Source organism: Chlorocebus sabaeus, chromosome 3 (genome assembly GCF_047675955.1).
Source record: "Chlorocebus sabaeus isolate Y175 chromosome 3, mChlSab1.0.hap1, whole genome shotgun sequence".
NCBI classification, from domain to species: domain Eukaryota; kingdom Metazoa; phylum Chordata; class Mammalia; order Primates; family Cercopithecidae; genus Chlorocebus; species Chlorocebus sabaeus.
Window position 1 is genome coordinate 28,142,816 of NC_132906.1, and position 144,179 is coordinate 28,286,994.

A 144,179-nucleotide genomic window follows, 5' to 3' on the forward strand; every position below is an offset into this window, starting at 1 on the left:
GGCAGTTTCCCTGACTTTCCATGTTTTGATGACCCTGAAAGTTTTGAGGAGCACCATCAAGTGTTTCATAGGATGCCCCTCTGAATTTGTCTCATTTCTCATGATTAGACTAAGGTTATGGGTTGTGGAAGGACAGCCAGCTCAATGTAATTTTCTTAAGACAAATTTGATACGTATGGAGATGAAAACATACCTAGATTTCACCAAACTGTTGTCATGGACATAAACTTAAGTATCATTTTTAGTACTATGTCTCTGCTGTATAATTAGAGGCAGAAAAGAATATGATTTTCAAAAGATTGGCTTTAAAAAAACTGAGAGGTAGAGACCGGGCGCAGTGGCTCATGCTTGTAATCCCAGCACTTTGGGAGGCTGAGGCGGGCGGATCACGAGGTCAAGAGATCAAGACCGTTCTGGCCAGCATGGTGAAACCCTGTCTCTACTAAAAGTATGAAAATTAGCTGGGTGTGGTGGCGGGAGCCTGTAGTCCCAGCTACTCAGGAGGCTGAGGCAGGAGAATTGCTTGAACCCGGGAGGCAGAGGTTGCAGTGAGCTGAGATCGCGCCACTACACTCCAGCCTGGTGACAGAGCGAGACTCTGTCTCAAAATAAAATAAAATTTAAAAAAAATAAAAAAAGAGGTAGATAACATCATAACAATAGCAAACAGTAGTCACTTTAATTTGCTTTCCCAAATAAGCACATTCTTTACAAATTAAAATTATGATAGAAAGCCAGACAAAATGCATAAGTAATACATACATAGCTAAATTTCATATACCTTCAGAGGAAAAATTTGGGGTTTATGTAAATAAATATCACTCCAGTATATCTATCTTTTCAAAGCATATTTTCACATTTTTGTCTGCCAAATAAACAATAAAAAAGGATTTTGCAGGATTCTTTGAGCCTATGGGTCAAAAATAGCCCATCATAAGTCCTTAGAAAATTTACAGTAGGCAAATAATTCTCCACTGAACAGCAGTTCTCAACTTTAGTGTGTATCAGATTCACCTGAAGGGACTGTTCAAACACAGATTCCTGGGTGCTATCCCCCAGTTTCTGATTTGGTGGGTCTGGGGTGGAGTCTGAGAGTGTCCATTTTTAACAAGCTCCAGTGATGCTGATGTTATCGGTCTGAGTCACATCATGAAAACCACTTTCTGGCCAGGCGCGGTGGCTCATGCCTATAATCCCAGCACTTCGGGAGGCCGAGGCAGGTGGATCATGAGGTCAGGAGTTCGAGACCAGCCTGGCCAACATGGTGAAACCCCAACTCTACTAAAAATACAAAAATCACACGGGTGTGGTGGCGGGCACCTGTAGTCCCAGCTACTCGGGAGGCTGAGGCAAGAGAATCACTTGAACCTGGGAGGCGAAGGTTGCAGTGAGCTGAGATCTCGCCACTGCACTCTAGCCTGGGTGACAAGGCAAGACTCCGTCTCAAAAAAAAAAAAAAGAAAAAAAAAAAAAAGAAAACCACTTTCCCTGATGCTTTACCATCCAGGAAACTACACTTATTAAGTGCCTATGATTTTTATTTTTTTATTTTTTTGAGACACAGTCTCGCTCTGTCACCCAGGCTGGAATGCAGTGGGGCAATCTTGGCTCACTGCAAACTCTACCTCCCGGGTTCATGCCATTCTCCTGCCTCAGTCTCCTGAGTAGCTAGGACTACAGGCGCCTGCCACACCTGACTAATTTTTAAAAATATTTTTAGTAGAGACAAGCCAGGATGGTCTCGATTTCCTGAACTTGTGATCCGCCCACTTTGGCCTCCCAAAGTGCTGGGATTACAGGCGTGAGCCACCGCACTTGGTGCAAGTGCCTATGATTATTAAGGTGTTATACATGTATTACCTTATTTAATCATAGAATCTTATGTCAGTATGATTGCTCCTTTTATAAATGGGAATCTGAGACTTGGGAGAGGAGAAAATGGGATGAGCAGCAAAACTACAATTTGGATCTCTTTCTAACACCCATGTTTTCCTGAACAATGTACTGTTTCTAGTTGATAAAGGAGGGAAATGTATGCATCCTTGCCATGCTCATTTGAAAACAGACAACATATCTAAAGATGTATAGAGTAATTGGTTCAGGTCCCAGGGCGTTAACAGTTAAAGGACAGTGATTCTAGGAACCCGGCAAAGACTCAGGGTCGTGAAGAGGAGTCACTTATCTCGGAAATGAAATAATCACAGGTGATGTGAATTTAGTGTATAACTAACAAAATAGGAAGAATATGTTTAATATAGTATGGCATATTCCTTAATTACAATTATTTTATTATTTCTTACAGAAAACATACAAATAAAAGTCCTTAAAAGAATAATCTCATTTAAATATAAAGCATCATACTATTCTAGATGTCTGCCAGTGTATACTACATTACTAATCAACCACTACTTACTCTGAAATTGAGGTAACAGAGCCTGAGGCAACAAAATGCTCTGACAATTACTGAAACGTTTATCTCCTTTCACAAAGCAAATCAAAAGCAATGACATTACACAACAAAATAAGCAATTTAAGTTTTAAGAAAAGTGGTACATGATACAGTAAATAGATGAAATTGCCAGTAACATAAATTTCTCTCACTTTGTTATATTGTATATAAAAAAGGACACTAAGCGGCAAAATTATCCAACTGCAGACCTAAAATACTTAACGAGGTCTAAACTTCCGAGTGACAAAAACACCCGCCCAACTCTGTATCTCTATCAAAACAAATATATTATGTAAGAAAGAGTCCCCTTTAAATATATATATATGTATATATAGCCATGTTATACTGTTAAACCCACAGTTCTATTTATTTAAATAAGAATTAAATAAACTGCCCAAATGCTTATTTTCATTTCACAAAACATAAAGTATTTCAAATCACAACTTCAGGGTGGTATACTGAATACACTGGTTCCTTAGACAGCATCAATAAGCATATTTTTAAGAATATATTTTCATCTATAGGCCAGGTAAAGTTTTATTAAATGATAAACATTTTTTAACAGTGCAGAAATACAAGTTTCAAAAACAAATACATTCAGAAGATCTGCTGTTCAAATAATATTTTTTCAAAACCAGGTGGAGGCGTATGATAAAATTCACTGAACTGGCAATCCAAAATTGCACTGTCATCAACTAAAGGATACAAAAAGAAAGAAAATAAATTAGAAACAGACACTTTAATTTGAATTAATACATAATTATAAAATAAAATAAACTGTCTCCATAATACTACAATATTAATAGGTAAGAAGAATAAATATATCTGCTGTCCCTGATACAAAACATAAGCCTATGGGTAAAAACAGCCACAAAAAAAATCAAAATCTGTCAAAAACATTGGAAGGATATATATAAAAATATTCTCTCAAGAGGATGTGAATATGAGTAATTTTTTTCTTATTTGCTTATCTGTATTTTCTCAATTGTATACAATTAAGATACATATTTTTTTTAAATGTTTAACTTTGGAAAAGTATAGATTCACAGGAAGTTGCAAAAATGTTAAGAGTCCAGTGCACCCTTTGTCCAGTTTGCCCCAGTGGTAACATCTTAGACATAACTACAGCTCAACATCCAAACCAGGAAACTGACACTGGCGCACTACTGTGAACTAGACTGCAGGCCTTACTCAGCTTCGAAATGTTTTTACCAGCATTTACTCAAGAGAAATGAATGTGTATATCCAAAGACATATTTTCAAATGTTCACGATAGCTTTATTTGTAATAGCCCCACACTGGAAACAAGCCTAATGTCCATCAACTGGTGAAGGATAAAGAAATTGTGATATATCCACACAGTGCTACACTTCTCAGCAATAAAAACTGATGAATTATTGATATATGCTACAGCATAAATGAATCTTCAAATAATTGTGCTGAGTGAAAGAAGCCAGACCAAAAGAAAAGACCATATGATTTTGTTAATATAATACTCCAGAAAATGCAGGCTAATCTGTAGTGACAGAAAGCAGATCAGTGGTTGTTGGGTTGGGGCTGGGGTAGGGAGAGGTGAGTAGGATATAAAAGGCAGAAGGAAACCTTTGGGGTGGTGAGTATGTTCATTAACTTGAACCTGGTGATGATAAAACAAAACATGACCGTCAAGCAAAGCAAGTAAATAATTAGCACTGCCATCCAACAGTGATTACTCCCCGGGGAGACGAATGTAGCTGTGGTGCGGGCTGCATCTGGGCCAAGAAAATGTTCTATTTCTTGATCTAAGTCGTAATAATGTGGGTGTTCACTTGATAGCTATTTGTTTTTTTTTTTTTTTGAGACGAAGTCTCGCTCTGTTGCCCAGGCTGGAGTGCAGTGGCCGGATCTCAGCTCACTGCAAGCTCCGCCTCCCGGGTTTACGCCATTCTCCTGCCTCAGCCTCCCGAGTAGCTGGGACTACAGGCACCCGCCACCTTGCCCAGCTAGTTTTTTGTATTTTTTTAGTAGAGACGGGGTTTCTTCGTGTTAGCCAGGATGGTCTCCATCTCCTGACCTCGTGATCCGCCCGTCTCGGCCTCCCAAAGTGCTGGGATTACAGGCTTGAGCCACCGCGCCTGGCCGATAGCTATTTGTTAAATTGCACATATAAGTTTAATGCACATTACTACATACTTTATATTTCAGCATAAATGCAGAAAAAAATGTAAATACTGGATTTGACATTCATGAAGTCACTAGTGATTTTAACAAGGGTGGTTTCAATGAGTGGTGTAATGGCAGCCGGATGGGGTTGTAGAACAAACGAACAATAACAATAAAGGTGTCAAATGTTCTACCCCCTGAGCTAGTCAAGTAATCTATACAAGAAACCCCCTGTGACACCAGTTTACCTGTGTAACAAACCCTCACAGGTACCCCCTAACCTAAATGTTAAAAAAAAAAAAAAAGAAACAAAAACAATAAAGATGGCGGATGTAGGTTATTCCAGAAGAAATGTGGCCATCCGGGGAAGGGGAAACACAGGACTAGTGAGGGATGCATGCCCAAAGAAGGGCGTTTGGGATGGCACTCAATGTTTATAAGCAGTGAAAAGGGAGGCCCATGACATGAGGTATCAATGAAATAACTGTCAAAGTGACATTCCAGAGTTGGGGAGTTTGGAACCCAGACTACAGATAAGAGTGTCTGCAACATGCAGAGCACCACTTCTGAGATGAGATGGAAAGAAGGCAGGACTGGACTTGAAGAGAGAGGGAAGCTGGAGTTCACTTGTGATCGTCTGTTTTTTGTAAAGTAGAAGGCAAGGCATTTTCAAAGGATGAATAGAGAATGCAAGAAGCACAGAATGCACAGACATGCACAAAGAATTGCTTTTCCCTCAGAAAAGTGTTAACGTTTAGGGAATTTTGTAAAGGTTATTAATGCGCAGTCTACATAAAATTCCCATCTCTAATTCCAAAATATTATTTATAATTATGTTTCCTGGTCATGCAATCATTCCCAATAACTTGCAGAAAAAATTTTCTAAATTCAGTAAAGCTTTTTGAAACTTTCTAAAACATAAAACTACATGTTGAAAAAGGTAGTATGGTTACTGCATATTTAAGTATAATCATTGTAGTTTAGCAAGTTTTTTTTTAATACATAGGGAACAGAAACTATCCTTAATCTTGCAAAGTGGGATTGTAATATCCTACTGACTACATTCCATATAAAAAGGTCCTTATGGCCGGGCGTGGTGACTCACGCACGCCTGTAATCCCAGCACTTTGGGAGGCCAAGGCGCAGATCATCTGAGGTCAGGAGTTCAAGACCAGCCTGGTTAACATGGTGAAACCCCATTTCTACTAAAAATACAAAAAGTAGCCAGGCGTCGTGGCAGGCACCTGTAATCCCAGCTACTCGGGAGGCTGAGGCAGGAGAATCTCTTGAACCCAGGAAGTGGAGGTTGCAGTGAGCCGAGATCGTGCCACTGTACTCTGGGCTGGGTGAAGAGCAAGACTCCATCTCAAACAATAAATAAATACATAAAATAAAAAGGTCCTTATTAACAGTGTGTCCAGATTTCTAGATGATAGCTATAAAAGTAACATACATGCTGATATGGTTTGGCTGTGTCCCCAATCTCATCTTGAATTATAGTTCCCATATTCCCCACGTGTTGTGGAGGGACCCAGTGGGAGGTAATTGAATCATGGGGGTGGTTACACTCATGCTGTTCTTGTAATAGTGAGTGAGTTCTCTCAAGATCTGATGGTTTTATAAGGGGCTTTCCCCCACTTCGCTCAATCTTCTTCCCACTGCTATGTGAAGAAGGATGTGTTTGCTTCCCCTTCTGCCATGATTGTAAGTTTCCTGAGGCCTCCCCAGCTCTGCGGAACTGTGAGTCAATTAAACCTCTTTCCTTTATAAATTACCCAGTCTTGGGTATGTGTTTATAGCAGTATGAAAATGGACTGATACACATGCCAAACAAAAGTTTATATCTAATAATACACTAGAAATATTTTAGCTTACCATAAACAACTGGATACACTGTCCCTCGTATACCTGATGCTGGACAATGCATGTTTTTTCCATTCAAGTATACATTTAACTCGACATGGTCATATGTAATACCCTAGGAAGGAAAAAACAGAAATGTTCCATAAAAGCTGAGCTGTCAGAAAGCATTGACTGGGAAGTATGGAAACACAAAAAGCTAAGCATAGATTGAAAACGATTTTCATTAAGGGTTGACAATTTGGTAGAATTCTACTTGAACAGAGCTAAAAAAATTAGTAGTGATTATGAGGGGGGATAAAGTCAGGTAACATCCCAAGAGTCCACATTCGAGGTAAAACATTAAGGTAAAACTGAACTAGGATTCAGTTTAAATCCTAGAATTTTATTTGTATAATCTGGATTTTATATTTTGAATGCTAAGATAATATAAGTACTACATACCATGAATGGATAAAACTTTCACACACATACAGAAAACACTGCTCTCTCTCTACAGAATTTGATCTTAAGAAGGAAAAACAAAGGTTTTTTTCACTGTCAGGACTTACTACCTGTCACAGTTTTCAAATTGTGAAGAAACGTCTCTATACAACTTATTTCCAGAAAGAAATAACACATTTCTACATCTCCTTACCCTGGTTTCAAATTTGTCAAGTGTATTATCAAGGAAAAGCTGGTGTTTACAACTGAATAAAATTGGTAATAGTTTCAAGTTAAAAAATAGAAAAATAACAGCTCAAATGATTTAAAAAACAATGTAATAAAAATTAATCAGTACACTATTGATGGAAAAAAATCACAGTTAGTGATATTAATAATTATTGTTAAAATGCTAGAAAAGATTTAGCCCATATTATATACCAATAGTGCTACTATTCTAGGCAGTTCATATTTACTCATTTAATCCCCACAACAAGACAGTATTATTATCCCCATTTTACAGATGAGGTAGCTAAAGCACAGAATAAGTAATTTACTTAAGGTTGCACAGCTAGGAAGTGGAAAAGCTGTGATTTAAATCCATGCAGTATGATTTCAGAATACTTGCTCTTAATCACAATACCTCTCTCTAAATCACCATGCCTCTCTTTAAACACTTGTTCTTAATCACCATATCTCTCTTTAAAACTTTATATAATAGCTACTGATAACAAAAAGAGATCTTTCCCTTGAAAGACAGCAGAGATCTTTCAATAGAGAAGTCATCATAGACCAACAAGCAAACCACTTCAAGGATTTCAGGATTTCTGACTGTAGAAAAATTCTACCAAGTTAAAAGCTTTTTAGAGGTAAAAAAGATTTTATAGATCATCTTAGTCTTAATTGTCTCTCTTTAAAAGCAAGACAGCAAAAGCCCAGAGAAGCAAATGTGGTAAGTGCTATGTAAGATTCTCAATTCTTAGCAAAGCCAGGGTTAACTTAAACAATTATTAATAATTAAGGAATATTGAGAAAGATAAATAGTACACAGATTGCCTTTGTTTCACTTTAGTTTGTGTCTTTAGATATAGTAATAAAGCTAACTGATGGCTGGGATTCACTTTTCTAATGAAAAAGTCTGTTTTCATTTTAAAAAACAAAAAATTACATAAAAAAAGGAAGTATGTTACTCTCATTATGGGACTACCAGAAATCTAGCAGTTCACATCAGTGAGGCTGTAATCCAGGCACCTTCATCCCCCAGTGGCCGATTGCAAACAAACAAGTTTTGTTTTTGTTTTTGAGAGAGTCTCATTCTGTCACTGGGCTGGAGTGCAATGGCATGATGTCGGCTCACCGCAACCTCCGCTTCCCAGGTTCAGGAGATTTTCCTGCCTCAGCCTCCTGAGTAGCTGGGATTACCGGCGCCCGCCACCATGCCTGGCTAATTTTTGTATTTTTAGTAGAGATGGCGTTTCACCATGTTGGCCAGGCTGGTCTTGAACTCCTGACCTCAAATGATCTGCCCGCCTTGGCCTCCCAAAGTGTGGAGATTACAGGTGTGAGCCACCGCACCCAGCCTCAAATAAGCAAGTATTAAACCCAAGCCTGCAGCAGCAAGATCCCAGTACCAAAGAAGAGAGGAAGGATGTGAGAAGTCCCATCCCCAGTATAGTTTAGTTCAAGTATTTTCTTTCCTTTTTTTTTTTTTTTTTTTTTTTTTTTTTTGAGACTAGGTCTCACTCTGTCGCCCAGGCTGGAATGCAGTGGCGTGATCTTGGCTCAGTGTGATACGCCCGCCTCAGCCTCCCAAAGTGCTGGGATTACAGGCATGTGCCACTGTGATGGGCCAGTTCAAGTATTTTCTAACCTAATCTATTCTATGATGAAGAAACTGGGTTTGACTCTGCCAAAATAATAGCAAAATATACTGTATGTTCTATGTCTTCATTAATAATTATGTGCAGGTTACTGAACAGATTCTGAAATTAGACTGCTTCAGGTACGATCTTGGTTTTTGTTTTTGTTTTTGAGACAAGGTCTTGCTCTGTGGCCCACGCTAGGTGGAGTGCAGCGGCAGGATCATGGCTCACTGCCGCCTTTATCTCCTGGGCTGAAGCGTTTCTCTCAGCTCAGCCTTCCAAGTAGTTGGAACTACAGCGGCACGCCACTATGCCCAGCTAATTTTCTTTTTAAATTTTATTTATTTATTTATTTATTTATTTATTTATTTATTTATTTATAGAGATGGGGTCTCACTATGTTTCCCAGGCTGGTCTCAAATTCCTGAGCTCAAGGGATCCTTCTGCCTTGGCCTCTCAAAGTGCTAGGATTACAGGCATAAGCCATAGTACCTCGCCGAGCTATATAGTCTCATAATTAACTCACATAAGAAGTTACTTAACTTCTCTTAATCTGTAAAATGGGGATAATACTACCACTACTGTATGGGCACGGTGGCTCACGCCTGTAATCTCAGCACTCTGGGAGGCCGAGGTGGGTAGATCACCTGAGGTCAGGAGTTCCAGACCAGCCTGACCAACATGGCAAAACCCTGTCTCTACTAAAAACACAAAAAAATTAGCCAGGAGTGGTGGCAGGCACCTGTAATCACAGCTACTTGAGACTGAGGCAGGAGAATCGCTTGAACCCGGGAGCGGAAGCTTGCAGTGAGCTGAGATTGCACCATTGCACGTCAGCCTGGGCAACAAGAGCAAAACTCCATCTCAAAAAAAAAAAAAATAAATAATAATAATAATACCTATTTCAAAAGGCCATTATGAGCATTAAACAATTTAATCCTTGCCAGGCACTTAGAACAGTGCCCATAATAAATACTTAGGTCTGGGCATGGTGGCTCATGCCTGTAATCCCAGCACTTCGGGAGGCCAAGGTGGGCGGATCACGAGGTCAGGAGTTCAAGACCAGCCTGTCCAATATGGTGAAACCCCATCTCTACTAAAAAATACAAAAATTAGCCAGGCGTGGTGGCACGCACCTGTAGTCCCAGCTACTCGAGAGGCTGAGACAGGAGCATTGCTTGAATCCAGGAGGCAGAGGCTGCAGTGAGCCGAGATGGCGCCACTGCAATCCAGCCTGGGCAACAGAGTGAGACTCCATCTCAATAAATAAATAAATAAATAAATAAATAAATAAATAAAAGCTTAGAAGTGTTCGTTATTGTTATTATTAGAGTGTTTATAAGACTTCTCTAAAATTAAACTGATAAGTGCATGTTAAAATGAAATTTGAACTTTTCAGAATTATATGTATAAGGAGAAAGTAGGCCGGGCACGGTGGCTCACACTTGTAATCCCAGCACTTTGGGGGGCCAAGGCACGCAGATCATGAGGTCAGGAGTTGGAGACCATCCTGGCAAACATGGTGAAACCCCGTCTCTAGTAAAAAATACAAAAAATTAGCCAGGTGTGGTGGTGGGTGGCTGTAGTCCCAGCTACTCAGGAGGCTGAGGCAGGAGAATGGTATGAACCTGGGAGGTGGAGCTTGCAGTGAGCTGAGATCATGCGACTGCACTCCAGCCTGGGCGACAGAGCAAGACTCCGTCTCAAAAAAAAAAAAAAAAGAAAAAGGAGAAAGTAAGCATAAACTGTGTCATGTGTCTCTTTCTAGTTCTGTAGCAGGCTATGCTGTACTGGGTGATAATCATATGAATATAATCATATAATCATTTGGTTAGATGTTCAGAGCTTATTTTTCTTGATTTCTCCTCAGAGAATGGTACATGACTTTAATTCTAAACACATGAGAATGCTTTTCCTCTGTTATAATCCATTCTACTTATTCCATGCCACCGTTAACAATTTGGTAAAATTTGTTCTCCAGTGTTTGAACTAGGAAGATAAAGTTAAAATGGCAGGGTGATGTTTTTCTTTTCTTGGCTCTGCACGTATTTCATAGTTTTAGTTCTCCTTTTATGAGAACAAGCATGAAAACTTGAAGTCTAATTTAACGACACTGACAGACTAAAAGTGGCATTCTTCAGTCTAACACATTATGCTATCAGACATTACAATGAATGAAATGAGATAGGAAGGCAGGTAGAAGTTTCAGTTCATCAACAAAGAAAAACATTTGTTACTGATTATCCTTTCTTATGTTTGAATTTCATCTTTTAGGGTAAACAGGTTGACAGCATCAACTTGACTTCAAGATTCTCTTTCAAGAAATCACCATTTGAATAAGGATGTTCCATATTATGGGCATCTGGCAATGATCTACAAATACAGAACCAGCTATTCAAAAAGAATGGGGAAAAGCAGATTTTTTGAATGGCTTATGCCTTTCATCTCCTTTTTTCTTTAGTAAATTCCGGAAAAAAACTTCCAACAATTAAAAACTTACTGTTGTTCATATTTTTTAAATTGCAAAAAAGAGAAGAAAGATCAGGCCATAATTAAAAATCTTAATTTCCACACCTTTCTTCATTCCTTCTAAAATACTGTACTTTTTAATAATTAATTAACCTGGATTTCTCTTATCTGTATCATCTTATTAGAAACTTTCTCTCATGATTCACGGATTCCTCTCAACTTGATATCAGAATTGAGAACCCAAGGTTCGGTGTACAATGGCACATCGGCTCAAGGAGACTCTAGGACTCTGTTCTCAATCAGTAGCCTGATCTCAGTGGATAGGGAGGGGTTTTGGATATGCAGTGTGGGAGGAAGTATCTGGAAAAGACAGAAAGAAATCTTTGGATTACATTTTCAATGTGCTAGCTTTGTAAAGAGTTAAATATAGCCAGTTAGGAGTAAAAACAGAAAAGTCTTAATAACATGTAACTTTTACTATCCTCTGCTTTCTAAAAAAGAAAAACTTTTCTACAATCAAGCTTTAGGATTTTGAGTTCTGTTCTCTGAAGAGTTTAATTAGGTTAAGTTTAATGAAGATGAACATTTCTGATAAAATGCTGTAATTCTCTAACAGAATTTCATAACAAATTAAGAAATAAATGTGTGGCTAGGTGCAGTGGCTCTGGCCTGTAATCCTAGCACTTTGGGAGGCGGAGGCCGGTGGATCACTTGAGGTCAGGAGTTCGAGACCAGCCTGGCCAACATGGCGAAACCCCATCTCTACTAAAAATACAGAAAAATCAGCCGGGCATGGTGGTGTGTGCCTGTAATCCCAGCTACTCAGAAGGCTGAGGCAGGAGAATAGCTTGAATTTGGGAGGTGGAGGTTGCAGTGAGCCAAAATCATAACACTGCGCTACAGCCTAGGTGACAGAGCCAGACTCTAAGAAAAACAAAACAAAACAAAACAAAACACAAAATCCAAGAAATAAATGTGAACATTTTCCCTAAGAGATATCCAGCCTCAAAAATATCTAGCATTTTCTAATATAAGCTTCAGCAAACCAAACTTAGAATTGTGGGCCAAGGTTTCTCTAATGTGAGAGAAACAGGAATGTGTGTGGTCAGCAGCCAGCCTGTCATTAATTCTCCAGAGTAGAAATAAGGGTTCACACTGATTTTCCTGGCCAGTGGCAGCTCTAAAAAGGAGCGGGCACTTGAGTAGGGCACAACATCTATACCAAGTGCTCTCCTGGAAAATGCACCATCTCATTAGATCCAATTCCATTGCTTTGGAATTCAAACCACAAACTCCCAGGCAAAGCTGTAGATACTAAAAGCAGTTCAAGTTTTGTCATTTACAGTGGAAAGCAACTCCACGAAGGAACTCACCACCACATCTCCTTCCTGTGGAAGACTGTTTGCTGGCAGCCTATTTTTCTCTTCATTGTTGTGGTAAAGGGCTCCATCATTTCTCATCACCAGACTGTGCACATCTCGGCCAAGAGGAATCTGATTCAAGTTAACCTTCTGAGTTGCAACACCAATACCCCAGATTCCTAAAAATATAATAGTTTAAATGCCCTCAAAATCTGAAGACTACAACCATAAACAGAGTTATTTTAAAAGGGAGTATAAACTTTTTAAAGGAAGTACTGTATTATCACTAAATTGTTTTCTATTACTCTTTAAAAAAAATCTTCTTTTAAAAGTAGTTTGCACCAGCCTGGGCAACATGCCCAAACCCTGTCTCTATAAAAAATACAAAAATTAGCTGGACATGTGAGCATGTGCCTGTAACCCCAGCTACTTAGGAGGCTGAGTTGGGAGGATTGTTTGAGCCAGGGAAGTTGAGGTTGCAGTGATCCATGACCATTCCACTGCACTCCAGCCTGAGCAACAGAGCCAGACCCTGTCTCAATAAATAAAATAAATAAAATAAAATAAAATAAAATAAAATAAAAGTAGTTTGCAAACCATACTATGTTCTCCACAGATGTAATGCAGCCTAGGAGATTCAAAGAGAGTGGGCCCTGGAATTGTGCAAATGAAGATTAAATCTTGACTCTGCTACGTTATCTTGTGCAAATTACCTAACCTCTCTTTGTTCCCTTATCTGTGAACTGAGGATTCTAACAGTACTCACCTCACAAGGTTATGAAAACATACAACAAGATCATTCAAGTAAAGCACTTGGAACAGTGTAAGTACTCCAAAACATGAGTAAGTAAAGCACACAATAAGTATTCAGAAAATGCTAGCTGTCATCATCATCATTATTATTCTCTCACAAAGATATTTTAAAAGCTACACATTGAATTTAAATGGCCTGGAATTCAATTTCAAGCTCTCCCTCTGAAAAGTGGGAATATACTGTCTTCAGTTTTTACATCTATAATGAGTGACAAACAATATATGCCATAAACAATATCATGGAGAGGAGAAATTAACAATAAGGTGTAAAATCATTTTCTTACCCCGTATTTGAAGCCATCACACCCAGCTAATTTTTCTTTTCTTTGTAGAGATGGGGTTGTGCTATGTTGCCCAGGCTGGTCTCAAACTCCTGGCCTTGAGCAATCCTCCTGCCTTAGCCTCTCAAAGCGCTGGAATTACAGGTGTAAGCCACCATGCCCCACTGAAAATCATTATTTAAAACTAATTTAGAGCTAGGCACGGTGGCTTGAGCCTGTAGTCTCAGCTACTGGGGAGGCTGAGGCAGGAGTACTGCTTGAGCCTAGAAGCTCAAGGCTGCACTGAGCTATAATCATGCCACTGCACTCCAGCGTGGGTGACAGAGCAAGACTCCATCTATAAATAAATAAATAAGTAAAACTAATTTAGAAAATAAGCCCTAGGGGGAAATTTCATATCATTCAAGGCTAGTCAAGTAATAGTAAGATTCATTTACTCCACTCTCATTTTCCTATTATCTACCCATATTACTGATGCAGTATTTCACTAGAAGTTTATTTACAATAAAGTTTTTTTTTTTTTTTTTTTTTTTGAGACAGTCTTGTACTGTCACCCAGGCTGGAGTGCAGTGGCATGATCTTGGCTCACTGTAACCTCCGCCTCCTGGGTTCAAGCGATTCTCCTGCCTCAGCCTCCCAAGTAGCTGGGATTACAGGCGTCCACCACCACGCCCGGCTAATTTTTTGTACTTTTAGTAGAAACGGGGTTTCACTATGTTGGCCAGACTGGTCTCAAATGCCTGACTTTGCAATCCATCCCCTCAGCCTCCCAAAGTGCTGGATTACAGGTGTGAGCCACCATGCCCAGCCACTTTTTTTTTTTTTTTTAAGATGGAGTCTCACTCTGTTGCCCAGGCTGCAGTACAGTGGCGCAGTCTCAGCTCACTGCAGCCTCCACCTTCCGGGTTCAGGTAATTCTCCTGCCTCAGCCTCCCGAGTAACTGGGACTACGGGTGCCTACCACCATGCCTGGATGATTTTTGTATCTTTAGTAGAGATGGGGTTTCACCATGTTGGCCAGGCTGGTCTTGAACTCCTGGCCTCAGGTGATTCGCCCACCTTGGCATCCCAAAGTTGTTGGGATTACAGGCATGAGCCACCATGCCCGACCACTTTACAATAAAGCTTTTATTTAAAAAGTTTTCCCATATACAATACAGACACAGTTAACTAACCTATTACAATCACATAGAATTGCTTTACAGTTCAAGAAACTCCATAAATTTTAAAAAGAGAAATATAGACTGTAGACTTCTATCTGAATTCTGAATTTGATGACTGCTTCAAAACACTGAATCAGGGTATCTTAATAACTGAGTTAAGAGAAAAACTCTGGCTCACGCCTGTAATCCCAACACTTTGGGAGGCCGAGGAGGGCAGATCATGAGATCGGGAGTTTGAGATCAGCCTGACCAACATGGTGAAACCCCCGTCTCTACTAAGAATATAAAAATTAGCCGGGCGTGGTGGCGCATCCCTGTAATCCCAGCTACTCAAGAGGCTGAGGCAGGAGAATCGCCTGAACCCGGGAGATGGAGGTTGCAGTGAGCCGAGATTGCGCTACTGCACTCCAGCCTGGGCGACAGAGCAAGACTCTGTCTCAAAAAAGAAAAAGAAAAAAAAAAGAAAAACTCAGAATCAACAGATTGACTTTAATCCTAAGATAAATAGCAACAGTATATGCTGCTTATATGTTTGACCTTATATGCTTGACCAAACAAGAGGGTTCATCTGGATCCCATTGAAAATACTAGTGCCTTATATTTATACAGCATGTCTTGTCTTAAAACACTTTCATACAAAGAGTTCCCGTGAGGCAGAAAGGGCAGCATCTGTAATACCCATTTTATAGATAAGAAAACTGAACCTGGCCGGGCACAGTGGCTCAAGCCTGTAATCCCAGCACTTTGGGAGGCCAAGACGGGCGGATCACGAGGTCAGGAGATCGAGACCATCCTGGCTAACACGGTGAAATCCCGCCTCTACTAAAAATACAAAAAAAAAAAAAAAAAACTAGCCAGGTGAGGTGGCGGGCGCCTGTAGTCCCAGCTACTCCGGAGGCTAAGGCAGGACAATGGTGTAAACCCGGGAGGCGGAGCTTGCAGTGAGCTGAGATCCGGCCACTGTACTCCAGCCTGGGCGGCAGAGCGAGACTCCGTCTCAAAAAAAAAAAAAAAAAGAAAACTGTACCTAATTTAACTAAATTAACTAATTTACCCAGGATCACACAATAAGAAGTGGAAGACCCAGATCTTCTAAGAGTTTGGTGCTTTTATATTACCTTCTGAATCTTTTCTATATGTTACAATTTACTCTTAATATTTAGAACAATTAGGACTTTTAATAGTAAAGTACCATTATACCAACCTGTGGACTGGACTTTGAATTCAAAATAGCTTTTGTTTTGATGTAAAGGTGCGCTGGCTAAACAACCTCCTGTTCCACATATTCGTCTTCCATTCTTTACAATAACAACATCTGTTCCTAAATAAAAAATGCAGACACTATGTAAAGTTTTGTATTTTCCTTTTTTTTTTTTTTTTGAGACGGAGTCTTGCTCTTTCGCCCAGGCTGGAGTACAGTGGCATGATCTTGGCTCACTACAACCTCCTCCTCCTCCTGGGTTCAAGTGATTCTCCTGCCTCAGCCTCCCGAGTAGCTGGGACTACAGGCATGCGCCACTATGCCCCACTAAATTTTTATATTTTTAGTAGAGATGGGGGTTTCAACATATTGGTCAGGCTGGTCTTGAATTCCTGACCTCGTGATCCGCCCACCTCGGCCTCCCAAGGTTCTGGGATTACAGGCGTGAACCACCGCGCCCGGCCAAGTTTTGTATTTTCAATCCAACAATCAGGATTAATTTGTTCAGTTCTAACTCAGTCCACAAAAAATAGGGACACTGTAAGTACTTTGAAATATAGCTGAATTATTTAAAATATTTAATTCACTATTTTTTCCTAACAGAACATTTATAAGTAATATTCATTTGTATGTATAAATTTTAATCAAGCATGCTGGGTACAGTGGTTCACACCTGTAATCCCAGCACTTTGGGAGGCCGAGGTGGGCAGACTGCTTGAGTGCAGGAAGTCGAGACCAGCCTGGGCAACCTTGCAAAACCCCATAACTACAAAAAATACAAAAATTAGCTGGTGTGGTGGCATGAGCCTGTAGTCCCAGCTACTTGGGAGGCTGAGGTGGAAGGATCACTTGAGCCTGGGAGGGAGAGGTTGCAGTGACCTGAGATTGTACCACTGCACTCTAGCCTGGGCGAGAGAAGTAAGTTTTAATTAAGCAGTTTCAAGTAAACTGTAATAACTCTGAATTATATTGAACGTTTAAAACACTTTTAAGGTAGAAAGAGACTAACTCCTTTAATATTTAGCCAGGATAGCAATTGATGATTTCATAATTTCTTAATTTAAACCAAAACATAAACACAAGAGACTTTAGTAAATTGGTAGTTTTCAATTCTATTCAAATGAATTAAAACAATTTACTAAAAGCCACCTGAATGCCTACTAAATACAAGCTACTATACTTGTGCATTAGTCATGTAAGAACTGAAGAGTACAGGGAATATGCAAAAGAACCCACATCTATGTTGAAGTACCTGACAGTGAAAAACTGCTAACTTTAAGATCTTAAAATGTTTATTAAGATAGCTACTTCAATCACATTGCAAATATGTAAACAAGGTTTTAACATTCTTACACGCAGTTTATTCTCGTGGAAAATTTTTATTTTAGATGAAACAACATCTATAGATGAGAGTAAGAAAGAGAGACACTGTCTCCTGATGTGTTCCTAGTACCAATTTGATTTAGGAAAACATGTATATCAGAGAATACACATAATTCTAACATGTAAGAAATAGCCCATACACCAATGCATATAACTCCCAATACTTGTGGCCACTACTACCACTTTGCTGGCAATAACTGTACCAGCCAAGCAGATCTGAATATTAGAACTGTATGGGACTCTTCCAGAAGGGGTTAAAAAAATTAGGTCATAGTAACAAAAGGCTGAATTCACAGGTAAACAAAATTATTTGGGACAAATACATAAGAGAAATGCAAAATTTTCAGATTCTAACACAATTCTAAACTGGTTAAGACATGCTCTCCCTTAAGGTAAAACTGAGATCCTATTGTATGATTACTAAAAATTCATTAGCATCCTTTTTTTTTTCTAATTTAAAAAGTTAACTCCCAAATTCTGGGAAAGCACCTTTGTAAATAATTTGCATCTTTCTACTCCATATACCTGCAGTAGTTTCAACTGGAGAGCATCTTCCTTGATGGCAAAGACCATGCAGTGTTTGGCATTGAGCAGCTGCTCATCAAATAAATGATAAAGGATGAATGAATATGCTGTGCTAAGCACTTTGTAGTGGACATGCAGCATCTGTTCTCCTTTTCCTGACAGACTTCCCTCTGGAGATCAAAACAGTTCCAAGAAAGCTGACTATCTCTGCTTCAGGTGTACAACATTTGACCTAGGTTAAGGCAATCAGTGCCCTGCACATTTCTTGGCCACAGTAACTAAGAACTGCTACATGACCTAATCAACTACAATTAGAATCTCAGGACTTTTGCCAGCACAATGGGATAAAACACTCTTGGCCAGGCACGGTGGCTAACAATCCCAGCTGTTTGGGAGGCTGACGCAGGCAGATTACTTGAGGTCAGGAGTTCAAGACCAGCCTGGCCAACATGGTGAAACCCCCATCTCTACTAAATATACAAAAATTACCAAGGCGTGGTGGTGGGCGCCTGTAGTCCCAGTTACTCAGGAGGCTGAGACAGGAGAATTACTTGAACCCAGGAGGCGGAGGTTACAGTGAGCTGAGATCAGGCCCCTGCACTCCAGCCTGGGTGACAGAGTGAGATTCCCTCTCAAAAAAATAAAAAAGAATATTTAGGGTGTTTGTGAATCATTAGGGAATCATTTTAAGCTTATCCCATTTCTCTTAAGTACACAAATGTCCTGTATTTGAATCTGTAGTTTTAATGATTGGTACTGCTTAGACAGTCAAGGCAAATTTGAGTACAGCCAGAATGCCGCATAAACATTCCACATAGGATGTTTTAAGCCACAGAGGATGTTTTAAGAAACATAAATTTCCAAATGACTGGTATCCCTTTCAAAGTAGCTCCCTTGGAAGTCATTTGTTTCTAAAATGTCAACTCACAATTAAAAGCCAAAGATATGGCATCAATGATAATACTCACAAAAACTATGCCATAGAAAATTCCAAAAGAGGAATTCCAAAGTGGTTTTAAGTAATACAACATCACCAAAATGACAACCCTGAGAGATAATCACTTGAAGTATACAATTTTATTTTAAAAAATCATATTTCTTAGGTTATTTAATATAATAATGTTTCACACAACCAAATCCATGTGTTTCTAGTTTCAAGTCAAGATCAATCCATGCTCTTCTAACTCAACAACCCTTTTATTTCATTTTATTCAGGTTCTCAAATCAGGCTCCTCTGTGATTGAATAATTTAAGTTTACAGAAAGGCTAAGAAAAAGCTTCCTGGCCAGGTGCGGTGGCTCATGCCTGTAATCCCATCACTTTGGGAGGCTGAGGCAGGCAAATCACGAGGTCAGGAGTTCGAGACCAGCCTGACCAACATGGTGAAACCCCGCCTCTAGTAAAAATACAAAAATTAGCGGGGCGTGGTGGTGGGCATCTGTAATCCCAGTTACTCAAGAGGCTGAGGCAGGAGAATCGCTTGAACCCGGGAGGCGGAGGTTGCAGTGAGCCGAGATTGTGCCACTGTACTCCAGCCTGGGCAACAACAGTGAAACTCCGTCTCAAAAAAAAAAAAAAAAAAAAGAAAAGAAAAAAAGAAAAAACTTCCATGCAGTTAGAAAATTTGGAGATGACATTACTCTATTTCATCCAATTAGTAGCTGACAGTTGCTGGACAGCTTTGGAGAAATAAAACATAGTGGAATGAGTATATCTGACCAGCTCTTCCTAGAGGAAACAGACGCCAGAGAAAAGGAATGCTTCAAAGAGCAGACTGCAGTAATTCAAGAGTCTAACAGTAAAGATAAGAAGTGCTGCAGCTGATCATGAGTTCCAGGAACTATGTACGGTTGTCCTTCACTATATTCTAAGCACTTATAACAATGCCTGCCACCTGATAGTTGCTTAATAAATATTACTTCAGTAAATGAGTAACTGAAATGGAAATATTTTCTGGGGAAAACTATAGGATTTGAACTCCATCGACTATAAATGATGATGGATAAAAAATAATTTAAAGATTACTTATGTATTAAGGATATGTGCTACATTTGGGAGATCTAAGAATTAAAAGTAAATACACACGTACAAGGTGATTACATAATTATCACATTTAGTATGTGTTATACAAAAATGTAGTGGGCAGAGTGTTTCCAGAATTATTAGGAATCTGGGCCAGAGAGAGTTTTATCATAAATATTAAGAAGTGCCTTTTTATTTCAAGGCACTGTCCTTTAAACAATCAGAAATGTGTGAAAAATCAGAAGTGCAGAAGTATAGTTAGAATAAAATAATCCACAAAACACATTACTCTAACTGAAATAATTATATTGGGAAATCTCTCCTTCTAGAACCACATTCCAGAAGCATGAAACTACCTGGGAAAAGTCTAAGAACAGAAATAAGGTAGTGAAAGAGGCTATGACAGGAGAGGAAGAATGTTAGATAAATTATATGGATTGGAATTAAAAGGATAAAGCAGATGCAAAGGAGCAAAGTGCTATTTTATTTTGCAACAGCTTGACCTGTAGGGAAGAGACCCATCAGATGAAATTACAGTACCTCTAACAATGACTAAGGAGTCGGGCAATGGGAGGTTTTAGTTGAAATGGCAAGTTCTGACCTGAGGTGTGACTTCAGACTTCTGCAGTCTGCCTTGTTTTGACTTTAAGTGATAGGAAAATTACTTCCAATAATACAGGCTTCAACCAACCTATAAATGATGGGGCTCAAGAGACTCGACCGACAGTCAGGGCAGGAGGAGGAGCAAAACCGGACCTAGAAGCATTCTGAAAATGTGTAGGTTTTGACTGGGGCGCGCCAGGAGGGCACTCTCCGCCCCTTCGCCTGGGGACGTGTAACATCTCCGGAGGAAGCCCTCGGAGTTCCTGTGAAAATGGGAGGTCCACACGCCCACTCGCGATGACAGACACAGAGAGGGCTGCGCAGCCTTGAACACAGAACCGGGCCCAGTTGGAGTCCGCCGGCGTCTGGAAAGATCTGGGAGACGAAATGGTGTCGGGGCAGCGTTGCCTGCGCGGCGGGGCAGCGTGGGGACCCTCTGACCCTGCAGGTCCCCCTGCCCGCCGCGCCCGGCCCCCGTGAGCCGTTGGGTCTGGGGAAGGGAGGGCCCTTACCCATGTGCTGCGTATCCAGCTGCACGGCCGGCATCTCCTTCAGAGGGATGTGGCCAGTCCCGCCGTCTCTGCAGCACCGCAGGCAGCACAACACCGAGGTGGCCATCGCGCAGGGACCACCGACTCCGTCGCTGTCCCTAGACAGAGGCCACACCGCCCCCCGCCGCTCCGCTCTGTCTCCTGCCCCCGCCCAAGCGCTGGACTTGTCTGTGTGGAGCTCGGAGGCCGGTACAGCGACACCCTAGGCCGGGAGGGCGCAATGCAGGCTGAGGTTAGGCCGGCCTGCGAGTAAGACGCGGAGAATCAAAGGGGCCGGGGAGGGACCCGACAGAGCGAGCGGCGGGGCGGGGCCGGGGAGACGGGTGGGGCTAGTGGCGCGCGGAGGCGAGGCAGGGGGCGTGGCGTGGCCGGCCTGAGGCTGTGGGACGCCGTGCGCCTGCGCACCAGCTGGTTTTTCCCCTTGGGCTGTTTCGCGCACGCCCTCAGCGTTGACAGGTGAGTGGGGCTGTCTGTCCCTCAGTACTCTCAGGGGTTTTCCAGTGCAGAATTTTTAAAACGCAGCACCCCTTGGTCCCGGTCTCGACATTATTTCTATGGACAGATTGACAGAAGCGAATCAGTCTGGGGGAAGGGGAGCTAATGGAAATGACTTCCGAGGTTTCCCTCCGCGGCGGGCCCAGGTTGAGCAGGCTTTGCCACCACGGAGAGCCCCCGTCTCCCTGCCGTGGCTGGTTTCCCTCACATCCTAAATAGACTCACGAGGGCCCCAGGAGTAATGCGTGTTAGTGACTGCACTGTGGATGTGCACCGGGGCTCACGCGGGCCCTAATGCATTTTCGGTGCGGAGACGCGCTCTACCTGGCCCATCGGGCTGGGCCGTCCGGGGCGCGCGGGAGGCCCCTGGGAGCACACCACTAGGGCGGGGTCGGAGGCGATTCGTGACCTGCCTCTTCCAAGCTCCCCCTGTCTGGTGCACTGAGGGTTCCGAGGAATGTGACGGGAAGCCTGCTGGGTCCCGAGGGAAGCCTTCGGCTCCTACCGTCCGCTCCTTCCTGCTTCCACACAGGAGGCCGTCACCTGTCATCTCCTTCCCCACTTAGATCATTCTTCTGTGGTAGATTTTACATCTTCAGGCCGGGTGCGGTGGCTCACACCTGTAATCCCAACACTTGGGAGGCCGAGGTGGGCGGATCACCTGAGGTCAGGAGTTCGAGACCAGGATGGCAAACAGGGTGAAACCCCGTCTCTACTAAAAATACAAAAATTAGCCGGGTGCGGTGGTGCACACCTGTAATCCCAGCCACTCAGGAGGTTGTGGCACGAGAATCACTTAAACCTGGGAGGCGGAGGTTACAGTGAGCCTAGATCGCGCCACTGCGCTCCAGCCTGGGCAACAGAGACTCTGTCTCCAAAAAAAAAAAAAAAAAGTAAGATACCACTTGGCGTCCGGAAATGTCTGGGACGACCTCTAGAATCCACCTAGCTCAAACCTCTGTTCCCAGATCAGTTTCATCCTGAAGGCTTCCCTAGAGATGGATCATCAAGTCCTGGGAAACTGGACATAAAATGCCCACTACTTAAATAATGAGTTCCCATACATAACTTTCAGTGACCCGAGTTACAAATGTTTTTTAAGGAGGATTTCTATCTATGCAATGAAGGGAATTTTTCAGGTTCCTGGTTCTGTTTACTGTCTGTACAAATGGTGCTTTCATTACAATACTAAGGGAAAGTTTTGTACGTTGAAATTGTTACCGTAGAATTAATAACCAAGGTGATTATTAAACTGATTGAGGGTTGGTCCTTTCCCCCATTGCGTATACAGTACGTTCTTGGTAATCATTTCACATGAGAAATTCTCTTTTACGGAAACCTTTATCCTTATGCTGGGAATTAAGTGCTTTGATTTTCCCGCCCCCCGCTCCCCAGCAACGGGAAGTGCTGGGGGCGGGGCGGGGGGTGAGAATTTGAACAGAATGTTGGAGAGACAAAATTTTTCTATCATTCATATATATACATATATATTGTTGAATTATTTCAAGATTTCAAGGTCAGTATTGTCCCCATTTTATAGGTGAAGAAATAGGCCTAGATGTACTAAACTTTACAACTTCAGATGAGCAGGAGATAAACAGGATTCAAGGCTTACCAGTCTGATTCCTGTTAAAAGAAAAACTTCAGCTGAACTAAATTTAAAGGAGTTAAACTGAGCAATGAACGACTGGGCAGCCCCCAGAATCACAGCAGATTCAGGGAGACTCCAGGAATGCCTCGTGGTCAGAACAAATTTTTAGACAAAAAGAGGGAAGTGACGTACAGAAATTGGCAGTGGGGTACAGAAACAGCTGCATTGGTTACAGGTGGGTGTTTGCCTTATTTGAACACAGTTTGAACAATCAGCAGCGTATGACTGGTTGAAGTATGGCCGCTGGGATTGGCCAAGACTCAGCTATTGTTACAGGTGCATACCCCTAAATTAGGTTTTCAAGCTTGTCTGCCTATTAACCTAGGTTACAGTTCATACACAAGGACTCAAATACAGAAGTACAGAATCCTTCTCAGGCCATATTTATTTTGCTTTAACACTGCTTCTCAAATTCTTTCTCTTATAATTAATGCTATAATCCTCTTAAACAAACTCTCAATTCAAAATGCAGATTTGCCCTTTTTTGTGTGTTTCATTTATCTTCACATTGGATATAAGCTGCCATAACGCATGTATAGACAATAAAATATAATAAAAATTAGTTGTTATAAAATAAAAGTTTTGTTCAGAAATATTATTAAAAGAAGTACATGTATTATATATGTAATAAACATTTAGGCCATTCAGGTCAGTCACATCTTCAGTAAAAAGCCAGACGCTAAATGGCTGTGAATTGGACATTACTGTAGAGAGGCAGAAGGGCCATAGTCTTTCCTGGCTGGAAAAGTAATTTGCTGGGGCGCTGCCCGGTGCACTTTGTGCCCATCCTAGCAACTCGAGTGTGCTCAGCAGAATGAAGTTAGCAAAACTGGTTAGCTCCCAAAACAGACTTCCCTGTCTTGGCAAATTAACGCCATCCATGAGCTCACTTTTCCTTCTGATATCTGGGATTCTAATACCCATTCATTATTACTTTCAAAGGAATTATCCTCTTTTTGAAAAGCACAACGTTAAAGATGTTTTGACACTCTTTCACAGCTATCGCTTTAAATAACAATCACAAATAAAGCCAAAAATAGTTTCTGAAGGTCATTTATCTAAGTCAAAAGCAGTAAGAATGACTACTTCAAAAAAAGAGTCTGTCTGCTTCCAAGATATGCCAGGAACTCGAGAACTGAGAACAATAATGTAAAGCTTGTGTTTCAGAGTTGAGATTAACGTTATGCTTAAGATTTTCTTTAATGTTTTTTATGCCAGCTGGACGTCTTCTGTTAGTGAATTTCCCATTCTGTACTGGGTCATATGAAATGAGTTCTTAAAAACTCATTAGTCAGTTATTAAACAAAATATTTTTCCTTAGACTAATCCAAACCACATTTGTGATCTTTTAAAAATCAGAAACATTAACAAAAACTCATTTTTCTAAAAACTGACATATTTCTGGAGCCTTAACCAATTAATTACTATAATTTTGAGTAATAGTAATTGACATTTATGTAGTGCTTATTATTGCCAGGCACTGTTCTAAGTGTTTTTTAAAATAAACTAATTTAGTCTTTGTAACAGCCATGTGAGGGAAAAACTGTCCTCCACTTTATAGATGAGGAAGCTGAAGAAAAAATAAGAAATACACTCAAAAGTTGCACAGTCAATGAAAGATGAAGCTAAATTCAAACAGACATTCTGGCTCTAGGGTCTGTGTTCTTAACCACTCTGCAAACTGCCTCCTAGGGTGTTACATTTAAAAATACATTCCTAGGTTTGGGGTGGTGCCTCATGCCTGTAATCCCAGCACTTTGGGAGGCCGAGGCAGGTGGATTGCCTGAGCTCAGGAGTTTGAAACCAGCCTGGGCAACATGGTGAAACCCTGTCTCTACTAAAAACACAAAAAAATTAGCCGGGTGTGGTGGTGTGCGCCTGTAATCCCAGCTACTTGGGAGACTGAGGCAGGAGAATCACTTGCACCCAGAGGCGGAGGTTGCAGTGAACGGAGATTGTGCCATTGCACTCCAGCCTGGGCAACTGAGGGAGACTCCATCTCAAAAAAATAATAATAATAAATAAATAAATATACATTCCTAATTTGTATTCGTCTCCTTCTATCCCCTTACCTCAGAGATTGACATTTAAATTTACTTGGCATGAATTGTGCTCATTTAATCTGGATTTCTGAATTATAAGTTACATTACCTAGATTGAACAATCAAAAATAAATAAGAAAAATAATGTGAACCTTGTAACTGCAACAGACTGCCATTAGTTGGTTCTGTTAGCGGTGCCTTTGAATATTAATATTTTTCAGGTTTGTCCTTAACAGGCTATCTGTACCAGAAAAAAAGGATATTTAGTACTTTTTTTTTTCTTTTTCTGTTTTTGAGACAGGGTCTCACTCTGTTGCCCAGGCTGGAGTGCAATGGCACCACCACACCTGGCTAATTTTTTGTGTTTTTTTTTATAGAGATGGGGTTTCACCATGTTGCCCAGGCTGGTCTTGAACTCCTAGGCTCAAGGGATCCACCCATCTTGGCCTCCTGAAGTGCTGTTTTTAAAGTCCAGTAGGGGCCAAAGAACAAGAAGTCACCATCTCCAGATTATAAAGTAAAAAAGCACTCGACATTTGCAGAAAGGACGAGACAGAAGAAAAAAACACTTCTGGGTATATATAATATCTGCAAAAAAACAAAATTATAAATATTTTGTTGAAATTGTGACTAAAATATTTAAACAATTGTGAATTGTTACTAAAATATTTCTAGTAACAAGGAAGGTCACATGGATTATTAAAATGTACCCAACATTACTAGTTTAGGATAGATACAGTATCATTTAGTCTCTATAATTTTATTTTTGTGAATGTAAAAATATTTGTAAAGTTTTTCAAGAGGCTCCACCTATAGTGACAATCCCTTCAAACCTATTTTCTCAATAATGGCCCTGCAGATGAATATCCCAGACCCAGGGACTGTCAGAAACCTGGCTTTTGTGTTGAGAAGGAACTGCTATACTTCTGTTAAAGCAAGCGTGTCTATGGTTGTAGATATGGTGCCGGATAGAATTAGTGTAGTTCTGGGGACAACTGCTAGGCCACTATGCTTTATAGATTCTGTAACCTGAGTCGTAGGGAAGGTGGGACTACTTAAAATTGTTGGTGAAAGTTTATGAAATTCTGGATTGTTTGAAAAATGCTCAAAACAAAAAACAAAAAACAAAAACCAACCCTGTGAGAGTTGGGTACAATAGTACATGTGTGTAGTCCCAGGTACTTGTGAGGTGGGAGAATCACTTGAGCCCAAGGGTTCAAAGCTATAGTGTGCTGTAATGGCACCTGTGAATAGCCACTGCACTCCAGCCTAGGCAGCGCAGCAAGATCCCATTTGTAAAACAAGAACAAAAACGTGAAATAACTTTGAAATACCAAGAGTTAGTGAGAAGAAGCTCCAGGGATACGTTTATGGCCAAGAGAACTTTAGTGTAGCAGAATAGATTTGCAAAGAATTGAGTATAATTAAAATATTTGTTTTCTTATTTTTAGCTATTCCAAACTTTTAACCAAATCCTTTTCTTTTTTTCTTTTTTTTTGAGACGGAGTCTCGCTGTGGCTCAGGCTGTTGTGCAGTGGCGCAATCTCCACTCACTGCAAGCTCTGCCTCCTGGGTTCACGCCATTCTCCTTCCTCCTCCGGAGTAGCTGGGACTACAGGCGCCCACCACCATGCCTGGCTAATTTTTTTCTATTTTTAGTAGAGACCGCGTTTCACCGTGTTAGCCAGGATGATCTCCATCTCCTGACCTCGTGATCCACCCTCTTCAGCCTCCCAAAGTGCCGGGATTATAGGCATGAGCCACCGCGCTCGGCCCAAATGCCTTAAGAATTATTTTACATCCCTTCTTAAGAAGGTAAACTTCCTGTTTGTAGATATCACGTCTTACATCTAATGCAGATATCAGTCCACATAAAACATTTAATACATTCTTAAAAAAAAAAATACGTGAAGCCTTGGAAAGGAAGGGAGAAGTTAGGAAGATACTTTAATTTTTCCAGTTTCTTAGGAAAAAAAGGAAAATTCCATTTTATATGTTCTTAATTCACTGATGTCTGCTATATAGTGAGCACTCGGTAGATATTTATAAAAACGACAAATTAATGAAGCCCCCCAAATAAGTACATATATTTTTTTTTTTTTTGAGATGGAGTCTTGCTCTGTCACCAGGCTAGAGTGCAGAGGCACAATCTCGGCTGTCTGCAACCTCCACCTCCCAGGTTCAAGTGATTCGCCTGCCTCAGACTCCTGAGTAGTGGGACTACAGGTGCATGCTGCCACGCCCAGCTAATTTTTGTATTTTTAGTAGACACGGGGTTTCACCATATTGGCCAGGATGGTCTCGATCTCTTGACCTCGTGATCCACGCGCCTCGGCCTCCCAAAATCCTGGGATTACAGGCATGAACCAACACACGCAGCCAAGTAAATACATTCTAATTACACCTCATTTAATCTACAACCAGAAAGTAGTATGTAAACTGAATTCTTAGAAAAACACTTCCACATTAAATGCACTAGGGCAGGTTGCTATATAAAGGATTTCTATAAACAATTTTTTTTTTAAGAGATGGGGTCTCACTCTTGTCACCCAGGCTGGAGTGCAGTGGTACAGTCATAGCTCACTGCAATTTTGAACTCCCGGACTCAAGCTGTCCTCCTGCCTCAGCCTCCCAAGTAGCTGGGACCAAGGTGCCTGCCACCACACCTGGCTAATTTTTTAAATTTTTTTGTAGAGATGGGGGGATCTCATTTTGTTGCCTAGGCTGGTCTTTAACTCCTGGCCTCAAGTGATCCTCCCACCTCAGCCTCCCAAAATGCTGGGATTACAGGCATGAGCCACCGTGCCCAGCCACAGATTTAAAAAAAATAACAGTTTTATTGAGATATAATTCACATATCATAGAATTCAACATTTTAAAGTATATGTTTAATGATTATAGAATGAACCATTGGTTTATAGAATATCACTGAGTTGTACAATTGTCATTATCCCCAAAAATAAACTTCATATTATTAGCAGCTACTTTCCATTCCTCCCTACTCCAGCCCCTGAAAACCACTAAATTACTTTCTGACTCTATGGGTTTACCTAGTCTGAACATTTCATATAAATGGAATCATACAGTATATAGTCTTTTTCATTATCTAGCTTCTTGCACTTAATATGATGTTTTCAGGGTTCATCCATGTTATAGTATCTATTCCTTCCTAATACTTGATTCCTTTTTATGGTTAAATAATATTCCACCATATGGATATACCATATTTTGTTCATCCATATATTTGTTGATGGACACTTGGGTTGTTGCTGCTATTTGGCAATTATGAGTAATGCTGCAAGGTTTTTGAGTGAACATATGTTTTAAATTCTCTTCATTGTATATCTAGAAGCAAAATTGCTGGATCAAATAATGACTCTATTGTTTGAAGAACTGACAAACTGCTTTCCAAAGTGGCTGTGCCATTTTACAGTCCCACTAGCAATGTACAAGAGTCCTAATTTCTCTACATTCTTGCCAGTACTTGTTATCATCTGTCTTTTTTATTTTAGCCATCCTGGTAGGTATGAAGTATTATCTCATTGTCGTTTTGATTTGCATTTCCCTGTTGACACATAATGCTGAGCATGTTTTCCTGTGCTTAGTGGTGATTTGTGTATCTTTTTTGGAGCAATACCTATTCAGATCCTTTGTCCATTTTTAAATTGGGATATTGTTATTGTTGTTGTTCTTGAGTTGTAACAGTCTTGATATATTCTAGATATAAGCCACTTATCAGATAAATAATTTACAAATATTTTCTCCCATTCCATGAGGTGTCTTTTTACTTTCTTACCTTTGAAGCACAAAAATTAATTTTGACAGAGATTTATTTATCTATTTTTTTTGTCACCTGTGCTTTGGTACTTGTGATGGTTAGTTTTATGTGCCAACTTAACTGGGTTAAGGGATGCCCCAATAGCTGGTAAACATTATTTCTGGGTATTTCTGTGAGGGTGTTTAAATGAAAGATCAGCATTTAAATCAGTCGACTGGGCCAGGCATGGTGGCTCACATCTGTAATCCCACACTTTGGGAGGCTTAGGCAGGTGGATCACTTGAGGCCAGGAGTTCAAGACCATCCTGGCCAACATGGCGAGACCCTGTCTCTATTAAAAATACAAAAAAATTAGCTGGATGTGGTGGTGGATGCCTGTAATCCCAGCACTTTGGGAGGCTGAGGCAGATGGATCACTTGAAGCCAGGAGTTCAAGACCAGCCTGGCCAACATGGCGAGACCCTGTATCTACTAAAAATACAAAAAAATTAGCTGGACGTAGTGGTGCATGCCTGTAATCCCAGCTACTCAGGAGGCTGAGGCAGGAGAATCACTTGAACCTGGGAGGCGGAGTTTGCAGTGAGGTGAGATCATGCCACTGCCCTCCAGCCTGGATGACATAGTGAGACTCTGTCTCCAAAAAAAAAAAAAAAAAAAAAAATCAGTAAACTGAGAAAGTTGATGTGCCCTCACCCATGTTAGCAGGCATTATTCAATGCATTGAGGGCTCAAATAGAACAAAAAGGTGAAGGAAGAGCAAATTCCCTTTCCCCCTTCTGGTATACCATCATCTTCCCTCAGACATCAGTGCTCCTGGCTTGGGCCTTTGACCTTGGAGACTTACACTAGCACGCACCCCCTCCTCAGGGCTCAGGCCTTGGGCCTTGGATTGGAAGCCACACCAGTGACTTCCCTGGTACTCAGGTTTTCAGACTAGAACTGAATTACACAACCAGCTTTCCTAGGTCTCTAGATTGCGCACCGCATATTGTGGGACTTCTCAGTCTTCATAATTGAGTGAGCCAATTCCCATAATAAATCCCCTCTTATATGTCTGTATGTATATTTTACTGGTTTTTTTCTTTGGAGAACCTCAACTAATCAGTGTTATATCTAAGAAACCATTGTTTAATCCAAGATCAGAAAGATTTACTCCTCTGTTTTCTTCTAAGAGTTACATGCTTTTAGTTCTTACAGTTAAGTCTTTGGTACATTTTGAGTTAATTTTTGTATGTGGTGTGAAGAAGGAGTTCAACTTCATTCTTTTGCACATAGATGTCCAATCGTCTCTGCACCAGTTGTTGAAAGGACTATTCTTTTCTCTGTTCAATTGTTTTGTCACCCTTGTTGAAAATTATACAAGACTTTTTATAACTTGAATTAACTAAGATTTTGACTATAAAGAATAATCATGCTTAGTTTAATATTTGTAAATAGGGATAGTCAGAAATCATACCAAGATTTTGAATATACCTGTATGGAATATTTATGATTGAAAATACTGCTGGGAGTTTTTCTATTGGCTATTCATTTTACAGTTACTTTTGTAAAAGTCAGTAGTAAAGCTGGCCAGGCACAGTGGCTCATGCCTATAATCCCAGCACTTTGGGAGGCTAAGGTGGGTAGATCACGAGGTCAGGAGATTGAGACCATCCTGGCCAACATAGTCAAACCCCATCTCTATGAAATACACAAAAAATTAGCCGGGCGTGGTGGCACACCCTTGTAGTCCCAGCTACTTGGGAGGCTGAGGCAGGAGAATGGTGTGAACCCAGGAGGCGGAGGTTGCAGTGAGCCGAGATGGTGCCACTGCACTCCAGCCTGGGTGACAGAGCGAGACTCCTTCTCAAAGAAAAAAAAATTGTTCTTTGACCTCAAAATCTTTGTTTTTTTTTTTTTGTTTTTGTTTTTTAGTATGTTATTTGTTTTAAGGATTCCTACAGAGTTAGCTAACATGGACCATGTTCATTTCAAATGTATAAATCACCCACTTCAGTATTTTAAGTTTATAAAAATCTTTAAATGTGTAAATCAAAAATAAAATTCTAAGGCCCCTTCTTCCCCCCGCTGTCTCAATGGACTCCCTCTTCTCAGCCAGAACACTCCAAAGTGAGCCTGAAAAACTGGTTCAGGCCATGATGGGAAGAGGGGAATCAGACATACCTCATTATGCCCTTCTCCCTTTTGGAATTCAGGAAAAGCTGACCAGCATTAACATTAACACAGACCTTAAGTCTGATAAGAAACATTTACAATCTATTCTGAAATCTGTAACCTGGAGGCTTCATCTGCATGATAAAACTTTGGTCTCCACAACCTCTTATGTAACCCAGAGTGTCCTTTCTATTCATAGTAACTCTTGCAACCAATTGCCAATCAGAAAATTTTTAAATCTACATGTAACTGGACCCCCCACCCTTCAAGATGCCCTGCCTTTCTGGACTGAACCAATGTATATCTTAAATGTATTTGATTGATGTCTCATGTCTCCCCAAAATGTATAAAACCAAACTGTGCACATATCTTGGGCACATATCAGGACCTCCTGAGGCTGTGTGATGGGTGCGTCCTTAACTCTGGCAATTTTGAGATGGAGTCTCACTCTGTTGCCCAGACTGGAGTGCAGTGGCATGACCTCGGCTCACTGCAACCTCCGCCTCCTGGGTTCAAGCGATTCTCCTGCCTCAGCCTCCTGAGTGGCTGGGACTACAGGCATGCACCACCACACCTGACCAATTTTTGTATTTTTAGTAGAGACAGGGTTTTGCCATGTTGGCCACGTTGGTTGCGAACTCCTGATCTCAAGTGATCCGCCCACCTTGGCCTCCCAAAGTGTGGGATTACAGGTGTAAGTTGCCATGCCTGGCCTGCAAAATAAATTTTCTAAAATGATAGAGTCCTAGCCAGAGCAATCAGACAAGAGAAAGAAATAAAGGGCATCCAAATTAGTAAAGAGGAAGTCAAACTATCACTGTTTGCTGATGACCGTATACCTAGAAAACCCTAAAGACTTATCCAAAAGGCTCCTTCAGCAAAGTTTCAGGATACAAAATTAATGTACACAAATCAGTAGTTGTACACCAATAGCGACCAAGCTGAGAATCAAATCAAGAACTCAACCCCTTTTATAATAGCTGCAAAAAAATCACATACTTAGGAATATACTTAACCAAAGAGGTGAAAGACCTCTACAAGGAAAACTACAAAACACTGCTGATAGAAATCATCGATGACACAGACAAATGGAAACACATCCCATGCTCATGGATGGGTGGAATATTGTGAAAATGACCATACTAACAAAAGCAATCTACAAATTCAATGCAATTCTCATCAATACCATCATCCTTCTTCACAGAACTAGAAAAAGCCATCTTAAAATTAGTATGGAACCAAAAAAGAGCCTGCATAGGCAAAGCAAGACTAAGCAAAAAGAACAAACTGGAGGTATCACATTACCTGACTTCAAACTATACTATAAGGCCATAGTCACCAAAAACAAGATGGTACTGGTATAAAAACAGGCACATAGGCTGGGTGTGGTGGCTCACACCTGTAATCCCAGCACTTTGGGAGGCCGAGGTGAGCAGATCACCTAGGTCAGGAGTTCGAGACCAGTCTGGCCAACATGGCGAAACCCCATCTCTACTAAAAATATAAAAAATTAGCTAGGCGTGGTGGCACATGCCTATAATCCCAGCTACTCAGGAGGCTGAGACAGGAGAATTGCTTGAACCCAGGAGGCAGTGATTGCAGTGAGCCAAGATCACACCACTGCACTCCAGCCTGGGCAACAGAGCAAGACTCTGTCTAAAAAAAAAAAAAAAAACAGGCACAAGACCAATGGAACAGAATAGAGAACCTAGAAACAAAGCCAAATATTTACAGCCAACTGACCTTTGGCAAAGCAAACAAAAACATAAAGTGGGGAAAGGACACCCTATTGAACAAATGGTGCTGGGATAATTGGCAAGTCACATGTAGAAGAATGAAACTAGATCCTCATCTCTCGCCTTATAAAAAAGTAAACTCAAGATGGATGAAAGACATAAATCTAAGACCTGAAACCATAAAAATTCTAGAAGAGAATATCAGAAAAACCCTTGTAGACATTGACTTAGGCAAAGACTTCATGACCAAGAAACCAAAAGCAAATGCAACAAAAACAAAGATAAATAGATGGAACTTAAACTAAAAAGCTTCTGTACAACAAAAATAATTAGAAGAATAAATGGACAACCCACAGAATGGGAGATAATTTTCACAATCTATACATCCAACAAAGGACTAATATCCAGAATCTACAAGGAACTCAAATCAGCAAGAAAATAAACAAACAGTCCCATCAAAAAGATGGATGTGGTAAAAAGGGAACACTTTTACACTGTTGGTGGGAATGTAAACTAGTACAGCCACTGTGGAAAACAGTGTGGCGATTCCTTACAGAACTAAAAGTAGATCTACCATTTGATCCAGCAGCCGCACTCCTGGGTATCTACCTAGAGGAAATTAAGTCATTACAAGAAAAAGACACTTGCACATGCCTGTTTATAGCAACACAATTCACAATTGCAAAAATATGGAACCAGCCCAAATGCCCATCAATCAACAATTGGATAAAGAAAATGTATATATATGCACCATAGAATAGTACTCGGCCATAAAAGGGAATGAAATAATGGCATTTATAGCAACCTGGATGGAATTGGAGACCATTATTCTAAGTGAAATAACTAAAAACTGGAAAACCAAACATTGTATGTTTTCACTCGTAGGTGGGAGCTAAGCTATGAGGACACAAAGACATAAAAAATGATAGAATGAACTTCGGGAACTCCGGGGAAAGGGTGGGAGAGGGGTGAGAGATAAAAGGCTACACACATTGAGTACAGTGTACAATGCTCAGGTGATGGGTGAAATTTAAAAATCTTGAAGAAAAAGGTTATTTTAAAATAATGTAAATTTGCTAATTAATTCCATGATAATATCCTTCACTTTAATGAGATCATTCTCATTTTCTGGTACTTAAAAAAGAGCTCATTTAACTTTTCAATATATTGAAAAGATATGTCATATAATTTTACAATATTTTAACTTCAAGTGTTTAATTTTTCATTGAACCAAAAAATTCTACAATACTGTCAAATAGTGAACAAAGCTTTTAAAATAACTTCCTTTGACAAGCTTAGAGAAGGCATTCAAATTTCAAATTGTTTTTCGTTATCATTGCACAGTTTTTAAATCTATTATTCATAGATTTATTTTTTTTCTTATTTAAAAATTGGGATAAGGCCGGGTGCAGTGGCTCACGCCTGTAATCCCAGCACTTTGGGAGGCCGGGGAGGGTAGATCACGACGTCAGGAGATTGAGACTATCCTGGCCAACATGGTGAAACCTTGTCTCTACTAAAATATAAAAAATTAGCTGGGTGTGGTGGCAGGCATCTGTAATCCCAGCTACTCAGAAGGCTAAGGCAGGGGAATTGCTTGAACCAGAGAGGTGGAGATTGCAGTGAGCCAAGATCATGCCACTGCACTCCAGCCTGGCAACAGAATGAGACTCTGTCTTAAAAAAAAAAAAAAAAATCAGGGTAAAAAATATAATTATTCATAACTGTTAGGCAGAATAATGGCCCCCAAAGATCTCCACATCTTAAACCTCAGAACCTGTGAATATTTGGCAAAAGGGACTTTGCAGATATGATTAAGTCAAGGATCTTGAGATGGGGAGATTATCTCAGATTATTCCTGGTGAGCCCAATATAATCAATCACAAGGGTCCTTATAAGAGGGAGGCAGGATGATCAGATATATAATGATGGAAGCAGAGGTTGGAGTGTGGTGGAACAAGGAATGTGGACAGCCTCTAGAACAAATTGTCTAACCTGTGGCCCGCAGACTGCATGTGGGCCCAGGATGGCTTTGAATGTGGCCCAACACAAATTTGTAAACTTTCTTAAAACATTATTATTATTTTTTTTTTTTTGAGACAGAGTTTCACTCTTATTGCCCAGGCTGGAGTGCAATGGTGTGATCTTGGCTCACTGCAGCCTCTGCCTCCCAGGTTCAAGCGATTCTCCTTCCTCAGCCTCCCAAGTAGCTGGTAGTACAGGCATGAGCCATCACACCTGGCTAATTTTGTATTTTTAGTAGAGATGGTGTTTCACCATTTTGAACAGGCTGGTCTCAAACTCCTGACCTCAGGTGATCCACCTCAGGTGGGCATGATAACTCATTCCTGTAATCCCAACACTTTGGGTGGGAGGCCAAGGTGGGTGGATCACTTGGGGTTAGGAGTTCCCGACCAGACTGGGCAACATTGTGAAACCCTGTCTCTACTAAAAATACAAAAATTAGCTGGGCATGGTGGTGCATGCCTGTAGTCCCAGCTACCTGGGAGGCTGAGGCAGGAGAATTGCTTGAACCTGGGAGGTGGAGGCTGCAGTGAGCTGAGATTGTGCCACTGCACTCCACCCTGGTCAACAGAGCGAGACTCCATCTCAAAAAGAAAGTAAAGAGATGGCTACCCCATAGCCCTCAGCTAACCCCTGAGGGCTGCTGGTTGCCCATTTTTATGGTTATACCTTGATTATATGTTAAACAAGGGATGGATTATTCATGCCTACCCTTTTTAGACCATATAGGGTAACTTCTTGACATTGCCATGGCATTTGTAAACTGTCATGGTGCTGGTGGGAGTGCAGCAGTGAGGACAACCAAAGGTCACTCTTGTTGCCATCTTGGTCTTGGTGGGTTTTAGCTGGCTTCTTTACTGCAACCTGTTTTATCAGCAAGGCCTTTATGACCTGTATCTTGTGCCGACTCCTATCTCATCCTGTGACTTAGAATGCCTGTCTGGGAATGTAGTCCAGTAGGTTTCAGCCTCATTTTACCCAGCCCCTATTCAAGATGGAGTTGCTCTGGTTCAAATGCCTTTGACACAGCCTCTCAGACCCACTTTAGACTTCTAAACTCTAGAACTATAATAGGAGAAAACTCTTGTTTTTTTGTTTTGTTTTTACATTTACTGGTTTATTATAAAGGATATTACAAAAAAAATACATATGAAGAGACAGGTAGGGCAAGGTATGCGGGAAGGGGTGCGGAGCTTCTGTGGATGCACCTCCCTCGATGTGCCACCCTCCAGAAACCTGCAGCTATCCAGAAACTCACTGAACCTTGTCCTCTTGGGTTGTTATGGAAGCTTCATGATGTCAGCATTCCTTCCCCCAGGGTTTAGGGTGGTACCTTCTCATGAGAAGGTCTTAAGATCTATAATCAGACAGGCTGGGGAACATTAGATCTATAATCAGATAGGCTGGGGAACATTAGAAGGAGGGTGGGAGGTCAGAGGCCTGGCCCTGAGTCTTAACCCACCATATATATATATATATATTTTTTTTTTTTTTTGAGACAGAGTCCTACTCTGTTGCCCAAACTGGAGTGTAGTGGCACAGTCTTGACTCACTGCAACCTCCATCTCCAGGGTTCAAGCAATTCTCCTGCCTCAGCCTCCCAAGCAACTGGGATTACAGGAGTGTGCCACCACGCCCAGCTAATTTTGTATTTTTAGTAGAGATGGGGTTTATCCATGTTGGCCAGGCTGGTCTCGAACTCCTGACCTCAAGTGATCCACCCACCTTGGCCTCCCAAAGTGCTGGGATTACAGGTGTGATCCACCGTGCCCAGCCCTAACCCACCCAATATTCTAACAAAAAACTGTAACAAGCGCTATGGCAGTTGGAGCCAGGAACTGTGGACAAAAACCAATATATAGCGTAACACCACATGCCATCCTCTGGTTTTCAACCATGCATCCTTTACATAAAATATATATGTTTTGGCCGGGCGCGGTGGCTCACGCCTGTAATCCCAGCACTTTGGGAGGCCGAGGCGGGTGGATCACAAGGTCAGGAGATCAAGACCACGGTGAAACCCCGTCTCTACTAAAAATACAAAAAATGAGCCGGGCGCGGTGGCGGGCGCCTGTAGTCCCAGCTACTCAGGAGGCTGAGGCAGGAGAATGGCATGAACCCAGGAGGCGGAGCTTTCAGTGAACCAGGATCGCGCCACTGCACTCCAGCTTGGGCGACAGAGTGAGACTCCGTCTCAAAAAAAGTATATATATATATACACATATATATATGTTTTATTAATGATTATGTATATATACATACACAGTCATTAGTAATTAATCCAGTCCATTATGCTGTTTGAATGACTCCCATGATGAGGCCACTCGGATTTACAGGTTTCCTCTCAATCTTGTCAGGTTCCAAAAGCAGAAGTGGCCTTGGTAAAAACAGTTGCACCTTTTCAGTCATCTGGAATAACTGAGCTAAGAGACAATGTCATCTCTTGCTCTGAGACTCTTTTGACTTGTTAATGTGATATTGAATTTTCCTCAGTTAATAACTCATTTATTTATTTGAGAGAGGGTCTGGCTCTGTCACACAGGCTGAAGTGCAGTGGCATGATCTCTGCTTACTATAGCTTCAACCTCCTAGGCTCAAGTTATCTTCCCACCTCAGCCTCCTGAATAGCTGGGACCACAGGTATGCACCACCATGCCTGGCTACTTTTTGTTTTTTTCTGCAGAGATAAGGTCTTCGTATGTTGCCCAGGCTGGTCTTAAACTCCTAGGCTCAAGCAGTCCTCCTGCCTTAATCTCCCAAGGTTTCAGGATTAGAGGCATGAGCCAATGTGCCAGCTTAATTTATTTATTTACTCTCAGCTATTATTTTTCCTTCTCTCCACTAATACCCAAACCTTTTCACCTTTGGAAGGGACATTAGAATCACCACTATGCTGGTCTAGATTGCAGGTAGCAATACAAGTCCAGCAAGTATCTCCTCCTCAATTCAAGTCTAGCGGGTATCTCACTCCCATTCAGATAGGGTAAGGTTACATAGGTACAGAACTAGTGAGCTCTTTTCACCACCAGGCAATATAGCTGCATTCACTGTTAGCCCCAATTTTGCTAGATGGGGTGAAGGCATAATCCACCCCCATCATGCCCTTAGAAATTTTGACATAGGTTTAAAAACATAGTTTTTTTTGCCTACAACTCTTTCTTGCTGTTCTAGCACTTGTAGTTGCAGCTGTGGCCCTGGGACCACTGCATCAGGTAGGGGAGAGGAAAAAAAATTTTTTTTTTTTGAGACAGAGTCTTGCTCTGTCGCCCAGGCTGGAGTGCAGTGGCACCATCTCGGCTCACTGCAAGCTCCGTCTCCTGGGTTCACGCCATTCTCCTGCCTCACCCTCCCAAGTAGCTGGGACTACAGGTGCCCGCCACTATACCCGGCTAATTTTTTGTATTTTTAGTAGAGACGGGGTTTCACCAGGTTAGCCAGGATGGTCTTGATCTCCTGACCTCATGATCTGCCTGCCTTGGCCTCCCAAAGTGCTGGGATTACAGGCGTGAGCCACCACGTCCAGCCGAGAAAAATTATTTTTGAGGTGATTTTGGGAAGAAAGAAAAATATATCGTCATTTTACCAGTCTACTCCTTTCTTGATGAGAACTGCATAGTCATCTCAGTATTCTCCCCACTCCCTTTTCCCAGATCAACCAGAAAAACAGAGAAAAAACCTACCAGGAGCACTCTAGTTTCACTCATGTTGAGTATAAGCCAGGTTTTCATGCTTTTATCTTCCCCGGTTTTAGACAACCAATATTTTAATTGCCCATTCTACTTATCTATCAAACTATTACTCTAAGGAGGATATCTCTCTGCCCATTGTTGGACATTATGGCCTGTACAGTGTGTTCCTTTGTCTGAAGAAGAAATGGTCAGCCATCCAAATCCTTGAAATATCTTTTTTTTTTTTTTTTTATGGCACTCTGAACACTTTCATCTTCCATTGGATAAGCAAAGCCTTCGCTAGAGTCAGTGTCTATTCCTTTCAAGAATTCCTATTCCATTTGTAGTCCCCCAAGGCTGCCAGCATCAGTCTCACTTGCCAGCTATGTTCAAGGCCTTCCCACCAGGAAATCTTTCCCATAGCCAATTTCTCTCTGTCTTACTGAGAAACAGAACAGTTCTTCCTAGCATTTTGTGCCTTGGAATTGCCATCCATATACCAAGCAGCTCTTGTTTGGTCAGTTGAGAGCTGTTTATCTGGCACTGTAGAATCCAGCAGTTTCTCACACAGTCCCAGAGTCAGTCCTAGGAGAAAAGAAATTCCCTGCATTCCTTGAGTAGCATGATCCTCTATAGACCATTTCCATTGTGTCATGGAACTCTTCTGGGCACTGCCATCCCCATTAGAATGTTTCTCTGACATTATCTGAGTCAGCATGCCTATCTCAGGTACAGAGGGGTGGCTTTAGTAAACGTTTCATTGCAAGTCAGTAAATGCCCTTCAAGTGGAAATTCTCTAGTCCAAAGTCCCAGTAGTTGTTGCTGGGAGGTGCCCACAGGCTTTTGCCATAAGCTCCAGGAAATGCTCCATAGAGGGTTATCAAGTGGAGAATTTGTCCCTACCAGCACTGTAGCTTCTACTCTGCATTGTGTGGGCCTGGGCAGTCTCCCTGGTTCCAACTTAGCATGTCCAATTAATATTGCTTGAAGGGCAGATTTACATGCCTTCTCTTTTACAGTACCAGGTAGGGAAAACAGTCCCCCACACAGATACAATGTTCATTCCCATGACACAATCAGATAAAAAATGCAACTACTTCACATGAAGTGTGTTCAAATATAGCGACTTTTATGGTCCTATCAACCCGTACATTTTTCTGTTTTAGTTTCAGGAACTTTTCTTCTCCACCCCCAGACCATTTACCCTCTCTTGTGTAAAAGTCTTTGGGTACCCAGCCAAGGGTTGACCCAAAGAACCCTGGTCCTCTTGTTAATCTTTAAAATCTTGGTTAGTCTGCTCGACTATTGCCCCAGGCAAATTCAGATCAGATTTTTCATTGTAACCTCTGCCTGTTAGCTTTTTAAATTTCTCCAAACTGGGAGAAATACAGCAAATTGGTTTGGGGCCCTTTAATGTTGGAGGACCAAAAGGGGCTGGCTCCCTTTGGTTCACCCAACCTTCAGGGTAGTGTTATGTTAAGACCTTTGTTTTAACTCTATCAATTTCCTTTTTGTTGTTATTGTTATCTTCTGCAGATGGGGGTCTCACTATGTTGCCCAGGCTAGTCTTGAACTCCTAGGCTCAAACAATCCTCCTACCTCAGCCTCCCAAAGTGCTGGGATTACAGGTGTGAGCTACCATGTGCAGCCAACTCCATCAATTTCCATTTTATTCATTCCATTTCTTAATAACCATCTAAAGATTCCTACCCTGCTGGGACCAGTCCCCTCTTGCCGCCACCTCCTCCTCCTCCTCCCCATTCCCCTCCCCCTCCTTCTCCTTCCCCCTTCCTCCTCCTCCTCCTCTTTTCTTGCTGCTGCTTCTGCTGCTTCTTCAGCTGCTTCAGCTGCTTCTGCATCTGCTTCTGCTGCTGCTGCTTCTGCTTCTTGCTGCTGCTGCTGCTGCTTCTGCTTCTACTTCTTCTTCTTCCTCCTCTTTCTTCTTCTTTCTTCTCCTTCTTCTCATTTCTTCTTCCTTCTCCTTTTCCCTCCTCCTCCTTCCTTCTTCTTTCTTTCCTCTCCTCCCTCTCCTTCTCCTCTTCCCCTCCCTCCCTCCTTCCCTCTCTGCTTCCCTCCTTCCCTCCTTCCCTTCCTTCCCTTCCTTCCTTCCCTTCCCGTCCTTCCTTCTTTCTTTTTTTTTTTTTTTTTCTGAGATGGAGTCTCGCTGTGTCACCTAGGCTGGAGTAGAGTGGCATGATCATGGCTCACTGTAGCATCGACCTTCTGGGTTCAAGTGATCCTCTCACTTCAGTCTCCTGAGTAGCTGGGACCACAGGTTTCTTGTATTGTCCAGGAACCATCTCTTCATGTTCTTTATTGTCAGTGTGTCATTGACAGTATCAGTGTATCATTCCTGTTTAGTTTCATGTTTCATGTGAGAAACAAGTAGCATTCTGTTATTACTCACATGCCACCATGGTTCTTCATAATCTTAATGTATTGAAGCAACATAGATCTTCTTGCCCTGCATTTATTTAATGCCGATTGCATCAAAACTCATTAGGCTACATCCTTCATCATGCTGCCCAAGAATACTAGCTTCTAATGACTCTCTCACAGGTTATGGTACTGCAATCATGACCACAAACACAGGGTTCACCCAGATTATGCAGAAAAAAATGAAAAATATTTTGTTTTCTTGTCATGCTAAATTTATTGTTTGGGAATTTTTTCAAGAGAAGACCAGGTCTTCTCTTGAACTCTTTAGACTGTAACCTTTATATTCCTAGAACGTTCCTATTTGACCACATCCCTACCTTTCACACACCACCACTGGTAGGGAGGATTGGTGAGAGACTCTCCTCTTTACACAAGGAATGTCCATTATTTGGCTAGCAAAGCTTAAGATCAACCAGGGAGATCATGATGTCACCAAGTTAATAGGAAGCAGGAAAGGATACTGATTAAAAGGCCTGACTGACATTGCAGAGGTATGGTCTCAAAAGCCTTTAAGGGAGATAGGTACTGCCACTCCAGAAGGATTGCCTGGCATGAGGTACAGAGCCTATGTATTGTGGGGTGACTGCCCTGAGTGCCAGTGACATGAGGTACCTGGGGTGCTGTAGGATACACAGATCCACACACGTGGCTCAAGCTCAAGGGTTGATAGTGAACCACAGGTAGCCCAGAGCCAAGAGCTATTAAAAATCAGCATGTCATCACCATTTGACAACCCAATCTTGCACAATCTCTGGAAAGAAATACTATGCCAACAGGAGCAATTCACTTTCCAGGTCTTTTTGGATTCCAGCTCTGATTTTTGTGTCTTCTCAGGGCATCTGGTCCATCCCAAGTATGGGAGAGAGAGTTGTAGAATACCCCAAAAGGAAAAAGCAGAAACTAGGACACACACAGGTCCCAGTGTGAGATGGGGGCATCTCACCTGGATGGCTCTGATAGCCCTTGTCAGTCCCAGGGATCAGAGGGAGACTCAGAAAATTGTGAGGAAGATACCCCAAAATGCAGGGCCCCCTGGAAAAAGGAACCCAGGGAAGAGTGCCCTGCTGCCTAGATTGAAGGGCTGAAGTAATTTTAGGGCAACAAAGTTGATGATAGAAAGTTCTCTATTACTGAAGAATTCTAGTGGTTAAAGGAACTAATGAAATAATAGATCATTAATAAATGTTAAAACTTTAACCTGAATAAGCCTAGTATCACTAAAAGTGGAAAACCTGACATTATGTCTCCTAATGTGATGCAATAAGAAAACAGCACCACTTGCAAAGTATTCCTGCCTTAAAAGCTGAACCTGAATCTGATGAAATTTCTCAATTTATTTTTTAGTCTATAAAAAATATGGGGTAAAGAACATTAAATAACTCTGTTAGAGTGCAATCAGCTAAATACAGAATGTGGGACTGTCAAGAGCTGTGCAAGGCCTGGGATTTTGCCTCACTTATAAGCTAACAAGTTAGCTTGTTTTGGTTTCATGGACACTGGCAGGAGACAGAAGATTCCTGAGTCAGAGACAAAGGATTTTACTGCCCACAGCAAAAGTAGTATTCAGAACTTCATATTTGTTTGTGTCAGTCTCCATGCCCCACAAGTCTTATTGGAAGTGATACAAAGGGCTCATGATGGATGCCTTAGAATGTAGTTGGTCGCATTACAGTAAAGAAACACTGAGTTTGGGGTATTCATTGTTTTTAAGGCAAGTGGAAGCCAGCCCGCTCTTTTGGGGAGATATTACCCCATCCTTCAGGTTTGCTTGTGCAAACACTCTCCTGAGAAATAGCCCTGGTAAAGAAGGATCAGGGCTTTGCATTCCTGGTATGCCCAGCAAGAACATACAGGGATACTCAAGGCCAATGACAGACTGCCTGTTGGAAAAATACACCGCTTAGCCCAATATGTTCTTGGCCAAACTTGAGTTTTTACATGAGCATGCCACTCCATCAGCCACTCTGATTAATATGACCAGAGAGGTTGGGAGCAAAATAATTTCATTTGTCTCTCCTAGCAGATTTATAGTTTCAGGTCTTATGTTCGGGTCTTTAACACATTTTGAGTTAATTTTTGTACATGGTGTAAAGTCATTTTTTAAATTTGCACGTGGAAAATCAGCTTTCCCAACATCATTTGTTGAAGAGACTAGTCTTTCCCCCATTTTGTGGCCTTGGCACCCTTGTCAAATATCATTTGACAGTATATGTGAGGGCTTATTTCTGGGCTCGCTCTTCTGTTCCATTGGTCTGTGTGTCTGTCTTTATGTCAATGTAATACTATTTTGATTACTGTAGCTTTGTGATATGTTTCAAAATAGGAAGTATGAGACCTCCAGCTTTGTTTCTCTTCCTAAATTTTTTTTGGCTATATGGGGTTCTTTGAGATTTTATATGCATTTTAGGGTTTTTAAATTTTTTCTGCAAAAAAAAAAAAAAAAAAAAAAGCCATTGGAATTTTGATAGGAATTGCATTTCATTTATAGATCATTTTGGGTAGTATTGTTATTTTAACAATATTAAGTCTTCCAATCCGTGAACATGGGATATCTTTCCATTTATTTGTATCTTCTTTAATTTTTTAAAGTGATGTTTTGTAGCAGTGATACAAGAAACAGGAGGGATGAATTAATGATATTTTACTATTACAAGATACACTACCCATGATGTAGTACAGTGTTATTTGAAAGTATACTTGCATTAATTATAAATGTATACTGCAAACTCTAGGGCAACCACTAAAGAAAGTAAAAAAAGAAAGTGACATGCCAGGAAGGAAGAGAACATGGAATTGTATAAAGTGCTCAATTAAAACCATAAAAGGCAGAAAAACAGTGGAAAACAGAAACAGGAATAAAAAACAGGGGCAACAAATAGAAAGCAGTAACAAACATGATATATTAATCCAATTATATCTATAATGACTGTAAATGTTAATGATCTAAATTTCACTAAGACAAAGATTGAGTAGATCTAAAAACAAGACCTAACTATATGTTGTCTACAAGAAACACATTTTATCCCAGGCACAGTGACTCATGCCTATAATCTCAACACTTTGGGAGGCCAAGTGGGTGGATTATGAGGTCAGGAGTTTGAGACCAGCCTGACCAACGTGGTGAAATCCCATCTCTACTAAAAATACAAAAATTATCCAGGCATGGTGGTGTGTACCTGTAATCCCAGCCTTTCAGAAGGCTGAGGCAGGAGAATTGCATGAACCTGGGAGGCGGAGGCTGCAGTGAGCCAAGATCATGCCATTGCACTCCAGCCTGGGGAAAAGAGCGAGACTCCTTCTCAAAAAAAAAAGTGGGGGGAAAGAAAGAAACACATTTGAAATATAGGGACATATATAGATTAAAAGTAAATGGATGAAGAAAGATATATCATGCCAATACTAATTAAGAGAAAGTGGAAGTAGCTATATTAATTTCAGGCAGAGCAAACTTCACAGCAAGGACAGTTATCAGGGATAAGGAAGGAAATTACATAATGAAACAGCATTCAATACCCCAAGAAGACATAATAATTTTTTTTTTTTGAGATGGAGTTTGTCTCTGTCACCTAGGCTGGAGTACAATGGTACAATGGCACAATCTTGGCTCACTGCAACCTCTGCTTTCCGGTTCAAGCAATTCTCCTGTATCAGCCTCCTGAGTAGCTGGGATTACAGGCACCCACCACCACACCCGGCTAATTTTTTGTAGTTTTTAGTAGAGATTGGGTTTCACCATGTTGGCCAGGCTGGTCTTGAACTCCTGACGTTGGGTGATCTCCCTGCCTCAGCCTCCCAAAGTGCTGGGATTACAGGCATGAGCCACTCCACCCTACTGACATAATAATTCTTAATGTGTATTCACCTAACAACAGGGCATCCAAATATGTAAGGGAAAAACTGATAGAACTGCAAGAAGAACTGGGTGAATCTACTATTATAGTTGGAGACTTTAACACTCCTGTATCAGAAATGGACACTGTCAGCAGGCAGAAAACCAGTAAGGACACTATCAATCAACTGTATATAATTGACATCTATAGAATATTTCATCCAGCAGCAGGCAGCAGATTACAGTTCTTCTCAGGATCACATGGAGCATTCACCAAGATAGATCACATTCTGGGCCATAAAACACACCTCAACAAATATAAAATAAGTCATATAGTGTCTGCTTTCAGACCTCATGAAATTAAACTAGAAATTGATATCAGAAAGATAGCTGAGAATCACAAATACTTGGAGATTAAACAACATACTTCTTTTTTTCTTTTTTCTTTTCTTTTTTTTGAGATGGAGTCTCGCTTTGTCGCCCAGGCTGGAGTGCAGTGGTGCAATCTCGGCTCACTGCAAGCTCTGCCTCCCAGGTTCACGTCATTCTCCTGCCTCAGCCTCCCAAGTAGCTGGGACTACAGGCACCCACCACCATGCCCAGCTAATTTTTTTGTATTTTTTAGTAGAGACGGAGTTTCACCATGTTAGCCAGGATGGTCTCCATCTCCTGACCTCATGATCCGCCGGTCTTGGCCTCCCAGATTAATCAAATACTTCTAAGTAATATATGAGTCAAAGAAAAAGTCTGATGAAGAGAGTTAAAAATATTTGAAATAAATGAAAATATAACTTATCAAAATGTGTAAGATACAGCAAAAGCAGTGTTTAGAAATTTATAGTATTGAATACATATATTAGAAAAGAAGATTTAAAATCATTAATCCAGCTTTCAGCTTTTAGCTCAGAGAAGGCCAAGGTGCAGCTTTCTTCGGTTGTCCTGAATCTGAGTTCATACAACACCAGCCATCTCCACCATGCCATCGAAGAAAAAAGTAAAATAAAATAATCCAATATTCTGCCTTAGGAAACTAGAAAAAGAAGAGCAAATTAAATCCAAGTAAGCAGAATAAAGTAAGTAAAAATGATAGCAGAAATCGATGAAACTGGAAGCAGGAAACCAATAGAGAAAAATAACAAAACCAAAATCTAGTTTTAAAAAAATCAATAAAGTTGATAAATCTCTAGCCAGGCTTACTAAGAGAGAGAAGACACAATTACTAATATCACAAGTGAAAGAGGGGGCATCACTACAGATTCCATGGACACTAAAAGAATAATAAAGGAATATTATGAATAACTATGCCCACACATTTGATAAGCTAGATGAAATGGACCAATTACTTAAAAGACACAATCTGCCAAAATAACACAAAAAGAAATCAATGCTTTTAGTAAACCTATAGTGATCAAAGAAATTGGATTAATAATTAACCTTCCAAAACAGAAACCACCAGACCCAGACGGATTCATTAGTGAATTCTACCAAACATTTAAGGAAGAAATTATACCAATCCTCTACAATCTGTTCCAGAAGATAGAAGCAGAGGGGATACTTCCTAAATCATTCTTTGAGGCTGGCATTACCCTAATATTCAAATTATACAAAGACATTACAAAAGCCGGGTGCAGTGGCTCACACCTGTAATCTCACACTTTAGGAGGCTGTGGTGGGAGGATCACTTGAGTTCAGGAGTTCAAGAACAGCTTGGGCAACATAGCAAGACCTCATCTCTACTTAAAAAAAAAAAAAAAAAAAAAAGTAGCTGGTATGGTGGGACACACCTGTAGTCCCAGCTACTCAGAAAGCTGAAGTGGGAGGATCACTTGAGCCTAGGAGATCAAGGCTGCAGTGAGCTATGATCATGCCACTGCACTCTAGTTTAGGCAACAGAGTGAGTCCTTGTCTCAGAAAAAAAAATACAAGAAATGAAAACAATAGAGTAGTATCTCTCATGAACATAGATTCAAAAATCCCGAACAAAATACTAGCAAGTTGAATACAACAATGTAAAAAAAGAATTACATACCATGGCCAAGTGGAATTTATCCATGGTAGGTACAACTAGTTCAACATTTGAAAATCAATTAATGTAATCCATCACATCAACAGGTTAAAGAAGAAAAATCACATGGTCATATAAATAGATGCAGAAAAAGCATTTGACAAAATCCAATTCATGATTTTAAAAACTCACAATAAATTGAGAATAGAGATGAACTTCCTCAACTTGATGAAGAACATCTACCAAAAAGCCTACAACTAACATTATACTTCCTGGTGAGAAACTTGAAGATTTTCTCATACTATCAGGGACATAGCAAATATGTCCCTTCTCACCACTGCTTTTCAACATCATACTGAAAGTCGTAGCTAATGCAAGAACACAAGAAAAAGAAAAGGTATACAGATTGGGAAGGAAGAAGTAAAATTATCTTTGTTTGCAGATGACATGATTGTAGAAATCCAAAAGAATCAACAAACAACCCTCCTTGAACTAATAAGCAATTATAGCAGGGTTGTAGGATAAAAAGTTAATGTACAAAAGCCAATTGCCTTCTGATATACTGTAATCAATGAACAAGCAGAATTTTAAATTAAAAACATAATACCATTTATATCCCTCTGAAAAGAAATAGGTATAAATCTAGCAAAATATGTAGAAGATCTATATAAGAAAAACCACGAAACTCTGATGAAAAATATCAAAGAAGACTTAAATAAATGGAGATATAGTCCATTTCATGGATAGGAAGACCCAGTGTTGTTGAGATGTCAGTTCTGAACTGGATCTATAGATTCAGTGCAATTCCAATCAGAATCCAATCAAGTTACTTTGTGGATGTTGATAAACTGATTCTAAAGTTTATGTGAAGAGGCAAAGACACAGAATAGCCAGCTCAACAATAAAGGAGGAGAACAGTTAGAGGACTGATAGTACCCAACTTACTAGACTTACTAGAGGTCAGGCATGGTGGCTCACACCTATAATCCCGACTACTCAAAAGGCTGATGTGGGAGGATCACTTTAGCCCAGGAGTTCCAAGATCAGCCTGAGCAACATAGCAAGACCTGGTTTCTAATAAGTTAAAAAAAAAAAAGAAAAAGATTTATAGAAAGCTGCAGTAATCAAGACTGTGATATTCGTGAAATAGATCAATGAAACAGAACAGAGAGCCTGGAAATAAACCCACATAAACAGAACCAACTAACCTTTGACAAGGAGAAAAGACAATACAATGGAGCAAAGAGAGTCTTTTCAACAAATGATTCTGGAACAACTGGATATCTGTGTGCAAAAAATAAACTTAAACATGGACCTTACACCCTTCCCAAAAATTAACTCAAAATGAATCACAGACCTAAATGTAAAATGCGAACTATAAAACTCCTATAAAATAATAGAGAAAAACTTAGATGACGTTGCTGTGTATCCACTCCAGATTTCATGTTGAAATGTGATCCCCAATGTTGGAGGTGGGACCTGGTGGAAGGTATTTGGGTCATGGGGGTGGATCCCTCATGAATGACTTGGTGCCCTCCTTGAGATAATATGTGAGTTCTCACTCTGTTAGTTCATGCAAAAGCTAGTTTTAAAAGAGCCTGGCACCTCCTCCCCTTTCTCTTGCTCTCTCTCACCATGTGATACACTAGCTCCCCCCTTTGCCTTCTGCCATGATTGTAAGCTTCCTGAGGTTTCACCTGAAGCAGATGCTGGCACTACACTTCTTGTACAGCTTGTGGAACTGTGAGCCAAATAAACCTCTTTTGTTCATAAATTATTCAGCCTTACTTATTCCTTCAGGGCAACACAAAACAGACTAACACATATGGGTATGGTGATAACTTTTTAGATCCAGTACCAAAATCACAGTTCATGAAAGAACCAATTGATAAGCTGAACTTCAACAAAATTAAAACTTCTGCTCTGCAAAAGACAATGTCAAGAGAATGAGAAGAGAAGCCACAGACTGGGAGAAAATATTTGCAAAAGAACCATCTGATAAAGGATTTGTATTCAAAATACACAAAGAAATCTTAAAACTCAACAATAAGAAAATGAGCAGCCAATTAAAAAATGGGCAAAAGACCTGAACAGACACCTAATCAAAGAAGATACACAGATAGCAAGTAAAGCAGCCCGATTAAAAAATGGGCCAAAGACCTGAACAGACACCTAATCAAAGAAGATACACAGATAGCAAGTAAACATATGAAAATATTTAAACATATTACATCATTAGAGAATTGCAAATTAAAACAATGAGCTATCACTGCACATGTATTAGAATAACTAAAATCCAAAGCACTGACAATACCAAATATTGGCAAGGATATGGAGCAACAGGCATATTAATCCTTGCTGATGGGAATACAAAATGGTACAGACACCTCAGAAGACAGCAGCTTCTTATAAAACTAAACATACTTTTACCATACAATCCAGCAATGCATGCCTTATTATTTTCCCAAATAAACTGAAAATTTGTGTCCACACAAAAACCTGCACATGGAGGTGAATAGAAGCTTTATTCATAGTCGCCAAAAGTTGGAAGCAACCGAGATGTCCTTCACTAAGTGAATGATAAATAAACTGAGGTACATCTAGACAATGGAATATTATTCGGCAGTTAAAAGAAATGAGATATCAAGCCATAAAAAGACATGGAAGAAACAAATACTTATCACTGAGTGAAATAAGCTGATCTAAAAGGCTGCATACTGTATGACACCAACTGTATGACATTCTGGAAAAGACACAACTATGGAGACAATAAAAAGATCAGTGGTTGTCAGGGGTTGGGAGAAAGGGAGGTATGAATAGGTGAAACACGGGACTTTCTTAGGGCAGTGAAACTATGCTGTATGATACTGCAATGGTGAATCTGTCATTATACATTTGTCAAAATTTATATAAAGTATAACACCAAGAATGAACTCTAAAGCATGAACTTTGGGTGATAATGATGTGTAATTGTAGGGCCATCAGTTGTAAAAAGTGTACCACTATGGTATGGGATGCTGATGGTTGGGGAGGTTGTGTTGTGGGGGAATAGGGTATATGGGAGCTCTCTGTATTTTCTGCTCAATTTGGATATAAACCTAAAACTGATCTAAAAACTGAAGTTTATCAATTAAGGACCAAATGAGGGTCAAGTGCAGTGACTCATGCCTGTAATCCCAGCACTTTGGGAGGCTGAGGTGAGTGGATCACGAGGTCAGGAGTTTAAGACCAGCCTGGCCAGTATGGTGAAACCCTGTCTCTACTAAAAATACAAAAATTAGCTGGGTGTGGTGGCGTGCACCTGTAGTCCCAGCTACTCAGGAGGCTGATACAGGAGAATTGCTTGAACCTGGGAGGTGGAGGTTGCAGCCAGCTGAGAGCACGCCACTGCACTCCAGCCTGGTGACAGAGTGAGACTCCATCTCAAAAAAAAAAAAAAAAAAAAAGAGGTTTATACTAGGAATTCAAAGATGTTTTCAACATCTGAAAATCAATTGATATAATTCATCAATAGAATAGGTGAAAAGAAGAAAGAATGCTCTTATTAGGTATAGAAAAAGCATTTGACAAAATTCAATTCATGATTAAACCAATCAGACGAGCAACAAACTCCACAAAAAACTTCTTAGAAACTAAGAATATAAGGTCACTTCCTTAATCTAAATGGCATCTACAAAAAAAACTACTGCTAATATCATACTTAATGGCGAAAGGCAAGAAAAAGAAATAAAAGGCATACAGATTGGAAAGGAAGAAACAAAATGGTCTCTATTTATAGACAGCTTGATTATCTATGAAGAAATTCCTAAAGAATCTACAATAAAACTGTTGGATTAATACAACTTTAGCAAGGTCACAGGAAACAACGTTAATTTAAAAGAGTCAATCATATATTCCTGTATAACAGCAATGAAAGATTAGAATTTGAAATTTATAAAAGGCAGCACCATTTAAAATAGCTCAACTAACAATTAAAAGCTTAGGTATAAATTTAAGGCATATGTACAACATCCATATGCTGAAAACTACAAAACATTGATGAAATGAAGATCTAAATAAATGTACAGATAAAGTGTCTACATGGTTTGGAAGGCTCAATATGATTAAGATGTCATTCTCCCACAAACAGCACAATCTCAAGGAAATCTCAGGCACATTTTTAGATACTGACAAATTGATTCAAAATTTATATGGAGGCTGGGCATGGTGGCTTACACCTATAATCCCAGCACTTTGGGAAGCCAAGGTGGGCAGATCACTTGAGCCCAAGAGTTTGAGACCATCCTGGGCAGCAACATAGAGAGATCCTGTCTCTATTTTTAATAAACACATACATACATACATACAATGGAAAAGGTAATTAAAATACAAGAGCCAATTTTTTTCGGGTTTTGGTTTCTTTTTTTTTTTTTTTTTGAAACGGAGTCTCCCTCTGTTGCCCAGACTGGAGTGCAGTGGTGCAATCGCGGCTCACTGCAACCTCTGCCTCCCGGGTTCAAGTGATTCTCCTGCCTCAGCCTCCTGAGTAGCTGGGATTACAGGCACCCACCACCACACTTGGGTAATTTTTGTATTTTTAGTAGAGACAGGGTTTTGCCATGTTGGCGAGGCTGGTCTCAAACTCCTGCCCTCAAGTGACCCGCCCACCTTGGCCTCCCAAACTGCTGGGATTATAGGCATGAGCCAACACACCTGGCCCATTTTTTTTTTTTTTTAAATAAAACAACAAAATAACTAAGTTGGAGGACCCACACTACTTTAAGACTTACTGTAAAGCTATAGTAATCAAGATAGCATGGTATTGTTGAAAGAATAGACACGTATATACATTAAACAGAATAAAAAGCCCAAATTAAACTTACACAAATATAGTCAACAGATTTTTGACAAAGGTTCAAAGGCAATTCAATAGAGAAGGAACAGTTTTTTCAACAAATGGTGCTAGAATGATTCTTCATCCATATGCAAAAAAGGAACCTTAACACATACTTCATACCTTGTATAAAAATTATTTCAAAGTGATTTATAGATCTAAATATAAAATATAAAACAATAAAACGTCTAGGAGAAAGTGTAAGAGACCTTGAGTCTGACTATGAGGTTTGTTTGTTTGTTTGTTTTTTATTGAGATGGAGTTTCGCTCTAGTCACTCAGGCTAGAGTGCAATGGCGTGATCTCGGCTCACTGCAACCTCCGCTTCCTGGGTTCAAGTCATTCTCCTACTGGAGCCTCCCAAGAGGCTGAGATTACAGGCATGTGCCACCACGCCCGGCTAATTTTTGTATTTTTAGTAGAGATGGGGTTTCACCATGTTGCCCAGGCTAGTCTCGATCTCCTGACCTCTGGTGATCCGCCCTCCTTGGCCTCCCGAAATGCTGGGATTACAGGCATGAGCCACCACGCCCAGCCAACTATGAGTATTTAAATACGACACCAAAAGCACAACCCATCAAAGAAAAAAATGAGAAATTGAGTTTTATGAAAATTAAAGACTTTTGCAGGCTGGGCATGGTGGCTCACATCTGTAATCCCAGCACTTTGGGAGGCTGAGGCAGGCAGATCACGAGGTCAGTAGTTCGAGACCAGCCTGGCCAACATGGTGAAACACCATCTCTACTAAAAATGCAAAAATTAGCTGGGCATGGTGGCGGGCGCCTGTAATCCTAGCCACTTGGGAGGCTGAAGCAGGAGAATCACTTGAACCCAGGAGGCGGAGTTTGCAGTGAACCAAGATTGCGCCATTGCACTCCAGCCTGGGAGAAAGTGTGAGACTATGTCTCAAAAAAAGAAAAAAAAAAGACTTTTGCTTTGTAAAAAAATCTGTGAAGAGAATGAAAATACAAGCCACAGACAAGGAGAAAATATTTGCAAATCACATATCCAATAAAGAGTTTGTATCCAGAATATATAAAGAACTCTTAAACCATAACAATAATAAAACAAATAATTAAACTTAAAAATGAGCAAATGTCTGAAAATATTCTTCCCCAAAGAAGATATATGGATGGCAAATAAACAAGGAAAGATATTCAACATCATTAGTCACGAGGAATATGCAAATTAAAACCACAGTGGGCTACCACTATGCACCTATTACAATGGCTAAAATAAAGAACTGAATACAAAATATTGGCCTTGATGTGGAGTAACAGAAAGAGTCATTCATTGCTGGTAGAAATACAAAATGGTACAGCCACTTTGGAAAAACAAATTTGGCAGTTTCTTATAAAGTTAAGCATATACTTATATGACCCAGCAATCTCACTTCTAGGTATTTATGCAAGTGAAATGAAAGCTTACACTCATACAAAACATGTATATGAGTATTTATACATAATTTTCCCAAAATGAGCAATTAAAAATGAGAAATTGTGGTAATCCATATAAGGGAATACTACTCAGCAATAAAAAGGAACAGATTATTGATTCATACAAAAACATGGGTCAATCTTAAAATGCATTTTCCTAAGAGGATCATTGTTGGGACTGGGTGATGGGTACAGGAGGATTGATTATTCTGTTTTTGTGTGTGATTGAAAATTTCCATAATAAAAGTTTTAAAAGTGTATTTTAATATGGTATTTTTAAATGATATCACAATGTCCAGGTACTGCACAGATGAGACTGAAGTTCCATGTTCTAAAACCAGAAGCTCCATCTGAAATGTTGCATAGAAAACTGCTCATTGGCTGGTCGCAGTGGCTCACGCCTGTAATCTCAGCACTTTGGGAGGCCAAGGTGGGTGGATCACCTGAGGTCAGGAGTTTAAGACTAGCCTGGGCAACATCGTGAAACCCCATCTCTACTAAAAAAAATACAAAATTTAGCTGGGCATGGTGGCAGGCACCTGTAATCCAGCTATTTGGGAGGCTGAGGCATGAAAAATCGCTTGAAACCAGGAGGCGGAGGTTGCAGTGAGCTGAAATTGTGCCATTGCACTCCAGCCTGGGCGACAGAGTGAGACTCTGTCTCAATAGAAAAAAAAAACAAAAACCAAACAACAACAACAAAAAAACAAAACAAAAAATTGCTCATTACATAAAGATCCAATCTGGAATGTAAATTTTATTTTATTAAGATATATACTTATAAAGCATTTTGAATTATTGGCTTGTTGGTTTTAAGAACTGAATTTGCCTAGGCATTAGGAAAAGTACAGAAAGCTCCCCAGAGCAGTCTGGAGCCCAGCAGTTCCAGGCCCCTAGGCCATCTGAATTATAGGACAGAAGGTGGGGGTGTCAGTGAGCACTGTTCTTCTGAGTGTCTGTCAATGGAGGGTGCATGTCAAACAGGAAAGAGGTTTGCTAAGGCTCTATGTTTGTTTGCCTTTTCTTCAACTGGAGACTGAAGTTTGAGAATAGTAAGTAAGCAAGTAATCGTTCTCCTAGATCTCATTACTTGAGGTTTTTTTTTTTTTTTTTTTGAGACAGGGTCTGGCTCTGTTGCCCGGGCTAGAGTGCAATGGGACAATCTCAGCTCACTGCAACCTCTGCTTCCCAGGCTCAAACCATCCTCCCACCTAAGCCTCCCAGGTAGCTGGGACCACAGGCATGTGCCACCATGGTGGGGTAATTTTTGTATTTTTGGTAGAGACAGGGTTTCGCCATGTCACCCAGGCTGGTCTCGAATTTCCAGCTTCAAGCAATCCTTCTGCCTCGGCCTCCCAGAGTAAAGGCATGAGCCACTGTGCTTGGCCTGAGATAATTTCTTAAGATGATGTATAACACCTCCTACAATGATAGCTTCCCTAATGTAACGCCTCCTGCAAATTGTCCTGAGCTGTTTGAAGCTGCAATCAGAATATATTGAAGTTTCAACATTTTTATTGTCCTTGTCCTCTACCCCCAGCAATAAAAAAAAAAAAAAGAAAAAAAAATTAAAAATATTATGGGGCCTATCGGCTGGGCGCGGTGGCTCTTGCCTGTAGTCGCAGCATTTTGGGAGGCCAAGGTGGGCAGATCATCTGAGGTCGGGCATTCAAGACTAGCCTGACCAACATGGAGAAACTCCGTCTCTACTAAAAATGCAAAATTAGCCGGGTGTGGTGTGCATGCCTGTAATCCCAGCTACTTGGGAGGCTAAGGCAGGAGAATTGCTTGAACCCGGCAGGCAGAGGTTGCGGTGAGCCAAGATCACGCCATTGTACTCCAGCCTGGGCGACAAAAGCAAAACTCCGTCTCAAAAAAAAAAACTATGAGGCCGGGTGCCGTGGCTCAGTCCTATAATCCCAGCACTTTGGAAGGTAGAGGTGGGCAGATTGCTGGAGCCCAGGAGTTCAAGACCAGCCTGGGTAACATTGTGAAACCCTGTCTCTACAAAAAAGCTACTCTGGAGGCTGAGGCAGGAGAATCGCTTGAACCCAGCAGGCAGAGGTTACGGTGAGCCAAGATCATGCCATTGCACTCCAGCGTGGGCGATGAGCAAAACTCCGTCTCAAAAAAAAAATTATGGGGCTGGGCGCGGTGGCTCAGTCCTATAATCCTAGCACTTTGGGAGGTAGAGGTGGGCAGATTGCTGGAGCCAAGAAGTTCAAGACCAGCCTGGGCAACATTGTGAAACCCTGTCTCTACAAAAAAGCTACTCTGGAGGCCGAGGCAGGAGGATTTCTTGAGCCCGAGGTTGAGGCTGCAGTGAGCCAAGACTGTGCCACTGCACTCCAGCCTGGGTGACAAGACTCCGTCTCAATTAGAAAAAAAAAAAAAAAAAGAAATTTCTGAAGTGATAGTAATGTTCTATGTCTCAATAGCAATTTGGGATACAAAGGTATAGACATTTATTATTATTAAAACTTGGAAATTTAAACACAAGCACATAAGGTTTATACATTTCATTGTATACATATTTTACTCCAAAAGAAAAAAGTCAACAAATATTTAACCTAGTCAATGATATACATGCTGAGTTATTTAGGCAGAAGTCTACTACTGATGTCTACAGTTTACTTTTAAATGCGTCCAAAAAAAAAAAACAAAAACAGGGATTGACGAATACTTAGAGAAAGGTACAGACATGTGATAAGCCAACTATAGTGAAATGTTAGTGGTAGTCTACATGATAGGTATATAGTGTTCACTATAAAGTTTTTCAACTTTGCTATATGTTTGCAAATTTTCACAATAATATATTGGGGAAATGTCTAGAAATGTGATGCTACCCTAGGTCAGCAGGAACTGTGAAAGATTAGACCTGTATTCTGGTTACCAGATGCTTAGAGCCTTTTTTTTTTTTTTTTGCGGGGGGTGGTAGAGTCTCACTCTGTCACCCAGACTGGAGTGCAATGGTGTGATCTCAGCTCACTGCAACCCCCATCTCCCGGGTTTAAGTGATTCCCCTGCCTCAGCTTCCCAAGTAGCTGGATTACAGTCACCTGCCAGCATGCCCAGCTAATTTTTTGTATTTTTTGTAGAAACAGGGTTTCACTAGGTTGGTAGGGCCGGTCTCGAACTTGATCCACCCGCCTCGGCCTCCCAAAGTGCTGGGATTACAGGCATGAGCCACCACATCTGGCCTGCTAGAGCCTTTAAATATACTTGATATAATTTCTTGATTTCTGATCTCTTGAGGTTTGGTTTACTTAAATCTAATGATCTCATCTCCCTTCTACTTTCACTTTCTGGTTTATTTAGTAATTTGTTCATTCATTTTCAAATATTTACCTTTCCCTACTAGGAACCAGGCCCTGTGTAGGTGCTGGGGATACAGTTTTGCTTCTGCTCCCCTGGAGCTTCCATTGTGGCTTATTCCCAGTAACTAGCACTTCCACCTCCCTTAGTTCTATCAGGAATGCTGGTTCCTACATCTTTGAGGCTACGACAGACAGGACCATTTTATCCATTGAATAGTATAGACCCCACACCAAGGGTCTGGGAGCTTTTTAGGGTTCTATGAAAAATGTTTTATGTATGAAAAAGAGAATCTCCAATTTACAAAAGAAAATCGCAAAATCCTATACATTGCCAAGACTGTCAAAATGAACTCCTAGTCTTTTTGATTCCCTCTTTTTTTATGACTCTGAATACCTTAGGACTGCAAGCATTTCTGGCCCCAGTGGCAAATCTAGCCCTAATATAGATGCTGTATGGGAGTAAGATACTCCAATAGTCAGATGGATGCCTAAGCTATCATAGCCTAATGACATTGCAACTTCATTCTTTGAACTTCTTATGCTGATCCGTTGTTCAGCAGTCCACCTTCTGATTCCCATGTAGGTCTGCAGTATTTCTTTGGGTATTTCTAGTCTCTGTAACAGTGCTTTCTCAGGTAAACCCATAAAATAGCTTGTGATTAAGAGCTGTCACACCACATGTCTAGAAATTGAGAAGGAAATAAGCCAATCCAGGTGCGGTGGCTCATGCCTGCAATCCCAGTACTTTCAGAGGCTGAGGTGGATGGATCACCTGAAGTCAGGAGTTCGAGACCAGCCTGACTCACCTGATGAAACCCTGTCTCTACTAAAAAAAAAAAAAAAAAAAAAAAAAATTAGCTGGGCGTGGTGGCAGGCGCCTGTAATCCTAGCTTGGGAGACTGAGGCAGGGGAATTGCTTAAACCCAGGAGGCAGAGGTTACAGTGAGCCGAGATCGCGCCACTGCACACTAGGCTGGGCGACAGTGTGAGGCTCCATCTCAAAAAAAAAGAAAAAAAAAAAGGCCAATCATGTCAACATTTTGGTCCCTTATGGCCATACATTTCTCAGTGTAAATTAAATTGCTAATTTAAGAGGGACAATGAATATTCTTGCATATCTTCTCATCCGTACCTTTAGTTTTAAACTTAGTTCTAGTTGATTCAGGCCTTGTGAAGCCTTGTTTTATCTTATTCTTGGCATCCAGGTTCTAACCCCTACTGTTCTCCCATTACTGACCATCCCTTGCCAGGCCTGTCTTAACAGCTGAACCCTGGGCTTCTTAACAGCTGAACCCTGGGCTTCTGTTTCTCCTTTTTTTTGTTTTTTATTTTTATTTTTATTTTGAGATGGAGCCTGGCTCTTGTTACCCAGGCTGGAGTGCAATGGCGCGATCTTGGCTCACTGCAACCTCTGCCTCCCAGGTTCAAGCGATTCTCCTGCCTCAGCCTCCCGAGTACCTGGGATTACAGGCATGTGCCACCACACCTGGCTAATTTTATACTTTCAGTAGAGACTGGATTTCTCCATGTTGGTCAGGCTGGTCTCGAACTCCTGACCTCAGGTGATCTGTCTGCCTTGGGGAGGCCACTGCACCCGGCCTGCTTCTCCATCTTTAACTGTGTTGTTTAGGCCCTTAGGCCCCATCAACTCAATCCCCAGGTTCTTTGGGCCACAATGATGCCCCTGAGGTTTGTGCTCCCTGAATGCCCCAGAGCTGGAAACGAGGCAGCTTTTGCACATAAAATTCGTTTATTATAAAGGTTTCCTACTAATACATACTAACAGGTATGAGATATTGATTTTAAAAACTTTGTTTTAACCAAAGAAAATAACAGAACAATGTCTTATAAGCCAATATTTAAAGAAAACTGAGAGCATTATGAAATATTTTATTTTTATTGGTTGGTAATTATATCTGGATGGCTCATGAAATTACTGTAACATCCTTGATTTTATTGTTTCCTCAGGAATTTCTTCTCTATTTTAAATAAAACATGTTTTATGCACTGAGTGCATTTAGTATCTCCGCTTTGTTAAACAATTACAACACTGTACATACACAGAGCTATGTAATGTGCCTATTTTAACTATAGATTAGCTTCCTAGGAAGAACAGTGTTGGTATCCTTTTCCATTTAGAGTCAAAAGGAGTCTGATGGCAGTTCTTTACAGTGACTGTTGAGATGACTGAATCTTCCTGAGCCAAGTCTTCACATCTCTATTTTGTTGTTTTAATTTGAATAACTATGAAAAGATTGATTTTTTTTTTTAAGGACAGGGTCTCACTCTGTCACCCAGGCTGGTGTGCAGTGGTGCGATCATGGCCCACTGCAGCCTCTATCTCCCTGGCTCAGGTGATCCTCCTACCTTAGCCTCCCAGGTAGCTGGGACTATAGGCTCCCACCACCACCCCCGGCTAATTTTTGTATTTTTTGTTAATCCTCCCACCTTGGCCTCCCAAAGTGTTAGGATTACAGGCGTGAGCCACTATGCCCAGCCAAAAAAGACTGAAATCTTTTATTTCTGATAGAGACCTCAAAGAGCTCACTGCATAGGACCGACCCCAGGTTGCCTTTATATTTCCTGCATTTTTCTTTTGTTGGTCTTCAGGGAAGCTGTATAATATAAATGAATGAATGAATGTGTTTGTGTGTGTGTGTGTGTATGCACACATATATCTCCATTCAAAAGCTATAGCACATGTATGTTTTTGTGTATGTGTATATATGTGCGTGTATATAAGTATATATGCACACACATATACACACACACAAAGCTATAGAAAACATACATCTTGTGACTAAAATTCCCTGAACTACCAGTAACTCCAGAAATTCTATTCTGGAAAACAATGGGTAACATCTAATTCATTATCTTAGAATTATCACAAAAGGAATATGAAAATGTGGTTTCTAGTGCAGTGCAGTTAAGATAGGTATTCTTGTAGGCCATGGTTCCAAGAAATTTGTTTGACAACTGTATTGAGTAGTATATTTCTCCTCTTCCTTTATTTTTTTCCCTTACCTCTTTTGAAAAAAAAAAAAAGAAAATTGTGTTCCTCTTTCAAGTTCTTTTTCTCTCCTGGCTTATATAGTATGTTACCAGCAGAACTTTCTCTAAAATGAAAGGAAGTCATTGCTAAGAAGAGACAAAAAGTTAACAGGATTAAAGGAATGAAAAGGCACATGGAATTGCTGGGTGTGTCCAGAATCTGAGAAGATTTGAAAAGAGAAGCAGAAAGAATTTTTGTATTTTAGAAGTTGAGGGGCCCTCCTGGCCTAGTTTGAAAAACACAATCAGATACAGTTTGAAAAAAGTCCAACAAGATCTAGTGGGAAGATAAGCTACCATCTTGTTACAAAAAGTGCCACGGGCCTTGGCTGTATATTTTAAATGAACTTCTTAATTTCATATCAAAATGCATAGATACCTCCTGACCCCTGTTCTTGCCCTCCACCATTTCCCTGTTAAATCCTGACCTTTCTCTGTTGCTCTTCCCGTTTCCACCCTGGAGGTCTGGCTGCCAGGACTATTCTCAGGTTGCCTGGGTCTCCACAGTAGCACCCATTAGCCATGCTGCTTCTGGGCAGGCAATCTGTTTCTGTGCAAAGAGAAAATGCTAGGGTGAGTCACCAGTCCTTCTTTCCTAACAAAAGAGCATTGTACTGTGCTGTTTGATTTCGGCTCTTGTGTGCAACTTGTGATTGCAAACTAATGGGGACATGAGGCACAGCTCCAGTGACACACCTCTCAAGTTGCATTATAATGATCTGATTGGGATGTGCCCCATTAGACTGTGAGATCCTTTAAGGCTAGGATGTTTTTATTTTTGTGTTCCCAGCCCTAAGCACACTGTGCCTAGCTCAGGGTAAGCACTAAACAAATGTTTCTTGATGAGAATGCTACAGGAGGAAGGGAAGGGTTGTGCTGTACACCAAGAGTGAAAGAGCTACTCTTTAAGAAACAGACTCACCTTCATGTGGCCTGCAGAGGGCGCTCTTACATCATAGCTATACCGTGCATCCTTTGTCCATCACTGGTTTCCTGGAGCGGTACCTTTTCGGTAAAACCACAGGTGTGAGGCTTTGGAAATTTAGACTTAAACCTGCCCAAACACATTAGAATATCATCAGTTGCACAGAACAAATCCACATTACAGTTATTCCAAAAGGACAAGAACATTCCAGGATTTGCTTAAAGAATACTAAGCCATGACATCTCAGAAAGTCTAACCTAAAGAAGAAAAGTTGCCTGGTTAGTCTTCTGGGAAATATTAGTAATTATTAAATTTGGAAAACTCCTTACACTCACTTGATGAGCCAGTTCATCTAATCCAACTACCTCATTTCTGAGATGAGGAAACTGAAGTTTATAAAATTCCTCAAGGTGATGTATCTACAGAAAAATTATACTCTCAATTCAGGCTTTAGATGTGTTGAAAACATGTGGCAAGGTGTCCATTTGGGAAAAAATGCACCTAGAGCCTTCTCTCTCTCTCTCTCCCTCTCCTTATTTAAATAGATTTAAAAATAAAAATATGACCAGGCATGGCAACTCATGCCTGTAATCCCAGCACTTTGGGAGGCCAAAGTGTGAGGAATGCTTGAACCCAGGAGTTCGAGACCAGCCTGGGCAACATAGCGAGACCCAGTTTCTACAAAAAATTAAAAATTAGCCAGGTATAGTGGCATGTGCCTATAGTCCCAGCTACTCAGAAGCCTGAGGTGGGAAGATAGCTTGAGCCTAGGAGGTCAAGGCTGTAATGAGCTGTGATCACACCACTGGACTCCAGCCTGGGCAACAGAATGAGATCCTGTCAAAAAAAAAAAAAAAAAAAAAAAAAAAGTACTGTAGTAACTGCTGAATAAAATACATAAGACTTTGGAAAGACACTATTTTAATGGTGAATCTGGACAGCACTCCAAAGATATCTTTTAAAAGGTTGGAAGTAGGCTTTTAACATGTTATGGGGGGGATCAACTGTGTAATAAATAATACAGAAGTAAAAAGTATTGGTTAGTCAAACTGACCATCAAATTGAGAGCCAAAAAGCCATTAAGTTAGGATTCTGGACAAGGCTCTGATTGCTACAGTTCAGAAAAGTTATTTGACATCTTTTTCACATAGTTAAGCTTAAAAAACAAACGCAAACTCAAATCCCCAAACCCTCAAAGCATCAAGTGCTTAAAACATTTATAATATACCTTCCGCATCAACCCTCACCTCCTCCTTGTTTCTGAGAAACCATGGCCCTCCTCCAGGCTGGTTCTTGATCAGCACCCCCCTCCCTTCCCTGGGTGCCTCCCATTTGTAGGCAGCCATTACTGGGCTGTATTCTGGTTGTGTTGAGGCTGGCAGGAAAGGGAAACAAGGATAGCATGTTCATGTGGTGTGAGTGGTCTCAGTTTCTAGGCAAGCTGGGGGAAAGGGCAGTCCTGTGGCCCTGTGAGAGGCCCACTCAGACCCTGGCCCAGCTCTAAGGGCTGAAGCAGTTCTGAGGGATAGCACTTCACTTCCATCCGTATTAGAGGCCCTACCTGGGGAGAAGAACAGCAGAAAAGCAGCCCTCAAAGAAATGCTACCATGGGACATGGCCTCAAGAGAGGAGCCTCAGCCCAAGATGAGATGGAGGGTGGCCTTGAAGAAAAGAGGCCCTAGCTTCAGGGGCACGGGGGAAAACAGATGAGGTGTTGGAAGGAAGCCACTCAGGATTCTTTGGAAAGTGAGGACAGTGAAGCTGGGATTAAGGACCCTTAAACAGGGCAAATTACAGGAATTCTCCCCAGCCAATGGGAAGGGAAGGGCCTGAGCATTTTCCTGGCCTCTCAAATTTGAAGATGCCTGGGGATCACTGGGGAATCTTGTTGAAATGCAGAGTCTGATCCAGTAAGTCTAGAATCCTGCCTCAGATTCTGGATTCCTACCAAGTTCCCTGGTGAGGCTGCAGGTTCTTAGGCCCCACTTTCAGAAGCAAGAGTGTCTTCTAGACTTCAGAATAGAGAAAGTAGAACAATAGAGACCATGTATCAGAGAGTCACCCATGGGCAAATTCGTTGGGAGGAAGTCCTAGCTCCAGTTCAAATTCAAGGTTGTCTTTGCAGATTCCCAGGTACTAAAAGGATTTTAGGAGTTCAGTTATTGGGCAAGGAGAGGAAAGGATCCCAGATTTAAGGACCCCCTCATCAATATCTCTTGGGGCTGGGAAGAAGAGTGGCTGGTTTTCTATTAGGTAGGGGGCCCAGATCATCAATAATCAGGGCGATCTGGTGAGGCAGAAGATGATGCCAGCAAGAAAGACCTTGGAGGGCCTGGAGGGCCTGCTGAATTCTCCATAGGCAGCTTTTCACATGCTACCTGAAGGCAGCCACTGGGAGGTTTTGAAAGAAGATACTAGGTTACTCCACACTAGCACTTGCCAAACTAACCTGGTGAGAGAAGCTGCTAATTGTAATAGAGGCAGAATGTTATCTGTACTATTTAAAACAGTTTTCCAGGGGGAAATGAGGACAGGCCAATGCAGCCAGAAAGCACTGGGTGTTGGCTTTGCAGAAAGCTTAGTTATACTTAGGAACAGGGTTGCCAGGTGTCCTGTTTTGAACTGGACAGCATGGTATTTTAGCTTCTAGTGCGTGAAAATGCAGTAAATGCTTGTTTTTTTAAAAAATCATTATTGCGGCCGGGCACGGTGGCTCACGCCTGCAATCCCAGCACTTCAGGAGGCCAAGGTGGGTGGATCACCTGAGGTCAGGAGTTCCAGACCAGCCTGACCAACATGGAGAACCCCATCTCTACTAAAAATACAAAAATAAAAAATAAAAAAATTAGCCAGGAGTGGCGGCGCATGCCTGTAATCCCAGCTACTCAGGAGGCTGAGGCAGGAGAATCGCTTGAACCCAGGACATGGAGGTTGTGGTGAGCTGAGATCCCGCCATTGCACTCCAGCCTGGGCAACAAGTACGAAACTCCATCTCAAAAAAAAAAAAAATCATTATGGCCAGGCGTGGTGGCTCATGCCTGTAATCCTGGCACTTTGGGAGGCCGAGGTGGGTGGATCATGAGGTCAAGAAATCGAGACCATCCTGTCCAACGTGGTGAAACCCTGTCTCTACTAAAAACACAGAAATTAGCTGGGCATGGTGCCGCTGTGCCTGCAGTCCCAGCTACTGGGGAGGCTGAGACAGGAGAATTGCTTGAACCTGGGAGGTGGAGGTTGCAGCGAGCCAAGATCATGCCACTGCACTCCAGCCTGGCAACAAGGGCGAGATTCTGTCTCCAAAAAAAAAAAAAAAACAACCATTATTATTTCACATGTGCTTTATATCTTATGTTTTGATTTATTTTTAATCAGCAGGGGTTTATAATTTCAGCTTTTAGTTACTCCTGCTGTTAAGTATTGAATGGACAAACACTACTTAATACAGCGTTACACTTCTTTTGAAATGTGAGGAACTCTTTTATCTGTGTGCAAATAACATGTTCCAACACTACTGTTAAGTATTCTGTTAAAGTACAAATCTATCCCTTAGGAGGGGAGGGTACACTCTACAAGAAGTTTTCTCCCCCAATCTCTATGGGGTGGTTATTTTTGTAATCCTGTTTATGGATGAAGCAGGGGAAACACAGTCATCTCTAGGGCAATGATAAGAGCTAACGTGTGTTGAGGGTTTACCATGCGCCTGACAGTATGGGCACTCTGTATCCTCTACCTCCATCCTCACAGAGATCCCGTGAGGAGGAGGGTCCAGTTACTGCCATTTTACAGAAGAGTAAACAGGTTCAGGGAGATTCAGTATTGAGGCCCCAAGCCTGGAAGTTATCCTCCATTTCTCTTTTCCTCTTAGGCCCCTCCTCCAATTTATTAACAAGTTCTGTCAGCTATAACTCCAAAATATATTTTTAAAATATGACCTTTTTTCCTACCCTAGCTCAAGACCTCATTATCTTTCTTGCTTGGATGTCGCATCAGCCTCCAAACTGTCCCCTGGGGCCACTCTTACCCTTAGTACCATCTTCCTTCCACACAATGGGCAGGGTGGGGTTTTTTGTTGTTGTTTGTTTGTTTTTTGAGACAGGGTCTAACTCTGTTGCCCAGGCTGGAGTGCAGTGGTGTGGTCATAGGTCACTGCAGCTTCAATCTCCTGGGCTCAAGTGGTCCTCTTACTTTAGCCTTTCAAGCAGCTTAGGCTACAGGTGCACACCACCACACCTAGCTAATTTTAAATTTTTTGTAGAGATGCAGTCCCGCTATGTTTCCTAGACTGGTTTTTTGTTTTGTTTTGTTTTTTTTCTGAGATGGAGTCTTGCTCTTTTGCCTAGGCTGGAGTGCAGTGGCGTGATCTTGGCTCACTGCAACCTCCACCTCCCAGGTTCAAGCGATTCTCCTGCCTCAGCCTCCTGAGTAGCTGGGACTATAGGCGCCCTCCACTATGCCCAGCTAATTTCTGTATTTTTAGTAGAGACGGGGTTTCACCATGTTGCCCAGGCTGGTCTCAAATTTCTGACCTCAGGCGATCTACCCACCTTGGCCTCCCAAAGTGCTGGGATCACAGGTGTGAGTCACCATGCATGGCTGCTAGGCTGGCCTATAGTGGTCCTCCTGCCGCAGTCTCCCATAGTGTTGAGATTATAGGCATGAGCCACCACTCCTAGCCGAGTGATCTTTCTAAACTGTATATCAGATGATGTGCTCTCCAATAGCTTCTCTTCATATTTAAAATAAAACCCAAAGTCTTTTCCAGGACTTACAAGGCCTTACATGATCTGGCTCCCCATTGCTGCATGCAAACTCTTCATTCATTCATTCAACTAATATTTACTGAGGTCCTGCCATGTGCCAGACATTCATAGCTGCTAGCATATTGCTTCTGTACAGAGCTCACATTCTAGTGGGAAGAGACAGTAATCAAAGAAACACAAAGTATGTCAGGTGGCGATAAGTGGCATGGAGAAATATGAAGTAGGAAAGGAGACCAGGGAGTGCTGTGAGGCAGTGAGAGGCCACCATTTGTAATAGGATGGCCAGGAAGACTTTCCTGCGAAGGTGACATCTGAGCAGAACACCTGAAGGAGAGGAAGGAGTGAGCCAAGTAGACTTTGGAGGAAGAACATTCTAGGCAAAGGGAAAAGCAAATGTCAAGGTGCTAAGGAAGAGGCGAGTTTGGCATGTGTGAGGAATAGCAAGGAGGCCGATGTGGCTAGAAGTAGAGAGTGCAGGCAGAAGTCAGAGATGGCTTAGCCATGGGTTGGGGAAAGGGTAGACCTGTAGGAATCTGTTGGCTCCCAACCAAGGGACTTGGACTTGGACTAAGTGGGTGGGAAGCTGGGGAAGGGATGTAAGCAGAGCAGTGATATGATTGTGTAGAAGGATGATGTGGCTGTTGGGAGACAGGCTTGGCATCAAAGACAGAAACAATAAATCATGGTGGAATGGGCTAGAATGGTGGCCATGGAGGAAGAGATAAGTGCTCAAATGTTGTTGAATGAATAGTGAATAAATGAACTCGCTCAATGATGGAGCCAAAATGCACATACAGCAGTCTGACTTGAGTGGCCTTGCTCTTAGTAATGGTGAACAAGAACTAGGAGAGAGGGGCTGCTGCAGCCCCCTTGGAACTTTCCGGTTCTGCGATTTTAGCAGCTTCCCTTCTGTGGGGTATGTAGGGAAGAAGGAAAATACTCCTATAATGGAAACTTTATTGGAAATGGCAGAAGGTAGAAAAACATCCGCATCTGGAAGGACAAAAAGCCCACCAGGCAACCAACCAGTCAATCAGTAACAGTGTACAGGCTTGAGATTGGGGTATTGATCAATGGCCACTTAAGCCACACACAATCACTATGTGTGATTTTTTTTCCCCCCAAGAGAATGCATTAAAAAGAATGCTTTGGAATTAAAAATTAAAATTTTAAAAATTACCCCTTTTAAAAATAAACTGAATAATTTGTAAAACTGTGGAGAGTATGATGATGAACACAAAGGCTATGACTTTAAGTCACCTTTTCTGGGAAAGCAACTAGTTTAGAAGATTAAACTATGCAAACATAAGGCAAAGATTCTGGGCCGGGCGCGGTGGCTCACGCCTGTAATCCCAGTACTTTGGGAGGCCGAGGTAGGCAGATTGAGACCATCCTGGCCAACATGGTGAAACCCCGTCTCTAAAAATACAAAAATTAGCTGGGCATGGTGGCATGTGCCTGTAATCCCAGCTACTCAGGAGGCTGAGGCAGGAGAATCACTTGTACCTGGGAGTCAGAGGTTCCAGTGAGCTGGGATTGCGCCACTGCACTCCAGCCTGGCCACAGAGTGGAACTCCATCTCAGAAAAAATTAAAAAATAAAAAAATTTTTAAAAAGATTCTGAACCATCCATTCTCTGGGTTGCACTTAAATTTTTAGCTTCATTAGGGATGACTTGGAGCTGCTATGCTTGTCATGTAAAATATATTCCTGCATGTTATTTTCCATTTGCTAATCAGTTGGATCCATTTCAGTCAAACTGTGCCTTTGGAGACTTGGTTGCTTCTTTTGGAAGCTTCTTTCAAAGTTTCTTTCTTTAGTTGCTTCTTTCAAACTAGGTTACAGAAACAAGAGCTGAATTAGACACACAGCTGCAGAAAGCAGATTTCTATTTTCAAATTTAAGATGGAAAATATGAATATTGAGAGTATTTCTTTCATGTTGAAATCAAGCAACTTTCTTGGTAAAGTTATATTTCTTAATGCAGTCAGTAATTGGTGAGTGAGGTGACCACATGCCATGAGGAGGCAGGTAGGCCCATCTAGAGCAGAAGCTGAGCTCGTGCAGATGGACCTTTGACCCTAGCTCTGTTCCTCATAGTTGGATGACCCTGGCCAACTCACTTCACCCTGTTAACTTTCCTCATCTGCAAAATTCATGTCTCCAAAATTCCCTTGTGAGGTTGCTGTGAGGATGAGTTGAAATGATGTGTGTGGTGTCACATGATTTGCTTGATCAATGGAAGTTATTAAGTTGTTGGCAGTCTACTTCTTGCTTTTGTGGAGTTGTATTTTTGTTCTAGCTCTGTTGTTCACAGATGGGGTGACTATGTAATTTATCATCCAAACTGGGAATGAATAAATGAAAATGAAAGATTAAGTGGAGGAGAGTCTGGGCTCAAAGGTGTGGTCAGGACTCTTCCCAGGCAAACCTGAACATATATGGTCACCTTCTCTAATACTAATGTGTAGTCAGACTGGGCAGCCTGTGGGAGAAAGCTGGCTGCCATCATTCTGCCACCCACTGCTGGAGGGACAACAAGGCAGAAGCAGTCTGGTGGGCCAAGCTAGACCTTGTCTGTGTTGGGAAGACTTACATGGTGTGCTGTAAAGAACTAACAGCTGCTGGGCATAGTGGCTCATGCCTGTAATCCCAGCACTTTGGGAGGCCAAGGTGGGAGGGTTGCTTGAGGCCAGAAGTTTGAGATGAGCCTGGTCCACCTAGTGAGACCCTGTCTCTACAAAAAAAAAAAAAAAAAGTTAAAAAAAAAATTAGCCAGTCCTGGTGACATGCACCCACATAGTCCCAGCTACTCAGGAGGCTGAGGCAGGTGGATCACTGGAGCCCAGGAGTTAGAGGCTGCAGTGAGCTATGACTGCACCACTGCACTCCAACCTGGGCAACTGAGCAAGACACTGTCTCAAAAAATAAAACAAAAAGACTAACAACCTGGTCTTTGAAAAATATTGAGTGGCCAGGCATGGTGGCCCATGCCTGTAATCCCAGTGCTTTGGGAGGCCAAGGCGGGTGAATCACTTGAGGTCAGGAGTTTGAGACCAGCCTGGCCAACATGGTGAAACCCCATCTCTACTAAAAATACAAAAAATCAGCCGGGTGTGTTGGTGGGCACCTATAATCCTGGCTACTCGGGAGGCTGAGGCGGGAGAATTGCTTGAACCCAGGAGGTGGACGTTGCAGTGAGCTGAGATCAGGCCATTGCACTCCAGCCTGGGTGACAACAGTGAAACTCCATCTCCATCTCAAAAAAAAAAAAAAAAGAAAAGAAAAGAAAAGAAAAGAAAAAAAGAAAAAGAAAAATTATTGGGTGAAGAAGCCTCTTCCCTTCCTCCCCCACCACTTTATAATTTGGCAAAGGACCTCCCTCTGTGGGGCCTAGATTGTTTTCTAGAAGATAAAAACAGCCAGCATGTGCCAAGATAGCATCAAACCTGCAGGGGCAGGTGAGGACTCCAGAATGGGGTTATAAGCAGGTCTTTTTTTTTGTGAGCCAGGCTACATGCCAGGCTTTATGCTACTGTGTTTATTTCTTTTTGTTACTTGCCAGCACAGTGATACTAGAACTTGCAGAAATTTAAGGGTAACTGGTATTACTTTAAAATACCTTTTTCCCAGGCTCCCACTGCAGACCTTCAAAATCCAAGTCCCCCAAGATTCTGTATATTTAAACCGGTGTCCAGAGCAGTTTCTATGACCTCAAAAGGTTGGGAAACATTGCCCTCACGTTTAGAAAAGTCCTTTTAAACTTTTCAGCTTTGACTTAGTTGTGGATGGATGTTGAAAAATGCCTTTTGTCGGTCGGGCGCGGTGGCTCACGCCTGTAATCCCAGCACTTTGGGAGGCCGAGGCGGGCGGATCACAAGGTCAGGAGATCGAGACCATGGTGAAACCCCGTCTCTACTAAAAATAGAAAAAATTAGCCGGGCGCAGTGGCGGGCGCCTGTAGTCCCAGCTACTCGGGAGGCTGAGGCAGGAGAATGGCGTGAACCCGGGAGGCGGAGCTTGCAGTGAGCCGAGATTGCGCCATTGCACTCCAGCCTGGGCGACAGAGCGAGACTCCGTCTCAAAAAAAAAAAAAAAAAAAAAAAAGAAAAGAAAAATGCCTTTTGTCATCCCATTGCCTGTACCTCAGATATGAAAGGAAGAAATGACCCAAAGAGGCTTTGATGAAGCCAAGATCATCAGTAAGAGAGTCTCAGGAGAAAGATGAGTCTCCGGGCCAGGGGCCAGGGTTTGTCTCTGCTTCTGGCCCCTGCAGTTACTTGGGGACTCTTTTTCAGTGTCAACCTCAGAGAAGCTGAGGTTTATTTGTATTATAAAAGCTGTGATTCCCTGTCCCTATACTTTATCAATCCTTTCTCTTCTTTCCCCATCATTCTTCCAGAAAGAATTGTTCATACTCCTTGTCTCCACTTCCTTAATCTTAATTCACTTCTGACTGGAGTGGAATGAAGACTGACCTGGGTAACCTGCCCTATGTGACTGTGGGCAGGTTAATGAACTACTCCAACCCTCAATTTCCCCACTGACTTGTAAAATGAGGTAATGCAAGAAAAATTTCCAACATAGTCCCTGGCAGATAGTAAATACTTATTTTATTTTATTTTATTTTTTTGAGATGGAGTCTCACTCTGTTGCCCAGGCTGGAGTGCAGTGGCACAATCTCGGCTCACTGCAACCTCTGCCTCCCGGGTTCAAGTGATTCTCCTGCCTCAGCCTCCTGAGTAGCTGGGACTACAGGCATGTGCCACCATGCCTGGCTAATTTTTGTATTTTTAGTAGAGACAGGGTTTCACCATATTGGCCAGGCTGGTCTCAAACTCCTGACCCCAGGAGATCTGCCCGCCTCAGCCTCCCAAAGTGCTGGGATTACAGGTGTGAGCCACCTCATCTGGCCAGTAAATACTTCATTTTAACCCTTTCCCTTCCTCTACCTTTGGCCCCAAAACAGAGATAAAATTTCTTTTCCTAAAATCATTAGTAACATAATTGAATTTTTTTTTTTTTTTTTTTTTTTTTTTTTGAGACAGAGTCTTGCTCTGTCACCTGGGCTAGAGTGCAGTGGCACGATCTCGGCTTACTGTAACCTCTGCCTCCCAGGTTCAAGTGATTTTTTTGCTTCAGCCTCCTGAGTAGCTGGGATTACAGGCATGTGCCACCACACTTCATTAATTTTTTTGTATTTTTAGTAGAGATGGGGTTTCACCATGTTGGCCAGGCCGGTAAAATCATTAGTAACCTAATTGGAAAATTCTATCATTTTTCAGGACTCAATTTACTTTTTTTTGGTCAACATTTAAGACTATACTCAATTATTGAAATTCCTATTATTTTCCTATATTTATGCCACTTTTTCTAGCTTTTCCCTCCTGGTTCCAAAAACATCACCTCTAGCCTGCCTAGTATTAGAGACACTCCCTGCCCAGTGTCACATGGGCAGTCATTTAACAACCATGATATCCTGGCCCCACATAATCATTTGCTCCCTAAATAGGACTTGTATGAATAGCCACACAAGGATTTAACTGTCTTTTTCCTTTACATACACCTTACATTTAGGTGTATTAATGAAATTATGCAGCCATTGAAAAGTATCATGTTGAAAGCTATGGAAAAATGCAGAAGTGATTAACATTGTCAGTAGATATAGTGCAATGCAAAATGCTACATGTTAAAAATCAGGGTGAGGTACTATTCATCTTAAGAAGGCACTATAAAGGCTGGGCGCAGTGGCTCATGTCTGTAATCCCAGCACTTTGGGAGGCTGAGGTAGGCAGATCATGAGGTCAGGAGATGGAGACCATCCTGGCTAACATGGTGAAACCCCGTCTCTACTAAAAATACAAAATATTAGCCGGGCGTGGTGGCGCATGCCTGCAATTCCAGCTATTCGAGAGGCTGAGGCAGGAGAATCGCTTGAATCCGGGAGGCGGAGGTTGCAGTAAGCTGAGAGTGTGCCACTGTACTCCAGCCTGGGCGACAGAGCAAGACTCTGTGTTAAAAAAAAAAAAAAAAAAAAAAAGAAGGCATTATAGGCCAGGCGTGGTGGCTCAGGCCTGTAATCCCAGCACTTTGGGAGGCCAAGGCGGGCAGATCACCTGGAGTCAGGAGTTCAAGACCACCCTGGCCAACATGGTGAAACCCTGTCTCCACTAAAAATGCAAAAATTAGCCAAGTGTGGTGGCATGCACCTATAATCCCAGCTACTTGGGAGGCTGAGGCAGGAGAATCACTTGCCCTCAGGAGGCGGAGGTTGCAGTGAGCCAAGATTGGGCCACTGCACTCCAGCCTGGGTGACAGAGGGGTACTTTGTCTCAAAAAACAAAAAAACAAAAAACAAAATTAAAAAAAAGGCACTATAGGCACTAACACAAAGATGACAGAATCTCATCTCTATGCTGTAACCACACACAAACACACCAAAGATCCCCCAAGGAAAACATGAATAGAGAACACTGGCAAATGAAAATTTAGTATCACTTTGCTACAAATACTCCAGTAGCTGGGCCTGAATGCTGTTTCAGGCTTCCAGACTGTAGGCTTCCTCTATCGCCCAGGCATAAATAGACTCTTAACGTTAGTGAGAGCACATCAGACATTAGCCAAGCGTGGTGGTGCGTGCCTGTAATCCCAGCTACTTGGGAGACTGAAGCAGGAGAATTGCTTTAACCTGGGAGGTGGAGGCTGTAGTGAGCCGAGATCTTACCACTGCACTCCAGCCTGGTGACAGAGCAAGACTGTCTTAAAAAAAAAAAAAAAAGGGCCGGGCGCAGTGGCTCACGCCTGTAATCCCAGCACTTTGGGAGGCCGAGGCGGGCGGATCACGAGGTCAGGAGATCAAGACCATCCTGGCAAACATGGTGAAACCCTGTCTCTATTAAAAATTAGCCAGGCGTAGTGGCAGTCGCCTGTAGTCCCAGCTACTTGGGAGGCTGAGGCAGGAGAATGGCGTGAACCCAGGAGGCGGAGCTTGCAGTGAGCCGAGATTGCGCCACTGCACTCCAGCCTGGGCGACAGAGCAAGACTCCGTCTCAAAAAAAAAAAAAAAAAAAAGGAAATCTCTGATGACTCTTCAGGAAATTCTCATTTTAAGAGTTATGCTATGCTGTTCTGTGAAAATGAAGACTACCTGCACTTCTGTGTAAACTCTAGGAAGAGTCTGACTATCGGAGAAGTATGGTAAACCTTGCTGTGTAAAGAAAGGATGGAAAGCTACTTTGTTTTGGTAAAATAGAATGTATTGAAGTGCCTATTTTGAGTAAATTAAAATTCAGAGTACTTACCATTTCAGCTAGTCTCAACAGCAAATTTTTAGAAGTCTGAAATACATCAATACTGTGAAATAGACTCTTAATTCCTTAAGACATTCATGAAATCACTGGGTTAGGTACTAGGAATGCAATGATGAGAAAACACACATACACACAAACACACACACACACAATCCCAGTTCTTATGGGGTTTATAGTCAAGTGGGAAAACAAACATTAATCAAATAATTACACAAATAAATTTAACGAACTGCAGAGTACATGATCGAAGAGCAGTATTAGATGGTATGAGATGATTAACAGAGTCTGTTAATTGGCCAGAAACATCTGGGAAAGTTCACCTGAGACTGTCAGTTGTGCTATGGTTGGAAGATGGGGATGGGAGGTGGCTGGTGAAGACCTCGTAAGGGAAGGAACTAAGGGTGCATGAGCCTGGCTGCTAGAAGCAGTATGAGCCTCAGGTAACACAAGGGCTAACCCAAATGCCAACAGAGAGTAAGGATTGTGGGAGAGGAAGAACTGACATGCCTCTCAAGTATTAAAATTCAGTTTTCATCATTTAAAAATAGATTAACAATAGGCAAACAGTTTGTGTTTTTTACAGGGATTGTAAGAGTCAATAAATGATCACTGAACTACTAGAAGGGTCCTAAAACTGAGTATTTGAGGAATTCCAGAATTTAAATACTGGGTAGAAAAGGATGACCCAGCAAGTATTCCTAAGTCTGAAGAAGAAAAGCCAGGAATGAGTTTAGTGTTACTAATGGCAGAGGAAAAGAGGGCCTTTTAAGAAGGAGGCAGTGGTACTCAGAGTTGAAGGCTACCAAAAGATCAAGGAAAATGAGAACTGAAAAAATATCTGTTGGAGTTTGCAACATGGAGGCCAATGACCTTCACAAATGCTTAAAATGCACTGATATTGTATAATTAGTTTCAAGCATCTTCTGAATTATCTGTATCTTTTGCCTGATTGGGAGGGGTGTGGGTTGCTTTAGATCAAATTCCACACTTCTGGAGATGTTGGGGGCATTCTAGCAACAATCCAGATAGTGTTACAAATAAGACCATTATAAGATAAACACATTTTAACAAGGCATTTATTACCCAATGCTTTAATATTAGAGAGATCCAACTGGGCTCATGTTAAAAACAATGAAGCATCTATGTCTTATGCAATGCTGTATAGGAAGTATCTGATAAGTTTAGATCCTCAGAACCAAAATTCTATGCATTGGTCTATTGTCTTTATTTAAGACAAAGAGAGTGTGCTTAAGGTACAGGTATCTACCAGCTACTGAAAACTGCAGAACCCCTATCCATGATGTATCCTTATTTATAGAATGCTCTAAAAATGCTCTAAAATCTCTCATAAAACAGGATGAAAGTAGTTTTCTAACCCAAAATGTTATCATAATTGACACTTCCCAGGGTAAAGATTAGCACATAATGATGAGTGAGCTCAGAAATATTCAAAATAAACCATTTAAACAAATCAAGCTCTCCAACAATTGCAGATATACAGTATCTATTAGTCTTTAGCTGAATTAATCATTTCTTAAGGCCCTCATAAAGTTACTGTTTGTAAAAAATAAAATTCTACATTTATGGGAATTTAGAAAAACATTTAATTGTCGTAATTGAATGTAATTAATCATTGTTAAAATATCAAAGCAGTATAATACATTTCAGAGAATATATATGTAATGATTTTTAAAATTCTAGTAGAGCATACTCCAAAATGTAGCTAAGCAATCTATTAACACTTTTTACACAACACAGTTACAATCATTCTACTAAGATAAATTGGCTGGGTGCAGTGACTCATGCCTGTAATCCCAGCACTTTGGGAGGCCAAGGTGGGTGGATCACCTGAGGTCAGGAGTTTAAGGCCAGCCTGGCCAACATGTCGAAACCCCGTGTCTACTAAAAATACAAAAAATTATCCAGGTGTGGTGGCAGGCACCTGTAAGCCTCGGGAGGCTGAGGCAGGAGAATCACTTGAACCCGGGAGACGGAGGTTGCAGTGAGCCAAGATTGCACCATTACACTCCAGCCAAGGTGACACAGCAAGACTCTGAGAAAAAAAGAAAGATAAATCATACATATGATTGATATACAAGCAAATTATATGTATTCACATGTATATAATTTCCTTTTGGAAGATTTTAGGAAAATATTTGTCACAATTATATTTTATTTATAAATTGAGTACTTTGACAAAATATATATTAAATGGTTCAATAAGACTGAACCATATATGCTGTACTTTTATATGTTGCATTTTTAAAAATCTGTAATTTTCAATAACAAATCTCAAAATATTAAATTTATTAGCTTGGCACAGTGGCTCATACCTGTAATTCCAGCACTTTGATTGGCTAAAGCGGGTGGATCACTGGAGTCTGCGAGTTTGAGACTAGCCTGTGCAACATGGCAAAACACCATCTCTACAAAAAAATACAAAAATTAGCTAGGTGTGGCAGAGGGTACCTGTAGTCCCAGCTACTAGGGAGGCTGAGATGGGAGGATCCATTGAGCCCATGAGGCCTAGGCTGCAGTGAGCTGCAACTGGGCAATAGAGCAAGACATTGTCTCTAAATAAATAAATAAATAAATAAATAAATAAATAAATAAATGTCTTCCCTTTAAATCTTGGACGTAGTCATCAGATCGATCTTTCTAAAAATTTGCTTTCATTCATGCATATTATTCAGTGGCTCCCCACTGCCTACAAAATGAAGTTCAGCTCTTTGTTCTGACATGTAAAACATTTCAATATTTGACTTCAAACTTTATTTCCAAAGCAGGCCATGCTCCTCATCTCCACCCTGAGCTTGTGGTATGTTCCTCACCTTGAAAGCTCTTCCTCTTTCTCTTCTTCAAATCTTGTGATTTTTAAAGTTACAGTTCAACTCCCACCCACTTCCCTTATGAAATCTTCCCTTATGCTTCTGGTGCCTTCCTCTGGCCTTGTCTTCATCACTTATTTTGGGTTTTAAACAACCACTATTATGTACTGACTAACAGTACTCGTGCCCCTCCCCCTTTTTTTTCTTTTTTGAGAAGTGTTCTACGAAGGCAAAGTTAGGTTTCTTACAGCAGGAAGGGAGATGCACACAGAGAAGTGGGAATCTCAGGAGATGGAGTTTTGCTCCTGTTGCCCAGGGTGGAGTGCAATGGTGCGATCTTGGCTCACTGCAACCTCTGCCTCCCGGGTTCAAGTGATTCTCCTGCCTCAGCCTCCTGAGTAGCTGGGATTACAGGTACCGCCACCACGCCCAGCTGATTTTTGTATTTTTAGTAGAGACTGGGTTTTGCCATGTTGGCCAGGTTGCTCTCGAACTACTGACCTCAGGTGATCCACCTGCCTTGGTCTCCCAAAGTGCTGGGATTACAGGTGTGAGCCACTGTGCCCGACCTTGTGTCCCTTAACTGAATGGGAATTACCTTTGATGCCTGGCACAATCCTGAGAATTACAAAATCTGAGTGAGTATAAAATTATAAGCATATGCTAGTATTACCTTACCTCTGACCTATTTTACTTTATTCTTACAGTTTTTCTATCTACAGAAATAGTATAACTAAAGGCCAAATTTACTATTGCTTAAGTGTCTCTCATTCTCTTTCAAAGCTAACTGATCTTGCTGTTGTCTCCATTTAATGCATACTCTTCATTGTGCAACTGAAATATACAGAGTCTGGAATTTTCCTCAAATCAGGGACTAATTCCCTTTAATTTCATCAAGTCTTAGGTAAGTTCCTGTGTTTTGTGATAAATGCATTTTTACCTTCCTTTTAATGGAATATTTGAATGTTCAATTTCTCCAAAAATACAGAACTTTAAAAAACCCAAAAACCAGTAAGGTCTTTCTTTCACTGAGTTTGATGTTTATTGTTTTTCTCTCCTTTCTCCAAGCACAGAGGAAGAGGTATAAAAGCAGAGGGATACATGCTTTTGAAAAGCCACCCTGGGCTAGATGCAGAAAAGCAGAAATCATGGTGCTAGCTTCCTTTACTGCATAGGCAGTTTAGCTCTGCTTAAGACTATTGTACTTGAGTTCTAAGTTTACAAATCTAGGGAAATCATGCTTACAAATGAGCAAGGTTTTCTTTTTGCATATAACAGCACCAATTACTTATTAAACACCTACTATATGTCAGACACAATGTTGGTTGCTTTATATGTTACCTAATTTTCATGATCAAATGTATCATGATTCCCATTTTACAAATGAGGAAACCGAGGCTTAGAGATGCCAAGTAACTTGAACAACTAGTAAATGGCAGAGCTGGAGTTTGGATGCAGAACTGATTCCAAAGCCTATGCTCTTTTCTCTACATCTTGCACTGTCGGTGTCTTTTAGTGGCAGGAATTCTCACTGGGGAATGTTGGGGTTTGCACTTATAACTGGCAGCTAAAGGGAAGGACAGAATAATAATAAAAAAGTTCCACTGTATCTGGGGAGGCTTACCAGACCCCTTCCCCTATGCACAGTTGCTCCAGGCTTTGTTATTAGATGTTCCTCACTCTGACAATTTACATTTCAGTATACACTAAATTTGGCACTGTCCCTTTTATTATGGAACATCTGATCACTTCTGTCTGGGTAGGTGGGGAGGAGGGCTGAGAAGTTTTTATCTTTGTCAAGGCCCAGGATGAAAACACCAGGAAGTAAATCAATGCAATACCATACATTTTATATTTAAAAATATAATATGTAGTATATTTTATATTTAATATTAATATATAGCACATAATATATAATATATAAACATTAATATTATATATTTTATATATATTAGAAATTCTACCCTGTAAAAATATATTTCTTGGAGGGGCCGGCGGGAGTGGGGGGAGGGTGATACATTTATCACACAAGATGAAACTTATGTAAGATTAGATATATCTATAATCTTAGTGCTGTGCTGATATATAAATTCCAAGTTTCAGCTGTTAGTTACTTATTTGAAGATCAAAAGAAGGAAATTTCAGTGTGACAAGAATGTTGACAATCCCTGTGCTATCTCTACTAGGATCTAGTTCCACCATGCTCTTCCAGGGAAGGATGTAGCTGTGTATGCAGGTTTTAGTTGGACAGTCATCTTTTTCTAGTCACATTACCTGTGGCAGTTTCCCAGTCGCTGTTCTGTGTGTTAGGACCACGGGAGGAGAGAAAAGGTTATTCTTCCTTCTCCATTTTTTCCACACTTAAGATAATTTAATATACTGTGTTTTCTAGTTAGTATTTAATTTGTGTAATAGTCTAGAGATTGCTATACAGATTTAATGTGTTTTACACTTAGTTGGGCAAAAGCTTATTAGTATTTACCACCACCGAGATCTAACTACATAAATATGTATTACATAATTATATTAAGGATGATTTTTGGGTTTTGAGTGTGAACCCTAAAAATCTGAGCCAGGTCCCAGTTAATTTATAAAGTTTATTTTGCCAGGGTTGAAGATAAGTGCCCATGATACAGCCTCAGGAAGTTGTGACGTGCCCAAGGTGGTCAGAGCAGTTTGGTTTTGTACACTTCAGGAAGACATGAGATATCAACCAGCGTATGTAAGATGAACACTGGTTTGGTCCAGAAAAGGTAGGACAACTCGAAGCAAAGGAGGGACAACTCAAAACAGGGAGGGGGCTTCCAGGTTTTAGGAAGAGGCAAATCACTGCATTCTTTTGAGTTTCTGGTTACCCTTTCCAAAGGAGGCAATCAGATATTATCTCAGTGAGCAGAGGAGTGACTTTGAGTAGAATGGGAGACAGGTTTGCCCTAAGCAGTTCCCGGAAGCTTGACTTTTTCCTTTAGCTTAGTGATTTTGGGGCCCCAAGATTTTCCTTTCACATGAGTTAACTGTCCACTCTTGTGAAATATCATTTAATATTAGGATATCTGAAATGTTTCCATATGGCTGGGTGCAGTGGCTCACACCTGTAATCCCAGCACTTTGGGAGGCTGAGGCCCAACGAACACTTGAGCCCAGGAGTTTGATACCAGCCTGGACAACATAGTGAGACTCCATCTCTACATAAAAAATAAAATTGGCCAGGCGTGGTGGCACATGTCTGTGGTCCCAGCTACTTGGGAAGCTAAGGGAGGAGGATCACTTGGGCCCGGGAGGTTGAGGCTGTAGTGAGCCATATCGTGCTACTGCACTCCAGCCTGGGGGCAGAGGTAGACCCTGTCTCAAAATTAATCAACAAACAATGACAACAAATAAATGAGATGTTTCTATAGATCACTTTTTTAGATCTATAGTTTTAGATCTATAATTTAGTGATTTTTTTTAAAACACTAAATTAATTAATTGAGATGGAGTCTTGCTCTGTTGCCCAGGCTGGAGTGCAGTGGTACGATATTGGCTCACTGCAGCCTCCATCTCCCGGGTTCAAGCGATTCTGCCTCAGCCTCTCAAGTAGCTGGGACTACAGGCATGTGGCACCATGCCCGGCTAATTTTTGTATTTTTAGTAGAGACCGGGTTTTGCCATGTTCGTCAGGCGGGTCTGGAACTCCTGACCTCAGGTGATCCGCCTGCCTCGACCTCCCCAAGTGCTGGGATTACAGGTGTGAGCCACCGCTCCTGGCCTAAAAACACTAAATTTAAGTAAGCAACTGGGGTGCAGTTTTGTCACTGACAGTCATGGTGCTGTAGAAAGAACCCACATCTGGAATCTGCCTTTAGCCTCAGCTCTGCCTCTTGTTTTTTTACCTTGGAAAAGTCACTTCACCTGTTATCTATATGGGATGAAGATCATAATTTCTATTACACAGTGTTCTTAAGAGACTGAATGACGGAAATTAAAAGAAGTGTTCTACGAAGGCAAAGTTAGGTTTTTTACAGCAGGAAGGGAGATGCACACAGAGAAGTGGGAATCTCAAGAGACGGATGTGGCCAGGGGCTTTTTATGGGGGTTGGGCTAAGCATTATTAGTCAAGAAGCTGAACTGCTATATATGGTAGATCTTGAATACAGTTTCTCCAAAATAACCTATTTCCTCCCCAAACCCAAACTTCCTCAACTGGGATCGAACTCAGTCCTGCAGCATGTTCTGAGATTCTGTACTCGCCTCACTTCCCCCAAGACTGTAAATTTTGGAGGGAGCCATTCCTTCATCATTCATGTTTGCATCCTCCACACCGTTCATAGTTAAGTGCTTAGTACGTTTGCTATTGGGCAAGGTCCTCAAATGCGAGGCGGACGTCAGAAGTCAGGTTAGCTACTGAGTAACTGCTCGTGGTGGATAATTTAAAGTCAATTTGAAAGTTCATCCTTTCCCCCAAAGGCAAAAACAGGCGTTCCTTTTCTTAAAAGAGAATTTTAAACAGAATTGGGTCTCTGGTGTCCAACCTAAAGCCCTCAAAGAAAGAGGGTCACGGTTGGGGGTGGGGGCGATGGGGGATACTGAACCCTCTTCTGGTTGCGCCTTGCCCTGAGCCCCCGGCTAGAACTCTGGCGCGCTCCCAACGCGAATCGGTGACTCCGCAGGGCGCGCAGTGCGGAGGTGCCCGTCCCACCCTCCCCCTTGGGGGGTGCGGGCTCCATCTCCCCGAGCCGCTGGGGTCGGCTTCTGGTCTTGAGATGCGGATGAAGTGGTGTGAAGGGTTGGGCTTTTTTTTTTGTTCCTAAAAATGCAACGAACAAAAAAAAAAGTACAACAATCCAAACCCAACCATCTTAATTGCACGGCAGCTTAACTGGGAGACTTTCTTCCCGGGCGGCCCCACCCAGGACGGCGCCGCTTCAGTCGAGCCCACCGTCTGGGCGAACAGCGTCCACTTCCCGGAGCCGCGGCCCAGCCCCAGCGGGAGGGTTTCGGGCGCGCGCAGGCCTCTGGAAGGTAGAAAAGCCCGCAGCCCGGCCCTCCCCGTCCCAGGCGGCCCGCGCGGGTGGACGGCGGGAGCCGGCGGCGGTTGGAGACGCCGGAAGGAGCGCGGTCTCACCTCCCGGCTCCCTCCGCTGGGGCTAAGCGCGGCGGGGAAGGCGGGACGCAGCGAAGCGGGCCGGGGAGGCGGGGCCCGAGGTGCAGGCGGAGGCGGGCGACAAGGGAAGGGGGACGGGGAGGGCAGCGGAGGGGGGACGGCAGGGGGGGAAGCAGTCGACTGGGAAGGGGAGGAGAAGGGGGGAAGGGGAGGAGAAGGGGGGAAGGGGAGGAGAAGGGGGGAAGGGGAGGAGAAGGGGGGAAGGGGAGGGGAAAGGGGGAGGGGAGGGGAAAGGGGGAGGGGAGGGGGAGGGGGCGGGGCTCGCCGGAGCCGCGAGTCCATTTTGCGGCTGTGCCTGGCGCGTACCATACGGTCCCCACGGCTGGAGGACAGGCGGTCGCGCTGCCTCTCCCACTCGCCGGAGGTCGGAGATAAGTACCCGCCGCCCAGCTCCTCTCGGGAAAGCGGGGTGGTCCTCGAACCTGCAGCGAGGGTGGGGACTTGCCCAGGTCAGCAGGGAACTGCGTGGGGTGGGGCTGGCGAAGGCCATCTGAGCTCCAGTCCCGGCAGCGCGGCACTGTCACGGGCATGGGGAGGAGCGGCTTGCGGTGGGCGCCGGAGTAGTGTGTCTGTGGTCCAGAAAACCTGCGCTGCCCGGAGCCTTTCCGGCCCCGCTACCAGCGTCTCCACATTCCCTAGAAAAGAAAAGACGGGTGTGGGCCGTAGGTTAGAGCGCGCCGCCAGCGTCTGGCGCTGACCTGGAGAGGTTGCATGGCGCCGAGGGAGGGCGCCCTAACCGAGAAGCTGCTTAATACAAAGAGCTCCAGGCTCCTGGCGTTTGACCAGGTCTAAACAGCCTGGCTTTATTTTTGAGGGCGATTGAAAAAATTGAGGGTCAAGATTGGGGTCCTGTGCAAATAAATGCGTTAATACTGTTCTTTTTCTTCTCTCTTTGCAGTAGCCTGTAGTTCGTTAGTCAAAACGTGAAAAAAAGACCTGCTTTGCCCTGGGAAATAGTAACCCTGCCAAATACATCAGCTTATAGGAGACAGAGGTAAAATACAACAATAATTTTCCTATGTTATCCTTTTTTTTTTTAAACACCCAATTTCAATAGGCCCCAGAACCTTCCAAAATGGAACTGTGTGTAGAATACGTATGTTCCCATCCACTTTTCATTGGTGGTTTTTGTTCTTTTCATATTTTGTTAAAACTTAGAAAAATAGAATCCACGTTTAGCATCTATTTATGTGGTATTTGTCTTAAATATATCCAAACATTTATATTGCAAAGGAAGAAAGGAGCTTCCACACTTTTTTCCTAGTTTTTTTCCCCTTCTCCTATGCTTAGGGAATTGTCAGGCTGCTAGAGCTTATAGAACAGGGCTTGAGTTTTCTAGAGACCTTTATATAATAGGCATTTTTAAAGCAGAATTTTATTTACATAGGCACTCCTTCTAGTAGAACTTGATGGAGCTGTTGTTAACTGACTATACTTCCTTCTTACACAATGGGAGCTTCCCTATCCTTCCCTAAAAATACATTTTTTTTTTCCTTTCTACCAGCTGGCTTACTAAACCTCCCTGGGAAGTCCTTGCCTAACACCGGGCTGTTCTGTTCATTCTATACATTATGATAGGTTATCTGGCCTTAATTCTGCCACAGCTTTAGTTCAGATATGCTCATTTTCATGACACTGCTTTGTACCTGATACCCTATGTAATACGTGTTTTGCTTTGCCTTGAAATCACAGTTCAAGTTTAGAACCTTTTCTTGCTTGATACACTGGTGCTCCACAATAACACCTTAAATGTGTAGAGTTTGCATATATGTAATTAAACCTTAAGTTTGTATAGTTTTGTAGTTTATGGAATTCTCACACATTACTGTAATACAGGAGTTATTGAAAAATTATTTTTAGGCAGCTAGAAAGGGTAAAAGAGTTCTCGGTGGAATTTTCCTTTAATAAAAAGCAGCTCCCGGCCGGTGACTTTGGGAAGTTGAGGTCAGGAGTTCAAGACTAGCCTGGCAATATGGGGAAATCCCATCTCTACTAAAAATACAAAAATTAGCTGGGTGTGGGGGTGTGCACACCTGTAATCCCAGCTACTTGGGAGGCTGAGGCAGAACCACCGCTTGAACCCAGGAGGCAGAGGTTGCAGTGAGGCGAGATCGCGCCACTGCACTCTAGACTGGGCAACAGAGACTCCTCTGGTTACCAAAAAAAGCCCCCAAACCATTTATTTTCTAACAGAAAGCAGCCTGAAAAGTCAAGCTGCAAGCAGAAATATGCAGGCTAGAAGCTTTTGTATGTAAATGTTGCCAGCTATATCTGGAAGCCAGGTACATTCAGTATGGGGTTTCTTGCTTCCTTTTCCTTGTCACCCTATGTGGGCGTCTTGGCGATCACTAGGTAAAACCACAGATGCAGGTGTCACGGCGGGCCCCAGATAGAAGCCACATTTGCATAACAAAATTAGGGTGGGAGGGTCAGTCTTTAGCTGGGCTATGTAAATGGTACATCTAGTCAAACCAGTCCCCTGGGCTCTGTGTAAATCACCACCTCCTTGCTCTGTACAAAATCGATTGCTTTTCACCTCAAACCCAGAGACCCTCTCTTGAGTGACCTTTCTCACATGAGGAACCTTTCTCTGTTAAACTTTCCGCTCCTAAACCCACTCGTGTATGTCCATGTCCTGAATTCTTTCTTGGCTCGAGACAACCACAGGTGTATCCTCCAGACAATGGAGCCATTTCATTATGAGGTAAATACTATAAAATTCGTTTTTTAATTTTTTTCCAAGAGATGGGATTCTCAACTGTGTCTTGAACTGGGCTTAAGTGATCCTCCCGCTTCAGCCTTCGGAGTAGCTGGGACTACAAGTGTGTGGCACCATTCCCAGATATAAAAATCCTAATTTTATGAAGGATAAAACTGGTTCTTGAACACAGGTACTCAAAAGCAGGTTTTGTGCTTTTCCCTTCACTGGAGAGCCTGTTAAACCTAGTTTGTAAAAATTGCAAAATTTTAGAAGGGATTTTAGAGAACTTATGATTAAACCTCTTCATTTTATGAATAAGAATACTGAGTTCTTGAGTCACTTTCTAGATACAGTGCTAAGGTCTAAGAATTAGAAAACTCACGCTCTATGATGCCTAGTGTGCTGTGTACAACTTATAAGTCTCCATTTTTTGAGTGCTGGGGGTGTCTTAGTTTTTTTGACTCCTAAAGTTAGGTGTTTTGATGATTTCTAAGATGCTTTTAAGCCCAGTATTTCTATTCCTACTCCATAAATTTTATTACCATTTATTGCCTATATATATGTATATATAGGTAAGACACAGATGCAGACTAATGTTAACTGCCTTAAACTTTTATATTTTAAACTCGAGTAGGTATGGTAACAAGTGTGTCTTATTCTTGGTTTTTTACTAAGTCCTATAAAAGTAAGGTTTTCTTGTAAGGTTAGGAACTGCATCGAGAGGTGGACCACTCTAATACATCATTGGTTAGAGTTCATAAAGTGATATAAACCCTTTCTAGAGAGAAACCTAGTCATCTTTTCAAGAGCCTTAAAAATGTCCTTACTGTGGCCGGGCGTGGTGGCTCACGCCTGTAATCCCCGCACTTTGGGAGGCCGAGGTGGGCAGATCATGAGGTCAGGAGATCGAGACCATCCTGGCTAACACGGTGAAACCTCATCTCTACTAAAAAATCAAAAAAAAAATTAGCCAGGCGTGGTGGCAGGTGCCTATAGTCCCAGCTACTTGAGAGGCTGAGGCAGGAGAATGGCGTGAACCTGGGAGGCACAGCTTGCAGTGAGCCGAGATCGCGCTACTGCACTCCAGTCTGGCGACAGAGTGAGACTCCATCTCCAAAAAAAAAAAAAAAAGCCTTACTGTTTGACCCAAAAGTACATTTAAAGGAATTGTCTTAGGAAATAATCAGAGCTGTGGAGCAAGACTTTTCTCTATAAGGTGTTTATCTAAATGTTACAATACCCAAAAAATAAATTAAAAAGAAAACTCACAAACAAAACAACACAACAAGAAGAACAAACCCATAAATAAGCAATAAGAAAGCATATCCACAACATGGACTGTCATGTTTTTCTAGAATATATAATGATAGGGGAAAGGCATGTAATAAAATAAGGGGACAAGATACGAAATTGTATTCTACCAGTTTTGTTAAAATGTGTGCACATGCACAGACACATGGGATTGGAATAAAGACACCAAAATAATAGTAGTGGTGATTTCTTGCTGATGTGATTGTGGGTGGCTTTTTCTCTGTATTTTCTGAGTTTTCTATAATAAAAAGAAGTTGCTTTTATAATTTAAGAAGACACAAAAGCTAGTTGCATGGATAACTTCGATTTCAGTATGGTGTCAATATTTTATGGTTTTAATTGCGGTAAGAACATTTAACATGAGACCTATCCTCTGCACAAATTTCTAAGTGTACAGTACAATAGTGTTAACTATAGACATGAGCAGATCTCTGAAACTTATTTTTATGTGACTTTTATAAAGTATTTATCATACCTTCTAGAATAACAGCACCTGGCCAGGTGCAGTGACTCAGGCCTGTAATCGCAGCACTGTGGGAGGCTGAGGCGGGCGGATCACCTGAGGTCAGGAGCTTGAGACCACCCTGGCCAAAATGGTAAAACCCTGTCTCTACTAAAAATACAAAGAATTAGCTGGGCATGGTGGCAAGTGCCTGTAATCCCTGCTAATTGGGAGGCTGAGGCAGGAGAATCACTTGAACCCAGGAGGCAGAGGTTGCAGTGAGCCAAGATCACACCATTGCATTCCAACTTGGGCGACAAGAGCAAAACTCTGTCTCAAAAAAAAAAAAAAGCAAGCAGGAAAGAGTCAAGGCTAAACTGTGGTACAGAGAAGAGAATGAAGGAAAAGGAAAAAGTTTTTCTTAGTGCTCTGAACTAGCGAGGTAATGAATGGCTTGGTTTATGTTTTGAGAATTTCATCTTAGTCTGACAACCGTTTGTGAACTTTCTGAGTAGGTGAACTTTCCAAGCCTAGTGAACCTTCTGTACTAGCTCTGTTTTGCCTTGCCAGGGTCCCTGCTAGATTATCTTGGAAATTTTAACTACTGTTCATTCTAGGATAATGCCAGAAAAGGTTGGTTACTTCCTGTCTTACATGGACACATAGGTAACTTTTATATTGTTTGCAAAAGCCACATAATTATTTTAGATACTATGTGTAGTATATTAATTTTCATATTTAGAGGTATCTGAAACCTGATGTTTCTTACTTTGTCCTGTGTTGATCATATACATCACAGAGGTGCTATATGTAATATATTAATTTTCATTTTTAGAGGTTATATCTGAAACCTGATCTCTGTATCTTACTTTGTCCTGTTTTGATCATATAAGTCACCGGGACAGTCTCTAAAAGAATGAAGAGTAATGACACATTGATAGAGAGTATTTAAAATAAAAACTTTATAAATAATTTTCATATACTTTTTAAAATAGCTGTACAAATGAGAGAAACTAGTATGTATAAGTTGTTTGTCAGAGGTTACAGACTGAGAGCCAGAGAAGTATGTCAGTCTCCTCACAGGTCTGGATTCAGAGACTTCCAGTAGTACATTAAAAAAAAAAATTTTATGAAAGATGAAACCATAGGCTGGTCATGATGACTCATGCCTGTAATCCCAGCACTTTTGGGAGGCCAAGGCAGGAAGATACTTGAGGCCAGGAGTTTGAGGCCAGCCTGGCCAACATGGTGAAACCCCGTCTCTACTAAAAACATAAAAATGAGCCTGACGTGGTGGCAGGCACCTGTAATCTCAGCTACTGCTCGGGAGGATGAGGCAGGAGAATCGCTTGAACGCAGGAAGTGGAGGCTGCAGTGAGATGAGATCGCACCACTGCACTCCAGCCTGGGCGACAGAGCAAGACTCTGTCTAAAAACAAAAACAAAAACCATACTACAGCAGATTAAACAACTTATGAGGCTTATATTTAGCTCTTTTCAAAGTTTTACTTTTTAAACTCAATATGGTTTTCTTATAATTGGCTCTTTAGTTTTTCCATCCATTTTATTGTGAAAATGTTCAAACAGAGAAGACTCAGAAGAATATTACGGTAAGTATTCTTACATCCTCTACCTAGGTTTTAATAGTTGTTAATAAGACCCTTACTTAGTTTCAAGAAAACATTTATTAATGGATCTCTCTCTCTACTTTTTTCGTTTTTTTTTTTTTGAGATGGAGTCTCACTCTGTCGTCTAGGCTGGAATGCAGTGGTGCGATCTTTGCTCACTGCAACCTCTGCCACCTGGGTTCAAGTGGTTCTCCTGCCTCAGCCTCCCGAGTAGCTGGGATTACAGGCGCCTGCCACCGTGCCCGGCTAATTTTTGTATTTTTAGTAGAGACAGGGTTTCACCATCTTGGCCAGGCTGGTCTTGAACTCCTGACCTCATGATCTACCCGGCTCAGCCTTCCAAAGTGCTGGGATTACATGCATGAGCCAATGCACCTGGCCTAATGGATCTCATACTGAAATAGAGTTAGGTACAGTGGCTCATGACTGTAGTCCCAGCTACTCTGGAGGCTGAGATGGGAGAATATAGTACACTATTTGAAAATAAGATTAGTGTGGTCAGAGGAAATGATTTTTTTTTAATGAGCCATTTTATTATAGGAATTATTTCGAAGTAACATGTCTATGAAGTGAGTTTCAATGTTTGCTGTCTAGCCACCTGATAGATACTTAGGTACTTTTTGAAATTCTTGCATTCAAAGATGCCTCAAAGCAGGATGGAAATTTGGGTTAAATCCTTAAGATAAAAGCATGATATATTTATTGGCTTTTCTTTTTGTTCCCTAATGGGATATGAAAAAAAAAAAGGGGGTAATATTTTGAACAACTTTATTATATTGCTAACAGCCAATGGAATTTAAAGACCTCAATAGGAAAGTTTCTTTTACTAATAGATTTTATAAGGAGAAAATTAACTTTTGTTTCAGAGTGAATGAATGAGTACCTTTTGCAGTATAATCATTTTAGGTTGATCTCTTGGAAGAATTTCTAGAAGGAAGAAGTCCAATACATATATATTAACTCTACTATATTATGACACCTTAACTTTGTAAGTATTGGCTTTTCCATTTTTATTATTTTAGTGATTGTGTTATGGTTTTCATTTATAGAAGCTGTTGTTGCCAAATACTAATTGAGGTAGGATTGATAAAGCGCTTTTTGTAATCCTTGTTTGTGGCTAGCTTGACAATTTGTTCAAAAAAAATAAATCTGTAGTGGTGGTATGCAACTTTGTTAAAAATAAAACTGTAAATCAAAGTGAATTTCATTGTATGTAAATTTAAAAGTATATTAGAAAATATCAATATGGCAGGAGAATAAGGTTTTTTTCCCGCAACTAGTGTCTACTACCACCTCTCTGGAAACTTTAAAAAGTGAAACTTTAAAAAGTTGTCAGCTTTTAAAACTGTTGGTGTAAAACATTTGGGAAATTTTTAATTAGTGGGAAAAAGGTATTTGTGCTTCAAAATTTGAGACTTTTCTAAGTATTCAGAAACATTCAAAGGAAGAAATGAATTTTGGAAAACTTGTTTGCCTTTATGTGCTTAATCTGACTTAAAGTTGAAATTTGAACAGTGAATATTAATTTTGTTTACATAAAGTTTTTTGACTTCTATATTGGGGAAAAAACTAGCTTGAGGCCAGGTGCAGTGGCTTATACCTGTATAATCAGCACTTTGGGAGGCTGAGTCCAGATTGCTTGAGCTCAGGAGTTTGAGGCCAGCCTGGGCAACATGCCAAAACATCATCTATACAAAAAAAAAAAAAGTACAAAAATTAACTGGGAATGGTAGCATGTGCCTGTAGTACCAGCTACTCATGATTCTGCGGTGGGAGGCTCACCTGAGCCTGGGGAGGTCAAAGCTACAGTGAGCTGTGTTAGGGCCATTGCATTCCAGCCTGGGCAACAGAGTGATACTCTCTCAAAACAACAAAACAGGGCGTGTTGGCTCATGCCTGTAATAACAGCACTTTAGGAGGCTGAGGTGGGAGGATCATTTGAGGTCAGGAGTTCAAGACTGGCCTGGCCGACATAACGAAACCCCGTCTCTACTAAAAACACAAAAATTACCCAGGTGGTAGTGGCACATGCCTGTAATCTGAGCTACACAGGAGGCTGAGGCAAGAGAATTGCTTGAGCCTAGGAGGCGGAGGTTGCTGGTGGGGAGGTTGCCAGTGAGCCAAGATGGTGCCACTGCACTCCAGTCTGGGCGACAGAGACCCTGTCTTGAAAAAAAAAAAAAAAAAAGGCCAGGTGCGGTGGCTTATGCATGTAATCCCAGCACTTTGGGAGGCCTAGGAGGGCGGATCACCTGAGGTCAGGAGTTCGAGACCAGGCTGACCAACGTGGTGAAACCCTGTCTCATACTAAAAATACAAAAATTAGCCAGGTGTGGTAGCAGGCACCTGTAATCCCAGCTACTCAGGAGGCTGAGGCAGGAGAATCGCTTGAACCCAGGAGGCAGACGTTGCAGTGAGCCAAGATGGCGCTATTGCACTCCAGCCTGGTCGACGAGTGAGACTCCCTCTCAAAAGAAAAGAAAAAAAAAACCCCAAAAAAGAGGTGGAGGGGATGTATGCTTTTTTAGTTCATGTCAAAGGAGTAAGCTGGGTGGATTATTTCAGATTTTGTGTTAGCCATACTTTAAGATTCTGTAAGTTAATTTGCTGTGAAGAGTACCTTTTATTTATGAGATTAAAAGCTTTAACCTATATTATCCTTTAAAACTTTGGAGGCAACAAAGATGTCTACCAAGGTTTCTTGGATCAAGTATTCGTCACTTGTGGAAGTGGTCACATAGTTTTGTCTTAGAGAAAGTTTTGAGTATAAAGAGAAGGCACAGGCAGGGCGTGTTGGGTCACACCTGTAATCCCAGCACTTTGGGAGGCCGAGGCGGGTGGATCACCTGAGATCAGGTGTTCGAGACCAGCCTGGCCAATATAGCGAAACCCTGTCTCTACTAAAAATACAACAGTTAGCTTGGCATGGTTGTAGGTGCCTGTAATCCTAGCTACTCGGGGAGTCTAAGGCCGGAGAATCACTTGAACTTGGGAGGCAGAGGTTGCAGTGAGTTGTGATCACGCCACTGCACTCCAGCATGGGCAACAGTGCAAGACTCCATCTCCAAAAAAAAAAAAGAGAAGGCATAAAACTAAAGGAAGAAGAGAAAAGGAAATATTTAGATTTTTAATTTTAATTTTATTTTTTTTGTGACAGAGTTTCGCTGTTGTGCGATTGCAGCTCACGGCAACCTCTACCTCACGGGTTCAAGCGATTCTCCTGCCTCTGCCTCCTGAGTAGCTGGGATTGCAGGCATGCGCCACCACGCCTGTAATTTTGTATTTTTAGTAGAGACGGGGTTTCTCCATGTGGGCCAGGCTGATTTCGAACTCCCGACCTCAGGTGATCTGCCCACCTTGGCCTCCCAAAGTGCTGGGATTACAGGTGTAAGCCACAGCGCCCGGCCGGAAATATTTAGATTTTAAAGTGAATGAAAATAATAATCTTTAAATTATAAACCAAAATTTGTAAGTTAAATCACTAAAAAGGAAACGAGGATCTATTGTAATTTTGATGCAATTTTTTAAAAAAAGAGACTTTCCAAATAGGTATTTTTTTTCCCTCTGGATCATTTTAAGAGCTGTAAGTTGATCATGACCTTGGGATGACTGTTTATTATTTTAAGTTTTCCTGTGTGTGACATTTTCCTTTTCACTTTTGGTCACATTTGTTTGCCTGAAAATTCTTCTTGGCCCCTGTTTTGTATCCTCAATTTTCTTCATAGTTTCTCTTTGCCTTTGGTGTCCTTTTTCTCCTCCTCATTCCACCCAATCACTTGGTATATTCTGTTTTCTTCTTATTTAATATGCTTGGATAGGATTCTCTAGTATTAACATTGCAGGTATTAACATTGCAAAGATGAGTAAATTAGGTTTATTTTATTGAGTGTTGCCCTTACCACTTTCCTGTTTCTGTTGCCTTCTCAAAAATCTGGCCTTTGTGTAGAATTCTTAGGCAAAAGATGGCAGTAATGGAAGTGAAAAGTGTGGAGCAGGACTGGGGTTGGCAGATCATCAAAAGTTTGACTTCACTGTTCTGAAAGTTTGTGTGTCTTACAACTGCATGGTAACCTCTTTCAGAAGACAAAGTTTAGTCTTTATAGCCATTCTCTTCCCAATGCTTTTCAAAGGTTATATGATTTGTCATATCACAAAGGATTTTTCAGAAAAATCAGCTGTTACACTTTTTTTTGGCAGTATGACACTAAATTTGAGACAGAATAATCTTTGCTTTAGTTCTCCCTATGTTATATATTATAAATACATGTATCTTACAATCTAATATAAAGCCATAAACTGGCTGGGTGTGGTGGTTCACACCTGTAATCCCAGCACTGTGGGAGGCTGAGGTGGGCGGATCACTCAAGGTCAGGAGTTTGAGACCAGTCTGGGCAACATGGTGAAACCCTGTCTCCAGTAAAAAAATAAAAATTAGCCAGGCGTGGTGGTGGGCGCCTGTAATTCCCAGCTACACAGGAGGTTGAGGCAGGGGAATCGCTTGAACCCAGGAGGCAAGAGGTTGCAGTGAGCCGAAATTGTGCCACTGCACTCCAGTCTGGGTGACAGAGGGAGACTGTCTCAAAATAAATAAACAAATAAAAACTTAGGGCCCAGCGCGGTGGCTCATGCCTGTAATCCCAGCACTTTGGGAGGCTGAGGCAGGTGGATCATGAGGTCAGGAGTTGAAGACCAGCCTGTCCAAGATGGTGAAACCCCGTGTCTACTAAAAATACTACAAAATTAGCCAGGTGTGGTGGCAGGTGCCTATAATCCCAGCTACTCGGGAGGCTGAGGCGGGAGAATCGCTTGAACCTGGGTGGCAGATGTTGCGGTGAGCCGAGATTGCGCCATCGCACCCCAGCCTGGGAGACAGAGTGAGACTCTGTCTCAAAAAAAAAAAAAGGCCAGGCGCAGTGGCTCACCCCTGTAATCCCAGCACTTTGGGAGGCAGGTGGATCGCCTGAGGTCAGGAGTTTGAGACCAGCCTGGCCAACATGGTGGAACCCCTTCCCTAGTAAAAATACAAAAATTAGCTGTGCGTGGTGGCAGGTGCCTGTAATCCCAGCTACTCTGGAGGCTGAGGCAGGAGAATTGCTTGAACCCAGGAGGTGGAGGTTGCAGTGAGCAGAGATCACACCATTTCACTCCAGCCTGGGTTACAAGAGCGAGACTTAGTCTCAAAAAAAAAAAGCAATAAATATTAACCCTGCAAGCTCAGCTTGTCTTTTACATACTGTTTACCTTCTAGATATAGTCCAGTCATGTATGGCTGTTGAAGTTACTGTTAAAAAATTTCACTTTTTATTACAGATGGCCTACTAAGTCCTATTATTTTGGTGATAATGTGATATGTGTATATCTCTGAGTAAACAATGTAGAAATATATAGTACTCTTGGTGTTTTAACTATAGAGATAAATGTATGTTTAAAATAAATTTGTGGCCTAGTGCAGTGACTCACACCTGTGATCTCAGTGGTTTGCGAGGCTGAGGCAGGAGGATTGCTTGAGGCCAGCTAGTGAGACCTGGTCTCTACAAAAAAAAGTAGCCAGGTGTGGTGGTGCATGCCTGTAGTCTTAGCTACTTAGGAAGCTGAAGCAGGAGGACTGCTTGAACCCAGAAGTTTGAGGCTGTAGTAAGCTATAATTAGGCCACTGTACTCCAGCCTGGACAACAGAGCAAGACCCTGTCTCTCAAAATAAAAATGAAAAATAATAAACCTGCATTGAGAAATGGTATTGCCTACATGAGGGATCTCAAATATTTTGGTCATAGGACACTTTTACACTCTTAAAAATTGAGAATTTTGGCCTGTAATTTCAGTGTTTTGGCAGGCTGAGGTGGGAGGATCACTTGAGCCCAGCAATTTGAGACTAGCCTAGGCAATATGGTGAGACCTCATGTCTACAAAAAAAACTACAAAGAAAAAAAATTAGCTGGGTGTGATGGTGCATGCCTGTAGTCCCAGCTACTCGGAGGTTGAGGCAGGAGGATGGCTTGAGTCCAAGAGGCAGAAATTGCAGGGGATTGAGATTGCACCACTGCACTCCAGCCTGGGTAAAAGAGCTGTCTCAAAAAAAAAAAATTGAGAATGCCAAGAAATTTTTTATGTTTTATACTGTCGATATTTACTCTATTATAAATTAAAACTATTTTTTAAAAATACTCATTTAAAATAGCAATGAATAAACCCATTACAAGTTAACAGATAATTTAGGAAAATAACAATTTTCCAAAACAAAATACAGAGAAGCATGGCATTGCAATATAGGCCTGTAATGAATGGCTATTTAATAGAAGACAGCTGGAGTCTTTTGTTTGCTTCTGTATTTAACCTGTTGCAATAAATTATTTTGGTTGAAATATACAAAGAAGGCTGGGTGTGGTGGCACATGCTTGTAATCCCAGCACTTCGGGAGGTGGAGGTGGGAGGATTGCCTGAGGGCTGGATTTCTAGACCTGCCTGGGCAACATAGTTTATAAAAAAATCTGTGGCCGGGCATGGTAGCTCTCACCTGTAATCCCAGCACTTTGGGAGGCCGAGGCGGATGGATCACCTGAGGTTAGGAGTTCAAGACCAGCCTGGCCAACATGGTGAAACCCCGTCTCTACTAAAAATACAAAAATTAGCCAGGCGTGGTGGTATGCGCCTATAGGCCCAGCTAATTGCGAGGCTGAGGCAGGAGAATTGCTTGAACCCGGGAGTCAGAGGTTGCAGTGAGCTGAGATAGCACCACTGTACTCCAGTCTGGGTGACAGTAAGACTCCATCTCAAAACAAAACACAAAACACAAAAAAACCCACTGAAACTAAAAATTAGCTAGACATGGTGGTGCACACCTGAAGTCTGAGTTACTTGGGCGGATCCCACTTGAGCCCAGTAATTCAAGGCTGCAGTGAGCTATGATCCTGCCAGTGCACTCCAGCTTGAGTGACAGAGCGAGACACCCCATCTCTTAAAAAAAGGAAGTACACAAAAATATAGGCTTACACAGATACATAGTTGGTAAAGGAAGGAATACTGTTTAGCCTTTTCAGGTAAGTTAATCTTTTTTTTTTCTTTTTTTTTTGAGGCAAGGTCTCACTCTGTTGCCCAGGCTGGAATGCAGTGGTGCCATCTCGGCTCACTGCAGCTTCTGCCTCCTGGGCTCAAGGGATTCTCGTACCTCAGCCTCCTGAATAGCTGGGACTACAGGCACATGCCACCACAGCTGGCTGATTTTCTTTGTTTTTTTTTTTTTTAGAGGTGGGGTTTTTGCCATGTTTCCCAGACTGGTCGTGAACTCCCGAGGTCAAGCGATCCACTCTCTGCAGCCTCCCAAAGTGTTAGATTACAGGCGTGAGCCACTGCTTCCAGCCTGAATCTTCTTTGATACTATACAAAAACTCAGGAAGTGCTAGTTTCTTTGTTGGAGTATGGAATCTGAAATTGTATTTATGAACCTGTTAGTCTTTCGTGAACCTCAAATGGATCTTTTACCCATGCCTGATTTATAACATGCATTAGTGACTTGAAATCATATTCACTGTTTTACAGATCTCCAAATATTGACAGATTTCATTATACAGTATACTCCTTTCCCCTCAAAAAATCCTCATATTCATTAATATCGCTACCCATCTCATCATAAAAGTCTTTAATTAATGGAAAGCTGTCAGGCTCATAAATATAAAATGTTTTCCAGAATTTCAGTTTTTACATAAAACCCAGCCTTTTCGTTAGCAAGAGATACTGTCAATTGTTTTCTTTGAAGTAACAAGCTCATTTTTTTTTCCAAGAAGATGTCAGGTAGCTAAGTCTGAATAGCCATAGTTTATCATCTGTTCTTTCAGAAAGTAAAAATGGTGTTCCATGAAAAAAAGCAGCTGGTTTAGCTTGCAGCTCATCACTTAAGTGCTTTTTCTCCAGACAACATCTGCTGGTATGCAGAAGTGCTTTATGTGTACTGCCTATTTTGTCACGCAATATATTAAAAAAAACTGTACACAGGCTCAAGACTTAGTAAAATGAATAATTTTTACTGCTGCATCAAGAACATTCTTAAATGAAACCGGTACTCCAACCCTAATTTGGGTGGTGATGATGAATACAATTCAGTGCTTCTTACAGCTTTGCTCGATCCCTACTAAGGCTTCAGCAGTGTCTACACACCATTGCTTTTACACCATTGGTACAAATGTTGACAGTGCAAAAAGCAAGTAACATCTTAGTGTTATTACGAAAACAGTTTTGATCTCACAGATGCCCCAAAAGAGGGACATCCAGGTTTTTGCCCACCACATTGTGAAAATTGATGATTCTAGATAATACAAAATGGCTTCGATTACTGTTCTGGTGGTTTAAAAACAACAAAAAACCTCATTTAGTTCTCCTACCTAGAAGAGTGAATTGCAACTCTCATCTTGTGCTTTTACCTGTGATTTTAAAAATTGTAATCTTGCCTTTGAAATAGAAAAATATGCCAATTCATAATAAAGTCTGCATGAGAGTCCATGTTTGGATTTATATTTCTGTGCTTCTTTCTTTTATATAACATACCATTTTATATTTGTGGGCCCAGAGTAAAGAGCTCATTCTGTTAGACACTGAATAGCCTTGTTTTTGTCAGTAGTCAGCTCTGTTTTAAAACAATTGTTTGGGTCCTGCTGGCTCAACTTGCAGTTGTCCTAGTCCTGAGTCTGTCTTATCCAAAGACTGTTGTTGGAAAGCCCACACAAAGGCCTGTGTATAGGATGCCTTACTATTAAAGGAGCATGTTCTAGTGTCAGCGGATTAAATTTACTTTGGTGTGCATTCCCTTACCAATTCTCACTTCCTTTGTTTGGCTGGTTATTTCATTGAATGATCATTTTAATGTGAAGACAGTTTCTTCTAATTATTACATAGTCCTAGTGGTGAGATTATTGGAGTAAAATAAATTTTTTTTTTTTCCTGGTAGGATGTGATGGAGCTGCTTGAAGAAGATCTCACGTGCCCTATTTGTTGTAGTCTGTTTGATGATCCACGGGTTTTGCCTTGCTCCCACAACTTCTGCAAAAAATGCTTAGAAGGGATCTTAGAGGGGAGTGTGCGGAATTCCTTGTGGAGACCAGCTCCTTTCAAGTGTCCTACGTGCCGTAAGGAAACTTCAGCTACTGGAATTAATAGCCTGCAGGTTAATTACTCCCTGAAGGGTATTGTGGAAAAGTATAACAAGATCAAGATCTCTCCCAAAATGCCAGTATGCAAAGGACACTTGGGGCAGCCTCTCAACATTTTCTGCCTGACTGATATGCAGTTGATTTGTGGGATCTGTGCTACTCGTGGGGACCACACCAAGCATGTCTTCTGTTCTATTGAAGATGCCTATGCTCAGGAAAGGGATGCCTTTGAGTCCCTCTTCCAGAGCTTTGAGACCTGGCGTCGGGGAGATGCTCTTTCTCGCTTGGATACCTTGGAAACTAGTAAGAGGAAATCCCTACAGTTACTGACTAAAGATTCAGATAAAGTGAAGGAATTTTTTGAGAAGTTACAACACACATTGGATCAAAAGAAGAATGAAATTCTGTCTGACTTTGAGACCATGAAACTTGCTGTTATGCAAGCATATGACCCAGAGATCAACAAACTCAACACCATCTTGCAGGAGCAACGGATGGCCTTTAACATTGCTGAGGCTTTCAAAGATGTGTCAGAACCCATTGTATTTCTGCAACAGATGCAGGAGTTCAGGGAGAAAATCAAAGTAATCAAGGAAACTCCTTTACCTCCCTCTAATTTGCCTGCAAGCCCCTTAATGAAGAACTTTGATACCAGTCAATGGGAAGACATAAAACTAGTTGATGTGGATAAACTTTCTTTGCCTCAAGACACTGGCACATTGATTAACAAGATTCCCTGGAGCTTTTATAAGTTATTTTTGCTAGTCCTTCTGCTTGGCCTTGTCGTTCTCTTTGGTCCTACCATGTTCCTAGAATGGTCATTATTTGATGACCTGGCAACTTGGAAAGACTGTCTTTCAAACTTTAGTTCCTATCTGACTAAATCAGTCGATTTTATAGAACAATCAGTTTTTTACTGGGAACAGGTGACAGATGGGTTTTTCATTTTCAATGAAAGATTCAAGAATTTTACGTTGGTGGTACTGAACAATGCGGCAGAATTTGTGTGCAAATATAAACTATTATAAAATCTGTTTCAAGTATGCAGTTCTCTTTTGTTAGAAATTGTTAGAGAATAGAGAGTGGTCATTCAGATTTGGTCAACGATCAAATATGATCTAGTCACATATTTTCCTCCAAAAGTATTCCTTCCAAAAATAATCCCCTATACATGTTAGGTAGCATAAAGATAAAAGTGAAATTTAGTATAGGCCTGAACCCTTTTTTGTTTAAAGAGTGCTTTTAAAATAAGCATCCACCCCAAATATTGGTTGTATTTATGCTGTGATAAAAATAGGTGAGAGATCATATGATCTAATATTGTATTAATGGAGGTATAGGTAGTATAATAGTGACTGTTCATCAAGCATGCAGTGAAGACCACTTTTTTTTTTTGAGATGGAGTCTTGCTCTGTTGTGGAGTCTTGCTCTGTTGCTCAGGTTGGAGTGCAGTGGTGCGATCTCGGCTCATTGCAGCCTCAATCTCCCAGGTTCAAGCGTTTCTCCTCCCTTAGCCTCCTGAGTAGCTGGGACTACAGGCACGTGCCACCACGCCCAGCTAATTTTTTGTATTTTTAGTTGAGATAGGGTTTCACTGTCTCTTAAGACCGTCCTGTTGGCCAGGATGGTCTTGATCTGATGTCGTGATCCGCCCGCCTCGGCCTCCCAAAGTGCTGGGATTATAGGTGTGAGCCACTGTGCCCAGCCAAAGACTACTCTTAAAGCACCTTTTTGACAGTGAAGGTGCTCTAAAAAAGGAAAGATAGTGTAGAATATTTCCCACACACGCACGCGTGGGAGACAACTGAGGGTACTGAGTTAGATTTCCAAAATTTTCTACAGAGTTAATTATCACCAAAATGTGAATGGTACATACAAAACCTGGCATTTTCTTGTGATAAGTTTACATTTTTAGGAGAGAGGAGCTTTCAGTCTGCCCTTTTCTCCTTTGTTTTTGTAGTTTTCACCAAAGATGATCAACTAGAAATGTTACGTGGCTATGCAAGCAAAAGCATAGATACGTTAAAAAAAAGGATCAGGTGGCTGGGCATGGTGGCTCATGTCTATAATCTCAGCATTCTGGGACAGTGATGTGGGAGGATTATTTGAGGCTAGGAGTTCCAGTTCGAAACCAGCTTAGTAAACATAGCGAGACCCAGTCTCGACCAAAAAAAAAAAAAAAAAAACAACTCTCTCTCTCTCTCTGAAACACATGGCAAGAGCAGGAAATGGGAAGACTACCTTTTTTTCTTGCAGCTATGTGTTGTTTTGTTCCAAAGATGGCAAGTGTACAACCAAACTAATCCACTTGCTTACAGAAAGAATGTTTAGTGTAGTTGCTAATTTGACAACAGAGAAAACAGTGTCAGCTATTACAAAGTAACCAGCTGAACACTAATGCCATTCTGTCTGCTCACAGGAGATAAAGATACCCTCTCATGGAATAAAAAAACTCACCTTGCTTAGAATTCATGTAACAAAGAAGTAACCTTATAACTGCTCTCTAGTCTGCCTTATTTCTGGCATAGAGTAAGATACTCCTTGAAAGCCCATTAAGAGGAATAGACTTTCTGAAAAGAGATCTTTACCTCAGTCTTCCTTTAATTTGGTTGAGAGGAGGTAATGAAAATGGGGACAGGATAAAAGGTCGCAACTAAATTTAAAGCACAGAAGAAATGATTTCTTTCTAGCCATGAGAATAGTCAAATTGAGCTTGCCAGGCGAGGTAATGGCTGTCGCGTTCGTAACATGTAATTCATGATTTAGCCACTAAATTGCTAAGGAGATCGTAAGAAATTAAGAAAAACGTGTAAGTCTAGCCTCTGCATGCTAGACAGGTATGGGGAGGGAGAAGTGCTTTTTCCCTCCCAGTAATTAAAAAAAAAAAAAAAAATCTATACAGTGTTACATTTATCAGGTTTTCATGGAGAATTTTTTAAATGTAAGACAGGAAAGGGATCTATTTGATGTCTATCTTCAGATATATTGGCAATTTTCCTTAAAACTATTTAGTTCCTCATCTGTTGCTTTTTCATTTTGTATACTGCAAGTTCCCAGGCAACTCAAATTTGCAAACACAGCCATGGATACGCTATTTACCTTACAGTAGTTTCCTGGGAATCTAAGTCTCTGGTTTTTGTTATTCTTCCCTCTCCTCTGTTGTATAATCATGTATAACTAGCAACATTTAAGGTTATAGGTTGATAGTTCCTAAGTGTGGCTGATGGTCACCTCTAGTTTGAAGTGAGGGAAGAATGAGTAGTCAGGAACCGGTCACTTTGAATGTGGGAGGGAAGATACTCACGACCAGGTTTTCTACGATAAAGCAGTTTCCTGCTTCTCGGTTGGCACGCATGTTAGATGGCAGAGACCAAGAATTCAAGATGGTTGGTGGCCAGATTTTTGTAGACAGAGATGGTGTTTTATTTAGTTTCATCTTAGATTTTTTGAGAACTCACCAGCTTTTATTACCCACTGACTTTTCAGACTATCTTAGGCTTCAGAGAGAGGCTCTTTTCTATGAACTTCATTCTCTAGTTGATCTCTTAAACCCATACCTGCTACAGCCAAGACCTGCCCTTGTGGAGGTGCATTTCCTAAGCCGAAACACTCAAGCTTTTTTCAGGGTGTTTGGCTCTTGCAGCAAAACAATTGAGATGCTAACTGGGAGGATTACAGTGTTTACAGAACAACCTTCGCGACCTGGAGTAGTGACTCTTTCCCTCCTCAGATGACCTTAAACTTCCACTGCCTCCACAAAGACCTTCTTACCATGACCTGGTTTTCCAGTGTGGTTCTGACAGCAGTACTGATAACCAAACTGGAGTCAGGTATTTTGTACTTTGCAGTGTTTCTCTTGTATACCAGTTTGTGATGTTTTCTCTAAAAACTTGGAAGTTCCTCAGGCCTGTAACTTCTCCTGGAAAAGATGATTATTCAAAATAATGTTTTGGGGTAACCAGTGGAGTTGGGTAGAATGACCAAATAATTATTTTCTAAACTGGGATACTTGTTAGAGTGAAAGGGGCTATTATTAGGTGGGACAAAAGGAATAAATGAAGACTGCCCAAAAAAAAACAGAGACTATGGACATTCAAATCGTAGGAGAAAATAATTTAATAGATTATGTTCCATTGATAATGAATTTGACTTACAAAAGAATTGCCTTATTTTTAAGAGATTCTTTCAGTGGTTCATATAAAGTAAAGGCTCGCTCACTGGTTTCTCTTGAGTTCCTTACATACTATATAATTTGTTCTTTCAGTTCTTATGATTCAACTACTGTTTTTCCTTCAGCTGACTGTATTTTTAAACACCCTTAAAGACAGATATATCTCCTGGCAAATTTGGTATCCTGTTACAGCCTTGGCTCTTAACTCAAAATATTGGGATAGGCTGTCAGTATGTTAAGGATAGTTGCTCCTGAGTCAATTCTTCACTTACTCCCTCTGTTGTTCTTGGCTGGATCCTAACGCTGATTTCCACTCTGCTGTCACAAACATTTTTTCCCCCCGTAAAATGTCTTAATGCTGTCCTACCATTATTTTACCAACTGTGAAAGCTGGCTTTAGTTTTTAGGAGGAAAAGAAAAGCCTCCATGTGTTCTTTATTGGTAGCATTTAAAATATACTTTTTTTTTTTTTTTTTGGTAAAGGTAGACGTATTTTAAGATATTTTCTTAACTTCAGCAGTAGTCAACAGGAAGGATACCAGTGTCTCTCTGTCTTAACAACACACCCCTTGGTCTTGCTTACCAACTGGAGGATACTAGGTAGTATAACCGAGTATGACAGTTCTTAAGTATTTACATTTTATAACTTCCTGTCCTTCCAAAGAGGTTGAAATGTCATTTTGGGAAAAGAGAGCCAGTCAAGCTAGTAGGCTGACTGTGAAGAAAATCTAATACCTTATCTTTATCTCAAACCTCTGTACAACTTTATTTTCATTGATGGGATACTTTAACAAAAATGAAACATTTTTTGGTTTTTAAAATTTGAGTGATTATGACCTCTTTGGGGATCATGCTTCAAAAAGTCAGAAACCTAGAGAAAAAAGTGTCATTGATTTTTAAGAAGAAACACACTAGGTCAAAAGAAGATGTCCTGGAAATACGAAATACTCTTTAAAAACCATGCATTTGGAGAAAGTAATTGTTATCTTGAAAAACATGATTAGAAACTAAAACTGGGATGTTCCTGTGTGTACACAGTGCCCTTTTTATGTTAAGTGTTTGTGTTTTAGAAACAGCACAAAAGTTTTTTCCATTTTAAAGTGAGAAAACATATTTAGACTTCCATAATTCCAAAATCAGAAGCTATTTTAAAAATTAGCATTTTCTTGCATCACCAAATGGTATTCAATTGTTTGGAGCTCAAAATATTTTCCATTCCATAAATGTTTGTGAATTTTTAGACAGTGCCAATTTAAAAGTAGAGATAGCCAATCTGAATACAGTGACATTATGGAGATCTCTGGTAATTGGGATGAAAACTCTGGCCTTAAAAGGCCCACTTTTAGTATATAATTGCCTAATTAGCAATCATTTTTATTTTTTGCTCACTCCCTGCTCTGAATCTGTCTATTCAGATATTTTTGGTTGGTTTGGAAAATGGAGAAGTGAGCCTAATTGGTGCCTAATTGTCTGGTGTATCATTCACCTTATTCAGTTTGTTCTATCAATATGATTTACCACTCAAGGTTAATCTAGCAGGTTGCTCAGTTATTATCTCTCAAGGTCATAGTACTAGAAATACTTGGCTTGCATCTTTCAGATGGCCATTTGTGTTATCAAGCTCAAGTTATAGTTGGTCATAGGATTCTAGAGTCTTTATCTGACTTTTTGAACTGGCTCAAATGGAAAAGTGTAGTTGCTTTTAAATTTAAAAAATAAGTTTAGACTTTCTATTTTCCTTTGGTTTCTTCTATTCTGTCCTTTCTTTGTGTGCTTGAAATCTTTTATTTTTCAATTTGTCCTCATAGGGAATCAAGTATTTTAGCTAGGTGATTTCTTGCAAGTACATTCCGCTTTATTACTATCTAGTATCTGTATATACTATTTGTATCTTGATTCTTTTATGAGATGTTCTGTAACATTTTTTCTCTTTGACAAATATTTCTAGACTATACAGTCAAGATCTGGGGCTTGGGGGTAAGTGGAATGATTTGCTAATATTGAGAATCTGTTGTATCAAACATAATAAACATTTTTTGAGATGTGCATTGTAGTTTGGTAATTCTTAGATTTTACTATTGGTTTCTTTGCTTAGAATGAGTTTCTAAATGTGAACTACAAAAACCACTCTACTTCAAGTGTGATCATTAGAAGAAGGTTAGGGATGTCCCCAAGGATCATTTTATCCATTTAAAACTACAGATGGTTTAGGTTTCTGCCTGAACTAATCTAAGTTAGTTTTTTCTTCACATCTCATAAACTAATGGTGGGAGGACACAAAGAGTTTTATGAAAACATCTTTGATGGCAGATAAGGAAGGAGTCATAAAGCTGTGTCCATGCAGATGTTATGCTGACATCATCATTATTATTATTATTGAGATGGAGTTTCACTCTTGTTGCCCAAGCTGGTGTGCAATGGTGTGATCTTGGCTCACCACAACCTCCGTCTCCGGGGTTCAAGCGATTCTCCTGCCTCAGCCTCCCAAATAGCTGGGATTACATGCATGCACCACCCCCCTGGCTACTTTTTGTATTTTCAGTCGAGATGGGGTTTCACCATGTTGGTCAGGCTGGTCTCAAACTCCCAACCTCAGGTGATCCACCGGCCTCGGCCTCCCAAAATGCTGGGATTACAGGTGTGAGGCACTGTGCCCAGCCTATGCTGACATTATTAAAGCCAACAGATAGCTAATCTGAAAAGTTCATGTGCATTTTTCTTTTCCTTTTTTTTTTTTTGAGACAGAGTCTCGCTCTGTCGCCCAGGCTGGAGTGCAGTGGCATGATCTCAGCTCACTGCAAGCTCTGCCTCCTCATGTGCATTTTTCTTGAATTGGTTCTGTGTACTGCATTTGTTCTGTGGAGCACCTTAGTGAATAGAAGATTTTGCTCTTTCCACTCCAGAGGCTTTTGACCCCAAGTTGTACTCGTTGACAATGGAGAGTTATTGCATAAAAAGTGACAATAAAATCTTGACATTTCATATCTGCAAATTTTCACTTAAAAAAAAGGTAGATTTGATAGGAGTAAGTCACAAAGGAAAATCCATAATGTCAGTGCTAATAACTGATAAGATTAAATCTGGAGGGGAAATTCTAAGTGCATAGCATTCATTGAAATATTTGATTCAATCAACTAATTAGTAGCAAATTCAAAACAAAATTGGAAATAGTTATATAAAATAAGACAATTGTTTGATCAAATGTTTTCTTTAGAAAATAATCTCTCAAATTGATGAGTGTTCGTTTACTTCTAAATATGGAATTGAAATGACTTTCAAAATCACAGTAGAGTCTCGATTTTCAGCACCTGATTACTGATTTGGCAGCCTGGCATAGTGGCTCATGTGTGTAATCCCAGCACTTTGGGAGGCTGAGGGGGGTAGATCACTTGAGGTCAGGAGTTTGAGACCAGCCTGGCCAACATGATGAAACTCTGTCTCTACTAAAAATACAAAAATTAGCAGGATATGGCCGTGTGTGCCTGTAATCCCACCTGCTTAGGAGGCTGAGGCAGGAGAATCACCTGAACCTGGGAGGCAGAGGTTGGGAGGCGGAGGTTGCTGTGAGCCAAGATCACACCACTACACTCCAGTCTGGGTGACAGATTGAGACTCCATGTCAAAAAAAGAAAAAAAAAAAAAAAAGAGAAATTACTGATTTGGATTTGTAAATGAAATTTCAAAAAAAAAATCTGTCTTGAGAAGGTATGATGCCTTTGAGGTTGTAAGTCAAATTTATGTGTATAGTTTTGCTAGTTATTAAAGGGATGCTTTATAATTAAGCTTCTTTTTGTGTGTCCTAGGTATGTTTCTATAAAACCTGATAACTGAAAATTGGCCAATGGAACAAATGTCCTCGGCTTACTGATTGATACTTTATTAAAGGAAGGCTTTCATTTGGTCAGCACTAGAACAGTATCCTCTGAAGACAAAACTGAATGCTATAGCTTTGAAAAGATAAAAAGCCCTAAAGCGCTCATCATGAACGAAACACCCAAAACCAGAGACTATCATCATACCAGAGCAATCTCAGATAAAGAAATGAAGTTGTCTATTCTCTTTTAAAGAGAAATTGTCATTTTTCTTGTTTCATTACATATTTAGGGCATACATGTTAGCCAAATCTATACTCAGCCTAACTCTTGGCTTCATCTGCTACCATGCCATCTCTGGGCAACCAGGCCCCAACTGTGCTTAAGCCATAATGCTTGCTGCTCTCTAGACAACTCCATGTACTTGGGTGCTTTGGTATATGTTCTACCTTCAATACATCTTTCCTTTACTCTTCTTCATGAATGCTTATGAGCCAAGATTGCACCACTGCACACTAGCTTGGGTGACAGAGCAAGACTGTCTAAAAAAAAAAAACATTGATCTCAAACTGATGGATACCCTAAGTACCCTGACTTGATCATTATACATTCTATGCATGTAACAAAATACCACATGTACCCAATAAATATGTAGAAATATTATATGTAAACAAGAAAATAGTTGGGCCTCCCATATTTTCCCACTTATGTTTGTTTGTTTCAGCATTTTTTTTTTTTTTTTAGATGGAGTTTCGCTCTTGTCGCCCAAGCTGGAGTGCAAAGGTGCGATCTCAGCTCACTGCAACCCTCACCTCCTGGGTACAAGTGATTCTCCTACCTCAGCCTCCTGAGTAGCTGGAATTACAGGCATGCAAAACCATGCCCAGCTAATTTTTATAGTTTTAGTAGGGACGGGGTTTCACCATGTTGGCCAGGATGGTTTCAATCCCTTGACCTCGTGATCTGCCCGCCTCGGCCTCCGGAAGTGCTGGGATTACAGGCGTGAGCCACCATGCCCGGCCCCAGCATGTTTTTATCAATCACAGTTTCATTTCTGGCAAGGCACCAAATATTTTATTTATTTAATAATCTTTATATAATACTCTGTCACCAGGTCGGAGTGCAGGAGTTGGAAGCTGTAGTGAGTTCTGGTGTAACCATAACTCATTGCAGTCTCAAACTCTTGGGCTCAAGTGATCCTCCCACCTCAGCCTCCCAAGTAGCTGGGACTACAGGCGCATACCACCATGCCAGGGTAATTATTTTTTATTTTTTGTAGAGATGAGGTCTCACATGTTGTCCGGGGTGGTCTCAAACTCCTGGCCTTAAGTGATTCTCCCACTTTGGCCTCCCAGAGCACTGGGATTACAAGTGTGAGCCACCATGCCTAGCCAAGGCACCAAGATTTTAGCTTATGATTCTTGAACCTCAATAATTTACCTTATAAATGATTAGAAGTTCTCCTTACAAATCTTTTCTGAAAAAGCTCTAATGCTTAATTTTACTCTTGGATTTAATATCCAAGTTGTAATTACAAAGAGTTCTTAGGGTATGGTAAAGTCAAGATTAATTTAGGCTGCTTTTTTTTTTTTTTTTTTTTTTTTTTGGAGACAGGGTCTCACTTTGTTACCCAGGTTGGAGTGCAATAGTGCAATTTCAGCTCATTGCAACTTCAGTGTCCCAGGCTCAAGTGATCCTCCCATCTCAGCCTCCTGAGTAGCTGGGATTACAGGTGCATGCCATCACGCCCAGCTAATTTTCTGTATTTTTGGTAGAGATGGTGTTTCACCATGTTGCCTAGGCTGGTCTTGAACTCCTGACCTCAGGTGATCCGCCTGCCTCAGCCTCCCAAAGTGCTGGGATTACAGGCGTGAGCCACTGTGCCTGGCCTATTTAGGTTGCTTTTAAAATGTATTTGAAATCAGGAGCCTGAAGTGTAGTATAAAATGGTCACAAGAAAGCAGCTTGAGAAATATATGGTTTAGGAAATCATAATCTGTTTCTAATTTGTCATTTATACCATTTACAAGTGACAAACTTCATTGCTTTATAAACTTTTGTACTGATTCTCTATCATAAATAATAGAAATGTTCACATCAATAGAGAATTACACCACTAGAGACTATGCTGGGGTAATAAAGGATTTGCTAAGAGCACTCAATCTTCTATATTCTACTGCTATTTTTCCTCTGTGCTAGGGAAGTTGACTGTAATGGCAAGTTTAGCAATGTAGAAGCTACTGTGAGGAAATTTTCAAAAATACATTTATGAAATTTTATTACCTTCTTGGAACCAAAAGACTCATGGGAGACAGCAATGTGGCATCAGACTTAGCATTTTAAAACAAATGCTCAGAAATAAAGATAGGAAATTTAAAAATTACTAAAAATACTTAGATTTCTGGAATATCGATGACCTAGTAAAAAACATAAGTACTGGGCTGGGCTTGGTGATTATAATCCCAGCATTTTGAGAGTCCAAGGCAGAAGGACCCTTGAGCCCAGGAGTTCGAGATCAGCTTGGGCAACAGAGTGAGACCCCCATCTCTCTATTTAAAAAAAAAAATCAACAACAAAAATCACAATCACTGGCTTTGCTGTAGAACTATACCTCAAGACTTATTAGGATTCCTGGCTGGGCGAGGTGGCTCACATCTGTAATCCCAGCACTCTGGGAGGCTGTGGTAGGTGGATCACCTGAGGTCAGGAGACCAGCCTGGCCAACATGATGGAACCCCATCTCCACCAAAAATTACAAAAATTGGCTGGGCATGGTGGTATGTGCCTATAGTCCCCCAGCTACTCAGGAGGCTGAGGCAGGAGAATTGCTTGAGCCCAGAAGGCAGAGGTTGCAGCCTCCGCCAAGATCATGCCATTGCACTCCAACCTAGGTGACAGAATGGGACTGTGTCTCAATAAAAAAAAAAAAAAAAAAAAAAAAGATTTCTGTTGGGCCTATTATAAATGAAAAGTACAAATTTTATCAAAAAACCTCATCATCTAAAATACCTTAGTATTTAACTAAACTATGAGATCCGATCATAAAAATATTTTCATGGATAAAAGGCTAAAATCTTATATGGGTGAAAATGGAAAATCGGTATTAAGCATGGCACAGAATGAAAACAGAACTAAACAGATAGCAAAATAAATAGGACCTTCCTCGCAAAACTAAAATGTGCTTAAGACTTGTCTAACCACACAAGGCTTTTAGGTAAGTAGTCTTCTGCACCTTCAGATTTCACACCAACACCTCAAAATCCAGAAATCATTAAAGCAAATGGCTTTTTATTAAACAAATGGCTTTTTATCAGTAGGGTAAAACATACCAAATAACTGTTGCATTTCATATTATTATTCATCATCTCACAACACTTCTGGAAAGAATGTGAATTTCTTCAGGTTCATGCGTATGAGGCCAAATAGGAGAGATTTGTTTTACGCTTTTTTTTAAAGCAGGATTTCACCCTGTCACCCAGCTAGAGTGCAGTGGTGCTATCATGGTTCACTGTAACCTCAAAATCCAGAGTCCAAGCCATCTTCTAGCCTCAGCCTCCTGAGTACTTTGGACTGCAAATGCATGCCACCATGCCTGGCTAATATTTAAATTTTTTTGTAAATATGAAGTCTTACTATGTTGCCCAGGCTAGTCTTAAACTTCTGGCCGCAAGCAATCCTTCCATCTCACCCTCCTAAAGTGCTGGGATTACAGGCGTGTGCCACTGCACCTGGTCTACCCTTTTTGTAATAAGAGACCTCTGAGGAAATCTGGCTGCAATGTTTAAGGTTCCATGAGTTATTTTAAGATGAAGACTGAGACTGTGCTATAGTGGTCTTCATACTCCCCCACCGTGCTGGGCATCTAACAAGCTCAAGTGAGCTGAACTGAAACATTTGTAAACTACAGTCTTAGTAAATAGATGCTTGGAAAAACAAGATTTATAGTAGATTCAAAGACGGATGAGGATAATTTAAATAATACAATCTGAAAGAGTTGACTCAAGTTACAGATTACAGAAAGTACCCCAGAGTATTTTCAATTAGAAGTTTACTTGGGGCCAGGTGCAGTGGCTTGCGCCTGTAATCCCAGCACTTTGGGAGGCCAAGGTGGGCGGATCACTTGAGGTCAGGAGTTCGAGACCAACCTGACCAACATGGTGAAACCCCGTCTCTACTAAAAATACAAAAATTAGCCGGGTGTGGTGGGAGGCACCTGTAATTTCAGCTACTGGGGAGGCTGAGGCAGGAGAATTGCTTGAATCTGGGAGGCAGAGGTTGCAGTAAGCTGAGATTACACCATTGCCCTCCAGCCTGAGCGAAGAAATGAGACTCCATTAAAAAAAAAAGAAAAAAAGAAGTTTACTTGCATAATGCCATATGGAAAGGAGATGAAAATATAGATGTATATAGGGATATAAACTTGTTGCAAATTACACAAAATTGTATGTTTAAGCATAGTAAAATAGTCCAGTTAAAATTGGGATATACTTAATTTACTAAGAATAATGTAATGCTACCAGAATGCTTAGCAATTAAAAAAACTAAGAGAATATAAGTTCAAAATGAGTGTCACATGACTATAATTGATAGTAAATCTTCACTTACCTCCATAACTTAGGAGTCATGAAAAGAAAGGAGAAGTTAGCAGACCAGGCATGTAAATCAGATGTAAGTAGGATGAAATACAGAAATATTCCTAGTTCTGGGTAACTCAATTTGAGGTCATAAGTTTACTGAATTTGGATTAATCAAGTGGTTCAAGAATTAAGGTAAAATGGTCCAAAAGATCCTGATATATCCAGAAGACATATTACTGAGGTTTTACAAGGCTAATTTGAAAACACAGATTAACATTTTATGTTTCCTTACATATCATTAAAATAGACCATATTAAAAATCAATTTCAGAAGCTGTTTTATGACTGGAATAAAAAACAATTAAAGATGTAGAGTAACATCATATTTCTGTCTGATGCTGGAAGGCTATTTTTCATGGCAAGTAATAACTGGATAAACAGAGTGATACTTTAATTTTACGAATAGGAATCCTAGAAAACAAGGTTTTGCTCCTAGAAAACAAAAATATTTGCTTTCAATTAATTTTCTAAAAAGGTTGCGTTGGTCACTTTTTAAACTCCTACAATCTAAGCAGCACTGAATTCCTATTTGATTTTTTTTTTTTTTTTTTTTTGCTAATAGTTTTCTTCAGAAGCAAACCTGCTTTAGGGTGAGAAAAAGTTTCAGATCTTAGACAGAACCTTCATTTCCTCTTAAGTGTGTTTCTCCATCAAAAACAAGTATTCAAATAGAGAATCTCAATTATCTAAACCTATTTTTGGCCATCTTCCGGAATTTCTTGTTAAATCTCCTTTGAAATGCCACAGTTGCACTCTTGGAAAACTTGTCTTCCTGGTTTTCAAATTTCTGTTTATTATTACAGCTCTTCAGCTAGAATGCCAGGTCTTTGTGCTGTACTGTTTCTTGAAACTGGAGACTAGCACACTTCCCCCAATTCAATTACTTACTTTCCATTTGAGAAATTAAAGCCATGTCAATTTTATAAAGTTTTAACTGACTGAATTATTTGACTTTAAGTTCTCAATTTCATTCCCTTAGCCTAAAACTGGGAAAGATCTTGGTTTTATTAAGAGAAGGAAAGGTTCAAGAGTATTAACACATTTCAGTCATTGACTCTCATAACTGATGTAAGTGTAGGGGTTTTCTAACAGGCACGGGCTTGAGATACGACCCTCTAAGGAAAAAAGGGAGAGTTCTTATTCAATTCTAGAAATGTTTAAGATTACATACCTAATGATAGTTTATTTACATAAATGTGTGTTCATATATTTTTTTAAAAGGGACCCACTGTCCTTCTTAAAGAGCTTCAGTGAGCTTTTCTACCCTTATCAGCCTTATGTAACTGCCAAATTTACGTCTCCAGCCTGACTTTTACATAGAATTCCAGTTCTGTATATCCAGCAACCTTAAATGAAGACATTTCAAGCTTAATGTCTAAATATCATCTTAAATATATTGCAGAAATGGAACACATTTTCCCCCTCTTAAACTAGTTTCTTTTCTTTTCTTTTTTTGACAGAGTCACTCTATCACCCAGGCTTGAGTGCAGTGGCATGATCTTGCCTCACTGCAGTCTCCACTGCCCAGGTTCAAGCGATTCTCCTGCCTCAGTCTCCTGAGTAGCTGGGATTACAGGCATGAGCCACCACGTCTGACTGATTTTTGTATTTTTAGTAGAGGTGGGGTTTCACCATGTTGGCCAGGCTGGTCTTGAACTCCTGACCTCAAGTGATTCACCCACCTCTGCTTCCCCAAGTGTTAAGATTACAGGCATGAGCCACCGCACCCAGCCTTAAACTAGTTTCTTAACTATCTCCTTTCTTTCAGTGATAACTCCATTGTCTTCCATTACAGAAAATGTATAATCTTTTACACCTCCCTTTTATCCAACCCATCATGATATTCAACAATTTTTTCCTTTGAAATATCTTAAATTTATTCTTTCACCTCCATTCTCATGCCACTATTGCTGTTCAGGTTTTCTTCACCCCTAGATTACTACAATAGTCACATGCCCAGTTTCCTTGCTACCATACTTTATTTCTTAGACATTTCTATATATAGTATTGCCACATTTAATTCCAAACAAATCAATAGGCTATAATGCCTCCCTATTCCCTGCTATATCAAGACTAAAATCCTCTAATTGGTTTTCTAGGCAAAGGCTCAATAGCCTAGTTCTAACCTAGTAATCCAAATTCATGTAACCTTTGCCTTAGGCTTTATGGCACAGATCCCAGGTTACTTTTGGGGGAATGTTGCATTCAATTTTGGCTTAAATTCCTACCTACAAACCAGACAAGTCCATTACTTGACAACTCAATGCATCTTAATTTACAAGCATGCAGGCCACAAATTATAAAATGAAGACATTTTTACTGAGTCAGCAGAAACAACTGTTCAATTCTCCTGCAAGTCCCCGTTACTTACAGTTTTCTGCTGAGGTGATCATCTCATGTGGCATTTATTGCCCTCTACTAAAGTGCACTATTGTCTGACACTCTGCTCTGTACAGACGTGTTTCTGTTTCCATTTTCAGTTCCTTCTGCACATGGTCTAAGTACCAGTAGTTTAGTCAGGTCTCACCTTTTTTGAGGGGAGGGCGGCAATGGTGGTATCAAAATTTACACCTGGAAAACAGGTCATAAAGAAAATCAATACAGAAGGGAAAGTGCTTTACCACAGGAATTATTATTTAATTGCTGGTTGAATTCTTGACTTTTGGTTAAAAGGTAAATATAACAAATATGTCAACCACCCTCAAAGCCAAACCAAAACCAACAGCAACAGGCTTTTCAATCAATGTAATTTATACATTGGGTTCTGGAAAACAGATAGAAATGTCCTATAAATTTTATATAAATGCTGTGTAAGGGTACATAAAAATATATCCTTATTATAAATGATTTAAATGTCATAGCAGTAAACAAATGGTACTTATTTGATGCACAACTTTCTTTGCCTTCTTAGATTTTTTTGAAAGTTTTGGTGTGACTTGGTTTCTTTTTGAAGGGCAGAGCTGGGAGGAGGAGGAAAGGCATTTGGTCTCCTATAAAATTGTCCAAGAAAGTTTATGAGAAAGCCTATATCACTCAATAAGGTGGCTCCAGTAAGTTTAGGCATTCAAAAACATTCCATTAATTTTAGAGCTACCTTAAAGAATTATAGCAGATCCTCAATGCTTTTGTTTCTGTGATTATGGTAATGGTGTTTCTTGAAAAGTATTTTTAAATGTAAGGATTCTTTATTCTACCACCACGTCCTATCTCCTCAGAGATACACAAATAAAGGCCAAAAAACAACAGTTAAACTTTATAGAATTTCACACTTCATTGGAAAGTTTAGAAATGATCAACTGGATCACTAATGACCCCCAAAAGGATATCAAAATTTCACAGGCCTGATTATTCATACCCCTACCCACATGTTTCTGGTTTTGCTGGGGGGGGGGGGGGGAAAAAAAAAGACATTTTAAGGTACCTGAGACCTGAGGAATGAATGTTAATAGCTGACATAGAATGAGAAGAGCTTTGATCAGTGAAGTAGTAAAAGGTAGAGAGCACTCCTAAATTATCAGAAAATAACCTGCATATTTCTGTATTTAGCAGGTATGCAGCCTTTCTACCACTTTACCATAAAGGTATTACTGCTGATTTTCAGCAATCAATGGTCACTTATTTTACACCCACTATGTTTAAGACACTAGGCTAGACTTGCAGAATATACAATAAAGAATAAGATGGCCCCTTCCCATGAGACAGCATGTATTTGTTCTAAGTCAGGTATGGAAGTTTAAATGAGAGAAATGGTATTTTTGGCTGAGGAGGAAAAGTGAACTGGAAAAATTTCATGTAGGGCTTAAACAGCTTAAGTTTTAGACAATTGAAGATGAGGGAAAGGACATTCTAGGAGTAAATAACTTGAGCTAAGGCTCGTATGAAAATCTGAGTGAGGTTTGAAAAAGTATTATTTCTCTTTGGCTTAACAACAGTATTATGGTATTCATTCACAATTACTCTCATAGTGGTAAAGTCAATCTTACTTAAGGCAAAAAATATCCTAGATATAGCATTTTGCCTAGTTAACCCTTTCCTCTCAAGATTTCTCACCTGATTTGCTGAGTTAAAAGCCACAGACCCCCAATTATTTAGGGTAAACTTATTTATGCCTAGGTTTCCTTCCAGTATTTCCTACAAGTTTTTTTTTTTTTTTTTTTTTTCTTCAAAGCAACACACCATGGCTCTCGAAGGACTGCAGGCAATCTGACTACCCTTGTTTTCTTTGATTAGAAATGAGGGTACCTTATGCAAAGGAAGGAAAACAATCTCAAACATGGTTATACTCATTTCCCTACTCAATTCCCTAGTACCTACTCTTTGCCTTCATTCTACTGTATATACTTTACTCCTTGCTACTTCATCATGTCTTGGTTCATGTTGTTTTCTGCACTTGCAAGTTATCATTCCTTCGTTTCACATAATCAATCTTAACCACTTTTTCAGCCCATCTTGCCTTTCATATCCTCTTATAAGTCTTCTCTGATAAGTTTAAGTCCACATTTCCTTCAAGCTTCTACCACACTTAAGTTAGCAAGCCAGAGTTTACATTCCATTATTCTCTGCTTGTTTCTTGTATGTTAGCATAATACTCCCATATAGGTTACAGTTCTTTGCTGACAGGGACCATCTTTTATAGACTATAGTGAAGTACTGGGCCTAGAATAGGCCCTTAATAATAAAGATAATGTCACTTTAAAAATGCAAACAGAAAACGCTTAAGGCATTTAAAAGTAGTATTTTAACAATAACTATTTTAGATTAAATAAAACTATATTCATTCTTCTTTTCAGAACTTGAAACCTCAAATTATCACCTCAGATCATCATGCTATTAAAAAGTAGATTTGCGGCTGGGCGTGGTGGCTCACGCCTGTAATCCCAGCACTTTGGGAAGCTGAGGCAGGCGGATCACAAGGTCAGGAGATCGAGACCATCCTGGCTAACACGGTGAAACCCCGTCTCTACTAAAAATAGAAAAAAAAAATTAGCCGGGCGAGGTGGCGGGCGCCTGTAGTCCCAGCTACTCAGGAGGCTGAGGCAGGAGAATGGCGTGAACCCAGGAGGCGGAGCTTGCAGTGAGCCGAGATAGTGCCACTGCACTCCAGCCTGAGTGACAGAACAAGACTCCATCTCAAAAAAAAAAAAAAAAAGATTTGCATATGAATAAAACTGTCCAACTCTATCACTTATACACAACACAGCCATGAACAAAAGCAGCAGTCATTCTTGATAACCCAATCCCCTCTGAACCAAACAATTTCTGGCAGTAGTAGAGATTTACAAATACATAGCCTGCTAACAACTACTAGGCCTATAATGGAAAAGGTTTGTAATTTGAATCCTTTGGAGTGTGCATCTTTCAAATGTGTAGTGAAATCATAAATACAACGTAATTTTGTTCAGTTTGGAGTGAAGTGAAATTTTGCTTAAAGGAAGTGAAGATTATTCAAGTTGAAGCTTTAGTTAACTTGCATTAGTCACTAGCACTCTACTTCCAAAAAAAAAAAAAAGTCAATCTTAGGAAAAATTGCGATCAAACATCCTTGATTTAAAACACATTCAGCACAATTTTTAAAACCTCTATACCTACATTACAGTAGTAGTTCACCCTTATCCACAGGAGATACCTTCCAAGACCACCAGTGAATGCCTGAAACTGTGGATAGTATGAAACTTTATATATATATGCTATGTGCTTTCCTATACATATATATGATAAAGTTTTATTTGTAAATTAGGCACAGTAAGATTAACAAGAATAATACTAAAATAAAACAATTAAAAAAAAATGCAGGCATCACTACTCTTGCGGCTTGGGGCCATTATGAATTAAATAAGGATTACTTGAACACAAGTACTGTGATCCTGGAATAGTGAATCTGATAACCATGATGGCTACTAAGTAACCAACAGGCAGATAGTGTCTACAGCATAGCTCCAATGGACAAAGAGATGACTGCTGTCCTAGGCAAGATGGTGCAAGATTTCATCATGCTACTCACAATGACACACAATTTAAAACTTAAGCATTGTTTATTTCTGGAGTTCTTCCATTTAATATTTCCAGACTTCGGTTGACTGTGACTAAATACGTGGAAAATGGGAGACATTACTGTATTACATAAGACTTGATAATAAGGTACATGTTTATTTATAAAATGTAATGATGTTCAGCATACACTTTATTAAGGCAAGAAAATATATTGAAATAGTGCCATTTTTATTAACGTTTTGGAAAATATTCAAACAAGGTTTAAAGTAATTATACTCCAGAAGCTTTATAGGTGTTAAATAAAAATTTTTTAAAAACTAGGCCAGGTGCAGTGGCTGATGCCTGTAATCCCAGCACTTTGGAGGGCTGAGGCAGGCGGGTCACCTGAGGTCAGGAGTTCAAGACCAGCCTGGCCAACATGGTGAAACTCCATCTCTATAAAAATACCAAAAAAACAGCCGGGCGCGATGGCTCACGCCCGTAATCCCAGCACTTTGGGAGGCTGAGGCGGGCAGATCACAAGGTCAGGAGATCGAGACCATCCTGGCTAACACAGTGAAACCTAGTCTCTACTAAAAATACAAAAAATTAGCCGAGTGTGGTGGCAGATGCCTGTAGTCCCAGCTACTTGGGAGGCTGAGGCAGGAGAATGGCATGAACCCAGGAGACGGAGCTTGCAGTGAGCCAAGATCACACCACTGCAGTCCAGCCTGGGCGACAGAGCAAGACTCCGTCTCAAACAAACAAACAAACAAACAAACAAATTAGCTTGGTGTGGTGGCGCATGCATGTAATCCCAGCTACTCAGGAAGCTGAGGCATGAGAATCGCTTGATCCCAGGAGGCAGAGGTTGCAGTAAGCTGAGATCGCACCACTGCATTCCAGCCTGGTAACAATGTGAGACTGTCTCAAAATAAATAAGTAAATAAATGAATAAAAATAAAATGATTGTAAACTTCAGTTAACAGAATCATCCAGAACTCCAGATTGCCCCATTGATTCAATTAAATTTTTGTCTGATAAAACTTTTAGAAATTCTTTTTCTTTTTTTTCATTTACATTGCCTTTCCTTTAACAACTTCCAGTGGGGGTAGTTTTCCTTTTTGTTAATCATGTCTCACACAGTCAAAGTGTCGATCTGACAAAGGGTAAGAGTAATGAAATCTAACATAATTTCTATAATGGTAAAGTTAAACACAATTTTCAGAATTCTAAGATGATACTGAATTTTCCACATAAATCTATGAGATTATATTTAATTTTTCCCATCTGCTGTTTTAAGTAATACACCAGTGTACTAAATATTTCAAAAAGGAATATATTGAAGGCTGACTCTCTTCTAGGATTATAAAAATCTGGGACAAGATAAAGCGAAGTTCAATATCTTATTTAAAATTTAAAGGCTTGGAGAAAGACAATAACTTAAGGTCTTTCAACTAAGCAATGGCAGAGCCAATTTTCAAGTATTTGAATATGACCACAATTAACTTTTCTGGGACAGGAAGAGTTTAAGCTTCTGTTTACACTGTCATTTCTCTGGCAAAGTTACCAAGCTACCTAAATACTTCTTTATCACAATATTCACGAACATGAATTTTATTATAACATATTATAATCTTTTATTCTGATTCATGTCATGGCCTTCTAAACCTGTGGGTAAGCTTTAGCTTCTTGTACATGCTCAATTATCATCTTAATAAAATGCATCCCGATGACACTGAAGAGACTAGTAACAGAGGCAAGTGCCTCTGAACAGAGACATATTGGATGAATGAATAGCTGTACACACATAACTGACCATTGTTTGAGACTTTAAAAATGAGGACAATGCAGAAAATAACTTATAGATTCTCAACATAGGAATCATCAAATTAATTTAATGAATGTTTTCACTTCTAATTTATAATTTTACTTCATTTTGCATATTATTCTTAATTCTTGTATGAATTCTTCAATGAATCCTAAGTTATTTCTTTAGACATGCCTGTTAAAGCATTTTCCCCCATAAGAGCAAGTAAGATAATTGAAAGATTATAAAAAGGATTATTTAATCCAAAAAATTGACTTTATAATTTGTATGAGAACTTTTATCTTTTCAACTGAGAGAAACTAAATACAAAAATACTGAATATGAAAAGTAAATAGTTTGAAAAACAGAGAAGGCCCTAAGATTTTGTTTATTGGAAATAGGATTCTTAAAAGTCTGATTTATCTTTTAAAACTGCCATGCTAAATAAGTCAGATTAAATCATTATTAATTCAAACAGATATTATCTACTGTGTCAGACATTTTCATTTTAATGTTTTCTTTATATATGGAAGAAAATTATTTAGTTAAAATAGATACCACAAATTGTAAAATTATACATTCTAAATTAATACATTAAAATGAAAATTAAGCAGCACAATTTTATATAAAAGATTATAATACTAGGCTGGGCAGTGTCTCATGTCTGTAATCCCAGCACTTCGGGAGGCTGAGGCGGGTGGATCACGAGGTCAGGAGCTCGAGGCCAGCCTGGCCAACATGGCAAAACCCATCTCTACTAAAAGTACAAAAATTAGCTGGGCATAGTGGTGTGTGCCTGTAATCTCAGCTACTCAGGAGGCTGACGCAGGAGAATCGAATAACCCGGGAGGCGGAGATTGCAGCGAGCCAAGGTCAGGCCACTGCACTCCAGCCTGAGTGACAGAGCAAGACTCTGTCTCAAAAAAAAAAAAAAAAAAAAAAAAAAAAAAAATCAAAATAAACGAAAAGGGAATTCTCAACTACTTTTTAAAAAAGGAGTTCTCTCCATGGAAGGCCTAATTTGGAAATATACTTGGGTCCCTATACAAAGTCGTCCAGAAGCCAGACGATTTTCCAGTGTAGTCCAAAACCCAGATGATTTCAGGGCAAAGCATTTGAAAGATATGGATTTAGGTAGGCAAGATCCAGAGGCACAGTACTGTGGGTCTGGGTGGGCAGGTAGAATTCAGATGCTGGGAAAAACACAAATGCAATGCTAGGAAAAGGGGTCACGCCTTACAATTCAGGCGGGACAGATACAAATGAAATAGTTTCTTAATGAGGTAGAATGAGGAAGTTATTAACTCCTGTTCTTACTGGATTCTAACATACAAGCTAATTTGAATTCATCAGCCTAAGCAAGGTTGCCTTGGATTTTGAAGTTGTCTTAAAGAATAAACTGTAGAGAAACCACAGGGTCAACCAGATGAATGATGAAATGAATAAAACAGCAATTAAATGCTTTTAGAAAGTATTACAACTTAATACTTTAAAAAATCCTGTATCTTGAGTTAGTAGCAAAACTAACTGGATTTCCTGACCTCTGTAGTGCTTTCTTGCAACATCTCAGAAAGAACATCTGGGAATCCAGTTTAGTCTGCTAAGAGACTTAAGATTTACGTCAGATATATTGTCAAGGTTTCTCTTGTCCTTGTTACCAAAGAGGTATAAAAGCAGCGTAAAATTTATTCCTCTGCTGACACATTATCTCAATGAGAAATAGAGCCCTTACAAAGACTTATCTTAGATGCGAAACTACATTATTGTACTTGGCAAGTACCATTTCATGCTTCTCATTTTTTTCCTCTCTGATCCTTTAATGAAACTGTGATGTTGATGATCTATAAATTTGATCTAATTGAGGCCGGGAGAATTCTACTGAAAATATAATTTCTGAGTACCCATACCAATATTGGTATCAATGTGTTTTTTAATCAGAGAATTAACATATTACTGAATATGAGGTAACCAGCTCTATTTACTATACTAGTCACCAAATGACCTGAGTTCAATAAGAGAGTCTCTGGGCTCAAGCCTGGTAGCCTTACAGGCTAATAGCAGGGAAATATAGAAGCATGTAAATAATGTGATGATTTAACATAAGCAATAATGAGACTGTTTTAAGCGTGATAGTAGAGAAAAGGCAGTTTGTTTGTTTTTTTTTTGAGATGGACTTTTGCTCTTGTTGCCCAGGGTGAAGTGCCACGGCATGGTTTCAGCTCACTGCAAGAACCGCCTCCTGGGTTCAAGTGATTCTTGTGCTTCAGCCTCCCAAGTAGCTGAGATTACAGGCATGCACCTCCGTGCCTGGCTAATTTTTGTATTTTTTAGTAGGTACAGGGTTTCACCAGGTTGGCCAGGCTGGTCTTGAACTCCTGACCTTAGGTGATTCTCCTGCCTTGGCCTCCCAAAGTGCTGGGATTACAGGCGTGAGCCACTGTGCCCAGCCGGCAGTTATTAATTTTTAACACAAGTGTATGTATGGGAGGTGGGGTTGCCCTTCTGACGTAATACCTAAGAAAATGAAGGATGAATAGGAATTTGCTACACTACCATGATTGCTCTACAAGAGGTAGAATGAAATTAGTGATTGTTATTAAGCCTTGCCATAAGTCCAAATCTTTAAATTGACATGAAATATTAAGAAAATTGTATGTCTAGAATTTGGATTATTTAGTTTGCAGCCTTTTAGTTGCAAAAGGTGTATTTTCTCTTCTAGATTTTGGTAAGCATCCAAAGAGGGACAGTGTCCTTAACTGACATTTGGTGCATATATATATATATATATATATATTTTTTTTTTTTTTTTTTTTTAAATATACATATTTTTTAGACAGAGTCCCACTCTGTTGCCCAGGCTGGAGTGTGGTGGCATGATCTTGGCTCACTGCAATGTCTACCTCCCCAGTTCAAGCGATTCTCCCGCGTCAGCCTCCTCAGTAGCTGGGATTACAGGCACACACCACCATGCCCGGCTAATTTTTTTATTTTTAGTAGAGACAAGATTTCACCATGTTGGTCAGGCTGGTCTCAAACTCCTAACCTCAGGTGATCCACCCACCTCAGACTCCCAAAGTGCTGGGATTACAGGTGTGAGCCACGGTGCCTGGCCTGGTGCTTTACTTTAAAAACAACCAAGTATGACCTGTACATCGTGTAGACTTACTCTGGACAGTAGGGTGAAGGTAGTTTTCTCAGGGAACTATGCCATTACATTAAGGACTCTATTAAATTCATTTGTCTGTATGTACATCCATGTATCACAAATACACACATGACATGAACACATATACACCTCATCTCCAATGTTACTCAAATATATTTCTCATTGCATGACTCCCTGGTGGTGGGACCAACAGAGAATATGAGAAGATAACTTGTACTTAGTATTTTCACATACAAACTTATCTTTAAGACATTACAAAAAATAAGTTGTAAAAATGTCAGTGTTATTCGTCTCTAATATTTTTTTCCCTCTAAAACAAGTTCGCAAAAGCCTATCATACTATCTCTGATTTCTATTTCAATGGAAGCAGTCAGTACAATGTGTGAAGACCTGGGCATAAAAGAAGCATTAAACTAGCATTAAACAAGACATCAGCATTAAACAAGACAATAAAGTAAGACTAAAAGCACTGTGGAAACTAAAAGTACTACCTAAAAGGAAGGCATCACTATCATCTTGAGCATTTATTTATGTAGTTTTGTCTCCTCTGCCTCTTACTGGTTATAGGATAGAAGCTGTAGATATAATTCCTAAAAGCATCAACTTCAAAGTCAAAGCATCTGAGCTTGAATCTGGACTCCCTGGCTTGCTGGTTATGTGACATGAGGCATGCTATTTTTCTGTGACTTGGTTTCCTTACCTATAACATATGGATAACAATGGACCTCTCTCAGAGGGTGGTTGTGAGGACTAAATGGGCTTATAAATGTGAAAGTTGCTGGCAAAGGATAAATACTAAATGTGTTAGCAGTTCTATTTCTACCGCTAATAATAGCACATAAACTTTGAGTTTTCCATATACGCTTTAGAAAAATCAACAACCCTTTCAGGTAGGTATTAAAATGTTTTTATTTGATGGTTTGGGTCCTTTTCACTGTAATAATCACATAAAATAATAAAAATTTACTGGCCTATTTTCCAGAGGGGCAAATAAATATTAACAAATGTGTCAGGGCTGATGTTCATTTACAATTCTTTCTCATATCCATAATCTTATAATTTGGAAGAGAACCAAGGTAGTCTAAAAAGTACTTGAAAACTGAAGAGCCTGCATTAAAGGATGCACTAAAAACAATCTTTTCAACCAAGTGATATTGTTTAATCAACTCTCAACAATAATTTAGGTTCAAAAGACTGGCAAAGACAGTACAGAATGAGTATTTTCTGCATACATAATGCCAGCATCAACTGACCCACTGTCAATTTCAGAGTAAGACTGACTTACTGGGAACACTCCTTTTAATCAATAACTTAGCATGTGCCTGGTAGTGGGAAACACACACACACACATATACGCACACACACACCTCTAATTGAAGCTAAATTCCTATTTAACTACAGAAAAAGAATTCCAAGGGTAGTATTTCTAAACCTAAGCTATGGCTCTGTAGTCTCACTAATGTCTAAGCGTCCTAGAATATAAATATCAAAAAATCCTCTTTTGATATTATTAACTCAATTCTCCCCAAATCAAAAGTTTATGATTATATATCCTTGTGGAATTGATTCCTTCCAGTTTATCCAGATTCTTCACCTTTATTTGCTTTTATGGTCTTAAGATGGAAATGACTACTTAATAATCCAATTCTATACTGGGTTTCCTACTGCCTCCAAGAAATCTTCTTCTTGAAGACAAGCGCCAACTTATAAAAACTTTTAGAGATATTTAAAAATTATGTCCCTAGCCCTAGTATTTTCATTATATATATACTTGAGACGAAGTCTCGCTCTGTCACCCAGGCTGGAGTGCAGTGGAGCGATCTCTGCTCACTGCAACCTCCGCCTCCCGGGTTCAAGCTATTTTCCTGTCTCAGCCTCCTAAGTACCTGAGATTACAGGCATGAGCCACCACACCCGGCTAATTTTTTGTATTTTTAGTAGAGACAAGGTTTCACTATGTTGGTCAGGCTGATCTCGAACTCCTGACCTCAAATGATCTGCCCGCCTCAGCCTCTCAAAGTGCTGGGATTACAGGCGTGATCCTGTGTGCCTGGCCAATATTTTTGTTTTATAGGTCTCAATACTGTCAGTTCTGTTAAAACTCTGCTTATTTCTAGTAAAAACTATTCTAAAATTTAAACAAAATCCAACTTTCTTACCATTTCCTTTAGTCAAAAATCATCTTTTGTTAGCAGTAATGCCTTACAATTTTTTTTTTTTTTTTTTTTTTTTTTTTTTTTTTTTTGAGATGGAGTCTCACTCTGTCGCCCGGGCTGGAGTGCAGCCGCACGATCACGGCTCACTGCAACCTCTGCCTCCCGGGTCCAAGTGATTCTCCTGTCTCAGCCTGCTGAGTAGCTGGGATTACAGGTGCGCGCCACCACGCCCACCTGTTTTTTTTTTTATCTTTAGTAGAGACGGAGTTTCACCATCTTGGTCAAGCTGGTCTCAAAATCCTGACCTCCTGATCCACCCACCTCGGCCTCCCAAAATACTGGTATTACAGGTGAGAGCCACAGTGCGCGGCTCTGCCTTACATTTTTAAAGCTAGGATTTGTTCAAGCTGATATGGTGATTTGTTTCACTTCAAAAGATGCCTTATTATCTTGACTAACAGTGTTTTTCCTATTTTACCAATTTTAAGGTCCTGTAAGGCAGTCATTTCTATAATGTACACATCCACTATTAGTAGAAAACCCTTGCTTTGGAGTATTTGCCTCCCTGAAACTTGATTTGCCCAGTTTTGCCCTCTTGTACAATAAAGAACAAGTCTCAAGATATTTTTTTTTCCTTTTTCAAGCAGGCTTCTCAGTACCTCTAGCCACTCCTCACGACATTCAAACACCTCATATAGTTTCCATTCTCTGAATCCACTCTAGTTGGTTCACATTCATCTACATACTCTACATGTGGCCTGATACGAGCTACATACCAAGACTGCCAATTAACAATGGTCTGGGTAAACAAATGTTTATCAGCCAATAGCAGTTTAACCCAAATAAATAATTTGCATGCTAGCTTTGAAATTTGCTGAACCTTTACCTATAAACTCCAAATTAAATTCTCCAACTTGAGTATACAGAAACCAAGACCATCTGGCATTATTGAAAAGAAACATCAAAGGGACTTGGTTTCTTAATAGAATATAAGGAGTATTTTAAAATCATTACAAATTTTTCCTGAGGTTATACCTATGTAGAACTTTCTAGAAAAACAAGTTATCAATTCTTAAAGCTCCAAATTCAGGCCAGGCATGGTGGCTAATGCTGTGATATCAGCACTTTGGGAGGTTGAGGCGGGAGGACTGCTTGAACCCCGAAGTAGACATGCCTGGGCGACGAAGTGAGACCACATTACTAACAAAAAATTTAAAAAATTAGCCGGGTGTGGTGGTGCATGCCTGTAGTTCCAACTACTCAGGAGGCTGGGTGGGGAAAATCACTTGAGCCTGGGAGATCGAGGCTGTAGTAAGCCATGATTGTGCCACTGCACTGCCAATACAGCAAGAACCTGCCGCAAAAAAAAAAAAAAAAAAAAAAAAGAAAAGAAAAACTCAAAACCCAAACAAAAAGGAAAAGCTCCAAATTCCTCGGGTTTTGGAGGTATCTAAACACATCTAAAAATCATTAATTCAAAAATGGCATAACAGCTTAACTATCTGAGTCATTTTGTCTTTTTTTGAGACGGAGTTTCGCTTTTGCCCAGCACTCATTAAAATGCTGACAAAAGTGGCGTAACAGAGGGTTTGACTTCAAATCTGAACCATAGGCCTGTTATGGCAACAAACACCCCTCCTCCAAATTAGCCAGACTTTTAGACCTCCAAAATAATGTAGTTTATTCTGTTAGCCCAGCTGTTTCTCTGGTTCTAAACATTTTTTTTTAGATGGAGTCTCACTCTGTTGTCCAGGCTGGTGTGCAGGGGCAGGATCTCGCCTTACTGCACCCTCCACTCCCCGGGTTCAAGCGATTCTCCTGTCTCAGCCTGCTGAGTAGCTGGGATTACATGCGCCTGCCATTTTTGTATTTTTAGTAGAGTCGGGGTTTCGCCATCTTGGCCAGGCTGATCTTGAACTCCTGACCTCGTGATCCAAAATGCTGGGACTACAGGTGTGAGCCACTGTGCCTGGCCTTAAACTTGGCCTTTCTGAATGAAACTACTATTGCTCTTTTAAATTATAAAATTAGTGTGTGAGACAAATGGATTAAGACATATCATTTTCGCTTACATCATAAATGGGTCACATTCTGAGAAAAACGTATTATACTAGATAGGCCAAACATTTATTGTTTATTTGTGTCACGTTTACATTTTATAACCATATGTTTAAAATGAAATGTCCGTAACTATTGGCTATCATTAATAGTAAGAAATGTTTTTTGAATATCCAATGTGAATTCCACAATTTTATAACAGCTCAGCTTTTTGATAAATGTAACTATTGAGGTACAAAAGAAGAAACAAACTCATAATTTGATGTACAGGTCTTTTTTTTTTTTTTTTTTTTTTTTTGAGGCAGGGTCTTGCTCTGTCACCCAGGCTGGAGTGCAGTGGTGCCACCTTGGCCCACTGCAACCTTCACTTCCCAGGTTCAAGCAATTCTCCTGCCTCAGCCCCCCACCATGTAGCTGGGACTGCAGGCATGCACCACCACACCTGGCTAATTTTTGTAGTAGAGATGGGGTGTTGCCATGTTGCCGAGGCTGGTCTTGAACTCTTGAACTCTGGTGATCTGCTGGCCTCAGCCTCCTAAAGTGCTGGGATTATAGGCGTGAGCCACCACGGCCAGATTTCTCTCTTTAAGCAAATTCTGACCAGTACACGTATTTCAGAAGTTATTTTTCTTACCCTCCTGGTCAGAATACTTCATGACCTCCCTTGCCTCAAAATTTTTTTTTCCACTATGAAAAGGTATCCTTGGGGATGACATGTGGATATGGTAAAGGAGGAAGCCAGAGTAAACAAGATGCATCTTCCTGTATCCTCGATCTTGAGGAAAAATTCTAATCTTAGGCATTTTTACATTACAATACTATGGAATAGATATAAAGTTGGTAATTTTTAGATAAAATTCAAATTTAAGGAAAATATTTCTGAGCCAGAAGCATAGCACTAAACCTCTTCTCTAGAGGTAAATATAATCTTTCTAGTCCCTGGCCCAGTAATGAATTGGATTAAGAAATAAATTCACTAATCAAAATATCCAACTAGAAGGGTATATATAAGGCTAATAACAACTGACTTTGGATGATAAAAATGATTTTTAAATAAAATTTTTTTGCTCTTCCTGAGGTTTCTATGTCTATATAGTACTTTATTTTAATTTATAAGAAAAATTAAACTTAACAGAAAAATGCTAAATTTTTAGATATGAAAGTTTCATTGCATTATCAAATCTTTATCAGTATAAAATAAACCAGATTTGTATTTCTCTAGTTTGTTTACTAATACAGTTTCAAATTAAAAGAGATTTAAATACCCCTTTTCTTACACTTACCTTTTCTCGAGATCTGGGGGGCTTGAAGAGTGGGGAAAGGACAGTGAAATCTCTCAACCACAAACTCAAGAAGTAATTCTTGAATTCCTTTTCAATATTGCTTTGAGAACTTAAGAGCAAGCTGTTCCTCTGAAGCTGATTTTAAACTTATCTGATTTTGAAAGTTTTCTTCCATGACAGTTAATTCATTATCATGTCTAAAGTTCCTGAACACAGTAGGAATCCCTTTTATAGATTTCCAAAGTAAATATGTGGAGGTAAGGTTGCTTCAAATAATCACTTTTATTTTTCAAGGATTTCTCTCTCTCCTTTTCAAAAAACACTTTGCCCATCACAAAAATCATACATGCTTATTTATAATCAAGAAGATCCCTCTTGCCCCAATAAGATTTATCTCTCACCCAGAGTAAACCAGCAAAACAGTTTAGCATATGAATTATTCTGGTGAATCTATTCAACTATTTGATGATCTTTTACTTATTCAATAATGAACAACTTTTTAGCTCATTAAATATTCACTTGATATTTTAAATAACTGCACAGTATCCTACTGAACATGTTATTTAATCAGCCTTTTATTACTGAATGCTTTATAAACAATACTATAACACACACATGGATTACTTCTTTAAAAAGTGGATCTGTTAACTGCTTTTACAGTATTGGAAAACTGAGATAATTATTCTTTTAATGTTCATAAATCTTACGGATATAACATAACTGGTTCATACATAACCATTTGAAGAATTTAAAAAGTCAACTATATAACTTGTCAGTATAAAATTAATATCTGAACCTCAGGACCTGATGTTTAGGCTACTGTTCTGAAGTTTCTTAAATTTCACTTTTTTTTTTTTCCATATTGCTAATACATTTAAAAGGTTAACCTAAATGAATAAATGAGAAACAATGATAGAAGTGTTATATACCTCAGGTCATACCACAGGAAGGATGGTTAATGTTAGACTGTTAAGGTCAAGAAACAGTGCACATGAGAAATTCTGCCTTATCAAAAAAAAAAAAAAATGTACAGGCATTAGTTGGGGGAGAACTGGAGTGATTAAATGGCATAAATAAAGGCAAAGAGAAAGAAAAATGGATTAGAACTAGTTAATTTGAAGAAAAATTAAATAACATAGAAAATGTTGGGACAAGACCACAACATATCAAAGTTAGGAATTTAAATTTTATACTATAGGGAAAAAAAATTAGGAAGATTAAAATAGTAGTATATACTATATAGAAGATGAAATTGTTAGTTTAAAACAGCTAGAGGTGACCAGGCGTGGTGGCTCACGCCTGTAATCCCAGCACTTTGGGAGGCTGAAGTGGGTGGATTACGACGTCAGGAGTTTAAGACCAGCCTGGCTAACATAGTGAAATCCTGTCTCTACTAAAAATACAAAAATTAGCTGGGCGTGGTGGCAGATGCCTGTAATCCCAGCTATGCAGGAGGCTGAGGCAGGAAAATTGCTTGAACCCAGGAAGTGGAGGTTGCGGTGAGCTGAGATAGTGCCACTGCACTCCAGCTTGAGCAACCGAGCAAGACTCCATCTCAAAAAAACAAAAACAAAAAACAAATAACCACCACCACCAAAACAACTAGAGGCAAAGACCTAGTTAAAATGCTGCTAATAAGTGAAAAACAACGAAGTACTTAATTATAGTAGAAATTTCAAGGATGAAGGAATCAAAGACACTGTGGTTCATTTGGGTATATGACAAACATGAGCAAATTCAGTGTGTTTCTTGGGGTCATTAGTTTTGGATCCACCTAAATTGATCACGCAGAAAACAATTTCAAAGCCATCAATGCAAAATTTGCAGTCCTGATCATCACACATATACCTATTAACCACCCATTTAAACATTGTTTGTATTTTTTTTTTTTTTTGTGACGGAGTCTTGCTGTGTTGCCCAGGCTGGAGTGCAGTGGCCAGACCTCAGCTCACTGCAAGCTCTGCCTCCCAGGTTCATGCCATTCTTCTGCCTCAGCCTCCCGAGTAGCTTGGACTACAGGCACCCGCCACCTCGCCCGGCTAGTTTTTTGTATTTTTTTTTTTTTGGTAGAGACGGGGTTTCACCATGTTAGCCAGGATGGTCTTGATCTCCTGACCTCGTGATCCACCCGTCTCGGCCTCCCAAAGTGCTGGGATTACAGGCTTGAGCCACCGCACCTGGCTTTCTGTTTGTATTCTAAGTGGCCTGATGGTGGGGGGGGGTCTCAAATCAGAGTCATAAAAATATTCTGTCCTATCTGCAGATGTCAAATAGGATAAGGCACATACACCTGTCAAGATTGTCTTAAAGAAGTATGAAAAACTGGGCCGGGCATGGTGGTTCACGCATGTAATTCCAGCACTTTGGAAGGCCGAGGTGGGCGAATCACGAGGTCAGGAGTTTGAGAGACCAACCTGGCCAATATGGTGAAATCCCGTCTCTACTAAAAATACAAAAAAATTGGCCAGGAATGATGATGGGTGCCTGTAATCCCAGCTACTCGGGGGGCTGATGCAGGAGAATTGCTTGGACCCAGGAGGCGGAGGTTGCAGTGAGCTGAGATTGCACCACTGCACTCTAGCCTGGGCAACAGAGCGAGACTCTTACTCAAAGTATGAAAAACCGAATCTGTAGCTCAAGCTAAAAGCTTAAACAGCTATAAGGTATGGCCCCTATCAACTCTCTGATCCTATTAGCTACTATTCTTTCTGCTTACATTTGATCACAGCCACATGCGCCTCTTTGCTGTTCCATGTACACACACAAAATACTTCAGCCTCAGGGTCTCTGTGTTTGTTATTTCCTCTGCTCAGAAGGGTCTTCTCCCAGGTACCTACATGGGTTTGTTCCCTTATTATTTCTAGGTCTTTGTTCAAATGACATCTCTGTAGGGTATTTCCTGACCATACTATTTAAAAATCTCTCTCTTCTGCCTTACAAACACTTTTATCACATCATTCCCACTTTCCCTGCCTTATTTTCTCCACAGAACTTTGGTCACTCTCTGCCATACCAAATACAGTACCTACCAGATTTTCTGTCCATTCATTCCATCACTCACTCCTCTACCCACAAGATTAGCAAGCTCCACGGGGGCTGGGATATATCTTTTTTATTCAGTGACAATCTTCAGCACCTGAACAGTAAATAAATGTGTACCTCTCTCTATATAAATGTTTCAAATCTATTTTTAATGTTGCTTGTCGAACATTAACATTTTCACACTTCCAGAAATGACATTAATAAAAATATAAACAAATTGACATAAAAATCTGTGTAGACTAAGCTAAAATTTACAAACTCTTAATAAAAGGTACATTTAAACTTTCTCAATTATGGGACAACAAATAATAGACTTCATTGCTTCATACTAAAATGGTATTTTTGACTAATCACAAGGAAACTTAAACTACCATATAGTTATAATCACAGGTATTCAGTCCAAAGAGGAAAAAAGTTTTTGTGGTACTATGAGAACCTGTATCTCTGAAAATGTTAGCTCCATAAGTGTAAGCACTCCCGAAGATTATAAGGTAATAAAATGTGGAAACAGGCAAACTATGGGGCGATTTGATGTTTCTACCACTTGCTAAAGATTTTCTTTAATAGAATCATTCGTGCTAAGTGGATAAAAGTTACAAATTACAAAAGATACAGAATACATCCAATAAAAAATCAGACTGAGGAATATTTAGTGTAAAACTGGCTTAAAATTTTTTGTCAGCAGAATTTCTCAACATCTAACCCTATAGCAAATAATACAAATAACAAGGAGATTCTTCAAGCAGTTGGCATTTCTTCAAAACACAAGGGTCCAATTATAAGAAAAATATCACATTATTCAAAGTCCTACAGAATTGGAGGAGAATCTGCACTACTCATGTTTTTGCATAAATTCCATGATTTATAAATAAACCCAAAATATAAATTATAAACATTTAATTTCAGTATAATGTAGACAAAAACAGCAGCTAACTTGTCATCTTTCACAGTAATTTTAACGTAAAAGGTTTAAACATTTATTTTGCCAATATAGTTTTCATTGCATATAGGCTTAAAAAAAAAAAGACATCCAAAATACCTGAGATGTATTTTATAAGTAAACAAAGAAAGAACATAAACTTAAATTTCTGGTAGAGGAGTTAGGTCTTCATTAAAAGGGTTCAAGCTGTTAGTAATAAAATGGAAGTAATCCCTTGACATGTGTAAAATAAAATTTTTTAGTAGATGGGAATGTATTGATGATAGTCTCTTATTTCTTCTCCCAGATATGCAAGTGATATATCTGAATACTTACTAGAGCCAAATCTATCTCAAAAGTTTAGGTCATTTTTTTTTTCCTTTTTGATAATATTCAATGAGAAATAACACTTTAAATAAAACTTTTTTCATGAGGAAGGTACAGTAATTATCCACCTGCAAAAGGAAAAAAATACAATTTGATTTAGAATGTCAACTTCTAAATATATAAATATATTTAGAGAAAGAATAATTTATGAAAGTATAATCTTGCTAATCCAAGTAGGGCTAACTGATGCATGTACCAGTAATGACACTTAGCGGCTTAAAAACACCTGTAATTCTGAATTTACCAAAATGATCCATAACTAACTGAAGAAAATCTTTAATGTTAAATATGGAACTTAGTCTACAGCTAGGCTAAGTTTTCAAATCTACTATCACATATTAATCTGTGTGATCTTGAGAGATTTATACTTGAATACAAAATGCAAACAGAGTAACTGAAATACATTTCTTGCTACCTCCTGGATACTCTCCTGTAGTCTTCTGAGTAAGCTCCAAAATCAATCCATACTCCAAATAACAGACTTAAGATGTTCAATATTGGAACTCTTTGGTATCAATTAAAAAAGAAACCTAAATGAAAAATATTAGTATTTTTTTCCAAATAAGAAAAAATGAAAACTTAATATATACCCCCATATAACTATGTGCAGTTTGTTTTGCAAAACAAAAAGCCAAAATAAGATTAACACTGAAAGGTATAAACTTTCATTTTATTGCTGGCTCCTTATGTGTTTCAAAATTACAACTCTACAAATAAAACATCTAGTACTGTTGAGAGTTTCCTAAATGTTATTTTTCATTAGGTATCGACAGGCCACCTCTTCTTCTCTAAGAAGAGACTGGAATGTATGTACTACTTCAATAAGTTTTAATGAAGCATTTTTCCTGTATTTTCTTACTTCTCAAATATTTCAATTTTCCTTAAATCTACTGTCAGGATTAAAAACAAGAAAAGTTTTCATTTAGCTATAAAAGCTCCAAATGATCCTTCTTCACGCTTAAGAGCACTTAAAGATGTAAAGAGTCATCTGAAAATGTAAAATGCAAATGTTTTCTTGTCATTTAGAAGACAGATTGAATATAATTTTCTAAAACCTGACTTCAGATACATTTAGGAATACAAAGAAAAAGAAACAAACAATACCTAACTCCTGAGTTGTTCTGAAAAATATTAGGCAGTATTGGGTAAACTTTGTAATTCATTCAATAAATATTCTTTTTTTTTTTTTTGAGATGGAGTCTTCCTTTATCGCCCAGGCTGGAGTGTAGGGGCGCGATCTTGGCTCACTGCAAGCTCCGCCTCCCAGGTTCACGCCATTCTACTGCCTCAGCCTCCCGAGTAGCTGGGACTACAGGCGCCCACCACCCTGCCTGGCTAATTTTTTGTATTTTTTAGTAGAGACAAGGTTTTCACTGTGTTAGCCAGGATGGTCTCGATCTCCTGACCTCGTGATCTGCCCGCCTGGGCCTCCCAGAGTGCTGGAAGATTACAGGCGTGAGCCACTGCGCCTGGTCTCATTCAATAAATATTCTAAGCATTTGTGTTAGGTCCTGGAATATTTTTAGTGGAATCAAAAATTATATATTTGGTGAAGTCTTTCATGCAATGGTTGAAAGGAAATAAAGAAAACAAGTTAAGAGCTTGATAAATGATTTTTAAAAGCACCAAGACAGTGTTTCCATGTAAATGCTGGCATTTAGTTCTATCCACTACGTATTGTATATTGGGAACAAAATGTTGCTGGATAAAAACTGAGAGTTTTTATATAGTATTTTATCTTCAAATTAGAATTTAAACAAAAAGGTTCTTTACCTTTTGAATACAATTTCTTTTTTTGTTGTTGTTGAGACAGAGTCTCACTCTGTCACCCAGGCTGGAGTGCAGTGAGTACAGTGGTGTGATCTCGGCTCACTGCAACCTCCGCCTCCTGGGTTAAGGTGATTCTCCTGACTCAGCCTCCTGAGTAGCTGGGATTATAGGCGCACACCACACCACACCCAGCTAATTTTTGTATTTTTAGTTGAGATGGGGTTTTGCCATGTTGGTCAGGCTGGTCTCGAACTCTTGACCTCGTGATCCACCTGCCTCAGGCTCCTAAAATGCTGGGATAACAGGTGTGAGCCACCGTATCTGGCTCAAATACAATTTCTTAAATGAAATCTGAAGTACTTCATAAATTTCCAAAATAGACAATTCTGATTGTAAAGGACTAATTAACAACTGCTTTTATTTTGTAGATTTTCTGCATGGTTACGACTGAAAACTCTAAGACACTCCTTGTACAAAATAACATCAGAGTAATGATACACTACACAAATATACTCATCTTCTCCTAAACATCATTTAATGACTTTTAATCATAAGTTTAATGACTTTAAAACACCACAGATAAGGAGAACATAAATGAGCATTTTTGTTCAGATTTTTGTTGTTATTGCTGTTGAGATGGAGTCTTGCTCTGTTGCCCAAGCTGGAGTGCAGTGGTGCGATCTCCACTCACTGCAACCTCCGACTCCTGGGTTCAAGTGATTCTCCTGCCTCAGCCTCCCAAGTAGCTGGGATTACAGGTGCCCGACATCACACCTGGCTAATTTTTTACTTTTAGTAGAGACTGAGTTTCACCACATTGCCTAGGCTGGTCTCGAACTCCTGACCTCACATGATCCACATGCCTTGGCCTGAGATTACAGGCATGAGCCACCATGCCCGGCCTTTTGTTCAGATTTTAATTAAATTAGGCCAGGGGTGGTGGCTCATGCCTGTAAACCCAGCGCAGTGGGCAGCTTTAAAGCAAGATTGCTTGAGCGCAGGAGTTTGAAACCAGTCTGGGCAGCATAGTGAGACCCTGTCTCTATTTTTATTTATTTATTTTTAATTCTTAAATTTTTATTTATTTATTTTAAATTATTTATTTATTTATTTTTTTGAGACCAAGTTTCACTCTTGTTGTCTAGGCTGGATTGCAATGGCGTGATCTCCGCTCATTGCAACTTCCGCCTCCCGGGTTCAAGCAATTCTCCTGCCTCAGTCTCCCGAGTAGCTAGGACTATAGGCATGTGCCACCATGCCTGGCTAATTTTTTGTATTTTTAGTAGAGACGGGGTTTCACCATGTTGGTCAGGTTGGTCTCGAACTACTGACCCCAGATCATCCACCCGCCTCGGACTCCCAAAGTGCTGGAATTACAGGCATGAGTCACTGTGCCCAGCTCTGCTTTTCTTTTCTTTTTTTTGTTGTTGAGAGGGAGTCTCCCTCTCTCACCTAGGCTGGAGTGCAGTGGTGTGATCTCGGTTCACTGCAAGCTCCGCCTCCCAGGTTCACGCCATTCTCCTGCTTCAGCCTCCCAAGTAGCTGGGACTATAGGCGCCCGCCACCACGCCTGGCTAATTTTTTTCTATTTTTAGTAGAGACAGGGTTTCACTGTGTTAGCCATGATAATCTCGATCTCCAGACCTCCTGATCCACCTGCCTCGGCCTCCCAAAGTGCTGGGATTACAGGTGTGAGCTACCACGCCCAGCCATCTACTTTTACTTTTAATAGAAATTTTAAAAAACAAAAAATTAAAAAAAAATTATTTACATATTTATATCTATAAAATTAACTACAATCATAATTTGGTCTTACTCTGAGTTAAATCTTGAATATAAAAAAGTAAAGTAAACAAGACCATATTTTTGACTTGTCAAACAAAAATCTTTGGCTAAGGACTTAAGAAAACATTTTAATAAAAACATGAAAAAAACCAGTATACTGTTATAAAGTTAGAAGACATAGGACTAACACCCGAATCTGCCATGTGTAGCAAATTATTTGAGTTTTGTGTTTCCTCAGCTATCCAATGAGTGGGTTGGTCACTTGTTAGGTTTTCCTACCTTTAAAGTTATGGTTAAGTGTGGCATTTTGAGAACCAGAATTTCAGGTATTTAATTCACGTATTTTGACGGCTTTTCCCCTTCAGATATAAAGAAATACTCAGAAACAGTACTAAATATTGTCTTCTAAGCTCTGTTCAAAATGCTTAATATATTTTATATTCATCTATAAAGACATATTTTAAAAGTCATTTCAAAACAAAGGGAAAACTAGAATTTGTTTTATCCCAAGTAAAAAAATCTGAATTAATGTCTATGTTGAATATAAATGTACATTAAAATAAATTCCTCTAATGCTGCATAAGCTCTTTTAAAAAACTCTTGATGGCATTCAATACACTTATAAAACTGTAATTATACTATTTTAAGAGACAATACATCTGAAAAATTAGTATTATTTTCATGGAATCATACTAAAAATAACAGGATTATCAATAATACTGAAAAGACACTATCAATAAAACTGAAAACACATTAGTAATATTAATATACATTAAAATGCAACTGTAGAGTATGGTCAACCTTACTTCAGCAGCACAGTTAATACTGGAGATAATTTTAGAATCTTAACGCCAATATTTACGTGCTGCTAAGGCACTGCTGACATTGTTATCACAAGAGCTATGAATAAAAAGAAACATATTTTCTTCAGAAGATCAGATCCTTGTATTTTTGAGGCAGCACAATATGGCCTGCACCTTTTCAAAATCCACAAACCATTATGTGCTGCTACTTTACTCCAAGGTTTTGTTTTTTTTAAACACACATTCATGCCTAAAGAATATAAAAAATATTTTCTTTCAGAAAAAAAAGAATGCATATAAAAAAATCTATGTTTAAACATTACAACATTGATGTAATATGCATTAATTATTTTAAAGGAGATTTTAAGTAGAATAATAAAACATTTCTACACCAAAAACTTAATTGAAGTCCATTCTGTGCCCAGCACAGTGCTATAGATTAGGAAACACAAAGAATAAAATGAGGAAAAGAAAAGCATTTATTTGCCATGACAGCTTAACAGGGCAATACAATTAAATGTTTAAACTTTTGAATATATTTAATATATGAAGTTATTTTTCCTTGTATAAACAAAAAAGTAAATTTATAAAATTTGATCTTTACCTTGGTAAAAGCAGAATTTACAAACATTTTGTTCCTTGCAGTACACCTTTCAAAAGACATCTTCATCAAATAGGTAAGACTTCATACCAAGAGAAAAACATGAAATGACATACAAGAGCTCAGTTTCAATAAACTTAAGCTAGCAAAATGCAAATGTACTTTTAAAGAAAAATACTTTAATTCTAAATAAAATGTTAATTTTATTAAACATCTAATTAAGATATTTTAATTCTAAATAGTTAAGGAATAAAAAGCTCTAAACAAACCAATTCTCCCTTAAATAATTTGTTATTAATAATCTAAATATTTTCTTTCAACATTGATCTCCATATTAGAAGTTCCCTTAGAGTTGGATATCATTTGATACAGTAATTCTAAAATATGAATCCTTGGGATAATGAGTTAATTTGGTACCCTGAGATGAGAAATAAATTCTGTAGCTCTTGATCTTCCTATTCCCTATTTCTGGCCCATTTACCAGGTAAGGAAGACACTCCTGGTTTCCACTTACTCAGATGTAGAAATGAAATTCCTTCTCTCTAAAAGATATTAGAAAATTGCCACCACTCAAGCCTAGACAATCTTTTTTGCCCCATGCTCTCATCATTAAAATGACTATGCTGAAGTTAGAATACATCTGTTACAGAATAGTAAGGCGATGTACACAACCAAAGCCCTAAAATTTGTTCTTCCATTCTAATATCTAATTATCTATACAAAGCACAGGGTCACATTCCATATGAATTTTTTCTGAGTATTTTTCCCATTAATAAAAAATATATGTAGCTAATCTCCTATCTAAGCAACCTGGATTTCACATATAACTCTGGTCTTTATTGTCTCAAGTTTCTGCACAACATTTTTTTTTTGTTTTTTATTTTATTTATTATTATTTTTTAAAGAGAGCAGTTTCTGTACCTTTTAGAGGAAAAAATAAACAAACCTCATTTCTACATCTGAATAAGTGGAAACTTTACGAGTATACTTCCTTACCTGGTAAATGGACCGGAAATACGTAGGGAATAGGAAGATCAAGAGCTACAGGATTTGTTTTATTTCTCATCTCAGAGTACTCTGTTGCCCAGGTTGGGGTACAGTGCCATGATCGTAGCTCACTGCTGCCTTGACCTCTTGGGCTTAAGTGATCTGTCCACCTCAGCCTCTCAAGTAGCTGGGACTGCAAGTGCACACCACCACGCACAGCTCTTTACATTTTTATTTTATTGTAGAGACAGGGTCTTATGTTGCCTAGGATGGTCTTGAACTCCTGGCCTCAAGCAATCCTCCTGCCTTGGCCTCCCAAAGTCCTAAAATTACAGGCAAGAGCCACCATGTCTGGCCTGCACATTTTTTTTTTTTTTTCCTTGAGACGGACGGGGTTTCACCATGTTAGTCGGGCTGGTCTTGAACTCCTGAGCTCAGGTGATCCACCTGCCTTGGCCTCCCAAAGTGCTGGGATTACAGGCGTGAGCCACCGCGCCTGTCCTGGCCTGCACAAGTTTTAACATGTAACCAAGATAAATCCGTTCGCATTCACTTGAGAAATATATAATGTATATTTGTATTTATCAATTATATTAAGGAATTGTCCTTCAGGGTCCCCCTCATCACGTACATTTTCCAGATAAAAACTTAAATATAATTTTTTTCAAACATAAAAGGTGCCTGTAAATTATTTAACAAATATTTTATTGAATACCTACTATGTGCAAGGCACTGTCCCAGTTATTACACTAGTTGGTAGTATACCAGATAGACAGTGTCTTTTCAGAAAGAGTAGTCATTATAAGACAACTTAAAGTGAAGGATCTTAAGCTGAAGAATTTAGTGCCAGCAAAGGATGGTTTGAGTTTCAGAAAGAGGTGTCGTTCTAAAAATGTCAACATAACAGGAGAAGTAGCTTTGAGGCAGCAGAGTTCCCAGACACCACTAAGAAAATCACTGGGAAGAAAGGATAGGTTTTTCTGTTTTTTTTTCTTTTTTCAGATGGAGTCTTGCTCTGTTGCCCAGGTTGGAGTGCAGTGATGCCATCTCAGCTCACTGCAAGCTCCACCTTCCTGGTTCACGCCATTCTCCTGCCTTAGCCTCCCGAGTAGCTGGGACTACAGGCACCTGCCACTATGTCTGGCTAATTTTTTGTGTTTTTAGTAGAGACAGGGTTTCACCATGTTAGCCAGGATGGTCTTGATCTCCTGACCTCGTGATCCACCCACCTTGGCCTCCCAAAGTGCTGGGATTACAGGTGTGAGCCACCATGCTGAGCCCATGATGGGATTTTAATGCTGATAAATGTGCCCTATTCCGGAAGAAAATGCCACAAAGGACATTTATTAGTAAGGAAGAAAAAAAAGCACCAGGATTTAAGGCAGGAAGAGATAGGCAAACTCTACTGTTTTGTGCAAATGCCGTCAGTTTGCTGTCCTTAGCCATAAAGCTGCTAATTCCTGAGCCTCAAAGGGAAAAAACACCAGCAGCCAGTCTTTTGGTTGTACAAGAAGGTATGGACAATGAGAATGCTTTTTCTGGAATGCTTCCATCAATGCTTTGTTCCCAAAGTCAGGAAGTACCTTGCCAATAAGGGTCTGCCTTTTAAAGTTCTTTTGATATTGGACAATACTCCTGGCCACCCAGAACCACAAGTTCAACACCAAAAGCACTGAGGTGGTCTATGTGCCCCCACAATGTCTCTATATTTCATCCTCTGTATTAGGGTCATAAGGACCTTTACAGCTCATTATACATTGCACTCTGTGGAAATGTCTATCAATGCTGTGGAAGAGAACCCTGACAGAATAACATGAAAGTCTGGAAGAATTATACCACTGATTATGCCACCGTTGTTACAGAAAAAGTTGTGAAAGTCATCAAGTCTTAAACACATTCCTGGAGAAAACTGTGTCCAGATGATATATATGACTTCACAGGATTTGTGACAGAGACAATCAAGGAAATCATGAAAGAGACTGTGGATATGACAAAAAGAAAGGTATGGTGCAGGGGAGCGGGGGGGTGAAAGGTTTCAAGATATGGATCTTTGAGAAATTCAATAGCTAACAGACAACACACCAGATAAATTAACAGACAACTTGATGGAAATGATTGGTTCTGAACTAGTGCCAGATGATGAGGAAGACAACATAGAAGCAGTGCCAGACATACACTACTGGCACTGACATTAGAGAGTCTGGCAGAAGGGCTGCAATTATTCAAGACTACTTTTGATTTCTTTTATGACATGGACCCGTCTACAATATGGGCACTAAAACTAAAGCAAAGGGTGGACAGAGGATTGGTAATATACAAAAACATTTTTTAGAAAAATAAAAAAAGCAAAACAGTCAGGCAGAAATTGCGATGTATTTCTGTAAAGTTACATCAAATGTGCCTGGCCTTTCCTGCCTCTTCTCCCACCTCCTCCACCTCTTCCACTCCAGAAACAGCAAAACCAACCCCTTTTCTTCCTCAGCCTGCTCAATGTGAACAGTGAAGATGAAGGACTGTATGATGATGCACTTCTAAATAATTAAAAGTAAATATATTTTCTCCAGCTTACTTTAATATGATATATAATACACATAACATATAGCATATGTGTTATTGACTTTATGTTATCGGTAAGGCTATCTGTAGTTGAGTTTCAGGGAAGCCAAAAGTTATACATAGATTTTCAACTGCCCGGGGGCTGGCACCTCTCATCCTCACATTGTTCAAGGGTCAATTGTATTTTTAAAATTGTGGTTCAATATATATAAAAGTCACCATTTTAACCAGTTATAAGTGTATACTTCTGTGGCATACATATGTTTGCCCTGTTGTGCAACCCTCCATCTCCAGAACTTTTTCATCTTCTCCAAGTGATATTGCTTAAACACTAACTGCCCACCCATCTCCTCTACCCCTCAGCCTCAGGAAATCACCATTCTACTGTTTCTATGAATTTGCCTATTCTAGTTATCTCACGTAAGTGGAATCATACAGTATCTGTCCTTTTGTGTCTGGCTTACTTCATTTAGCATAATTTTTTCAAGGTTCATCCAGGTTGTAGCATGCAACAAAATTTTCCTCTTTACAGTTGAATAGTTTTCCATTGTGTGTGTATACATTTTGTTTGTCCATTCATGTCATGATAGGCATTTAGGTTGTTTCTGTCTTTGGCTATTATGAATAATGCTGCCATGAACATGGTGTACAAATATCTCTTTGAAATTCTTCTTTCAATTATTTTGGGTATATGCCCAAGTGGAATTGCTGGATCATACAGTAATTCTACTTTTAATATTTTTGAGAAACTGCCATACTGTGTTTTACAGTGGCTACACTTATATTCTCACTAGCAATTTACAACTTCTCCCATCCTTGCCAACATGTATTTTCTGGTTTTGTTTTTGATAATAGCCATTCTAGTGAAAATGAAGTGGTATCTCATTGTGGTTTCCACTTCCATTTCCCTAATGAATAGTGATGTTGAGCATCTTGTGTTTCTTGACTAATTGTATACCTTCTTTGGAGAAATGTCTATTTAAGTCCTTTGCCCATTTTTTGATTGGGTTGTTTACTTTTTATTGAGTTTATACATTCTGGATATTAATCTCTTATTAGATACATGATTTGCAAATATTTTCTCCGATTCTGTAGACTGACTTTTCACATTGATAGTGTCCTTTGATGCACAGAAGTTTAAATTTTCTTTTTTTTTTTTTTAGATGGAGTCTTGTTCTGTTGCCCAGGCTGGAGTGCAGTGGCGCGATCTTGGCTCACTGCAACCTCCGCCTCCCAGCGTCAAGTGATTCACCTGCCTCAGCCTCCCGAGTAGCTGGGACTACAGGTGCCCACCACCATACCTGGCCAATTTTTGTGTTGTTTCACTGTGTTGGCCAGGCTGGTCTCGAACTCCTGACTCTGTGATTCACACACCTCGGCCTCCCAAAGTGCTGGGATTACAGGTGTGAGCCACAGTGCCTGGCCAGAAGTTTGACTTTGATAAAGTCCAATTGATCTACTTGTTTTGTCTGTGCTTTTGCTGTCATATCTGAGAAATCACTGCCAAATCCAGTATCTTGAAGGTTTTGCCCTTTGTTTTCTTCTAAGAGTTTCGTATTTTTAACTCTTATGCTTAGGTCTTTGATTTAGAAATTAATTTTTAGTTACTTTTTGTATATGGTGTACGGCAAGGTTCCAACTTTGTTCTTTTCTGGTGTGGATATTCAGTTTTCCCAATACCAATTGTTGAAGACAGTCCTTTCTTTGCTGAATGAGGATCTCTGGCACTTCTTGGTACCTTTGGTGAAAATCACTTGAACATATATGCAAGGGTTTATTTGTGGGCCCTTGGGTCTATTTTCATGAATCTATATGTCTAACTGTATGCTAGCAACATAATGTTTTGATTACCGTGGCTTTGAAGGAGGTTTTGAAATCAGGTAGTGAGACCTCCAACTCTATTTTTAAAATTAGTTTTGGTTATTTCATGTCCTTGGAGATTCCATATGAATGTGAGAATAAATTTTCCCATTTCTGTTAAATGAAATTTAGCATTTTGATAGGAATTGCATTCAACCCGTAGATCATTTTGGGTAGTACTGTCATTTTAACAATATTAAGTCTTCCAACCCATAAATGTGGGATGCCTTTCCATTTATTTATTGTTTTTAATTTCTTTCAGCAATTTTTTTTTTTGTAGTTGCTGTACACAAGTCTTTTACCTCCTTGGTTATGTTTATCCCCATATATTTTATTATTTTTGATGTTTTGTAAATGGAATTGTTTTAATTTCCTTTTTGAATTGTTCATTGTTAGTGAACAGACACACAATTGATTTTTGTGTGATTTTGTATCATACAACTTTGTTAAACTCATTAGTTCTAACCGTTTTTGGTGGAATCTTAACGGTTTTCTACATACATGATTGTGTCATCTGTGAACAGAGATAATTTTTCTTTTACTATTATCTTTTATATCTAAAATTGGTTTAAGGGCTTTCTGGCAATCTTGGTCCATTCATTCTCTAATTCTCCTAGAAAAACATCAGACAGCTGTGTCCCCTCTCTTCTTTCAAACTTCCAACACCTTCCCTTTCACTTTTACTTTCATTGACAAAACAGAAACAGAGATTTCCTCAGTTCCCACCAAATCGATCCAACATGTATCTGTGCGCATACAACTTTTCCTTCTTTCTATTATCAATGAACCCTCACTGTTCATAAGACAAATTCCTTCTCTTTTATCCTCACTTGCTTACTTAAGGATATTCCTTTAGATATTCTCCTGCATCTTTAATCTTCCTCTCTGTTGCATGATTCCTATCAGCAAATGTGCTACAATTTATCTCAGCATAATTTTATCTCTTAAAGATTGTTACTATCTGCAACAACGCTGCAATTTTATCACTGATGTTTAGTAAACAACCATGGTGGAAGATTTTTTTCCTTATCTATTTTCCTTTTATTTCTAACTATCTGATTTATATTTGAAAGCCTGATACATTTAAACTATTAAAATATTTATTGCAATTCTCCAGAAAAAAAAAGAAAATTCTTCATTTAAATGTATAACAAATTGAAAGATTTAGTGGAACAATTCCAGGCAATAGAGAAGATATACCTCTTTCTTTTCTTGTGTTTAATAACAATAATAATCTCCTCCCAGTGTGGTACGGTTTGATTTTTCCTTTCTACTTATCTTTGACTTGGGGGCTGCGAAAGTAGGTTTTGTACTATGCCTTCAAACTGGGACTATTTTACATTTAAAATTTCCTTGAGCCTGTAAGTCTAGACTATTTCTACTCACACGATAGGGATATTCAGATACTAATACATGCCGTCAATATGGTTTTGCTAGTTTGTTGTTTAGACATGTTCTTATATGGCACTACGTTACTTTAGGTTTTCTGAACATTTAATTTTACTTTCAATCCAGCATCAACACAATCTGTAATGGTAATTACTTTCTCCAAATATGCCTTAATTCTATTCTGCACTTGAAGTTCTAAAGAACTGTGTATATACAGTGCCTGGGACACAGAATGACTATCCTTGCTCAATGACAGTGGAATAATACACAGTATGTATTATACCAGATGGAAAATTTATAAATAGCTATTCTTTAATATCTTTATGTAAAGGCCTGAGTTATGGGGTCTAAACTAAATTGCATGACAATTTCACTAAACACGGTATTATCATTATTTTTTTAGAGACAGAGTGTTCTTTTGTCACCTAGGCTGGAGTACAGTAGCATGATCTCAGCTCACTGCAATCTCCTCCTCCCAGGCTCAAGCTATCCTTCCACCTCAGCCTCCCAAGTAGCTAGGACTACAGGTCTGTGCCACCACACCCAGCTAAGGTCTGTGACGTGGCTTCATCATGTTGGCCAGGTTGGTCTCAAACTCCTGGCCTCAAATGATGATCCCAGCTTGGCGTCCCAAAGTGCTGTGATTATAGGCATAAGCCACCATACCTGGGGAAACATGGTAATTTTTTATTACCCTACTATGAAGTTGAAAGTCTTATAAAGTGTCCAAATATATAACATTTACAGGAAAGATTAAAATGTGCTTTTGCTTGATTCTTGTTTCTGGAATATAAAGACTTAAAAACAAAAAGGCTCTATTAACTAGAGAGGATACCTTTAAAATTCAGTGTTAGGAATAGGCATTCAATAAAATAATCAGATTTAATCCAAAATGACTGTTTTATAATACAAAAAACCTAGTTGTTGAGTTTAGGCAAATATAAATTTCTACTGTTTCTAAACTGCCTTGATTTCTTCTGATGAAGAAATGACTGAAAGATTGCTTAAAAACTATGTATGAAGTAGATTCCAATCTGGAAAATTTATTCTAGAAAGTCAAGACTATACAAGCTCCCCAAATGTCATTTTAATATTAGATTCTCTTATAATCATTTCCTTATACAAAAAGTTAAACTTCTTAGAAATCAAACATTCATATTTTATTTGATGATTTTACTTCCTAAATACTAATAGTGATTAAATTACAAATACATCATGTTAGTCAAGAAATGTAATATAAAAGGTTTAATAAATACACTATTTACATTTTTTCTTTTTACATTCTTCTTCTGCTTCCTTTTATGTCCTAATTATTCATAATTGCCCATTGTTATTCTTTAACACTCAATTTTCATCTTGTGTCAATCATCCCTTGTATTCAGGTAGTCAATAAAACCAATTGATTCCTTAAGACCTCAGTTCATTGCTTTCTTTGCCATTTCTTGATTTCATACCTTAAATCTAGGTTTAAGTACCTTGTAACTCCAATTGCATTTTAGCTGAACCTCCTAGTCCTTAATCAATTAATAAAACTTCCCAAACTTACATATTCAAGAATGTATCTAGGCTGGACGCAGTGGCTCATGCCTGTAATCCCAGCACTTTTGGCAGCTGAGGTCGGAGGACTGCTTGAGCCCAGGAATTTGAGAGATCAGCCTGGACAACATAGCAACATCCCATCTCTACAAAAAAAAATTTATTATTATTTTTTAATTTTTATTTTAAGTTCAGTGGTACAACTACAGGTTTGTTACACAGGTATACTTTTGTTATGGGAGTTTTTTTTTTTCTTCTGAGATGGAGTCACGCTCTGTTGTCCAGGCTGGGGTGCAGTGGTTCAATCTTGGCTCCCTGTGACCTCCACCTCCCGGGTTCAAGTGATTCTCCTGCCTCAGCCTCCCGAGTAGCTGGAATTACAGGCCAGTGCCACCAAGTTGGGCTAACTTTTTTTGTATTTTTAGTAGAGATAGGGTTTTGCCATATTGGCCAGGCTGGTCTTGAACTCCTGACCTCAAGTGATACACCCACCTCAGCCTCCCAAAGTGCTGGAACTACAGGCGTGAGCCACCTTGCCAGGCCTGTCATGGGAGTTTGTTGCACAGATTATTTCATCACCCAGGTGTTAAGCCTAGTACCCATTAGTTATTTTTCCTGATCCTCTCCCTCCTCCCACCCTCCACCCTCTGAAAGACCACAGTGTGTGTTGTTCCCTTCTATGTGTCCATGTGTTCTCATCATTTAGCCCCCCTACACAAAAAACTTAAAAATCAGTTGGGCATCTGTAATACCAGCTATTCAGGAGGCTGAAGTTGGGGGAATCACTTGAGCCCAGGAGTCTGATACAGCACTGAGCCATAATCATGCCACTGCACTGCATCATTGTAGCCCAGGTGACAGAGCAAAACCTTGTTTCCAAAAAAAAAAAGTAATTTCTAGTTTCCTAAGTAGAATCTCTGCTTTCTGTCTAAGGTCTGTATAATTAAGACCTATCCAATGTTTCCTACTTTTCTCCAAAGAAAACACTTCCATTCCAGTTAAATGGTCTCTTTTAAGACATTAACAACCACTAAGAACTTTTGAATACAGAATATTCTCATTATTAGGTACTGTGCTGGGTAGGTAACTGGTTTCCCTATTCCATACCTATCTCTCCATTCAAAATGGACTAGCTGTGAGGAAATCTTTACTAGTATAGACCATGCCATTTCTTTAATCCTTTATCTTAGTCCACTGGAAATACCATCGTTGACTCCATCCCTTAAATCTCTGCTTTTATGTTTGCTGGTTGAAAGAAAAGCCACTTTCCCTAACCAGATACAGAAAGAGCCCTAATGGCTAGATGTAGAGTCAAAGAAAAGAGCTTCTAAAAAAACACAAAAATATTCCGAAGACAGAATCGTTCAGTCCTTATCCTTTATATAACAACCACAGTTCCAAGTCTGGTGGCTTATATTCTGGGGTGTGGGTCTTTAACATCTCTTCTGGCCTTTGATATGCCAGAACTCTCCATTCTTATAATCTTCCAAGAAAAAAAGTAGTTATGTTGAAAGGTGAGACAAAATAAGTAAATGTTTTACTTAATAATCCAACTTGAATATAATACATCTGAGTGGATGGGAATCTTTAAATATCTTAAGTTGGTTTTCTTTCTATATTAGAATTTAATTATTTTAAGAAATATGGAAAAAATAAACTGTGTATAATGGTTTTTTCTTGTTAATGAT

The 144,179-nt window shown here is 40.1% G+C and overlaps 3 protein-coding genes across 9 annotated transcripts; 2 read left to right on the forward strand and 1 right to left on the reverse strand.

The window, feature by feature from the left end:
- Positions 1–646: 646 nt before the first annotated feature.
- Positions 647–21,389, reverse strand: SPRYD7 (SPRY domain containing 7). 2 transcript variants are annotated; one of them, XM_007960425.3, is made up of 5 exons: positions 21,070–21,371; positions 16,028–16,144; positions 12,579–12,745; positions 6,467–6,569; positions 647–3,144 (listed from the first exon to the last, which is right to left on the reverse strand). In XM_007960425.3, the coding sequence occupies exons 1-5, from the start codon at positions 21,173–21,175 to the stop codon at positions 3,047–3,049; spliced, it is 591 nt and encodes a 196-aa protein (XP_007958616.2). In that variant the 5' UTR covers positions 21,176–21,371; the 3' UTR covers positions 647–3,046. The 2 variants fall into 2 exon arrangements, with proteins under 2 accessions (XP_007958616.2, XP_007958619.2); XM_007960428.3 differs by lacking the exon at positions 16,028–16,144 and having other exon boundaries at positions 21,070–21,389.
- A 101-nt stretch (positions 21,390–21,490) lies between these two features.
- TRIM13 (tripartite motif containing 13) lies at positions 21,491–102,011 on the forward strand. Of its 6 annotated transcripts, none has more exons than XM_007960423.3 (3): positions 21,491–21,564; positions 81,471–81,566; positions 95,593–102,011. In XM_007960423.3, exon 3 carries the CDS (start codon positions 95,599–95,601, stop codon positions 96,820–96,822), a length of 1,224 nt encoding a protein of 407 aa, XP_007958614.3. In that variant the 5' UTR covers positions 21,491–21,564; positions 81,471–81,566; positions 95,593–95,598; the 3' UTR covers positions 96,823–102,011. The 6 variants fall into 6 exon arrangements, with proteins under 6 accessions (XP_007958614.3, XP_072870446.1, XP_037842600.2 ...); XM_073014345.1 differs by lacking the exon at positions 21,491–21,564 and adding an exon at positions 52,557–53,668; XM_037986672.2 differs by lacking the exon at positions 21,491–21,564 and adding an exon at positions 79,806–80,430.
- On the forward strand, positions 99,049–104,186 carry KCNRG (potassium channel regulator). Its single transcript, XM_007960420.3, is given in 5 exon segments — positions 99,049–99,490; positions 99,493–99,533; positions 99,536–99,624; positions 103,769–103,958; positions 103,960–104,186. Coding segments are annotated over 5 exon segments (813 nt in total). The 3' UTR covers positions 104,011–104,186.
- The last annotated feature ends 39,993 nt before the right edge of the window (positions 104,187–144,179 follow it).

What these genes read in the sequence shown, in the direction of transcription:
- SPRYD7 (XM_007960425.3), bottom strand. Translation starts at nt 21,175, where the DNA reads ATGGCCACCTCGGTGTTGTGCTGCCTGCGGTGCTGCAGAGACGGCGGG. An exon ending in GCTGGATACGCAGCACATGG is followed by an intron (nt 16,145 to 21,069) that starts GTAAGGGCCCTC and finishes TTTTTTATTTAG; the next exon opens with GAACAGATGTTGTTATTGTA. An exon ending in ATTCAAAGTCCAGTCCACAG is followed by an intron (nt 12,746 to 16,027) that starts GTTGGTATAATG and finishes TTATATTTTTAG; the next exon opens with GAATCTGGGGTATTGGTGTT.
- TRIM13 (XM_007960423.3), top strand. Translation starts at nt 95,599, where the DNA reads ATGGAGCTGCTTGAAGAAGATCTCACGTGCCCTATTTGTTGTAGTCTG.